This window comes from Stegostoma tigrinum, chromosome 4 (genome assembly GCF_030684315.1).
Source record: "Stegostoma tigrinum isolate sSteTig4 chromosome 4, sSteTig4.hap1, whole genome shotgun sequence".
Classification (NCBI taxonomy): Eukaryota; Metazoa; Chordata; class Chondrichthyes; order Orectolobiformes; family Stegostomatidae; genus Stegostoma; species Stegostoma tigrinum.
Genome location: NC_081357.1, coordinates 47,769,472 through 47,913,650, shown reverse-complemented (window position 1 = coordinate 47,913,650; position 144,179 = coordinate 47,769,472).

The following is a 144,179-nucleotide window of genomic DNA, read 5'->3' as shown; positions in this document are numbered from 1 at the left end:
TTTTCTGTATTGATCTTTTTCCTGACATCCTCCTACGTATAGAGCTGAATCTTATCAGAAATTGGTTAGGGTTAGCTAAGGGTTTCTTTCCCTGAGGCGTAGTGAGTTTTCTTGTGCTAAAGTTCCAAACACACTTCACAAACAATGTTCCCTGTCCCATGGCTCTCTACTCATCCAATGTTAGTCTCATTCTCCTGCTCCCACAGAGATGGAACTATTCGCCACTGCCAGGCCAATCTGGGATTTCTGGGTGGGCATCAAATTTAAAGGCCATTGTGCACCAGGTTAAGTGCCAGCAGTCTGAACATGCTCTTCATGATGCATGACATTTGGCCCTTACCTAATAGATAAGAGTATGGGCACCCAGGATTGTGGGCATGGACTCTGGTGGGTCTGGTGAATGGGGTGGTGTAAAGGAGGGACATTCTCTTCCCATAAGACTGGCAGAGAAGATCACAATTCCAGACCTTGCCAGCCTGGTCCAAGTTTGCTTCCCAGGTTCATGTGATTCTCAGCCAGCTGAAAGAATAATCAGTAGTATAGGAAGAAGGTCAATGACCTTCACTCCACCTGGGTCAGTGCCACCACCTTCTCTCTGCCATCTCACAATCACTGTATCTGTGTTACTATGCTTAAAGCTTAAGCTTTAGCACTCACGTTATTGCATGCAACATCTTTCCTCACTTGCTCTCACAAACTCAATTTCCCCCCGTCCCCGACTATTAACCCTGCATGCTTTCACTTGGACATCTCACCACCTTTCTCCACCTATAGCTGCATTAACAGGTGTGCCAGCCACTTTCATCTCACCCAATCCCACCTTTTCTTTCATTCCAGGAGAAAACAGTCCACAATATGGCAGGAAAAGACAAGAAAGGTGGTGGGGTGCCTGACATTGAGCTCCTCACCCTTGTGTGGACAATGGACAGCCCCCAAGCCCCTTGCCTCATGTGCCAGGACTGCTTGCTTGAAAAGTGTCTCCCTTGACTCGATTGAGGACTACTTCCTTTAGGCATTGAGACAGAGCCATTTGATTGTAGCTAATGTAGTTGACACATATGTAGGTCTGAAACTGACATAGCATGGAGCTGTACAATAACATTTCCACCTCCTTGACTGATCATTGCTGACAATCGTGACTAGATGTGCCATGATGATATGTCGAGGTTTCTGTGAGTTGGATGCCAAGATCTGTGGATGTGTGGGGCAGTCCCTACTCATAGAATGTGCTGTGTGATGCTATGGCTAGGTGTCTAAAGTGAAGGTCCAGAGGGGCAAGTGGTGAGCTGGAGTCACCAGATAACTCTCTGGCTTTTATGTAGGCAATTGTTGGCATCTGGTTTTTATCTGATAGGGGGGCGGTGCAGAATGGGAAACTGCACATTACTAACATGGCATTAAGTAATAGTAAGGCTGTTAATAAGTGATAAACCATGCAAATAGGCCTGTCATCACCCAGTAGAGAGAATCTTGTCTCACTGTTCAAAATCAGGTTGGAAAACACACCTTTTTATTCCTGATGTCGAGAATGTCCTTGCTGGACGTCTCACCTGATTTTCCCATCTTTCTTGTCATTGCCCAATTCAGGGGCTGGGAGGATGCTACCCTTAGAAAATTTACTCAAATTGTATCCTATGCTACTAGATGTACAGAATAATTCAAACCACCCATTTTCTGTATAATTATTTACTTTTGTTCCTGTGATATATTCAAATGCACAGAAGACATTGATGCCTGTACAGTCAGATCCTGATCAGGCACTGGTTAGTTAGGGAAACTTACAAATCAAGCTGAGACCTATAAATGAAACATGGGTCAGAGATGAGGTAATAAGCTCCAGTCTTCAACCCTTTAATCTTTTAAGGTATAGTCTTTTGTTTGGGAGTGTCAGATTGGTGAATATACATAACAAAGCAAAAACATGTCCAATAAAATATTCCAGGAAATGCGATTAGCATGTTTCGTAACAGTGAACAATGATGCTTGAGAGATTCAAACAAAATCAGAAATCTGATAGAAAAAGACTGGAATGTTATTGGAAGAGAAAAGACTCTAGTCAATCTTTAGACGTCATTTTACTATGGCTAAAAATTCTACAAAGACTAAAAGTTAATTTTTCGTATTGACTGCTACAAATCTATTGAGTCCATTGCATACCAAAAAGTTAGATTCTGTTTCAAATTACCATACTGGATCTTGTTCAAACAACTGTTCCTCAAACATTTACATGATCATGTAAGAATCTCTGCCAAGTAATAATTACATGGTGAACCCGTCTAACTAAGGAAGCTAATGATTTATTCAACATATTAAAGAGCCCTAGAACTGGTTTGTCTGTCGTAATCCTAAATCATGCAACAAATAAATATTTCATCCTCTAATAAACTACTTAACAGCAATTAAAACATGGTTAATTACCGACACTTCTAAGATATCAGGATAAGTATTGCTGCCTTATAGGAGGAGTGAATATATACTTGATGTCAGTGCTTACAGGCCCATTTCAATTTTGCTTTCTACATTTAAAATGCAAAAGAGAATGACACTTGAAAAGCTTCAGTAAAATCAAGAGGCAAATGCCATGTTACGCGTCAGGTAATGTGAATTTTATGATGCTAGTAAATAAATAATCTTCATCACTCGTTTTAACATTTCAAAACTCATTTACTAAATCATTGTTTAATATTTAGGCTGATTTCAATCAAAGGTATCTATGCAATCTGTTCATTAAAACACATACATTTGCTGCATACTTTCCTTCACATTAAGCCAGACAAATTATGAGAAAATAATTGAATAAGTGTAACATAAGTAACAAGGAATATTTTTGACACCATGGATTGGATCTCTGTTTTTGGTTAAGCGTTAGTTGGTCAAGGTTTTTGGAGGGTTTTACCCATGAAGTCTTATAAGACACTCTCACTATTTCTTACAAAATTCACCTCATTAACTACCTACAATGAGGCTGTGGCATCCCTCTCATCAGATTCTAGTCCCATCTTACCATGTTCAGTTATTGGAACAACTTCACTGTCAAAAACCTGGCATCCCTGGCTACCATGCCATCGTTAAAAGGGCATTGTGCAGCTGGATAAGCATTGCACCTCTCTGGCAATATAATGGCACAGCAGCAGCAAAGCCACATTGCTCACAGCACATAGCCAGCATGGCAAACAGCCCCTCACACATACTGCCCCATTCTTGTGTCTTTGTGTTTTTATAGTTGCTAGACCATAGAGTTTAGCCATCCTTATTTACATCCAATCTAAACATTCACTCTAAAAGCACCTCTAATTCGTCTGTCTGCTGAATGCTCACATATTGTCATTATCTCATGAGGGAATATCAAATACAGACAAGCAATCGGACAATTCCAAACATGGACTTTAATTAACACCCAGTAAAAGTACAGAAACAAAATGAACAAAGGCTGCAGTTCAGCCAAAACAATTACTGGCAGGATACCCAATGACTGTTCCTTGGCTGTCTGCTATCCCAGCACTCATCTACTGGAACGATCAGATTCTGTCTGGCTTCTAGTACCTGATGCATTTGGGTCCTGTCTTGCAGGGTCCGTATCCTCCTACTTCCAATTTCACTGTTCCTCAGCGTTTATCACACTGTGTCATTGCTTGTTCCAATTGTAAAGAGCACTACCCTCTTGGCTGATGTGACGCATCCTGTCCAGAATATAGTGGACAGCCCATCCAAACACGTCAAAGCAGCACAGGCACATCTTCAGCAGCCCTGTACTCTGCATCACTATAGCCCTGGTCACAGCACGTGCACCAACTTTGTGAAGATGTGCGCTGACTAAGTGAACTACACATTACATCATAAAGGAAGTGTCTGTTACATTCTGCCCTCCTTCTCATCCCGGACCCATGTTAACTCTTCAGTGTATCATTGAGTTCAGGAGAATCCATTGTCATATTCACATGAAGCAACATTCCTTTCCTACCAGACCATCTTTAGAAGCTTGACAAGTGATGGTACACTTTTGGTCAATATTCACCTCTTTCCAAGTCATTGCTACTGATCTCCATATCATTGAAATGCCAATATTAGATTGGCAATCTCCAATAGCAAAGTTCAAATCACCTTTGATTAGTATTTAAACCTTAAGCACATTCATTTTGTATGCATGCAAATTGATTAAGAAACGATTATAAATTGAAAGTAGCTGCAGTTTAGAAAGTTTCCTTCCTGTATTGATGCCTTTGATGTCCTAGTGTCTAGCAGATGTGGATCCGACACTTCTGTCCATCAAATAGACACTGACTCCACCTACCACTGGCGTTGTCCCAAACGTTTTGCAATTGTAGTAAGCATGCAGAGAACAGTAAATAATGGCATGAAATGTGCTCCTGGATCTGCCTGTTCACCATATACTCCTCACTAGCCTCCTTTTATCCCAGAGTATCCCAACAATCCATTTCCATTGCTTCCCTGAGTGAAAAACTATCATATTGATCTTTGTCTCCAGCTGCCCTTCTTCCCATGATGCGCAACATTACATCTTAATAATGCCCACCCTGTGCCTCTAAATGCCCCCTTATGAGGCCATGGTCCTGATCACTGCTAATAAGCCCCTTCCTGTAGCCTATAATTCCTTCCAATATCATTCTGCCCGCACCCCTTACGCCTTGGACGTACCCTGTCATTGTCCTTCTTCCCATCTCAACACATCTCAGCTCACCTTCAATTCTCCCTCCCCGAGTCAGCCTTGACTGCTTCATCCTTTTTAGCAGTATTGTCACTCCCTTATTACATCCTTACAACCTCCTGAATGATCAACAAACCTACAGCATTGTATTCACTTCAGACTGTGCTTCACTTCAATGTGTGGCCCCCAAACCTGACAGTCCAGAATTCTAACCACTGTCTTTTCAGCTCCCTGAATAATTCCGTGACTGCTTGAGATGAGACAGGGTTGACTGTTGCCCATTCTCTGACTGTATTCAGCTGTATCCATCTGCACCTTGAAGTTTCACATTGTTTACCCATTGAAGTAATACTCTGCATTCTTACTCTTCCTGACAAAGTGAACAACTTCACACTTTCTCACATTATGCCTCTTCTGCCAGATTTTTGATCACTCACTCAACCTATCTGTGAACTTCTTATAAATTCTTCACAAAATACTTTCCTTTGTATCATCTATGAACAGAGTTACCATGCCTTCATTCCCCTCGTCATTAAACTCATTAAATTGTAAATTGTAAACAGATGAGGCCCCAGCACAGAGTCCTGCAGGACTCCACTCATCATATCTCGTCAAAGAGGCAAAAACCCATTTATCCATATTGTCTGTTTTCTACCAGCCTGCCAATGTTCTGTACATGATAAAATGTTACCCCTGATGTCATGAGATTTTATTTTTTTGCAATAACCCCATCAAATGCCTTCTGGAAATTCATGTACAAAATGTCTGCTGAATCCCTTTCATCCTCAGTGCATATTATTCCTTCAAATAACTCCAATAAATTGGTAGACATGATTTCCAATTCAGAAAACAATGCTAACTGTTCCTGGTTACTTTAACATTTTCTAAGTGTCCAGCCATAACTTTAATAATTTATTCTAACAATTTCTTCTAACTGGACTCAAACAGTGGCTAGGGTGGCACAGTGGCTCAGTGGTTAGCACTGCAGCCTCACAGCACCAGGGACCCCGGTTCAATTCCAGCCTCAGGTGACTGTCTGTGTGGAGTTTGCACATTCTCCCCATGTCTGCATGGGTTTCCTCCAGGTGTTCCGGTTTCCTCCCACAGCCCAATGATGCGCAGGCTAGGTGGATCGGCCCATAGTGTTCAGGGGTGTATGGGTTATAGCGGAATGAGTCTAGGTGGGATGCTTCAAGGGGTGGTTTGGACTTGTTGGGCCAAAGGACCTGTTCCCACAATGTAGGGAATCTAACCTAATTGCCCTATAATTTCTTGTTTTCTGTCTTCCTCCATTCTTGGAGTCATGTTATCTAGTTTTCAGTCTTATTGAACTTTGCCTTATTGGATTTTATTTTTATTCTTGTGTTTTTTTTCTGAAGTTGTGGATTGAAATGAGAAAGTACTAATTAAATTTAAAAAATATGCTCAAAAGAGTTGCTGCAGTTTTGAAAGCAAGAATCCAGATACCCATAGCAGACAGTGTAAACAACTGTTTGCAAAAGAAGTAATGGAAATTCAAATTGCAAATATTCTGGAGCTGGTGCAGCTTTTGTTGGCGACAAGAAGTCACTTGGATCTCTGGACTAGTGACAGTTATCAACGGTAGCCACATTTTGCTTAAAAACAACTGTGTGATTGGTTCATTGATGACTGAGCAGCTTGGAGCTGGAAATAAACCATAAAGACACAGAGAGAGAGAGAGAGAGAGAGAGAGAGAGAGAGAGAGAAAGTATGCAGCTCAAAAGCTGCCTGTTCTCTGGAGTCAAAATTCAAATTAAACCCGAAGAAAACTAATTATCCTTCCTGCAGCAGTTTCTGTAAGCTGTGCTTTAGAATTGCTAAATCAGACATTTTCTGAGTGAATTAGCCACCCTATATTTCTTTCCAAGCCCTGGAAATGTCTAGAGAAAAAAACGTCCGAACAACAAAAGGTCTGGTCAGCTGAAGAAGGAAATCTCAAGATCAAAACTGGGAAGCAAAGAGCATCAAAATGTCTTTCCAATTTTTTTTTACCTCCCCCAATAATCTACTTTCCCTATTTGTTTGTCTCTTTGTGTGTGTAAGGGGTGTTTATAAGGGGATTAGAATTTAGGTTGTAGTGTTATGTGCCAATGGTTTATGTCTATTTACCTGTAGCTACAGTCAGATTCTTTGAAACAAATAATAATTTGGTTGTTCAGTGCAGAAGCCTGGTCTATGCTTTCTATCAATCTTGTTTGAAAGTCAGATGAATTGAGATAATGTGCAAACCTCATAAAAAAAATTAAGATTTAGTATGACTCCTGCTGCTACGCTGGTCTGAAAATGTCTAATCTTGTCTGATCTCAAAAATTAAGCAGACTCAGGCCTGGTTAGTACATGGATGGGAAACTGCTTGGGAATATCAGGTATAGTGGGCTTCAGGAGGGATATTGTGCCGTAGTGGTAGGAACGCTGCCTCTGAGCCAAAAAGCCTAGGTTCAAGAATCAACTACTGCAGATGTGAATCACAACATCCCCAAACAGGTTGATTAGAAAATACATAGCAGCTCTAAATTTATGGGCTTGTTAACATTATTCTGGGGAATTTTGGAAAATTAGCACCTCAGCATCCTCATTAGCAAACTATTTTAAGATGCTCGAATGCAGTGCATCAGGACCTGAAGAATTGTCAGCCCCATTTCCAGCAGTTTACTTCCTAATGCTTCCCTAGTGATTATAGTTTTGCCAAATTCCTCGCTTACTTCTACTTCCTGTTTCACAGCTATTATTGGAATTGTTATTGTATCACCTATGTTGAAGACAGAAGGTCAGACACAATTAATCTACTGTTTCCTTATTATATTATTAAATTTCCATTTCCACTCCCTGGAGGACCAACTTTCATTTTACTTATTCTTCACCTTTTTAAGTACTTGTTGAAACTTCTGCTATCTGTTTTTATATTCCAAGTAAGTTTCCTGTCATACTCTTAATTTCTTCCTCCTCGCTAACCTTTTAGTAATTCTCTGCCAATTTTTGTATTCTGCTTAATCATCTGCCTTGCCACTTAGATGCTTTCTCCTTAAGTTTGATTCATTCTAGAATGTAGAACATAAAACAGTACAGTGCAGGAATGGGCCCTTTGGCCCATCATGTTGTGCCGAACATGGTGCCAAATTAGACTAATCCGTTCTGCCTGCCCCTGGTTCACATCCCTCCATTACTTGCATATTCATGTACTTATCTAAAAGCCCCTTAAATGCCCTAAATGTACCTTCCTCCAGTACCACCCCTGGCAGCACATTCCAGACTCCTATCACTCTCTGTGTAAAAAAAAAGTGCCACTTACATCTGCTTTGACCTTGACCCCTCTCACCTTAATGCATGTTTCCTAATTTTAGACATTTCAATTCTGGGTAAAAGATTTGGCCGTCAACCCTAGGTATAATTTTATGGACTTCTATCAAATCTCCCCTCAACCTCCGCCGCTCCAGAGAAATCAGCCTATCTTCTCTATCCATCTTCCATTCGCCTCCCCCCTCTCCCTATTTATTTCAGAATCCCCTTCCCCTCCCCCATTTCTGCAGAAGGGTCCAGACTTGAAATGTCAGCTTTCCTGCTCCTCTGATGCTGCTTGGCCTGCTGTGTTCATCCAGCTTCACACCTTGTTATCTGAGTTTTTAACTAGCCTCTCCGTATAACTCATACCCCCTAACCCAGGGAGCATCATGGTAAAACTCTTCTGTACCCTCTCCAAAGCATCCAGATTCTTCCTGTAATGTGGCAATCAGAAATCAATGCAATACTCTAAGTGTGACCTAACCAGAGTCTTATAAAGCTGCAAAATGACATCCTGACTCTTGTACTCAATTTCCCAACCGATAAAAGCAAACGTGTCATATGCCTTTCTACCTGGGGAGGCGATGGCCTCGTGGCATAATCACAGGGCTATTAATCTGGGGACCTGGGTTTGCAATCCTGCCATGGCAGATGGTGAAATTTGAATTCAATAGTATCTGAAATTAAGAATCTAACGATGAGAGCAATTGTCAGGAGAAACTTATTTGGTTCAATAATATTCTTCAGGAAAGGAAACTGCCAACTATACCTTGTCTGACTTTTGTGTGACTCCAGACCCGCAGCAATTTGGTTGACTCTGAGCTGCCCTCTGGACAATTAGTGATGGGCAACAAATGCTGCTTGGCATGCAATACCCTCACCCCATGAATGAATAAAAAAAACTTGTGTGGCCATTTTCAGGGAGCTGTGGACTTGAATCTCAAGATTCCGCTGTACAGCAATGCTGTTCAGTGCCCTGCCATTAACTGTGTACTTTTCCTTAACATTTGATCTCCCAAAGTGCAGCACCTCACATGTACCCAGATTAATCTCCATCTGCTATTTCTCCCTTCATATTTGCAACTGATCGATATCCCACTGTATCCTTTGGCAACCTTCTACACTAATCAAAATTCCATCGCTCTTTGATTCACCTAACCACCCATGCACATTTTCATCCAAGTCATTTATATGTATCATAAACAGCAGAGGCCCCAGTACGGATTCCTGCGGAACACCACTGGTCATAGATCTCCAGTCAGAAAAACGCCTTTCCACTTCTACCCTCTGCTTCCTATGGTCAAAATAGTTCTGAATCCATGCAGCCAAGTCACTGTGGATGCCATTCAGCTTAATCTTCTGGATGACCCTACCATGAGGGAATTTATCGAAAGCCTTACCAAATTCCATGTAAATAACATCCACTGCTCTACACTCATCTGCCCTGCACAAAGCCATACTGACTGTCCCTAATCACACCAAGCTTTTGCAAATACGCGTAAATCCTATCCCGAAGAATTCTCTTCAATAGCTTTCTAACAGCCCAATGTGAGACTCACTAGTCTATTCTTTCCTGGATAATCCCTGCTTTCCTCTGTAACTTCTTCAGTGAACCATGAATGGGCATGTTTCCTTCAAAACTTTTATTTACAATAGGGATTTTTTTTTGAATATACTGAAATATACCATTAAATGTCTGCCACTATGTCTCTAATGATCTAGAGAACAGTGTACAATGAAATCAATGGCATAAGTTTAATCCTTGTACCGGCTATGGTAGCCAGCTTCCCTAACTCACTCCATATTTAATGTGGAGAGGTGTCCCTGCTGCTACATAACCAATTCCTATCTCTAATAAACAGAGAAATCTATGGTTCTTTAAAAACTATAGCTAATTGCCTTATACGTGTGGAAGTCTTAAAATTGTTCCAGAAAATTAATGAAGGTGCACTGAATTAAACTGAATTTTTCAGAAGCAGATATTCAATTGCAAATGCTTGTGAAGTACAAGATGCAAGTTCCATTTGCTGCATCTTACATACAAAATGATGATTCACAAAACAAGATATCTTACGACGTCAAATTGTGTATCTTTGCTTTGACAGCAACTTTGAATGATAATTACTGCAGGTGGCAGAGAAAACATAATCTTGAATATTGACTGGCTGGAGTGGGATGCTGGAGCTTGATGCTAAAAGTTTCCATTAGTCTCATTTATACAAACAGGGTATTGTCCTTGGAGAAATAAATTCATAAAAGTGTCAACTGCACTTAAGTTTGTGGGCAGGAACAATGAGAATTGCCAGCACTGTCATTTGAAGTTAGTGCAATTCTACATTCACAACATACATAATTTTATCTGAAAGACACAGGGTTAACATTTTTTTAACCAATGCTCATTGTATTGAATTCAAATAAAATTATTCCAGTGCAGCACAATTCTAATAGTTCTCTTTGCATTTCACACTGATATCTTTGATCCTGGTACTAATTAGTCCCACACAATTCAGCCAGTGAAACTATTGGACTAATGATATCTAAAACCAGTCGGCACAGTAAGCTGTTTTATTGTACTGTCAGAGGGCTGAATTGGAGTATTAACTCCTAAAATTATACAATTTGTTCTTTAGTCTTCTGGCTTTCTTTTCCTCTGTATCACATTTCTGTTTAAGATTTAACCTGGGTCACTTCCACATGCTTTCATCTCCAGGGAACTTTCTGCAATACCAGTTACAATTCTCTCAGGCTGATTTGCAATGCTAAAGTCACTATATAGTTCTGCTTATCCAGTGAGTAATGAGAATATGTCAGAATTGATAATTATATGGTAATTCAGCTGTTAGACTTTACTGCTGAAAACACCTAACAAATAATTTATGTCACATTGTTTCCAACCCTTAGGAGGGCCTACTTAATATTTGTAAGACTAACATGCTATTGATACAATTACTAAGTAATAATTAAGGCATGAAATATTTGCATTTTCTGGAGGAAAGCAGTGAGGGTAGGCTTAGGGGTTTTATAACTAAAAATGAAAATGATGACGGTTCGATTCAGATCTTTATTCAAAGTTGCTACAATGAAATTATGAATACTGAATGCAGTCTTCTCTTGGCTGAGCAATAATAGAATTTATTTTAAAGAATATTTATATCCATTTCTTATTTTATTTTCTTCATCAAAATTGCTGCTGGGCATTGGAACTTTCATTCCACTTGTTGTATCTACTATCACTATCAAGAATTCAGGGTTTAGCATGCAACAGGTATGGTGTAATACCCTGCTACACAGCTATAACAATATAGAATCATCTGACCGTATAGAATTTGTGCATTGCTGACAAAAGACACTTTTTCCGGAAACTTTTGTCATGCATTTATTAGGTGAAAATTGTCCTCATAAATGTAAGAGGAAAAGCTTTGAGAAATGTGTCTTTTTCCAGCAATCTTCAAATATTCAGAAATTAACTGACAACTTGAATTAGTCAGCACTACAGCAAAACTATGGCAAGTAGTGCTTTCCAAGAAACAACATCCGCAGCCTGTCTGGTCTACTACCATTATCTACGATGGACTGCTGCACACCAGAGGCTGGGTTGAAACTTCTTAAACTCATTTCACTTCAGGCCTTCACAGCTGACAAACAGAAGTCAGCTCTTTGGTCTGTAACACTAAGTTTTAGATGTGAATGAACTCTGTTCTGAAGTATTTTATCACCTGGTGCTGGCAAAATTTACGGGACCAATAATATGACAGGCACCTAAAGCACTAATATAGATCAGATGCTGGCTCCCTGTGCTTTGGGTGCAAAGCCCAAAGGCTGATGATGTGCCTGAGTACTGAACAAGCCTCAATGCAGCCCTGAAGCTCTTTGACTTCTTCAAGCGATCACATGGAGAATATATGAAGCTTGATAGATTCTGCAATTTTATGTTAATGCGCAGTTCATGGAATTCAACCCAAAAAACTGTGAAGTGATTCATTTTGGAAGGTCGAATTTGACTGCAGAATACAGGGTTAATGGCAGGATACTTGGCAGTGTGGAGGAATAGAGGGATCTTGGGGTCCACATTTATTAATCTCTCAAAGTTGCCACCTAAGTTGATAGGGTTGTTAATAAGCCATGTGCGTGTTGGTTTTCATTGGCAGGGGAATTGAGTTTAAGAGCAGCGAGTTTATGCTGCAGCTCTGTAAAACCCTGGTTAGACCACACTTGGAATATTGTGTTCAGTTCTGGTTGCCTCATTACAGGAAGAATGTGGAAGCTTTAGAGTGGGTGGAGGGGAGATTTACCAGGATGCTGCCCGGAATGGTGGGCAGGTCTTATGAGGAAAGGTTGAAGGAGCAAGGGCTTTTCTCATTGGAGCGAAGAAGAATGAGAGGTGACTTGATCGAGGTTTACAAGTTGATGAGAGGCAGAGATAGAGTGGATATGATTAGATTCCCTACAATGTAGAAACAGGCCTTTCGGCCCAACAAGTCCACACCGCCCCTTGAAGCATCCCACCCAGATGCATCCCCCTATAACCCACACAACCCTGAACACTACGGGCAATTTAGCATGGCCAATCCATCTAACCTGCACATCTTTGGACTGTGGGAGGAAACCGAAGCACCCGGAGGAAACCCATGCAGACATGGGGAGAATGTGCAAACTCCACACAGACAGTTGCCCGAGGCGGGAATCGAACCCGGGTCCCTGGTGCTGTGAGGCTGCAGTGCTAACCACTGAGCCACCATGCTGCCTCCAAGAGACATTTTCTCAGGGTGGAAATGACTGTTATGAAGGGTGTAATTTTAAGGTGATTGGAGGAAGGTATAGGGGAGATGTCAGAGGTAGGCTCTTTACACAGTGAATGGTGGGTGTTGGAATGCGCTGCTGGCGGTGGTAGTGGAGTCAGATACATTGGGGACATTTAAGCAAATCTTGGATAGGTAGATGGATGATAGTAAAATGTAATGTATGCAGGGTAGTTTGATCATAGAATAGGATAATAGGTTGGCATAACATCATGGGCCAAAGGGCCTGTACTGTTCTATGTTCAATGCTCTTTAGATTTTCTGATCTGAAGCTGCACTCAATATGTTCAGCACTTGTGTGAAAGAGAGAAGTTTGTTGACTCAGCTGAATCTGCATTTTAAAGCTGCACAGTATTTTTTTGGCAATGATTGTTTTTTCACTCCAAGTTCTTCGTCTATAACATCCATTTATTGAGACATCCTTTGAACCAACCAAAAGCTTCATGGCTTTTACAGACTGGACAATTTGGAGCCTTGCCTCCTTCCAAGGTCCTTGGACCGTCCAGGAATGGCTGTTGCAAGATAGAGATGCTCCTTCCAAAGATGGCTGATGACACCTTTGCAAAACTCTGAGAATGATATTGAAGGAAGATAGAATGCTGCTCACACTTCCTCCAAGAGCGGAAGAGCGTGGAACTTCTTAAAATGAGATTTTGATGCCTGGATCGCTGTGGTAGGGCCTTGTCAAACTCAGAAATCATTTTGGCATGTCGTATTATTCACTAGTGGATCTGAAAACTAGCGGATGTAGTGGATACAGAAGAAATGGAGGATCAGCATCAATCTTCTGAGGCTGAAGATGAGGTTAAGGGCCAGGGTAATTACAACGATCCCAGTTAAAGACAGCATAACAGAAGAGTACATCATCAAGCAAAAGAATAAGGGGGGAATCTCTTTGAAAGTCACTCCAAGTATGAATGCATTGAATTTGTTCATTGTTCAGTTGTTAAGGGCTCTTTATTAGTATTGCAAGAAGCCCTGTATTGCAAAGGATACATGGACTGTATTAATTCTTCAGACGTCTCTTCAGAACTGAAGAGTCATACCAGGCTCAAAGGGTTAACACAGTTTCTCTCTCTCTCTACAAGCTGCCAGATCTGCTGAGTTTCACCAGCATTCTCTCTGTTTGTGTCCACAGAGACAGCCAGTCTCATATTTGCCAGAGCCAACATGACACTAATAACAGCCCACTACTTGTCTTAGAGACAGTAGGAACTGCAGATGCTGGAGAATCTGAGATAACAAGGTGTAGAACTGGATGAAGACAGCAGGCTGATGAGCAGGAAAGCTGTCGTTTTGGGCCTAGACCCTTCTGAAGAAGCCCACTACTTGTCTTGACTCTTTTTGCTCTGTTGTGGGCTGTTTTTCCTCCTGGAATGAGAAAGAAGCAGCTATTGAAGGGAGATGAAAGTGGGCAGCATTGCTTTTACTTTTAGTGCAGGTAGGCAGATATCTAAGTGAGTGAGTAGATACGACATGGAGGGTTAGCATGTCAGGGTTTGGGGGTCAGTGGTCAGTGAATGAGGAAAGGTGTGCAGGCAATAGTGAGTGTAGTACAGAATGAACCTTGGTGGGAGTGAATGAAGTAGCAGAGATAGAGTGAGCATGAATTATCAGGGAAAAGATTGTGGCATTAAAGATGACAAAGTGGCAAAGGACATTGACTTTCTTCCTACTGTACTGTGTCTTCCTCCAGATCGCTGAGACTGCTTCATTCTGGGTGGTAACCTCAGAGCAAGCTGGCATGGTCTGGTATTGTAGCTTACACTCCTGGTCCTGAGGCAAGAGGAGGTAACACATGTACGCCATCCCATTCAGCAGAACCTGCAAGTCCCTGCCCACAAGGTCGGTCACTAATTTCTCCCTGTCTGCCATATCCAGGCCAAGTACCATGAACTGTTCGGGGCAGATCCAGCATTTCCCCAGGTGCACACTGGCCTATGAAGATGGCACAGCACAAAGGATAAAGGTTAACTGTGGTATCGCTTTGCAGTGGCAAATTGTTCCAGAAATGGCAAGTAATAATACAGTACCAGAATCAAATGAGAGGGGTGCTATGGGTGTGGAGTAGGTAGCTAATTAAGCAAGTTTTGTAAGATCCGGCAAGAAAACCCATTAAACCCAAATAAAGGCAGAATACTGCAGATGCTCGAAATTGTCAAGCCAACTTGAAATAACAGGAAATTAACAAATTTATAGCACCTTTGTGAGAGCGCCAGACACTCATTCCTTTTTCCACTTCTTGGTCTTGCACTTATCCAAGTATTTTTATTGACTACCCTTGCAGTTTTTCTCTCACCCCTTTTAGGCATTGAGTTTCAGAAAGCCATTATCTTGTGGGTGAAAAAGATTACTCCTCAAATCTCCTCTAATGCATCATCAAATTGCTTTAAAATCCATGGCCCCTATTATTACATTCATTGCTAAATGACAAAGTTCCTTCTTATCCTCACTATCTAGGTGCTTCATAATCTTATTCATATAAGGCTGATTTTTTCCATTTTCACTTGTATTTGGTCAAGTAATCTTCTACTCGTCACGTCATTAATTATATAACCATGATCTCTGGTGCCTTTCTGGTGGGATTTCACAGTAAGAGACACATTGCCAGAACACTCCTCTATTCACATCGATTGTGTCATATTTAAACCCAACTGCACACCATGTCAGGTTCTGCAAGCCATGAGTTGTCCTACATACTAAAGTGCTTAACCATTCTCGCTGAGGAATTAGGCCAATGAAGCAAGCTCAGACTTTGCTCTGAGGACAAGGTGGCAGAGAGGAAGATTGTCCTTTTTCCTGCTGACCACCAATAGTGAACATCCTGTTAAACTCAGCCATCCTGAATACAGGTAGCATATCACTTCAGGTATATGTCCCAGGTTAAACAGAAAGCAAGGCACAGCAGCTCAGGATAAAGGTCGACGATCTGCAAGGCTTAAATGCCGCCATCTTCTCTCTGGTCTATCACACCCACAGGGCCATTGGTCACTCTAATACTGCTACTGCACATACCTCTCACCAAGTCTTCGGGACTACAACTCTCACAATTGCAAGTGTTGTGTTGTAGCTGATGCTATTCCAGGACAAGTGAGATCCCAAAGTAGAATCTAATTTGATCGATCATATGTTTGCTTTTGTTTTCTTTGTCTTTCCCTAATGTATAAGCATGCCAGACTGCAGATTTTGTTTAACCAATAGAACAGAACTTGTTACTTAAAACAAAGAAAAGAAACCAAGATATCTATATATGTCACAGTATGAAAGATTTTAAATGTCTGGCAAAACAAAATTGATTTCCCAATACCATCATTTTACAATTGATCAATATCCAGAGAAATATTCTTTCCTTGTCAAAGATGTAGATTGGCATAGCTACTTCTTTTCCGTTCCAGTCCTGTGGGCTACAATGTTTTCTTTGACTCACACACTGAGATCTTAAATTTTCTTAACGTCAAATAATCAATGTCCATTTCTAACCATTCTCCTAGCCTGGAAGTTTTTAAAACAAAAATCCTTATACTGAGGTGTTATGGGAACGCAATAGCCCAGTGGTATTATCGCTAGATTATTAGCCCAGAGACCCGGATAATGTTTTCAGGACCAAGGCTTGAAAACTGCCATGTAAGATGGTGGAATTTGAATACAATAAAAATCAGTAATTAAGAGTCCAATGATGGCCATAACACAATCGTTAGGGGAAAATTCTGACTGATATGCTAATGTCCCTTCGAGAAGAAAACTGCCATCCTAACCCATTCTGGCTCACATTTGACTCCAGACCCACAGCAATGCAGTTGACTCTTCACTGGCCCCTGGGCAATTAGGGTTGACTAATAAATCTAGACCTCGCGAGCAACACCCATATCCTGTGAATTAATTTTAAAGAACTAACATTCCCACGACTACACTGAACAAACTCCTTTATCAAGAAGAAACTATTCCTAGATCTGACTTCTGTCAAGACTCTATGGAACTGAATTCAAAAGATTTCAAATATATTTTTAAAATCTTGTCCATACCAGCTTCTGCTAAATTAGTGTTTCTCTTTTACCCCATTGTAAAACCCCACAATATAAACAAACTTCCATTAACACTCCAGGACGCCTTCAGTCTTCTGTGTGACACAAGCTGGTGTAAAATCAGGATTCTGGAAAGACTGGCCTAATTCATTAATAAATCCCTTCATATAAATGTACCATTACAATATGCCACTAGATTAAAATCTAAACTCTAAATACACACACATACACACACACACACGGAGGCAAATGTATATACATAATTCACAAACTTTTCATCAAACAAGCATAATGTCCAATTAACAGCTCTCGCACCTATTCCACCAAAGTACAAACCTTTGCTGCTCTGAACAATTCCTACACATTCACTGGAGACTCCTCATGATCTCTTCCATGAACTTCCAAACATATTTACTTCATCATATAATCTTCCTTCAGGAAAAACATTTCCACAAATGGGCTAAGACTGCTCAGGCAGGTACAAGGGCAAACTTGAAGCTCCTGTCTCATTTGAAGAGGTTAGTGTGCATTTTGGCCACAGAAGATCATAACCCCTCATGTGGGAATGGGGAGACCTTAGTGGCCAATCAATGCAGATAACTCCTTTGTGCAGTGGTGTGCTGCTGTCCCAGTCAATGCTTGCTCATTCCTAAACAGCACAAGATTTTATTCCTCTTACACAAAGATTTCCGTTTTATCTTTCATGCAGGGATTAGTGACACCCAATAAACTGGCATCTGAAAAGGCATGTGCCAGCGACCTTTACCACCACTTCAACTGCTGAGAAGGAGGTCACTGAACCATCAGACGATACACGAGCAAGACTTTCACCTGCACCTTCCACCAGCTCAGAGATTTTCAATAAGTATTTTCTTTATTTATTCATTCACAGGATGTGGCCTCCCACTGGGTATTACCCATCCCCAATTAGTCTTGAGGAAGTAGCAGCAACTACTTTCTTGAAACTTTGAGGCCCATTTGGTGAGGTACATCCACAATGTTACTTTCGAGGAAGTTCCACGATTTGTGTCCTGTGACACTAAAGAAATATTTCCAAGTTAGAATGGTGAGTGGGCTGTTGGAGAATTTGAAGTTGATTGTGTTCACGTCTACTTATTTGACTCGAGAGCACATTCTTGTGAGCTCATCTGTCTGGAGTCTGAACTGAAGCAAAAATACTCCTAACCTAGTTAATTTCTCCTCATATGTCAGTCCTGCCATCCCTGAAGAGGAAATGTTGGGGGTCTTAAAATATACAAAGGTAGATAAATCCCCGGGATCTGATCAATTGTGTCCCAGGACATTGTGGGAAGCTAGGGAAGAAATTGTGGGGCCCCTAGCAGAGATATTTGAGTCATCAACTGCCACAGGTAAGGTGTCGCGAGGACAATGTTATGCCATTATTTAAGAAACGTTGCTAGGAAAAGCCAAGGAACAGCAGACCAGTGAGCCTGAAATCAACCGTGGGTAAGTTGCTGGAGGGGATTCTGAGAAATAGGATTTGCGCACATTTGGAAAGGCAAGGACTAATTAATAACAGTCATCATGGCTTTGTGCATGGAATATCATGTTTCACAAATTTGGTTGAGCTTTTTGAGGAGGTAACCAAGAAGACAGATAAAGACAGAACGGTAGATGTTGTCTGACATGGACTTTTGCAAGACCTTCAACAAGATTCCATATGGTAGATGGGTTAGTAATGTTAGGTCTCAAGGAATGACTATGGCTCTATATCACGAATGAATTATTCGGCCAGATAGAGCATGGACAGAAACGGATTGTCTATGTTGTAAACTCCCTGCCTCTTCCAGTTATACCTTTTTTTTGTGCTTCAATGTCTCTTCTTTTCATGATGATGTAGTGGTAATTTTACTGAACTATTATCTGAGGAGCTAAGGTTAAATTATTAGGAGCAAGTTTTAAATGAATGACACAGAATGGGCTAAGAAAACAACAAAATAAAAAAAAGTGACAAAACAATTGATGCCTCATAGAAAGCAGACACCAAGAGGCACAGCTACAGAGGTGAAATCAAGGGCAAAAGAAGTAATTTGAACTAAGGTCAGAGTACCAGTAATGTCACGAAGCCAGAACAAAGGTAACAAAAAGATAACATAAAAGACTCAGTAGACAGTGTCAATCAGAAGAGGATTGTAGTAACACAATTGAAAAATGAGAATTTAATTAATAATTTATAAAGGCTACAGGTATGAGGCTTTATTTTGGAATGTCATGGAAAAGGACATTCATTATTTAGTTGTAGTCAAAGATGGAATTTGTGGAAAATTGTCCTTGGTGCCTTCTTAAACATAAAAAAAACTCTACTTTGCCTGCAGGAAGCAGGAAACCTCAGATTATTTGTAGAAAGTGGGAAATATTCACTTTGACTGTAAAACACCAAGTAAGCAGCACTGACCTATAGCATTGCTATAATATAGAATTTATAACTTAAATAGAAGGAAATTAAACCGATGCAAAGTTTAAAATTCTTTCAGACAACGAAAATAAAACAGCATTGCCTTTGAAAAGTCAGTATCTGCTGAGGAAAGAGATTAAAATAGTATTGAACTAAAAATGTAGGAAGTAAGGAAATCAAATCATCACACAAGGAAGAAGTGCAGGAGAAATAATACTTCCTAGCAAATTTAATTTCAAGTTAGGCCAAATAAAACACAGGATCAGACATCTTGGAGAGAGCAGATCTTAAGATATTGAATTATTTCTAAGCTAGACATTAAGTCACAAGCTAACAGGTAAGTACATTATAGTTTTCAATGGCATTTGTAACTATGAGAGTCAATATTAAAGTGGGATGATTACAGATGCAGGATATGATCAAGAAGATATTGTCTGATTCTAAAATCTGCAAAGAAAACCTACTCAATTGAACAGAACATCAGTATTTCATAAAGAAAGTTCATGAAGTGAATGGTTCCCTAGATAATGGACTGACTACCTCATTTAGCAGGAACAACATTCTCTATAAAGCACATCCAAGAGATGCACTTGAGTGTAGTGAAACATTCCAAATCTTGCAAGGTCAAGAACAGAATCATGTTCAATGGTCCTCAAGATAAACTTCCAAGTCCAAAGAGGTTGCACTCTGTGAAACCACCATACCACCTGCATTTAAGAAGTCTGAGTCTTGAGAGGAGATTGGGAGTGGCGACATTAAAAATATATATGAATTCAAAAGTGTTAACTGGGGGGCAAATATTGAGGGTGGGCCGTGTTGTATGAGGTAATGGCTTTGAAAGAGTTAATGTTGGAGAATACATTGTACTCCATCCAATCTGATGATATCATACAGATTTGTGCAAGGACAAGGAGGTGAAATTTAGGATTTTGTAGAATGAAGACTTCTATCCCAGGTTTCCTCATAACCTTTGTAACAAAGTCTAATATATGCATGATTGCTGTAACAAATTGAGCTACATTCTGCATAAGTGAAGACTCAGTAAGTCTTGCCAGTGATTATCCCCTATCATTATAAACTTATTAAGCTTTTATGTACAGTCAGGAGGATGGTGGCAGCAAATTACTTCAAATAGAAGGTGATAGTGAGTAGAATCACAATACATTGAACAATGTATGCGTGCAAGCTCTTTTATCAAGATGGGGTCCTTATGAAGTTTGTGTGTGCATCTCGGATGTAATTTTTGAGCATTAAGAAAATATATAGCCCCTAAAGTGTGAATAATATAGAGACCAAAGTCTCCACCTATATAGCCCATTTATATATTTCACAGAATCAGTAGCTCATAAAAAATGTGCAATTTTGATTAGGATGTAATTTATGAAGTGTATTTGAAATTTTATATGGGCAGCTAGCTTACATATTCCTATTCTGTGTGTCTAAGTGAAATCGACCGTCTTTTCTAATCCCAAAAGAATATATTTCTGGACTTTATAGTTGACTGTCAGAGAGCACTGAACATAGACTGCGCTCATACAAGAGTTTCAAAAATCCATCAGCAATGCAGTGTTTCATCATGGTAGGAAAAACCAGGTTATGATCTACTTTTCTGTGCTAAAATGTCAAGAGAAGTGTCTTGCTCTTTTTCCTTAATAATGCATTCAATTATTTTTTCCACATTTTCTCCATAATGCAAATGGTCCAGGTGGATTTCAGAAAGGTTTGGAGGAAGGGATGATTTACAAGTGAACACATTACAGTGAATGCAAGAAGCATGTTGGTTTTAGGCTAAACAGTGTAGTTGTGTTCCCCATGGCATGTCAATCATAACTCTGCAAGGAGAGAGATGGAAAAGCACTAAACCCAATATCCCTGGAGGGAGTGAATGATAGAGAGAGGGAAAGACTTGTAACTGAGAGTGCCACCACAAGAAAAGTACCTATTGACTAAAAATGAGACAGTTATTTTTAAAAATTTTACTTCCTTCATAAGTAATGGTACAATCATAGAAAATTGAGCTATAGGGAGAGACTGAATAGACTAGGGCTATTTTCCCTGGAGAATCAGAGGCTGAGGGGTGACCTTACTGAGGTTTGCAAAATCATGGATGGAGTAAATAGACAAGGTCTTTTTATCAGCTTGGGAGGAGTCCAAAACTGGAGGACATAGGTTTAAGGTGAGAGGGGAAAGATTTAAATGGATCTCAGGGGCAACTTTTTCATGCAGAAAATGGTACATGTGCGGACTGAACTGCCAAAGGAAGTGGTGGAGGCCGGTACAATTAGAACATTTAATAGGCATCTGGATGGGTATATAAGAGTAAAGAGGGATATTGGCCAAATGCTGGCAAATGGGATTAGATTTATTTAGAATATCTGTTCAGCATGGACGAGTTGGGCTGAAAGGTCTGTTTCTGTGCTGTTTATCTCTATGACTCTGACTCTATAGCAATTATAGTGCTGAGGAAGGTCATTCAGCTAATTGTGTCCATGTTGTTTCTCTGTAAGAGCAATTCTTTTATTTTATTCATGCACGAGATGAGGGCATCACTGGCTGGGCCAGCATTTATTATCATCCCTAGTTGCAAAGAGGGCAATTAAGAGTCAACCACATTGCTGTGGGTCTGGAGTCACATGTAGACCAAATCAGGTAAGGATAGCAGCTTCTGTGCTTAACGTGTATAATGGATACATAGTTACTGCTGGATTCTTAATTTTTATTTTTATTGAATTTAAATTCTACGATCCACCATGGTGTTTTTCAAACCTGGGTCTCCAGAACATTATGTGGGTCTTTGGATTAATAGATTAGTGATAATACCACTTGGTGATAATATTCTTTTCTTCTCTAATGTCTCCTAATTTTTAATAGCAAATGGATCACCTCATCCTTTCCTACATTAAGCTTTCTTTCCATGTGTCTCCTGATTCTACCAGCCTGTCTTGTTCTCTTGCAGTTTGTCTCCATTCTTGTCATGATTTTCTTCTGAAGGGTCTAGGCCCAAAATATCAGCCTTCCTGCTCCTCAGGTGCTGCTTGGCCTGCTGTGTTCATCCAGCTCCACACCTTGTTATCTCAAATTCTCCAGCATCCGCAGTTCCTACTATGTCGCTCACAGCAGATGATGGTACTTTGATTCAAAATTAATCTGGAAATGACTTTAATGATGACCATGAAACCATTGCTGATTGTCAGGAAAAACCCATCTGGTTCACTAATGACCTTTAGGAAAGGAAATCTGCCAGTCATACCTGGTCTGGCCTACATGTGACTCCAGACCCACAGCAAAGTGGTTACCTCTTAACTAGCAATAAATAGTGATGTATACATCCAATGAATAAAAAAAGTCCATTATGCATCACTTTAGCAAATGTCTTTCTGCTGTCAATATAAATCACATCATCTGTATCGCACTTCTCAATGCTCTCTGTTATGTTATCAAAAACTAATCCAAGTTAGTTAAACACACTTTGCCCTTAACAAATCAGTGATGACTTTCCTCAATTAGTCCACATTTGATCAAATTATTCTTTGTAAATGTTTTCTTACAAGTAAGATTAAAATAGTTGGATTAGTAAGTGCACTTACTTTGACACCTTTTTTTGGAAGAAAATTCCAATACTGGCAATCCTCCAGTCCTCTAGAATCACCCTTGCAGCCGAAGAAATTGGAAGAATTCAGCTGGAGTTTCTGCAATTTTCACTCACTTCCCTCAATGTCTTTGGATGCATCTCCTTCTTTTGTAAAGGCATCTGAAAAGTACTGATTTAATATCTCAGCCACTTATCCCATCAACCCCCTTCAGAATCAAACCTAGTCATGCTTCCTCCCATGTTTAACTGGAAACACACAGATGTAGAAAATTCTCCTGAACACACTCCAGAAATTGTGGCCTCTTTCTGTCCTTAACATTATTATCTCAGGCTATGTCAGGGCAACTAAATTATCCCCTTATAACTGTCTTTAATTTTTGCATCTGTCAGTTATTTCCTTACAAATTTGTTTCTTCATTTCTTTCTATCCAGTTGATAGCCATCAGAATACGTCAAACATTTAATGGGACTAGCTATTGTTTTTTAGTTCAAACCAAATAGATTCTGTATCTGAGATAATGGGAACTGCAGATGCTGGAGAATCCAAGATAATAAAATATGAGGCTGGATGAACACAGCAGGCCAAGCAGCATCTCAGGAGCACAAAAGCTGACGTTTTGGGCCTAGACCCTTCATCAGAGAGGGGGATGGGGTGAGGGTTCTGGAATAAATAGGGAGAGAGGGGGAGGCGGACGGAAGATGGAGAGAAAAGAAGATAGGTGGAGAGAGTATAGGTGGGGAGGTAGGGAGGGGATAGGTCAGTCCAGGGAAGACGGACAGGTCAAGGAGGTGGGATGAGGTTAGTAGGTAGATGGGGGTGCGGCTTGGGGTGGGAGGAAGGGATGGGTGAGAGGAAGAACAGGTTAGGGAGGCAGAGACAGGTTGGACTGGTTGTGTGGTGCAGTGGGGGGAGGGGACGAACTGGGCTGGTTTAGGGATTCTGTATCTGACCCCTTTAACATATCTTTTTCTAACTAATATTCTCCTTAATCATACTGTTGCATCTGTTACTTACTTTGCTTTCTTATTTTTCCTGGGCATCTTATATTTAGCACCCAGTTTTCAAACCAAGTCTCCGATATTGCTACAACATCCTTTATGTATCTAGTAACTATTTGTGCCAGAAGATTAAGAATATTGGTTTCAACTCTTTCTTCCACCTACCCTGTACACGTCTTATCTCTCCTAGATCTGGCCCTAATGTCCCTGAAAATTAAAACCCTCCCCCCTCTTCAGTTACACACTCATCTGCTCAAGACTTTTATTTCTATCCTCATTTGCATCTGGTTTTCCCATTGCAGCCTAACCAGATTGCTGAGGGATCCAAAGATGAAAAAAAGATAATGAGCTGCTCCTGGTAAGTTCAGTAGAACCTCTGCATTCCTGGAATTACCAATTTTATTCCAACAATCACTCTTCTCTATTCATTCCATGACTGCCTTTAAAAAAATTTGGGGCCCATACCTAAATATCCTTGCTGCAGTACAGTGATCATTACTGGCATGACAACATCACTGAATTGCACAAACTCATTGAAGTAGATTTTCCAGCTGGACCCAAAGGGACTGACAGTTGTTTTTTATTGGAAGAAAAGGAAAAGCAGTATTGGGAATCAGACTAATAAGACAGCTCTGCAGGACAATGAGATCCTTCTGGAAATATCCAGTCACTGAGATTATAGCTGTGTGCAAATTGGCTGCTAAATCTACCTAGAAACAAGAAAAGAGCTATAAATGCACAAGCAGACATGGCAAATTAAGATAGACACCTACAAAAAACAGTCACTGAACCAAGCCTACCATGGTTTATATTATAATTGATGCAAATTTCACTCAAAATCATTCACAAACTGCGAACTATGCGTCTTTTATACTTTGGAATGACAATTGTAAACACAGAAGATGTATGTCTAGTGAGGCTAGTCTGGATAGAAAAAAAAGACTCTTGTGCAACGGAGAATGCATTATTCGGCATCTACAGCAGCAGAAGAATGAACGGCCTTTTGCATTGAATGCTTACATGGTTCAATCATAGGTAAAACACATTTTACTTGTTGCTATGGATATTGTGTATATCACTCCCCATTTGTCAAAGGTTGGGAATTACATCTGAAACATCACACACCATTCTCTTGCTACATCAGATACTGATGAGTTGTTAACAGTCCCCTTCCTTACTTCCAAATCTTTGAACATGAACAACTACAGCATCCAGAGGAAGAGGGTCCAAGATTTGAAGATCCCCATTTGAAAAGCAGGTTCTTGCAGCATCAGTATAAAGAAACAGACTTAATGTTTTTTGCTGGTGACCTTACATCAGAACTGGGAAAAGCTCCCAAAGAAAGAATTTGAATAAGGGGCTGAAAGGACAAGGACAAAAGAAATGTCTGTGATTGGGTGAAAATCAAGAGAGATAAAATGACAGGCACATCTTTTTTCACTGTTTCTTTTCTTGCCCCATCACCTTTCTCTTTAGTCCTGAAAAACCAACTCAGTTACCATTCAATCACTCCTCTCTTCCAGTCTGTCATAAATGTCCTTCTGTCTTTGTTCGGCCCTTTGGTTGCTCAAAGTCTACTGTATCTAGATTGTTTCCCAGTTCTAAGTAAAAGTCCCAAGTTTGTTTCTCTTTACAAATGCTCCCATTTGCTATTTCAGGCACTCAGTTGGGCTGTTATCTAACAGGCATCTCATATAGCAGCCACTGTGACGGCTGGCAATGCAGTAGAGCCAAGGTTATGTCATCTCTTCTGCTATAGCAAGTACCATAGGATGGTAATGAACTGAGAAACCTAATGAACAGAAAATGAACTAAAATCATTTCCCACTGGCACAGCTCCAGCATTAAGCACAATCCTGCATCAAACAGAGAACAAATTCCTCATCGAGGATTTGGCAGCTCCAGCTTACTGATCTCTCAGTGACCATTTGGAAAACAAGTTCACAAGCAAAAAAATGAACAGATCAATCTCTTAGGTACCATAATTTACAGGTCTCACTGTACTTCCAAAGTGATTTGTTAAGTGTTCTGGGATGCCCTGAGGATGTGAAAACATCATAGTAGTAGATGTCCACAGCATAGAAAAAGACCCTTTAGCCCGTTGACCCTGCGCCAATCAAAAACAACCGCCTAACTATTCTAATCCTATTTTCCAAGACATGGCCCATAGCCTCATATGCCTTGGACCTGCAAGTGCACATCTCAATACTTCTAAACTGTTATGAGGGTTTCTGCCTTGACCACCCTTACAACCAATGAGATTCAGATTGTCACCACTCTCTGGGTGAAAAAAAAACCCCTCACATCTATTCTAAACCATCCGTCCCTTAAGTTAGATCTATGCTTCCTGGTCATTGATCCCTCTGTCAAAGGGAAAAGATCCTTTCATTATATCCTGTCTATACTTCTCATAATTTTATACATTTCAATCATATCTCCCCTCAGTTTCCACTGCTGCAAGGAAAGCCACCAGTCTGTTCAAACTCTCTTCATAACTGAAATTCTCCAGCATAGGTGACATCCTGGTAAATCTCTTCCTCACCTTTGGGGGGTGGCGAATGTAACTACAATATTGAAAAAGGGAGGTAGAGAGAAAATAGGGAATTATAGACTGGTGAGCCTAAAATCAGGAGTGGCGAAAATTCTCAAATCCGTTGCGAAGGATTTTATAGCAGAACATTTAGAAAGCAGTGGCAGGATCAGACAGAGTCAGCATGGATTTGTAAAGAGGCAATCATGCTTGACAAATCTTTTGGAATTCTATGTAGATGTCACTAGTAGAGTTAACAAGGGGGAGCCAGTTGACATCATATATTTGGACTTCTGGTAAGCGTTTGACAAAGTACTACATTAGTGATTAACGTGCAAGACATAAGCACATGGAACTGGGGGAATGGATAAAAAACTGGTTGACAGAGAGGAAAGAAAAGAGTAGGAATTAATGGGTCCTTTTCAAATTGGCAGGCAGTAACAAGTAGGGTGTCAAAGGAATTAGAGCTGGAACTCCAGCTATTCACAATATATATTGATGGTTTGGGTAAGGGAACAAAATGTAATATCACCAAATTTGCAGATGATACCAAGTTGGGTGGGAGGGTGAACTGTGACAAGGATACAGAGATCGTTCCAGCATGATCTGGACAGGTTGGGTGAACGAGCAAATCAATGGTAGATGCAGTATAATTTGAGTAAATGTGAGGTTATTCACTTTGGAAGCAAAAACAAGAAGTCAGATTACTACCTGAATGGCAGTAAATTGGGAGAGGGGAGTGTGCAGTGGGACCTGAGTGTCCTTGTGCATCAGTCGCTGAAGATAAGCATGCAGTTGCAGCAGGCAATAAAGAAGGCAAATGGTATGTTGACCTTCATTGCGAGAGATTTTGAGCACAGGAGCAGGGATGTGTTGTTTCAGTTGCACAAGGTCTTGGTGAGACTAAGTCTGGAATATTATGTGCAGTTTTGTTCTCCTTTTCTGAGGAAGGATAATTTTGCCCTCAAGGGAATGCAGTGAACGTTTACCAGGCTGATTCTGGGGATAGTGGATCAGACGTATGAGGAGAGATCGACAAGTTGGGATTATTTTCGTTGTTGTTCAGATGACTGAGGGGCGATCTCTTAGAGACTCAAAAAATTCTAACAGGACTGGACAAGGTAGATGCAGGGAGAACGTTCCTGACGGTAGGTGTGTCCAGAATCAAGGGTCACAGTATGAGGATTTGGGGTAGACGATCCAGGTCAGAGATGAGGAGACATTTCTTCATCTGAAGAGTGGTGAGCCTGTGGAATTCATTACCACAGGAAGTAGTTGATGGCAAAACATTGAATGTATTCATTAGGCGACTAGATATAACACTTGGGGCAAATGGGATCAAAGGCCATGGGGAGAAAGGGGGATTAGGCTACTGAGTTGGATGATCAGCTGTGATCGTGAAGAATGGCAGAGGAGGCTCAAAAGGCCGAATGGCCTCCTCCTGCTCCTATCTTCTATGTTTCTATGTTTCTGGTTTGGTACACTTACATCCTTCTTATAACATAGATTCCAGAACTGCACAGAATACTCTAACTATGGTCTAACGAAGTTTTTACACAATTCCTGCATATCTACCCCTGCTTTTAAACACTATGTCTTGGCTAGTAAAGGCAAGTATTGCATTTTCCTTTTTAACCATTTGACCTATCTATCTCATAGCCTTAAGAGACCGGTGTACATACGTACCTAGTCCCTCTCATGCTGTGCTTCCCAGGTTCCTGTTGTACATCATGAATTCTCTTGCCTTGTTTGTCCAGCCAAAGTGCTTCATATCTCACACTTACCCAGATTCAATCCAATTTGCCACTGATCAGCCCATCTGATCAGTTCATCTATGTTCTCCTGTAATCTAAGGCTATCCTCCTCACTGTTTACCACCCCATCAAATTTTGTGTCACCCACGAACTTATCACCCCTTCATTCAAATATAAATCATTTACATATACTACAAACAGCAAGGGCACTAACACTGATCCCTGTTGAACCCCACTGCTCACAGGATTTTAGTCTCAAAAACTCCTTGACCATTACCTTCTGCTTTCTACCACTCCGGCTCAGATTAGATAAATTTCCTTATATCCCATGGGCTCTTACCATTGCTATTAGTCTTCTACGCGGGACCTTATCAAAAGCCTTGCTGAAATCATAGTGTCACAGAATCATAGAGTCATACAGAATGGAAACAGTCCCCTCAGGCCAACTATTCAATGCTGACCAGACTTTCCAAAGTAACCTAGTCCGATTTGCCTGCATTTGACTCCTATGCCTTTAAACATTTCCTATTAATTTACCTGTCCAAATGTTTTTTTTTAAATGTTGTAACTGTACCTGTGTCTACCAAGTCCAAGTAGGCTACATCAAATGCATTGCCCTCATCTGGTTGTCTCTTTGAAATGTTCAATAAAGTTGGTCAGACATGTCCTTCCTTTGAAAAAACCACATTTATTGTTCTTGATTAATCCCTGCCAGTTCAAGGGCAGGTTAATCCTGTCTTGCATCCAATAGTTTCCCCACCACCGGGGTTAGATTTCAATCAAATGGTCAACAAGGAGTTTCCTTCAATGGGTTTTTAAGCTATTTATGGACTTTGTTTCTTAATATTTCAGAGAACATTATACTGGGACTTTGTTTTTTCATGAGCCTTAATGCCAGTGGATTAATGGATTTTTTTGCTCAGTGCATCATTACTGATCCAATGGACCTGAAAGTGTATCCTTCCACTGAGGTGTTTTGAGGAAAGGTCTGTGGCAGGTGCTCTGTGTCCATTCAGCAGTATCCACAGAGTTATTCGCATGGCTTCATAAGCTCCAAACCTTGTGCTAGATTGTAACAGCAAGTAAACTACCACAGATAAATATTCAGGGATTGTTTAGTGTTATGACGATTGTTAATTGGTAGATTTATACTTTACTCCCATGTCAAAAGTGTCTGCCAGGATAACCATTGTTTGGGAACATCTGTTTTGTCTCATCCGTTAAGGTATAACCTGTGACAAATCATGTGTTTTCGCACCAAGCTTGCATATTATTACAGAATTCTTTTGAGGCTAAATACGAAGTTTCCCTGATACTGACATGCACAGTTGGACTTGGGAGCATAACAACAGCGTCAGCTATAAGCCTTGTCCTTCTTCCAGGAAGAGGGAAAATATAGGCTTCTGAGTATCAAACAGGAGTTCATTGTAGTCATGCCATTGTGTACAATTTCAGCTTTAGTGGGTGTCAGAATTTGTTTCTCTCAGTTGCTCTGTTATTTAACTATTGACTCTTACCTGTGCTTGCAATCTTCCCACTGTCCTGTTTTTGCCAGTCAACACTTTGCCTTTTACCCCTTCAGTCCTGGGAAAGCCTTCTTACGGTATGAGATACAATTTGAGGCCTTCAGAATTTTTGCCAGTTAGAGATTCCACTTTAAGTATTGCTATCTATTTAAATCTCACCTAAATGCAAGTTAGCTTGATGTATAAATGTAAGAAAGTGTAACTATAATTCTTTAGTGAGATCACACCGTGACTATATTGGTCTCTGTACCTTACATAGAACCTTAGCGGGGGGAAATGTAGATTTATTAGATTGATTCTTGAGAGATGGGAAAGTTGTTCCATATGGAGGTATTGAGTAGAGTGGGCTTACATTCTTTCAAGTTTAAAAGATTGAAAGGTGATTTTATTGAAACATATAACATTCTGAGTGGATTTGACAGGGTCAATGCCTACTGGCTCTTTCTATTGGCTGGAGAACATAAAACTAAGAGGCATAGTCTCAGGGTAGGGGTCAGCCATTTAAGATTGAGACCTTCATTCAGGCACTTGCAAATCTTTGAAATCCTTTACCTCACAAGGCTAAGGATGCTTAGTCATTGAGCACATTCAAGGCTGAGATCAATAGATTGATAAGACCTCTTAGGGGAATCAAAGGTGAATGGGGAATTGCCTGAGAAGATGAAACTGAGGTCAAGGATCGGCCATGATCTCAGTGAATGGCAGAGGCTGCTTGAGACGCTGTATTGCCACTCCTGCTCCTATTTCTAGTGTTCAATTTTTTTTCTATCTCCATCACAAATGTGGCTTTCTCCACTTGTTTTAAGTCTGTATGTAGATCTCTGAACAACTATACAAAGACGCCCACGAAATTTCAGTGCTGTTGTTGTGTAACGTTCTGATAAAATTCGTTTCAGATTTTAAAAATTTGGTCCTTTGACCCAGACACATCATAAAGCATTGAAGTGAGAATTTGTTTTCAGCCTTTAATTCAAAACATTTTCTTAACACCTGTTTACACAATATGAATTGAATTTCTGTTTGACGTGACCTGATCATTCGGTGTAAAATTGGCAAAACATTTCCACAGCCTCTCCATTAAAATTCAGGCAGGTTAGCAGGAATTAAATTATTTGCTCCCATCATGGGAAAATCAAGAATTTAATTTGTATTGACTGCAAAGATGACTAACATAGGAATAGGCAAGACAAGTGAATTAAGAGACATCGTTGAAGCAGTGATTCTTCACAGATCTCACCGAAAAGATAAAAAAGAATTAATATTGTTCTATTTTGACTAACATTTGCATAACATTTTGCAAGCGTTTTTTACTAAATCCGTTCACAGGTTCCAACAAACATCATCCATCAAAAAGGGTACTGATGAATCTATGTCAAAGGTTTCTCAATTATCTCCTGGAAGCAAAACAAAAATAAAAACGAATGGATAATGACATGTTAGGCAGGACATCACTTATAGTTGACTGGTCACAATTGTCAAGGTTCAGTTCCATTTAGCTTTGTGTTGGTGAAAGAACTTTACATTTGGGGATATGCGAAGCATTCTACCACTGCTGCCTGCCCCCAGGCTACCTCTGAGTGCCAGTCTTGTCACTGGGTTTCTTATCTGATGCTCTGTTGAAATTAACTGCATATGCTGGCTGGCCGAAGCATTAGAGACAGACTTTAAATCAGCCATTTATCAACATATCCAAAATATCACCAAGTACAATGCCTTCACTTTTAACTCTTTCAGTGATGATCCCGATTACTATACACTGCTGATTTCATTTCACTCCATGAATATGAATCCTGAAAGGTAAAGAAATAATAAAGATAGAGATAAAGAAATAAAAGGCGCTATTTATCTTTCTTGTGTCAATAAAGGGAATTCTTTGACATATAATGGAAAAAGTCAAAATCTCTTTACAGCAAAACTTTTAAAAAAAACTTTACAAAATGCACTTAGGTTGTTGCATGAATTCTCATACGATCATTCTGGTGAATTTAGCTTTCTGCTCTGTGTCTGCAATGAAATTCCATTTGCCTTTGCCTAAGACCTGAATGGAATGGGAGAAAAGTAGCTTGAAAAGAGCCGGTGGTTTCTTCATAATAACTGCAGCAAGAACTGTCAATCATTATCATCAATCTCTGATTTGATGTCCTTAAAAATATTATGGAAATGTAATATCACTGGTGTGATTCAATCATTGCTGTTGGGTGAATCTTGCCAGTTAAATGTCTGCCAAAAGTGCCTTTTAGTCAGTATCATTCATTTTAAATATTCAACTTTTATTTAAATCCTTTTTTGTCCCTTGCATTATCTGAAACTCAACTTTAAATTCAGAGAACGTGACCTAATCTTAGATTCTACCATGTAACTTAACAGTTGCATGCATTCTGACAGAATTTGTTGCAAAGATTTTCTCCAAAATTGTGACATTTTGCGACTTTTTGTTTTAGTTGTTTCACATCCCATACATTTTCTCACTTTGCTCTCCCTGTGCCCATTAAATAATATTTTACTTTGTTGTTCTGAGATTAGGTTCTTTAGTTTTATTGCTATCAATATCTACTTTCATTAATATGCCAGATCTAATAATATTATGACTAATTGAATCTAAATTATGCCCTACGTCTAGGTTGGTGATTATTTTTAACATTCTGCTAAATAATAAATCTAATTTGACATGTGCTTTGGAGCACTGATTCACATATTGGATCAAAGTAAAGAATCTTGCACTATCAGAATACATTTATTTTCTTCCCCCAGGGTGACCCTGTTCTGCTCACTTAATTCCCAGATAACTAAATTGTCCATGGCCACAACTGTATGTTTTTCTGCAGCTTTCCTTACTTGGCCACAGAGTTCACAGTCAGTCTGCTCATGTCATGCTTTTGGACTATAACAGTTGTCCATATTCATTTTTTGCTTTTTTTTATCTAACAGATCCTGACAGATTCTCCTCCAGAAGAAATGCTTCTTAGTTATATATATATTAGGTGGTTGGGGAACATGAGAGCTATTATTATTGTTTCCAAACTGTTTGACGGCATCAATGATCATATCCAGTTTGTTCAGTGATCAAGTTACATTCAGTGTCTTAATCTGACCTTTTTTTCCCGCTGTTTCTTGGAGAAGCATTCTTTGCACTTTGAGATGTACTATCAAATACATAATTGTTAACTTTTCCGGAGCCAAAAACTGATGCCAATGAAAAGGTAAAGATGGGAAGGACGTCTAACTGATGGTCAATTCATTAGCATATTAGTTGAAAAGTACACAATCTCTCAATTTTCCCTGAACTTGAGGAAAGTCCAGTGTTGGGACAAAGAGCCAATGATAGGTAGCCAATTCAAGGTTGCCCCAATTGGGCCATCACTCAAAGTTGGTGTTAACCACTTAATGGTGGAATGATGCTCACTGACTGGCAGTTTATTTCATTATTCTTTACTTATTATTTTTATTGTTGTTGTGATTTCTAATGGGATTGTCAAATTTGTGTTACTGCCTGGATAAGGTTTAATACTTTCTTTTGTTTACAGTCAGCAAAGTTTAAAATCCAAGATACTAAAGATGAGAATAGACCTACAAGAATCTTCTATTTTGAACAAACAAATTGTTACCACACAAAGTCAGAACCACAAAATAATTCACAATATATACAGAACTTATATTCTAACATTAAGAATTAAAACAGCTAAGACATATCCTGCAGATTTCCCAACATGTTAGTCATACTGTGGACCACCAAATCTCATTAAAACTTTGTTTCCTTATAAGTGGTCCAATTCTTCAATTCTAAAGATCTAGCCCTGAAACTACTGCAAGTTACATTCCATCTTGGACTGCCTCAATGGCTGTTCATGTCCTGGTAAGTCAATTTCTTCCACTGAGACTGCATTCCACTGGTTTCCTGAGGCTACATTCCAGCACCAAAGCATGGGCAGAATTCCAGCACGCCAAACAAACACTAACATACATATAAATGAAATAGGTGCAGGAGTAGGGTTGCTAAGCCTCATGGAAGATTGTTTTGTTACATTTAGACTATGAGACCACAAGATATAGGATCAGAATTAGGCCATTCAGTCCATCAAATCTGCTCTGCCTCTCAATTATAGCTGATATGTTTCTCAGCGCCTTTTCCTTCCCCTGTTCATAGTCCTGATGCCCTTACTAATTAAGAACCTTCTTACCTCCGTCTTAAATATACCCGATGATTTGGCCCTTGTGGCAATGGGTTCTTCAGATTCACTAACCCCTGGCTGAAGAAATTCTTCTCCATTTCATTTCTGAAGGGTTGTCCCTTCACTCTGAGGCTGTGCCTCCAGGTCCGAGTCTCTCCTATCAGTGGAAACATTATTCCATGTCCACTCTAGCCAGGCCACTCAGTTTTCTGTACATTTCAATGAGATTACTGCCCCCTGCCATCCTTCTAAGCTTCATCCAGTACAGACAAGAGTCTTGAAATGCTCCTTGTACGACAAGCCCTGCAACCCTGGAATCATTTAGTAAACTTCCTTTGGGGTCCTTCCAAAGCCAGCACATCCGTCTTCAGATAGGGCGCTCAAAACTGCTCACAATATTCTGAATATAGTCTGACCAGAGCCTTATATAGCCTCAGCAGTACTTTGCTGCTGTTGTATTCTCACCCTTTCAAAATGAGCATTAACATTGCATTTTCCTTCCTAGCTGCCAAATGAACCTGCGCGGCAGTTGGGTAGGGTGCTCCAGCTGGAGATTGCCCAATCTGTCTGATCTTTCTTTTCTGTTTCTTTTTCTCTGTTGTGTTTTTCCTCTTCTGTGTTTTTCCCCTTTTGCCAGTGGCCTCAAGCAGAGTGGGGACAGCCATCCACCTGGAGCGGAGCAGGGATGGCAGCCATTGTGCCCAGAGTGATGCAGGGGCAGTCAGCAGCTTGAAGTGGGACAGGGATGGCCACCAAGCCCAGAGAGAAGATGGCTACTGGTTAGGAACTCGTGGATCCCAGTTAGATCACAAGGAAGGCCTTAAAGAAAGACTGTAATATCTATCTTTTTGGCTTTATTTCTTATTTTCTAACTTACACTGATACTATGACTGTCGATAATGTAGTGTAACTTCCTTTTCTTTATTTTCTGTGTTTTTTGCACCTAAGATGGCACCTTCTGTTGGCGACATTGTACACTTTCCACTGTGTTCCTGATCTTCTGTAACTTGAGTAAATTTGACCATAAAACTAATTCTGTTTCTAATTCTACTGTTAACCTTAAGACAATCCTGAACTAAGACTCCTAAGTCCATTTGTGCTTCAGATTTCTGTAGCCTTTCCCTATTTAGAAAATAGTATATGCCTCTATTTTTCCTACCTAAGTATATAACCTCACACTTTCCCACATTGTAACCTGTTTGTCATTTTGACCAGATTGCTAACCTGTCCAGGTCCTTCTGCAGCTTCCCTGCTTACACAACACTACCTGTCCCTCAACTGTCTTTGTGTCATTGGCAAAATTAACAACAACGGCCTCAGTTCTTTAGGCCAATTGTGAATGTATTATGTGAATAGTTGTGGTCCAAACATTGACCCCTAATGAACTGTACTAGTCACCAGTTGCCATCTGTAAAAAGACTCCTTTATTCTCATTTCTGCCTTCTGTCAGTCAGCCAATTGCTATCTATGCCAGTGCCTACCTCTGAAATGTGGACTCTTAACTTATTTAGCAGCCTCCTGTGTGGCATCTTGTCAAAACTTTCCAGAAATCCAAATAGTTCATGTACACTGGCTCTCCTTTGTTTGGAAAGTCGCTTGTCTTGCTGCAGATTGGTGTCACTGAACATTACCAAACAATCATCATTGGTGTATTCCTCCTTCTTTTCATGCATGATTAGCATGCCATACGTTGGTCTGACCTGTCTTCTGTTCCTTCACAATGAAGCACCATGATCAATGATGACTTTGTATCATTTGGGCTGATTGCATATTTTAGAAACCTTTGCTGATCACCGAGTATTTGTACTTATATTTCCACTTGTACTGTCATCTCAGTACTGTTTTAGTAATACTCAACCTATTTGCTTGCCATGAGTCTCCATCATTCTCATTTACCTTTGCAAAAGATTGCCATGTGTCTTGGAATGATTAGACCATTGGTTGCTTCGCAAAGTTGTGTGCATTTAGTCTCTGAGCAAAGTTGTGCTGGGGATTGTAATTCCTCCTCCAATGTTACACAAAAATACAGCAATGCAATGTGAAAATATTATACTGTTGCTGAACGTATGATGATCTTTGATTTGATCGTACATGCCTTTCATTTTGCTGGATTGTTAGAGTCAGGATACTAAGGTAACAGTGTGATTATAGTCACTCCCCATTTAGTGCACGTGTCCTGAAACAGTGAATAAAAATCTAATGTCTGACAGTGTCTATCCCACAATAGTGGTCATTTGTGTCAGCAATGATTTGACTCATTTTGTTGTTAAGCCATTGAACAACATGAAACTCAGATAAGTAATCAGTCACTAAGCTGTGGCATTCCCCATACACTGTGAATAGGTCTGTCTCTTTGCTGGAATTGTAACATTTGGCATGCCTTTTATGACTGTAGTGTAACACAGACACTATATCCTTGTATTAGGAGTGGCTTGCTCATGACAAACCAATTTTATGTCTGTATGGCCAAAACGAATGAATATTCTCATGTACTTCTTGAAACATCAGACCATCCCTGGATTATAATTTCTTACAACTGCTGAAGTTCCTCATCTTTGGCAGTTGTCAATTGTGATTGTTCTTCCTTGCTCTGGCCAAAGCTTAACAGATGAGGATTGACGATGCAGTCATGAACACTTATATGTAGATCAGGAAGAATATTATGGTTTTTGTGGATTAGTTAACTGCTCAGTGCTTCAGAAACATGGCTTATATCTAATTTCAAATTCATATTCTTGCACTTTGACTCATTAGCAATTTATGGCAGATCATTGCTAGTGGCCTTAGGTCTTTTACAACAGTGAATCTCATGCCAAGTAACAACATATGCAGTCAGTAATGGAGTGGTTCTGTTGTGCAGATGACAGCATTTTCAAAAGAAAAACAAATGGTTCCTCATCATGCAAAAGACACCTATCTAGACACATTTTCACTGCACTCACTTTGAGAATTGTGTCTTCCACGTGAGTGCAGTATTGCAGTGTTCAAAATGTTGTTGATGAAAACTGCTCCAGAAAATTGGAGAAGTATTGGTGATCATTTAACCATGTATACAGGATGCTCTTCTCGAGCAAAATAACCTCATGGAGGTACCTTTGTGCAAAGTTTGGAATAGGTGGCTGGAGGAAGTTAAAAATCTGATGCAATGATCTCCCTTATTCTGTAGGTGTGAAATTTGCTAACATTCCTGATTACTTTTCACACCCTTGCTGACCAAGTATCTATCTATCCCTGCCTTAAAATCATTCAAAGATTCTGCTTCTACCTCCTTTTGAGGGAGTTCCAAAAATTCACCATCCTCTAAGAGAAAAGAAAACTCCTTATCTCTGCTTTATTTCCGACATGGGGAAACATCTTTCTTCCTTTGATTGTCCCTCAGGTTACTTAGGCTTCAATCAACTCACCCCTTACTTTTCTAAACTGCAACCAATCCAAGCATAATCTGTCCAAACTTTGGAAAGAAGACAATTGCCCTTTTCAGATATTAGTCGAGTACAGTAGCTTTCAATCAACTGGTGTGTCATGAGAATAGTCCAAGTGCGCAGTGAAATTTTGTATAAAGGTAATGAAAATCAATGCAAAACGAGCATTTTTTCATCATAAACATATTCTATCCAACCAAAATTACAACTCATAATACTTGTGACAGTTAACACTCAAATTAAAATCGAGACATCTGTCTTTTGATACTTAAGTGAACATGCTACGTGTAGGTGGCCCAACATAACCATAGTAAATGTAAGTAAATGTGACATTTATGAACATTCAATTCTATGAGAAAAAGTGGATGTGCAGTTGAATTGTTTGTTCCATTGAAGTGTAGTGTGATTTTGAAGGGCTGGAAACCATTGGTCTAGTAAATATCTGAACCATTTCCAATGCATTTACATCACTCTTGAATAAGGAGACCAATACTCTGGTCCAAATGTGGTCTCACCTCTGCCCTCTCTAACTGCAACATAACATTACAGTCTTTGAATTCATTTCATTATTAGTTTTCCTGATTATTTTCAGTATCACCATATTAAGCTTGCATGATTGATGCACAATAACACCCAGTTACTTCTGCATTTCAGAGCTCTCTAATTTATGCCCATTGTGATAATATCCTTCCTTTTTATTCTTTCTGCCAAAATTGACTTTTTTGCCATTTCCAATATTATATTCCATTTGCCAGATATTTGCCCATTGTTTAATTCGTTAAACCTGTGTAGTCTCCTTCTGAGAGGACAAGGTGTAGAGCTGCATGAACACAGCAGGCCAAGCAGCAGCAGAGGAGCAGGAAAGCTGACGTTTTGGGTCTGGACCCTTAAGAGTTGTCTGCAACTTGTGTTAATACCTATGTCTGTGTCGTCGGCAAATTTATTAATCATTCCTTTGGTCCTTCAATCCAATTCATTTCTGTAAATTATAAGCAGTTGATGCCCCAGAACTGATCCTTGTGGCTTGTCAACCAGAAAGTAACCGATTTATGCCTGCTCTCTGTTTCCTGTTAGCTAACCATTCTGCTATCCATGCCAGTCTGTTATTTTCAACACCATGAGCTTTTATTTTCCACAATAACCATAATGATGTGGCACCTTATCAAATATCTCCTGCAAATCTGTGTACAATATATTCACTGTTTCCACATTATCCATAAAGCGCATTACTTTCCTGAAGGACGCCAATAAATTAGTTAAACATTTCCCTTTCAGTGTTGACTCTGACTGATTGTGTTGATTTTTGTTAACTGCCTGTTACAATGTCGTTAATAATAGCTTCTAATATCTTCACGTTAATAGATGTTAAGCTAACTGACCTGCAGTTTCCTGCTTTCTTTTCCCTTTTTGAATGAAGGATTTACATTTGCCTAATTCCAATCTAAAGAACCTCCCTGAATTTAGAGAATTTTGGAAATTTAAAGCTAATGAAGCAACTATCTCATTTGCCACTAATTTAAGACACAAAGATAAAGCCCGTCAGGCAGGCTGTTGTGGTGCAGTAGAAGTATCCTTACGCCTGTGTCAGGAGACCTCAGTTCACGTCCCAACTGCTCAAGAGTTGTTTCGTAACATCTCTGGACAGATAGATGAGAACGTAAGGACAGGTGGAAAATGATTAAAACCCACTTGGCACAAAGGCTTGTCAACCCCAGTTCCAAAAATTTCTCAATACCAGTTCTCTGGTAATTGTGCATTTTTTCAGTTTGTTCTTCTCTTCCAGTTCCAGACTTATAGCTATTTCTGGAGTGTTCCTTGAATTGGCTATGGAAAAGGCTGATATATAATGTCAATACATTACATCTGCAAACTCCTTATATTACATTATTAATTCTCCAAACTCACTTTTTAATGGACCAAAGCTTACTTTTGTTAACATTTTTATTTTTAAAAATATTTACTTTACCTCCCACTAACAGTTCTTATATCTCAGCTAGCTTTCTCTAATACTCTAAGTTTTCCCTTCTTATTGATCTTTTAGTCATTCTCTGATTGTTTTAGTTTGATCAGTGTCTTGATCTGCCACAAATCTTTCCACAATTACGTATTTTTTCTTTAAGTATTTGGTTAACCGTACGTGGTAGGTGTTTACTTGGAATTTTTTTCTTATTGAAGTGTATCTATTTTGCGTATTCTGAAATATCTTCTTAAAGATTTGACATTATTTCTCTGTTGAATTATCTCTTCACCTAATCTGCTAGCTCACTGCTGTCTTTACTTCCATGTCCTCATAATAGCTCTTAGTAAACTTTAAACTACTATTCTTCTTCCCCTCAAACTGAACATAAAATTCAATCACATTATTGTTGCTGTTACCTATGGTGCCTTCGTTAATGTTTATTAATGAATCCCATCGCATGGCATAACACTATACTTAGTATAACCTGCTGTTTTGTCGGCTGCAGAATGTGCTGTTCCAAGAAACTATTCTGAAAATACTCTGTCGTCTGTTTATTTGAGCTACCTTTGGTCATCTGTATTTCCCAATCAATTCATACATCAAGATCCCTGTGACTATTGAAGCACTTTCTGACAGGCTCCCACTATTCCTTCCTTTATACTGCATCCTCCAGGGTCGATATTGTAATGTGGAGGAGCCGGTGTTGGACTGGGGTGGACTAGGTCAAAAGTCACACGACATCAGGTTATAGTCCAACAGATTTATTTGAAATCACAAGCTTTTTAAGCGCTGCTCCTTTGTCAGGTGACGAAGGTGATGTTCATCTAACAAAGGGGCAGCACTATGAAAGCTTGTGATTTCAAATAAACCCGTTGGACTATAACCTGGTGTCATGTGACTTTTGACCATATGGTTATTGTTAGGGTTCACTACATCTGAGGTTTCTGAAAGCTCTGCTTTTTCTCAGCTCCACCAAGCAAATGTGGCTTTTGGGATATGTTTACCATAACCTTTAGCTGCTCCGAACTGTCAATCATAGAACCGTTCAATCCCTATGTTGTGGAAGCAGACCATTCAGCTCATTGAATCCACACTGATCCTCTGAAGAGCAACCACCCTAACCCCATAACTGTATATTTCCCATGGCTAATCCAACTCACCTGCACATCCCTGGACACTATGGGCAATTTCCCAAGGCTAATCCACATAACCTACACATCTCTGGTCAGTGGTTTCCAAAGACGCTTTAGATAGGATGCTAACAATTCTTTCATCCTGTCAACAAATTATTCCAGTAAGCACATAGAAGCTCCACCCATTTCCATGATACTTTCATCTATTCTGGGCTATTGGGTAGAGCAACCTTTCAGATTTCACTGAATACTTTTAAACTAATTTACTTTTAACTCCTTAAACAGATAATCTTTTATATTCTCATTCTACTTTTCTAGCTATTAAACCTGTTAAAGCAACAGGATCTGAACCTTTTAGGTATGATAAACTTCTACGTGATTCAATTCTAATAATCCCATTTTGTACAGTTAAACATTCAATTGTAAAATGAAAGATATATTTTAACACAAATTCATGGACCATGATCTTGATATTCACGGAAAAGGTAATGAATATAACTGTTTTTATGGTTCTTTACTTTCCATATTCAGGGATAAGATATTTTCCGTTTTCTGAACTCAGAATATAGTAGCATTCCTAATTTTAAAAGATAGGAAACCTTTGATTATGCTTAGCATAGTAGAGTTATTTCAAAGGAAAATAATACTAATTTAATCATGAACAATATTGAACAAATTGCCCAGATTATTCATACCTAGTGGTAAAAGAATAAGTTCAAAGTGATTGCAATATTAAATATTTTCATTGTACTGCATTAGAAATTTATATTAAAATATGGGATATATTAAAATGCTTTTTAAATCATTGTAAATTTTGTATTAGGTTTGTGCAAATCTTCTTTCTGAGCAAACATATGCTATTCATAACTTGGATTTTTAATATTATGTATTTGATTGGTTAAATTAGGATTGATTTGAGGATTGTATCCAGCAAGCATTAATCATAGCCTTGAGTACTTTTTTTCTTGAAACCCTCGTCATTCCCTCTACCTAAAATCAGAAAGTGTTGGAAATACACAGCAGGCCAGCCAGTCAGCTGTAAGACATAAAAGATAATTTAATCTTCTGGGTGAACAAATTTGCTCCTATTGATGTGGTTCTTTTCTCTGTAGGGAAGGTTGTCAGGATAACAAATCATTCTGTAGTCACAATGAATATCATTTTGTTTAAAATTCTGAAAAACAAAACATGAAGGGTCGATCCCTTCACTCATCAACTGGCCTATCTACTTTGTCAATCTTGCCTGGTCAAAGGAGATTAATTACCATCAGTTCAGGTTGGAGTGGTTAATTTTATGATTTGCTGGCTAAAGGTTAAACCTCCAACTTGTTTAGTTTGCATTGTTGGATAGTTTTTAAATAGCTAGCTGGTAATTGGCTTAACCCATCTCTGCTGAATTTCACAGAAGGCCTTAGAAATAGACCCCAAACACAGAGTTAAACTTCCTAAAACCATTTTTGAGTTTGATCAGAAACAGGGGCATATTAATGGAAAGCAAGTTGTGAGTCAAGACTTTTTTTCCCTAAATTAGTTAAAAAGAAGATTTTGTTCCCATTTATTAAATTCTTTAATCAATTTACATTTGATACGCAGCCTTTGTTCTTTTTTTTCCCCTGCACAGCTTTTACATGAGAAAGAAATTAATTGCAGCACTAGACTGAAGAAAAAAATTAAATATGCAAAAATCAGAAGGTTAGAAAAAGGCACTGATTTAACTTACATTGGTTGGATTCTCTTCAAAAGATGACCTTGAAATATAATCATTCTAATGAGTTAAAATATTCATTTTCACGAATGAAACAGTAATCAAGTCAGTTTCAAAAAGCACCATTAATGAGCTTTTCCTTTGATTGGATATGTCCTGATATATTAATCTACAGGAGGTACCTTCTAGCTGAGACCACCCCACGCCTGCTCATTAGCTGACCTAGCAAGAGACTAATTTGAATGTTTTTGATAAAAATTTCAAGGAATTTTTACTTTAGTGGGATTTCAGCCAATACCAGTAACTTCTGTACAAGTAAACTGTACTTTTTGTAAAGTTAATTAATAGAATTTGAGGATCATTCACTGAAGAGTATTGGCATGCAGTATCTCTAAAAGCAGCACCGCCTCAACATAATCATTGACGCACAAAACAGTAAATTTTGTTAGCGGACGGCTTATTGACAATAAATCATTTGAGACTGCGATCTGATTCGACCATTACAGGACAACCAGGGCAATTTACACTCAGACTAGGTAGATAGACTGCGCTGATGGCAACATGTTTATGCTTCTACTATCTTCTGCCCTGTCCTGTAGAATGTGTATTGGCAGGGGAGCACTTAATCATGCTGGAGGATGACAAGTGGAGAATGCACTATCTACCTAACTCCACCTGATTCAGTCCATTCCATCCTGCCACTAGTAGAGGGCCTTACATGGGTAATTGACTGTTCTATTAAGTGCCTCATATCCTCGCCACTCAACATCAACACAACAGTGGGGGTGTTGGGTCTGCCATATATGGACAAGGATGAGCAAACCCTTTCATGTTTGCTTGCAGGCTCCCAGGGTGGACGGTGGGGCTAGGGTTGAAAGAGGAGTAGGGGTGTTTCTTATTTAAAGGCACTCAGCTCCTGCACCAGCTGCAAGTTATTCCCCTGTCCTTGCTGCTGAGCCCCATTGTCCCACAAAACCCACTCCACAACATCCTGCTTAACATCACTCATCTGTGATAATAAGGTTTAGAGCTGGATGAACACAACAGGCCAAGCAGCTTGATGCTGCTTGGCCTGCCATGTTCATCCAGCTCTACACCTTGTTATCTCAGATTCTCCAGCATCAGCAGTTCCTACTATCTCTGTAATAATTCATCTGTGCTTGGGTCCTTCTTCAATCCAAGGACAAAGATGGGTGCTACATTGATGTCAGTCACTGCTTCCTTAGTGCAGAATTGGGGCAGCCTTTCAGCGGGTCAGCTGTCCGCTCTGAGCTCCTTGATTCTGGGGAACTCTGCTACTGGACTGTCAAGCACCTGTTCAACATGAGATGAGGTGGGCTATCTCCAAAGGACGTCACTCAAGGGTCTTGTCTCCTCCCTACTGAGAACACCACTGTTTCCAAATGTTTCCATTTGGATGTTCCCTCACTTGATAAGGTTTAATTTTGATCAATGGGAACATCAAGGGATAAGGTGAAAATACAGGAAAATAGAGATCAGACAAAGACTAGTCATGATTTGGAATGAGCTGGGCCGCATTACACACTGTTTGCTGAAAGCACAGTTACCCATTAGCTGGTTGGAATAGCTGAATCCATACAAAAGCATTGCTTGACTAATAGTTCGTTCACTGTATTAATTCTGTAAATTGCATAATATTCATTTGCACAAGATAAAGAGATGTCAAATAGTTGTGCTTTCTGTTATTGAAACTTTTATGGGGCTGTAGTAAAAGGAGTTTTAGATAAAAAAAACTATAAAGCTATGAATGAATGACCAGAAACGATTGTTTGTTGTCAAAAAGCCATTCATTAACAAAATTTACTGTTTGTGCATCAATGATTGTGTTGAGGTGGAGTTGCTTTTAGAGATACATCATGACAATACTTTTCAGTGTATGGTCCCATGAACCCTATGATATTGATATTAAAGGGTTCATAGGTTCCAGACAGAGAGTATACTTTGTCTAATGAGTGTTTAACTGTTAAAGCTTGACTTAGAGGATATAAAGGACTGTAGGTGCCATGTACTACATCTCCTTGAAAAGCTGACCCAACTCCATGAATATTGCAGTGTGCTAGGAGATGCCCAATCAGGAGTGCATGGTGTGGGCATGTTACCTGAGCTGGCCTTCACTCTTATCCCAAGGTTCTGGTACTGAGAATGGAACTAAGAATCTTGTTTCCTAGGCTGGGATTGCATTTTTAATGGCAAATCTCGATCATTGTGTTCAATTCCAGGCATCACACTTTAGGAAGGAAATGAAAGTATCAGAGAGGATACAGAAAATATTTCAGAGATGAGAAACTGGAGAAGCTGAAGCTGTTTTCATTGAAGAAGATCGAGCAGAAATTTGGTGGAGGCATTCAAATCATGACGTATGTGGACAGAGTTGATAAAGCTGTTTCCCATTGGTATTCCTCTATCAATTGAAAATGGATTGTCAAAAGAATCAATGGTGACATGAGGCTGCCTGTTTTCAACCTGAGTGATCAGGATCTGGAATGCACTGTCTCAGAGTGTGGTGGAGGCAGTTCAATTGAGGCCTTTAAAAGAAAATTGGATACGTACCTGAAGAACAAACCATAAAAACATCGGAGCTAGCAATGGGAGCAGACAATTCAACCCCTTGAGCCTCCTCTGTCATTCAATACGGTCATGGCTGATCACATTTCAGCCTCAACTTCACTTTCCTGCCCACAATCCATAACCCTTCCACCCATTGCTAATTAAAAATCTATCTGTCCCCTTCTTCAATTTACTTAATGTTCCAGCATCCATTACTCTCAGGGTTAATGAATTCCATCGATTCATAATCCTTTGAAGTTTCATGTCCTCTGTTTTAAATTTGTCACCCTTTAACTTAAACCTATGACCACTTGTTCCAGTTTGCTTTGCAGGGGAAGCTCCAAGTCTACTTTGTCAATGCCCTTTAGCATCTTATATACTTCAAATGGGCTCCTTTCACCCTCTCAACCAAATGTTTCCTTCTAAATTTGCTGAAATTGATGGGAGAGGGAGACTAGGTGAGTTGGCCTGTTGTACCAGATGGGGCAAGAATGTTAAAGGATTTCCAAGGCAATCATGATCTTTATTCAGCCAGCGAATGTTTTTGATCTCTCTAGATCTGAACTTTTACAGGAAGGAAATTGGAAGTCCTTATTCTCTACATCCAATAATTGTGGAGGCAATCAATGTTTCATGTTGGCTTCTGCAGACTATAGATTGTGCAATAGTTATATCTGAAATTAGGAAGCTTTTGGGAGCTAGGGAGAACAGAAACAGTTTCTCAAATCTCAGTAGGTATTTGTAGATAAAGATTTCAAAGTCTTGGAAGAGCCACATTGAGTTCCCTCTAATTTTCTTTTGCCGTGTTTGACCTGTTGTTGAACTGAGAGGTTCCAATAAGTTTGTTTCCTGTTGCACACCTTAAAGAGGCGACTTCTAGTAGCTAGCATGCTTCTCCCTTGCAGCGTAAGTTCTGGACTGATGTCCAATTGCACTCTGGACAGCTTATAGGGAAAATGGTTTGAGGTCGTCACTATTAACACCCAATGAACTTGGATGTGATGATGAAAATACATTCATTTTATTGTGCCTGACTACCGAAGAATAATGTAGAAATTGCCAATGAATATTAGCTCTCCCTTAGTGACGAATGCTGAAGTGGCTGTGATCAGAGGATTAAAGAACATATTCTTTTCCTCCAGCCTCCCCCTGCCTACCCTATTTTGCAGTGACAATAGGAACCTCCTGGGCTGTGTGACTGCAATTGCATGCATATAATGTTACCTCACAACACCGGACAAACATAATTGTCGCCACTTGCCCTAAAATGATACATCTTTCTGCCTTAATGAAGCTGAAGTCACTAAGCCAGAAATTTGTAGTAAAATTTCTGTTGGCCATTAAAAAAATTATGTGGAGTCAGTGCATGAAATGAGCTGTTTCCACACAAATGAAAACCAATTGATCACACAAAAAATTAAAGTATATCCAGAAACTAACAATATCAAACTTATATTCAGCCCTGATGTTGATAATAAAACACTGTGGAATTATTGATAATAACGTGTGAAGCTGGATGAACACAGCAGGCCAAGCAGCATCTCAGGAGCACAAGAGGTGACGTTTTGGGCCTAGAACCTTCATCAGAGAGAGATCTCTCTGATGAAGGGTCTAGGCCCGAAAGGTCAGCTCTTGCGCTCCTGAGATGCTGCTTGGCCTGCTGTGTTCATCCAGCTTCACACTTTATTATCTTGGATTCTCCAGCATCGGCATTTCCCATTATCACTGTGGAATTATTGTTTTTTTTCTTAAATTGAGAGACAGAGAAATTGTTTGAATTTGTTAGTGGGAATTAATTAAAAAATTAATGATCCTCATTTATCCCTCAAAGATCTTAGCTACCCTGCTGCTAATATGTATTCAGAAATTTATCTTCCGTCAACCTTTTATGCAGTTTTTTTTTCTCTTACTGTTTCTAATAATAGTAATCCTGAACAGACTTTAGAATGATCGCCAATCCTCATGACATGTGCCTTGTATCTTTTAATACAAGTCTTTTCAGGTTGTAACTTGCCCCTCAGTTTATCTGCAGACATTTTACCTTATTAAAGCAGTTAATGCCTCTTAACCACATTCTTTAAAAGGATGTTTTGGAAAATGTCATGTTCTCTGTTGTTCCTTTTGTATTTACTGCTTAATCTCTCTTGGAGGTTGACTCATTGTTCTAGAACATGAGAACTAAAAGCAGCAGTAAGCCATTGAGTCCCTTGAGCCTGCTTCATCACTTTAATGATAATGGATGATTGTATCTTGGCCTCAACTCCACTTTCTTGTACACTCTCCATAATCCTTCAACCCACTACTAATTAAAAGTGTGTCTATCTTCTCCTTCAATTACTTAATGTTCCTACATGCAGTGTACACAGGAGTAATACTTTCCCCAGATTCACTACCATTTGAAAGAAATAATTTCTTCTCAATTCTATTTTATATTTGCTCCCACTTATCCTAAAACTATGACATCTCATTCTAGATTATCCCACATGAGGAAGCATCCTCCACACATCTATTTTGTCAATCCCCTTTAGTTTCTTTTGCACATCAATTAAATCTCCTTTCATTCTTATAAATTTCAGATTTACAGGTCTAAACTGTCCAATCTCTCTTTCTGTGAAAAACCCATCATCTCCGGAATCAATCTAATGAATCTCTTCTGAATGCCTCCAATGCAAATATAACCTTTCTCAAGTAAGGGGACCAAAATTGTTGGCAGTGCTTGGTGTGTGGACTCCTGAATGCCTTGTAAAATCGTAGCAAAACTCCCTACTTTTATATTGTACTCCTTTAGCAATAAATGCCAAACTTCAAATGCCTTCCTCATTACCGGCTGTACCTGCGTACTAGTTTTATGCAATTCATGGATGAGGACACCCCGTTTCTCACTGAAGCACTCTGAAATTTCCCTTCATTTCGATCATAGGTTATCTTTCTATTCCTCCAAACAGAATGGGATAACCTCACACTGATCCATGATAAACTCCATTTGCTAAACTTTGGCCCATTTACCTCAATCATCCATAATCATTTGTAAATTGCATATTTTTTCATTAAAACTTATTTTCCCACCTATTTTAGTGTAATCAGCAAAATTGACTATTGTACTTTCTATCCTCGCATCGAAGCCTTTAATATGAATAGTTCTCCTACAATGCGATAGTTGCATTCGTGTGTGATCGCACGCCATAGAAAATTGCATTACAGAAAATTGCTATAGAAAATCGCCAAACTTGTACAGCAGAAAGTTCGCTTATCCAAACAGTGTCCACTATTCATCAATTGTGTTACAGCCAATTTGCATTAATGAAGCACACGTTATTGGAGAACTACCTATATTATGTAAATAACCGAGGACAGCAGAGAAACCTGTGACACCTCGATAGTTACATGTTGCCAACCAGAAAAAGACCCACCTATCACAATGCTCTGTTTCATGTTGTTAGCCAGTACCCAAGATAACAGATTACCCCCAAGTCCATGCGACCTTACTTTGTGTACTAAACATTTGTGCAGAACCTTATCAAATGTTTTGATGTTGTTTTTTCCAGAAGCACAACCTATCTTTCTAAGATAATAAAATGTGAGGCTGGATGAACACAGCAGGCCAAGCAGCATCTCAGGAGCACTCCTGAGATGCTGCTTGGCCTGCTGTGTTCATCCAGCCTCACATTTTATTATCTTGGAATCTCCAGCATCTGCAGTTCCCATTATCTCTGACCTATCTTTCTAAACCTCTGTCCTTAGCCTTCATTACAGTTTCAAATCTAGACCTCATGAGGTTACCACATTAAACTACCACATTAGCCGCTTCTTTTTAGAATCTAGGGTGAGGTTCATCAGAACGCAAGGATTTAGCAGCCAAAAGTTCCACTTGTTTGCTCGCTACTGCTTCTCTAGTGATTATAATTCCACCAGGTTCCTCTCTCCTTGTCACCTCCTGATTTACAACTATCACTTGAAGGTTTTTGCATCCTCTAAGTTTGAGGGATGTTTTTCAGGGCACCATTGCAGCTTCTTCCTCCATGTGTTCTCAAATTAAATAAACTGCAAACCCTAGCAGCAGCTCTGACACTTAAAGATGCGGTGAGAATTGACTACCTTGACATTTGTTCCAGTGTAGCATCAACAAGCCCAGGCAAAATTGAAGTCTGTAGGAATCTGGGAAAAATCACTCCACTAGTTGGGCACAAAAGAGTGTTGTTATGATTGTTGGAGGGTAATCATCTTAGTACCAGGACATTAGTGTTGGAGTTCCTCAGGGAAGTGTCGTAGGCCGTAACATCTTTAGCAGCTTCGTCATTGACCTTCCCTTCATCATAAGCTCAGAGGTGGGCACTATTAACATCCTGAGGACAGCCATCAACTGTAAATTAAACTCAATGAGCCAGTGAAATATTGAATTTATACAAGTTAATCATTGCCTGGGAACTCGCTGGTGAATAATTCATCGCCTGCCTCCCCTAAGCATGTCCACCGTCTACAAGGGACAAGTCAGGAGCATGATGGAATAGTCTTCAGTTCCCCAGATGGATGCAGCTCCAAAAACACCAAAGAAACTTGACATCATCAAAGAGAAAGCACCCTGCTTGCCTGGCATCCTATCACCATCTTAAATGTTTATCTGCTCCACTTCTGAAACACAGTGGCAGCATTGTATACCAATTACAAAATGCACTGTATCAGCTTGCTACACCTCTTCCAACACCACTTTCCAAGACAACAATCTCTCATACCCTGAAGCACAAGAGTACGAGGGATATGGGAATACTACAAACCGCAAGCTTTTCCCCAAACTACACATCATCCTGATTTGGAACTGGAATTGTATCCTTCACTTTGTTGGGCCATACCCTGGAAGTCTCTCCCTAATAATACAAGGGTTTAGCCACACCATGCAGACTGCTGCATTTAAAGAAAGTGACTCACCAACACCTAATGAAGGACAAGAAGGGATGCTAGCTTAGCCAGTGATGCTGATGTCTCATCAACAAATCATAAAGAAGGAAACATTGGCTTGTCACTTTATTTGCCTCTGCTACTTATAGAGACTGTAATGCACAGCTAATGTACAGCTAAACTTAGGTTTGAGTAGAATTCACAAGGTGAAACATTGAGCAAGAATGAGGGAATAGAGAGAAAAAAACAGTGATTGTTGGTACCCTCAGATGCAAAACATCTAGAATCACCATCTCAAGAGATCACCACTTAGATATCATTGAGAGTGTCCATGGCCGATTTCTTTGAGTTTCTTTGAGAAAAGTTTATTATTGATAATGCTCAGACGAACATGAAGTTTACTTGTTGTTGTAGATCATCAGGGAGCAAGTTACAGCTCCAAGATGATATTCAGCAGAGCCTCCAATATCCAAAGTGCATGATTTTTTACATCTGCTTTTCTCCAAATAAATGAACCTCTCCCATTCCTTGACTAAAACACATTACAATTTAACATATAACCCTGTCACACTGTTGGCTGTATTGATACAGATAGATCTGAAATTGTGCACACATCTGGGTAGTTAAATGAGCTAACGGCTGTATGTCCATTAGTTTGGAAACTAACTGCTAGTCTCTCTCAAATGAAGACCATGTAATCATTTTTATATACTTTATTCTCTCTATTCTGGAATACAGGAAACCTGTGTCATCAAGCATAACTTTGAAGCAGGAATGTTAAAATAAATGACATTGTTCAGAAAATCACTTGCAAAGTTATTTTGGGGCCTAATTGCCATAGTTGTGCAGGACCTCTATGTGAACGTAGTCTGTAAGTAGTTGAGAACAGATACAATCAACTCTTCCATTCTTTCAAAAGATCACTGCAAAACCCCAAACTTCACTATTTCTAACATGCAGACATATCTCTCAGTGGCTACCAGTTACTGAACTTGCACTAACTAATTCAGTTTAAATGGAAGATAACAGAAGGTAATATAATCTCATATCATTACACAAGCACAAACTGAATAAATGTGAATGATAGTTAAACTTTGACCCTGGAAAGTAAGAAATATAGCCTAAAAATTAACCTGTTACTTTACTCTGTTCTTTGTAGAATTTATTGTATTTTATATTTTACTTGTTATGATTGATTAGAAAACTATCTCAATCCTTGGCCACAATGGAATTTGATGAAAGAATTGATGAAAACTCAAGTGCAAAACCTCATATTTCCCCACATTACATTCCATCTGCCAAGCTTTTGCCCACTTACGCAACCCGTTTATGTCCCTCTACCATATCTTTGTGTCATCCTCATCACTTCCCTTCTCATGTATTTTTGTATCATCATCAAATGTAGTTGTAGTACATTCACTTTCCTAAATCAATTCATTAATATATATTGCAAATGATTGTGGCGCAGCACAGATCCCTGTAGTATTCCACTTGTTCCAGGTTGCCATACTGAAAATATGCCCAAAACCCCAATTCTCTGTCTTCTATTAGCTAACCAATCTCTATCTAATGCATTGCCTCCAATACCATGGTGAAAATATCTTACCTCGAATACCCTTTTATGTATCCTGCCTATTGTCTTCTCAAAGAATTCTAATAAATTTGCGAGGCATGATTTCCCCTTCATGAAGCCATGCTGACTCTGTTGGATTATATTATGTATCTCTAAATGCTCTGCTACTGTAGCCTTAATAACAGACTTTAATATTTTCCAAATTACAGATATTAAGTTGATTGGCCAATAATTACCTGTTTTGTATCTCCATTCTTTTTTGAATAAATGTGTTACATAGAAAGTTTTCCAATCTTTTGATTATTCCAGATTTAAGGATTCTTGGAAGATCATGATGGATACATCCATTATCTCTGCAGCTACTTATTTTAATATCCTAAGATGCATCACATCAGAGGACATATCAGCCTTTAAACATGTTAATTAACCTTGTACTGTTTCTTCTCATCAATAGTTACTATATTTACCCCCTCCGCCCAATTTTTTGCCTCTTGATTACTTAATAGCTTTAGAATGCTGTTGATGTCTTCACTGAAGCCAATGTCAACAAAAAGTGTATCTGGCATATGTTGATTGGACAGTTTATACTTTTTGTGGATAGGATAATAAAATCAAAGTTTTGTTAATGATAACTTGTTACATGGCTTCAGATACTTTTATAGATGGTTTAGAAAATGTCTTCAATCATATCACCATTAATCTTTTTTGCTGTTGGAGCACATCTTCTTCAGCCTTCTGTTTGTGAAAACCACTTCACATAAGAAAATGTGCAATGCAGTTCACTATCATAGTCCACGCATCCTATATACATCTATTTCATAGAATGTGACCCGTGTTTATCCTAACATCTGAAATATTGCCTCAAAATGAACATAGTGTCCACTTAAATTCATTGTTGCTGTTGCGTCATTGTCTTAGCATTCATGGATCGTTTCAATACTTTGTAAGGCTGACAGAATAGGTTAGGTCTCAAAGCCAAATTTGCACTGTCATCTGTGCCTCAAGTAATCCGGGGAAAAATGGACTGTCTTCAAATGAGAGCATCAACTGTTCCATTGGGAGTAACAATGAAGTTGGACCTCAAAACAGGAGAGGAAGGAAAAAGAACACCTTGTAGCTTTAACCATTACTCTTGAAGTTAGTAAGGTACTCACTGGACAGAAGTTCTAATAGAGTGGCAATAAAAGTAAATGCAAATAATCTTTCCAAAATCAAACCTATAGTGTAGCAATATTAAACTCAATGATTTACAGAATCCAGTAACAGAATTATCACTATAATTCAGGAGTTGTGAATGCAGTAAGACGATCCAGTGCAGTGAGGCAACCACTACTTAAAACAGTTTATATGTTTCGAACTCTATGACATTCCTTACTATTCATCAAAAGACCAAAAATCAAAATTGAGTTGTCACCTAAATGAAATTATTTTATGACTGCAATCTGACATTCAGTTGCCAACCTGTTGCTCTTTCCATGTTCCTACACAGGAATATTGTTTGATGTTAAAAAGAATCAAAAATACATGTCTTTGGTGAATTCAAGATAACAAAAAATTCTCCAGCATCTGCAGTTCCCATTATCACTGTCTTTGGTGAATTATTGTTTTAATGTCTGATTTGAATACCTGGAAAAGTCTTGAATGTTTATGAAAAATGGAAGAATTTATATACTTTAGTATGCATAAGTGTGACCTTTTTAGATTGCAATTCCTAAATAATTGTATTTTTAACTTAGACAACATACATTTGGAATCAAAAGAGATACTGAACCTTTACATAAATTTTCAGGTACTGGAGGGTCACTTAGCACAAGTTGTGAAAATAATAGATTGTGCCTGAAGACTTAATTATCTATATTCTCTAAGATACATCTGTTAGCAATATGGGATTATACATGTCAAAATGACAGATAGGAGTTGAATTTGTGCAAATGTGTCTAACCCGGATCATCTACATATCAGACATTTGAAAATCTCGGACGTGCTGACATTAGAAATATAAGGTTGTAATTAATTATTGCTAGGATGAATCATAATTTCCTTTCACCTTAAGTACACCTCAGAAAGATCTGTAACTGTTAGCTTCACTTTTGCTTAAACAAAAAAAGTACCAGGCAAAAAAAAAACTTTTCCTTTACATTTGCAGCTAATTACTGATTTCCAATTAATAGGCTTCAGCATTTAACCTTTGGAGGATGAGATCTTTCCAAGTTAGTTTGCATATATTAATATGCAGATGGTAATTATACCTCCAGAGAAGGTATGTTCTGCATGGTGACTAAAGGCCACATCTTTAATTTCTTTTTAATTTGAAGCTGCAGCTTCAGGTCTATCGCTGTAACATGCAGCTCTCGATGATTATTATTTAAAAAGACAAATTCCCTTTTTTGGCCAGACAACCAATATTGCTGCTTTAAAGCACCGGTGTTCTTTGTTGGCTGTTGTCAGTCTCCATCTTCACAGATGCAAAGTAAACATCCTCTGTTGTACCAAACTGGTATCACATTACTTAGATAATTTAGTTCACCAGAGAAAAAATTGCATTGAATATTTTGGTAGCTTATTTGGAAAGTATCCAGCAAGACTGTATATTATTCTAAGTAGTTTAGAATTTTCTGTGCTTAGAATGATTACATAATCATTATATGCATTATTGCATAATACTAAATCAACTTGGAACATTCTATGAGCATAAAGTATACTTGTACAATATGAATGGATAATTGGCCTCAACAATTACTTTGGCTGGACTAATTTGATAAAGTCGCAAGATGTACATCACTGTAGATTTAATCTTCAGATGTTTAATGGTAATCTAATGTTATAAAATAATTCAAACATGTTAAAAATTAAAAAAAAGCAATTAGACTGGTAAATTATTGTTTTTACAAAATACATTACTCAATGTGAATTAGTTGACCTTCATGCATTTTAGATGGAAGTTTAGAATTGTTGGTGCTTTGTTCTTTTACAAGTTTCAGGACAACTATCAAATATTACTGAGTTGTGAATATCTCTGGATACATTCTAAATCACAAGTTGGAAGTCACATATATGGTGTTTGGTCAAGTTTACTCTTTTAGGAAAAGTGCCAATTGTGCTCTTAGGTATGGAGTAAAAGCAACTCACCACGCCACTGCTCTATTGGCATACACGTCAATGTTGTGAAGAAAGATATAAAATAAACATGTTCCTTCTTGGTGTCCTTCTTATACTAATTCACTGGCATGCACATTATTTCAGGTAGTTACTTTGGAAGCATCTGTGAAATTTCAGGGAGTGCTACATGGTTTACTATTTCACCAGTTCCCTGATTCCTACACGACTTATGCAGTGGAATGTGGTGTGGTGGCAAACACAGGAGGCAGATGCTTCAGAAGCAAAGAACCTCTGATTTTATTGAACAAACAAACAAATTGAATAGGGATAGTAGGAGCTGCAGATGCTGGAGAATCTGAGATAACAAGGTGTAGAGCTGGATGAACACAGCCGGCCAAGCAGCATCATAGGAGCAGGAAAGCTGATGTTTTGACCAAGACCCTTCTTCAGAAATGGGGGAGGGAGAGGATGTTCTGTAATAAATTGGGAGAGGGGGGAAGCAAATAGAAGATAGATAGAGGAGAAGATAGGTGGAGAGGAGGCAGACAGGTCAAAGAGGTGGGGATGGAGCCAGTAAAGGTGAGTGTAAGTGGGGAGGTAGGGAGGAGATGAGGAGATAGGTCAGCCCAGGGAGGATGGACAAGTCAAGGGGGCAGGATGAGGTTAGTAGGTAGGAGATGGGGGTGGGGCTTGAGGTAGGAGGATGGGATAGGTGGAAGGACAAGTTAGGGACTTGGGGACAAGCTGGGTTGATATTGGGATGTGGTAGGGGGAGGGGAGGTTTTGAAGCTTGTAAGTCCACATTGATACCATTGGGCTGCAGGGTTCCCAAGCGGAATATGAGTTGCTGTTCCTGCAACCTTCGGGTACCATCATTGTGGCACTGCAGGAGGCCCAGGATTGACATGTCGTCTGTGAAATGGGAGGGGGAGTTGAAATGGTTTGCGACTGGGAGGTGCGGTTGTTTCTTGCAAAATGAGCCTGGGTGTTCTGCAAAGCGATCCCCAAGCCTCTGCTTGGTTTCCCCAATGTAGAGGAGGCCACAACAGGAACAGCGGATACAGTATACCGCTTGAGTAGATGTGCAGGTGAACATCTGCTTGATGTGGAAAGCCTTCTTGGGGCCTGGGATGGGGGTGAGGGGGGAGATATAAGGGCAGGTGTAGCTCGTCTTGCAGTTGCAGGGAAAAGTGCCGGGTGTGGTGGCGCTGGAGGGGAGTCTGGAGCAGACAAAGGAATCACGGAGAGAGTGGTCCCTCTGGAAGGCAGATAAGGGTGGCGAGGGAACAATATATTTGGTGGTGGGGTCAGATTGCAGATGGCAGAAGTGTCGGAGGATAATGCGTTGGATCCGGAGGTTGGGGGGATGGTACGTCAGGATGAGGGGGTTTCTGTTTTTTTTATTGTGGGGAGGAGGTGTGAGGGATGAGTTGCAGGAAATGCAGGAGACACTGTCGAGGGCATTCTCGACTACTGGGGGTTGGGGGGGAGGGAGTTGTGGTCCTTGAAAAATGATGACACCTGAGATGTATGGGAATGGAATGCCTAATCCTGGGAGCAGTAGTGGTGGAGGCAAAGGAATTGGGAATAGGGGATGGAATTTTTGCAGGAATGTGGGTGGAGGAGGTGTATTCTAGGTAGCTGTGGGAGTCAATGGGCTTGAAATGGATATCGGTTTCTAGGTGGTTGCCTGAGATGGAGACAGAGAGGTCCGGGAAGGTGAGGGATGTGTTAGAGATGGTCCAGGTGAACTTAAGGTTGGGTGGAAGTTGTTGATGAAGTGGATGAACTGTTCGAGCTCCTTGTGGGAGCACGAGGCGGCACTGATACAGTCATCAATGTAACGGAGGAAGAGACGGCGAATAGAGCCAGTGTAGGTATGGAAGAGGGATTGTTCCAAGTAACGTACGAAGGCAGGCATAGCATGGGCCCATGTGGGTACCCATGGCCACCCTCTTTGTCTGGAGGAAGTGGGACGAATTGAAAGAGATGTTGTTGAGGGTGAGGACGAGTTCGGCTAAGCAGATGAGTGTGTCACTGGAGGGGGACTGGTTGGGCCTGTGGGATAGGAAGAAGCGGAGGGCCTTTAGGCCCTCTGTATGGGGAATGTAGGTATATAGGGACTGGACGTCCATGGTAAAGATGAGGTGTGGGGGACCAGGGAATTGGAAGTTCTGGAGGAGATGGAGGACATGGGTGGTGTTGCGGACGTAGGTAGAGAATTTCTGGACCAAGGGGGAGAAAATGGAGTCCAGATAGGTGGAGATATGTTCAGTGGGGCAGGAGCAGGTGGAGACAATGGGTTGACCAGGGCTGTCAGGTTTGTGGATTTTGGGAAGGAGATAGAAGCGGGTGGTACAGGGGTGGGGAATAATGAGGTTGGAGGCCGCCTGAGGTGATGAGATTGTGGATCGTTTGGGAGATGATGATTTGGTGCTTGGGGGTGGGGTCATGATTGGGGGGTGGTAGAACAGGTTTACAAGTAGCACAATGGCTTGGGATGTGTGGTATTTCTGTACCTGAGCACTGGCTGGAAAATTGTATGGTTTTGTACCTCTGTCGGCTCTAGAAGGTTTGAAGTTGTTGAAGTTGCTTGTTTCCTGCAGTCTGGCTGCTATTGTTTAAACTGGGGCATGAATGGAATCTCCCTTTATTTTAACCCCTGTTCCAGATATTTGCCCCTGGGCTTGCATTTTACCCAATCTGTCCCAGCCAGCCTTTTCCTGGTTCAGTTGCAGCCCATGGTTGCTGGAGTCCCAAAGGTTCAGCGAATTTAATCCGTGTCATTTCCACAACTTCTGCCTACAGAGGGTTTTAAGTGCAGGGTATGTGCATAAACTGATGGGGATTTTTGTCTCATCTTACGTTACTTAAAAATAATTAACTTTGAGGAAAAGGCCATTAAGTCATTGAAGCTCATTCTTATAATATTATAACACACCAACTGCACAACTGCTCCTTGAATTCCTGAAATGCTTTTGTCGCATCAATAATATACGAGAATATTTTAAATATTTAACAGACTGTGGATAAAAAAACAATCTTCCCAATATCTGTTCTAAAATAGCAGAGAAATCCTGAGCTAGTTAGTATTTCAGGCTATTAAGTTTCCATAAGAATGTTGTGATGAAGAGTTAGAAATATTGTGGGCAGCATTGCCCCTCCCTGTTGTGAAGTGAGCAATAGCAAGAAAGTGGGAAAATACAGAGTGAATGAAGAAAATCAGAGCCATAACAACTGAAATTCTTTTTGTTGTTTTCCCTTTAAACCTTAAATGGTGGCTCCAGAATCTTGTTACCTTGCATTTGCCTCTTTTTAAAGCCCCTTATGTATATGGCAATGGTTAATTGCCTTCAATAAATATTTTGGCTGGTCTAAATTGAGAAAAATGCAAGACGATTTGATTCTATTCTAATTCTGTAAGAAAGTAGATGGAGTATTTTGTTGACATGTAAATCAAAGCCGATAGCCAGCAGCTGTAGCTTGCCGACTAATTTGCCCTGGCCATCATCCAACTGCTTCTTCGCAACCATGTTGCAGCGTGGTCCATGGCCAACATCCTTCTTGACCCAATGTCCATGCAAGTTGCATCAGCAAGATACCAGCCTCAACATGTAACTGTGCCTGCTCTCGGACCAACTCAGACATCTCTTTAGCCCTTTAGCACTTTACTTTGAAGGCAAGGGACACCAATATCTTTCATACTTGTGCCAAATTGCTTTGCATGCAGCAACACACATGGTTCTTGTGCATTTTGTTGTGTTTATTTGTTCAAGGGATGAGGGCATTGCCAGCTCAGTCAGCACTTATGGCCAAACCTTATTGCTCTGGAGAGGTGCTGAGCTGCCTTCTTGAAATGCTGCAGTGCAGGAGTGGAAGGACACCCATAGCTATATAGAATCATCTTATGGCTCTCAAGTTGCTTTTTTAGTTCTCAGTTGCTTTGGTACTTAGTTGGAGGCTTCCAGCCTCCGTTTACTTCACATTATTTCCTTATTGTGGACCCACTGAATTCAGCACTGACTTATGGATTGTTAGCATTCTTTGCATACAGGTCTTTACTGTTCATTTCTGGGCTGCCAGGCTTTGGGGCCTGCATTGCCTTATAGTGCAAAGGGAGTGACAGGCAATTTGTGATGGTTGAGAGCACTGAATAGTTAAGAAAGTGGCTATGCTATGGTGTGGTACTGTGCTACATAATCAGCATGTCTGTAGTATGTGTCAGTAGTTTACATTGTAAACACAACACTAGTGCTTCAAATTGTTGGCCATATGTGAATGTCAAAGGGACACAATCCTTAATGTGTGAAGGGGAGCTACAGTTAGTCAGAAGTCACTCAAATGACTTCTTCAATTCACATCCAGAACTTTAGCCATGATTGGTCAGGTGCTTGCTCTTACTGGAAACCTACCAGGATTTGTGTTCTTGCAGTCAAGGGATTGGGCTACAGTCAGTTCTGTAGAACAAATGTCATCATTCTGGGGATTACAGATGCATCAGTCAGTGTGTAATGGAGCAGTCAAACTGAGGCCTTATTGGACAGGTGAAAGAGGAAGAGGGATGGAGGGGGAAGAGGGTTGGAGAGAGAGGAGCAGCAGGCCAAAAATTCCTGCAATGAGCTAAGGAGAGAGATTGAGTGGATGGAAGAACAATTAGTGATGATGCATGACCAGGAAAAGTATGAGGTGGAGAATGACTAATTTGGGAGGATGAGGCTGGTGAGAGTTGTTGAGTGGAGATGCTGGATGCTACACTGCGAGTTGTAGTCCATGAACCTTAACGAGATATATGTGCTTTGAAAGAGTTAGAGTGAGTGGTAGCACTGAGTGTGCGGTAGCAGAAAATGGTGGCACTGGGGAAAAGCTTCCGAATATATTGGTTGTATACCTGAGGAGGTTAAAAGCAGAAGATAACATGAGAAAAGTAGTTCTGAGCCATGGCAGAGTAGGTAACACACATTTCACCCAAGAAAATATTTTACTGGAGAAGTCTAAAAATTTCTCTGTCAATTGATGCTGGCTAGTCTGGTCAGCATTTCTAGCAGTTTTTTTTGTTTTATTGTTTGCAAGCGTAGTACTTTTATTTTGATTTTGCAGGGAGCTAGAATACTGATTTATACAAAGGATCTCAAATCCCATTGAGAACAGACAGATAATCATATTCACCTATTATAGGAAACCTTGGAGAAAACTCCAAATACTGCAACAATGGGACAATGTTGCTTCTACTGAGAATTACTAGTTGGAGAATGAGGCCTGTTCAATCCAAAGAGAGGCAAAAGAACACCATACCTGTCAATCCTTTCAGAGTTTGTTTTCTTTATAACTAATTTCATGAAGAAACTATTAACTAACAAGTCTACTTATTGTCTTTATATAGGCTTTCAAAGGATTACATAGAGTTTGTGTAACAGAAGCAAGTTATTTGGACCAGCCAGTCCATGCTATGTTTGCAATTCATTTGATCTTCTTACTATCTTTTTGTATCTAAATCCATTATTAGAACTCTCTGTTCACTTCATCCTCATGAACTTTGTTTAGCTTCCCCTTAATTATACCAGCAGTATTTGCTTCAATCTTTTGGTAACAAGAGCCACGTTTACATGGACCGATAGACTCAGATTTTTATAGCACAGAAGAAGGCCTTTTAGCCCATCATGTTGATGCCAGTCAACAAAGATCTGACTACTCTGATCCATTTTCCAAATCTTGGCCTGTAGCTCTGGAGACTATAGCAATGCAAATGAATATTTAAATACTGTTTCAATGTTGGAAGAGTTTTTGATTCAACAACCCTTTCAGGCAGTGAGTTCTCGACTCCCACTATGCTCTAAGTGAAAAAGTTTCTCTTCGACTATCTTATTAGCTTTCTACCTCTCACTTTAAATCTATGTCTTTTGGTTATTGACCCCTCTCCTAATGGGAAAAAGTGCCCTCTTATCCACTCTGTATACCTCATAATCTTATATACCTTTAACAGGAGCCCTCTCAACCTTCACTGCTCCAAGGAAAGCAATCCCAGCCTATCCAATCTTCCATCATACGGCAGACCTTCTGTACAGGCAATATCCTGATAAATCGCCTTTACACCTTTTCCAGTGTAATTACACCCTCCCTGTAACGTTGTGACCAGAACTGCATGAAGTACTTCAGATGTGTCCTAACCAGCATTTTGTAAAGTTCAAGCATAATCTCCTTGCTCTTGTAATGTATCCCACAGCTAGTAAAGTCAAGTCTTCTAGATGGCTTTGCAATTGTTTTATCAATCCGTCCTGTTATCTTCAGAAATTTGTAGACTAGATATACATACAGAGGTCCCTTTGATCTTCTGTCATCTCCAGGGTCTTACCATTCATACTGTAACCCCTTGCTTTGTTAGCCCTCCCCATGTGCACTACCTCAAATTTTTCCAGGCTGCATTGTATATGTCACTGTTCTGCTCAACTAACAGTCACTTGGCATTGTCCTGCAATTTACAGCTATCCTCGTCACTACATGCCACCCTACCAATTTGCATGTGATCCATGAACCTCTTGATCATATCCCCTAATTTTAAATCCAAATCATTACTTTATACCATTAATCACAACACAGAGGCCCAAACAATTACCCTGTGGAAGCCCACGGGAAACAGATTTCCAGTCACAGAAACATATCTATAATCACCCTGTTTGTCAGCCAAGATTGGATCCAACATCTCATTTGCCTTGAATCCATAGAAGCATAGAAAACAGAAGCAGGAGCAGGCCATTTGACACTTCAGTCCTGGTCTCCCATTCATTGTGATCATGGCTAGTCATCCAGATCAATAAAATATTTCCAGTCCCCTTATCACCTTTGTTCCATTTCAGCCTAAGTATAATATTCAGCTTCCTCTTGAAATCATACAACATTTTGACCTTCAATGTTTACCGTGATAGCGAATTTCACGGGTTCATCATTCTCTGGGTGAAGTCATTTCTTCTATCTTAGTCCTCAATGGTTTACCCAGTATTCTTAGGCTATGACTTCTGGTTCTGGACTCCCCTGCCATTGGAAACATCCTAAATGCATCTTTCTCGTCTAACCCTGTTACAATTTGATAGGTTTTTAACAGGATTCCTCCCTTTTTTTTCAGTCATGCCATCCCAAGAGTCAGTCTGGTCTTCACACCCATGTCCCTTGACTTTATTGACCACTCTACCACAAGGAAATTATTAACAATTTTAATAAACCTACATAGAGCACATCAGACATTTAATCCGCATTAAGACCCTTGGTTACCTCCTTCAAAATTGTGATCAAATATGTCAAACATGGCCTTTCCTGAATAAATTCATGTCAGAATTGATTAAACGGTGTCTTTCCAAGCACAGATACATTTTGCCTCTCAGAATAATTTTTAGTAGTTTTCCCATCATAAAATAAGACTGACGAGCATGTGATTTTTCACCAGTCTTCAGGTAAAGACATTTCCACTGAAAGCCCTGTTGGATTTCAGTTTTTAAAAAATGGTTTTACTTATTCACAAGAAGTGGGCATTGCTGGCTCGGTCAACATTTATTTCCCATCCCTAATTGCCAGAGGGTAGTTAACAGTCATTACACATTCCTGTGGACTGGGAGTCATGTAGGTCAAACCATGTGAGCACAACAAATTCCTTCCCTAAAGGACATTAATGAATCAGAAATCAGAACCCGAAACATTGACTTTCCTGCCCTTCTGATGCTGACTGGCCAGCTGTGTTCTAGCTCCACACTGTGTTATCAATTAATCAGATGGGGTTTTCTAACAATTGACAATGATTTCATGGTCATCGTTAGGCTCTTACTTCCAGATTTTTATTCAATTCAATCATTTTATTGAATGCTATGGAAAATTTCAAACCCAGGTCACCAGAACATTAGAGATAACAAAGTGTGAAGCTGGATGAACACAGCAGGCCAAGCAGCATCTCAGGAGCACAAAAGCTGACATTTCGGGCCTAGACCCTTCATCAGGGAGAAGGTGATGAAGGGTCTAGGCCCGAAACATCAGCTTTTGTGCTCCTGAAATGCTGCTTGGCCTGCTGTGTTCATCCAGCTCCACACTTCGTTATCTTGGATTCTCCAGCATCTGCAGTTCCCATTATCTGTCACCAGAACATTACCTGGTTCTCTGGATTAAAAGTCTAGTGATAATATTACTAGGCTATCACTTGCCCTTTCTTGGTGACTATCTTTGATGGCTATCTAGTTACCCTCTGCCCTACGAAAGTAAAAATTTCGACCAAATTTATAGCAGGAGCTGGGCTGCATAGGTTGCACATCCCAACCCCTCTTGTTCCTCACTTGCAAATTAAATGCAAATTAATATACTCCAACAATGGCTGCCCTAAAGCATTATTATACTGCAGACATCCTGAGCAAGCAGAGAGTGCTACTTCAGCTATTTAATGGAAGAACGTCCCATCCTCAAGAGCTGCTCACGAATCTGATTGGCCAGCAACATTTGCAGTCCCAGTACCAATAGCACTTAGCAGCAGATACTGCTGTGACTGCCAGAAAGATCAAAGCTGGCCACTGGACAGTGGTGAGTTTGAGAACTTTTGGCTAGAGATGGATGAGACATCCTCAGGAGGAAGATGAGCAAAATAGGATAGCACAAAGGGAGTTACAGTCTTAGGGGAGTTCTTGATGCACACTGGGTACCCTCCAAAGATGGTATCACCTTCCTTCCCACCTTTGTACTAATTTTTCTGAAAGGAGGACTTTTCCACTCTTACTCACCTTCTACGATAAAGTGCATTAATGGCGATTAAGGCAGATTGATATCCTTATTTGACCATATGACCATTAGATACAGGAGCAGAATTAGACCATTCGGCCCATTGACTCTCCTCCATCATTTGATCTCAACCCAATTCTCCTGCCTTTTTCCCTTAATCCTTGAACTCCTTACTAAACAAAGACCTCTCTATTTCTGTTGTAAATACATTCAACAACTTAGCCTCCACATCATACTGCAGCAATTAGTTCCATAGATTCACCACTCTCTGGCTTCATCTCATTTCTAAAGGGTCACAACTTCATTTTGATGCTATGGATTCAGGTCCTAGTCTCTCTCCCATTGGAACATTTCTTCACATCCACTTTATCTGGGCCTTTCAATATTCTGTAAGACGCAATGAGATGCCCTCTCAGCTTTCTAAACGTCATCGAGTACATTCCTAGAGGCCTCAACCGCTCTTCGTATGACAAGACCTTATCTCTGGGATCATCCCTGGAACCTGTTCTGGACTCCCTCCAATAATAGTATATTGATCCTTAGATAAGAAACCTAAACTGCTAACAATATTCCTAATGCAGTCTGATCTTATACAGACTCAGCTGCACACTCCGCTCTTGTATTCTAGCTTTAATGAAATGACGCCTGTCTTTACATTTGGCATCCTAACTGTGAACTGAACCTGCTTGTTAATTTTAAGAGAATATAGAGTCCTTTGTGCTTCAGATTTCTGAAGACTGTCCCCATTTAGAAAATAGTCTACTCCTCTATTCTTCCTACCAAAGATCATAACCTCAGACTTTCACACATTATGTTCCATTTGCTACTTTTCCCAATCTCCTTGCCTGTCCAAGTCCTTCTGTGGCCTCTCTGCTTCTTCAACACTACTCTTCCCTTCATTTATCTTTGTGTCATCTGCAAACTTAGTAACAATGAGGTAAGAGTGAGCCTTTGACGTCAAGGTTGCATTCGACGAAGTGTGGCATCAAGAGGCCTTAGCAAAAACGGGATCAGTAGGTATCAGGGAGCAAATTCTCCCTGATGGCTGCAGTCATACCCAGAGCATAGATGGCTGTGGTTGCAGTAGGTCTGTCAACTTAGTTCCAGGACATCTCTGCAGATGTTCCTCAGGGTAGTATCCAAGGCCTAACTATCTTCTACCTTCCTTCCATCATAAAGTGAGGGTGGGGATATTTGTCAATGATTGCACAATGTTCAGCACTATTTTAACACCCAGGTGCAGTCCATGTTCAAATGCAACAAGATCTGGACAATACCCAGAGTTGTTCTTGAATAGGAGTCCAAAATGGGCAATTGTAAATCAGTTGCATTGTAAAACCTTGCCTTATTTCCTTTAACATTGCCTTCAGCACTGATGTCCATATTTTCTCTGTAACACTATTCTAAATCTAGCTTTCAGATTTTATATTTCATTGCTTCAAATTTTTGCATAATTTGCATCATTTTGCATTGACAAGACGTTTCCAGCCCATTTTGTGAAATGCCTAGGAAGATCCAGTAATAGTGTATTAAAGTTCTTAAGTTGTAAGATTATTGAAATTGTGGCAAACAAAGTAATTTGTGTGTGCTACTTGATAAAGCAATTGGGTAGGTTAGAACCATGGTAAGTGATGGCTGCAACATATTCGTCTTCCTCTCTTGGTGCTGTGACACTCCTATTCTCTTCACTTCAAACTCTAAACCTCTCTCTTGCTGTTCCGAGCACCATTACAACCTTTACTAAAAACTCTCCACCTGTTTCCTGCTTCCAACATCCTCAAGGTGTTTTCATACCTTTCAATATTTTATTTTGTTTCTTTATGCCTTTTGATTTAGTTCCTTTGGTCCATATTTCCAATTTTTTTTCTGCCTCTAGCAGCCTTTTGCCTCCAGGTCAAAAAAAATGGCTGTGTGCTGTGAGCATGCAATTTTGGAAGATGCAAAATCAAAAGGCTGATTTCAAAATAAATATTTGAATACCAATCTTCTTCACTTCCGGGCTCCTACTCTTTATGTTGTGCCCACACTTTTGATTTTTTTTCTGTTTGTTACCATCATGCACCACTCTTAAGGCCTTCTCCACGAGTTATGCTGGTCAATTGATTTTTTTTCAGAGATGTACATTGTGGCCTCACAGAAGAGAATTTGCAGTCAAAAAATTTCAAAGACTTCTTTCATCCTGGGCATTGTCTCCTGTCACTGCCTCCCCACATTGCCAAACATCCCTTCTGTTGCTTACAATAAAAATAGAAAATAGAAGTAAAAATCCTCCTTCTCAGAACATTTTATCAGAGAAATTAATGGAAAACAGTGGGGATGTTGTACATCTGTAATAAAAATGGAAATGTTCATTGGTAGCAGCAAATGTGGAGGCTGAAATCCAAGTTAATCTTTCAAATGAGTAGTCATCAAACTGACACAATGAACTGAGCCTTCCTTTGGGGTCAGAAAAATCAAAACTGGACATTTACAAATTTTGCAAACTGTACACTCAACACACCTGGGACTACACATGCCACTCTGCCTTCACAGTGGGATTGGTGTGTCTGTGCAATTTGTGAACCATACTAGACTCTGTGAGACATGTGGATGCAGAGACTATAGAACATAAAGTATGAGAAAATAGTTTACATCCTTTGGGGGAGAAATCAAGCCACATGATCTGACAAAAACTGAGATATCATTGTAACTGAGAAAAAGAACGCATTCCACCATTAAACAAACCCTGCCAAATTATTAGCATTACAGCAGCAAATCTGAAACCACATCAAAAGGGCACAGTACATGCAACTATCATTTATTTCAGATGAGTAGAATGTTTACAGTACTAAAATAGATTAGTACTTGAACCTCAGCTAAGCATTGTTACTAGTCACAGATGTCCAGATGATAGTTTGTTTTTTGGGAGGCAAAACAACAGAATCTTCTTATTTTAATTTAAAGGCAGAGAACTTTTCAATCGATGTAAAGATGCAGGGTTAGCTTTATGTTTCAAGAATGAAAACAGGTGTTATTGTTAGCTAGAACCAGTTAAGTCATAGTAGAAAGCAACATCACAACACATGTTGTAAGGTCATTTTGGTACATTTTGCACCACATTATAAATCTTTCTCCATTGGAAAAGTTTTGTAACATATTTGAAAGAATACACAGGCTGGTCATTTTAAGGATCAACTTACCTTTAAAGTACAGACCCCTATGATGAATCGCAGCACGGAAAACAAATCTATGTAATAATAAGTAATATATTAATGGCAGTCCTTCTCTTTCAGTATGGTCCAGATTCCTTCACAGTCTTCTACTTTCTCTGAAAACTCTCAAACCTGGTGTGCCTTTAATGGAATTCCCTCATCACTAAATGAAAATGGTAAGTGCAGGAGGATCTGAGTTTCACTTTCATTTAAACACAGCCTCAGCAGTTGTAGTTGTGTGTTTTATAGAATAGATATTCTGGATGCACAAAAAGATCAAAGGGGAATGCACAGTTCGTAGAGGCAGCTGGCCATTTAAATAATCGTCTGCCTTTACTGAAATGGAAGGTAGGAATCTCGAGCCTCTGGAAGCTGGAGTTTGGAGAATAGACCAGCTGAGTACAAATCTGTTCCCAGTGCATTGCTTTTGAATAGCTGGGTGCCCTTCTGAAGAAGTAAGGAATCCCTACGGAAATGATCCCAGGACACCCCCGCGATGCGGGGCGGGACTCCTTTGGCAGGGAGAGGGGGACAGTTTTTGGTATCCTCTGGGGTGGAGTTCAGGGATCCTTTGAGATTGGGAGAGGCATCAGATGTCATTGAATTCTTAAATGTGAAGAATATGTGCAAGCAGTCCATAAACCTCTTGAAACCACCTATGTGTCAAGACCTGTCAAAAAGTGTATACCTGTTAAGAAGTGTCAACATTTGTCAAAAAAAGCGTCAAGTGTAAACAAATGTTGACCTTTCAAGAAGTATATAGAATTGTATATTTAGTAATGAGAGTGTTTTTCTCAATAAAATGTTATCTGTGTTATAGGGTTTTAAATACTAGAACTATAGTCTTTTTTCTCTGTGCCCATATAATTATAGATTTTGTTTTATTCACTCACAGGATGTGGACATTGTTGGCCAAACCAGCATTTATTGCCTATCCATAATTGCCCATGAAAAACTGGTAGTGAACTGCCTTCTGGAAATCCTGCAGTCACTTAAAGGGATACCCAATGCTTTTGGGGACGGGTGGGGGAAGGTTTGAATGTTGATTTTGTGACAGTGAAGCAACGGTGTTATACTTCCAAGTTAGGATGGTATCTGACTTGGAGATATACTTGTAGGTGTTTGTATTCCCATGCATTTGCTGCCCTTGTCATTCTAGATTATAGAGGTTGCAGATTTGGAAGATGCGGTCTTGGTGAATTGTTGCAGTGCAGCTTCTAGATGTTACTCAATGCTGCTGCTGTAAGTGGTGGATATGATGCAAATTAAGTGGGCTGTCTTGTCCTTGATGGTGTCAAAATTCTCGCACACTAATCCAGGAAAGTCAACGAATTGGCAAGGAATTAAAGGACGTAAGGGTTATGCATCGAAGTATGTGTTAAGTTACATTGGAGAATGAGGGAAAGGTGGAGAGCCTAAGTTGTATTGGTGTCATGGTGGGGCACTGGGACTCTGTTGAGAGTGAGGAGGAGTAGAGGATGTATAAGTAATGAGGGCAGCAATTTTGTTATATATTCTTCCCTTTCAGAGAGATGAGTTACCCCTTTGGACCTGGTGCTTTTTTGGAGGTGAGGTATCCTATGGTGTACATTAGACTCTCTGGGATTATAAGAAAGAATGTTTTTCCACATAAAGTGTATAAATGCTTTCTGACTGGCAATTTTGTCAAGAAACTATTAAAACAAAAGCAGTGCTAGGAATTTCAGCTTGCCTGGTCATTAAAAATAAATTACAAGATTTCTGCTGCATGACTGAATTTGCAAACTAAACATTTCATAAGATGAGTGCCAAATGAGGGACAGCTCCAACTGCTTGTTGAATGGAAACTTTTTGGCACAAGGTATTAAATCATTGAGTGAAATGTTTGTTTACATAACAAATTAGGTGGAGCACTTTCAGTATACTAGATATTTTACACCATGAATTTGTATATTTTAAATAATGACAACATCAATAGACTGGTAAATTTATTTTCTGTCAGCTTGCCTGATGAACAATGCCGATGAGTTATCATGGAGAAGGCAGCACAGAAGATGGTGTGTGGGGGATATCGCCATGGCATTGAATTGTTGTAAGGGCGGTAAAGGGCCTTGGAAATTAGGGACTATAGGAGTATGAGGGCCATGGGAGATGGATTAACATATATTATTGAGCATTCATGGAGTATAGTGTGAGGGAGTGAGTAGGAGGGAGGTTTTCTGTTTTAATCGTTGTTTTCAAACTGAAGATTGTGCTAGACTCCCCAGCCTGGCTTTGCAACCAGCCTATGCCAGAAGCTGGTAACCTCTTTGGCACTTCTCTGATCGTCTGACCCATCTCCCAAATGACCCAGATCAACCCCCATACTAAATACTTGAGTTGTGGGTGGCCTGAGGCGATCAGGTTCACAGAATCAAAGGGCCATATGATTTAGGAGCAGAAATAGACCATTCGGCCCATTGAGTCTGCTTCAGGATGTAGTGAAATCATTGCTGATCTGGCATGCTCAATGTCACTTTCCTGCCTTTTCCCTATAAACCTTAATTGTCTTGCTGATTAAAAGTCTGTCTATCTCAGCATTTAATATGCTTAACAATCCAACCTCTGCAGCTGTCTGTGGTAAATGGTTCCACAGACTCTGAGAAAATAAATTCCTCTTCATCTCTGTTTGAACTGGGCGAGCCTGTAGTCTGCAATTATTCCCTCTGGTCCTAGATGCTGTTACATCTTTCCAACTCTGAGTGTCTGACCTTAGATAAGATCAGAGCCCACAGTTGAATGACCCAGTTCCACGCTTCCAAAATGATGACGAGTTAAGTGGGATCATGACTTGGAGATCAAACGACATTAATGTGGTAATGATTCATTGATTCACACCATATCTATGATGGTTCCCCAAAGTGTGAGATTAATGAATTTATCATTCTGTCACATCTGCATTCTATCTTAAATTCAGAATAGAATATTTTGATTGAAGTTTCCCATTTCAGACAGCTAACGTGAAATGAGCTTGAGAAGTTTCAATCCAGTTCTTAGCGGACATGTTGTGACTGCCGCTGAAAACTGTCAACCATTCACTAATTGCCAGCAAAACGAGCAGTCCTACTTAGGCTATAATACTTCTGGAGCATAGCAGTTCTTAGTATGAATTTCAATGTTCTCTTTCCGTATATTCCCTTAAGTACCCAACACAATGCTCTCACCAGTTAAATTTCAAGACCTGGAAAGTGTGGGAACCAGATGAATGGCTGGTTTGAGAAACCAAAGTATTGTAACCTTCTGAGGTTATGTTTAAGTACAATAAAGAGAAAACCACATTTTGCAGTTTTAGCAAATCTGCTCCTAATACCTTTAATCAATATTGAAATGTTTGTTGCTAAAGCCGGAATGCCCAACTTCACCACATTGTTGTGGTTTCATTTCAGTCAGAGGCTAAACTATTCCATTACTGGCTGGCATGTCACTGGCACTGAATATCAAAAGTGAAAAGTTTTAACCTTTAGTGTTGTATTCCAAGAATTAACTACTCTTTTGATCCACAGCACTTAGCTAGATTATATGTAAATATTGTTGTGTAAAGTATTTTTATGTTTTGAGACTGAGTCTTTAATTTGGAGTAAAATAAAGCCGGTCAATTAATTTGTTCTGAAGTCTGCCAATAACCAAGCCTGGGAGGCTTGGCTGGTAGAGGTACAGAAAGTTCTAGGTTTTGCTGGAAAGCAGGTGTAGTGTGTTCAGAGAAAATACGAATAAAGAAGAGTAAGCCATTCAACTCTTTGAGTTGACTCTGCCATTCAATATGATCATAGCTAATCATTCAACTCAGTACTATGTTCCTGCTTTCTCCTCATACACTTTGATTACTTAAGCCCCAAGAACTAGAATTAACTCCTTCTATTTACAGCTGGAAACAATGGCAGCAGCATTTGTGTTGACAATGGTAAGATTCATCATAACCAAGGAATACATTAAAGAATTTTGAGTCGTAAATACTTATATTTTAAACAATATCTATACGTACAATCTAGCATAATGCTGTGCATCTAATGTGCATCTAATTGTTGTACCTGGATAGAGGGCCATGTTACTCACATAGCCGTGGAGATGAGCTTTTAAGAAAAAAGGACAAGCTTTGAGAGGAGAAGATTCCTAAAATATTCCTAAAAGTCACAAGTGAATTAATCTGACAATTTGGAAGAAAGAACATCTAAATGAGGAATGTGGGTGGGAGCCTACAATAAGGCTAAAAAGAATTTGGGAAGATTTGAAACGTGTTTGGAAAATTCAGCTACCTGTATGCTAGAGGGAGAATCACAAGGGAAAACACTGAACATGAAAGAGGTTAAAGTGGTACAGAGGTTAAAGGATACCACACTGGGAAAGGGGAAAAAAAACAGAAGTAAACTCTCAGGAGCTAAGAATCTGCAAGGTCCGGGTCTGGGAAATTGAATGTCTGATTAAGGAACAGTGGAAAGTATAATTCAGAAATGTATTTTTCAGTTGAGTTCAAGTTAAACATAAGGAAGTCATGTTCTGTAGTTTAAAGGATAAATTGTGTGCAAAACAGATTCTGTTTATTCAATAATCTGGTTGACACAGTAAAAGTCTTCAAATGCCCGTATGTTGTCATATCACCCTTTCAGCTGTCAACTGAAATTTCAAATTCTTTTTCTTTAAAGTTATTGGTGTTGACGGATTCATTGTTTCGTCTTAATAAACATCATTCTCACTTGTTAGACATTGCGATCTTCCTCACTGGCAGTAAAAGAAATGAACTTGTTATATCGTTGTTTGTGGGAGCGTGTTCAGTACAGATTGACTGTTGTGTTTTCTAAATTACAATAGCAACTACATTCAAACATTTCAGAGACAGTAGGAACTGCTGATGATGGAGAATCTGAGATAACAAGGTGTAGAGCTGGATGAACACAGCAGGCCGAGCAGCATCAGAGGAGTTGGGAGGCTGACGTTTCGGGCCTAGACCCTTCTATGAAGCACTTTGAGGTATTCTGACATCATGAAATGTGCTATGTAAATGTGCAAGTATTCTCTAACAAAAACTTGCATGCCTGGAGGAACTCAGTCAGTTTAACATCATCTGTGGAGAGAGAAAACTAGAGTTAACACTTCAAGTCCAGTGACTCTTTGTCACAACTAAAAACTGCAGAGAAATGGTGACATTTATGCTGATGACAGGAGGTGAGGTTGGACTGGGTAAAGAAGTGAATGAAACAAATGGAGATGGTGCCGAGAGACAGGGAGAGAAAAGGGAAGTAGACAAATGGATTACTGATAATAAGGTGGGACAGAGATGCACACTGAATGGGTGTTAATGGGAAGTATATACTGGCACCAACTCATGCAGAACAGGATTTTGGGATGTGGAGGTAGGTAACAAACATAGAGGAAGATGTTCATTCTCTGAAATTGTTAACCTCAATGTTGAATACTGAGGCTTGTTAGGTATCTAGGGGAAGATGGGGTATTGTTTCTCCAGCTTGTGTTAAGCTTTTCTGGAGCATTGCAGCAGGCCTGAGGCAGAAATGTTGGTGTGGGAACATGCTAGTGTGTTGAATGGGCAGGCAACTGGAAGCTCATGGTACATTTTTACAGACAGGGTGGATGCGTTGCACAAAATGTTCACCCAGTCTTCACTTTGTCTCTCCAGGATACAGAAGACCATCTGGGAAGACTAAATTGGACGAGGTGCAGATAAATTGTTACTTCACCTGGAAGATGTGTCTGGAGCCTTGGATATTGCAAAAAGAGGAGGAAAACGGATAGGTACCACATCTTCTGCAATTGCTTGGGAAAGTGATGTGGGAATGTGAGGAGGTGTTGGGAGTGGAGGAAGTGCAGACCAGAGTGTCCCAGACGGAATGATCCCAGTGGAAGGCTGACAAAGGAAGGGAGAAGTATATATTACAGAGATAGTAGGAACTGCCGATGCATTTCTGGAGAAGGGTCTAGACCCGAGGCATTCCTGCTCCTGTGATGCTGCTTGGCCTGCAGTGTTCATCCAACTCTACACCTTGTTATCTCTGGAGAAGAATATGTGTTTGGTGGTGGCCCCACACTGGTGGAAAATGGAAGCTTCTGATCCTTTGAAGCGGAGGTTGCTGGTCAGTGAGGGCTGGGAGTATCCTATCATTCTTGTGGGAGGAAAGGGAAGGGGTGAGGGCAGAAGTGGGGGAAATGGATCAGATATGGCTGAGGGCCTCTATCAACCACGGGAGCAGAGAACCCTCAGTCAAGGGAAAAGGTGAGCTTTTCTCAGATTTCCTGCAAAAGGTGCAATTATCTGAACAGGTTCTACGAAGATGGAGAAACTGGGAGAATGGAATGGAGTCCCTACAGGAAGCAGGGCGTGAGGATGTATGGTCAAGTTAACTGTGTCAGTGAGTGTGTTCGTAATGGATATTGGTGGACAGCCTATCCCCAGGAGCAGAAACTGAGAGGTCAAGAAAGGGAAGGGAGTAGTCAGTTGTGAACCATATGAAGGAGTGAGCTGGGTAGAATTGGAAGCAAAATTGATATTTTTTTCCAGTTCCAAGCAAGAGAGGGAGCCAGCATCAATAATGTCATCTTTGTGGCTATAATTCTTCTTTGCATCAATTGTATGAAACTAATGAGGCATCATTAAGCGATTCTCAGCTAAGGCCTAATGATCTGAGTCAACAAAATGGCTCTTTTTATATTTCATGCATTAGACGTGAGTGTCACTAGCTGGGCCAGCATTTATTGCCCATTCCTAGTCGACTTTGAGGAGGTGATAATAATACCTGCTAACAGGTTTTGGAACTTTACACGGTAACCAGTTTCCACTAAACTCCAATGTTAATACTGAGTGCAAATAGAAAGTCATTTGGTTATACAGATAAAGCATATGCAGGAAAGTCAGTTCTCTTGGTAATGCTAACATTATTGTTCAGAGAGCAAAATTAAATGCACAGTTTAAACTGGATTCCTGTATTTCTTGAAAAACATAAGTTGCCAGTCAAGTGCAATTGCTGCAGGCCATGGGAAATCCTTTTGACCAGGTATGGTATTAATAATAGAACCTCCACAGGAGGGCAGCCTTTACATCCTTACAGTTTTCAATATGAGATGAATAGCGCTTGGCTAAGAAAATAATAAAGTTGCATTGTTTGCAACACCGGGTATAGGACTTAAAAATATTTTCCAAGAGTGTGCCAGACGCATCCAAATGGAATACTGCGCAACCTCATGCAGCAATCACAAAGCAACTATAAAGGATGAGAAAAAGCACAAATAACTGTACCTATAAAGCAGCTGTCACTTCATTGAAAAAAATCCAGAAAGATATGATATATCTGAAATGGTGAGAGGTTGGGACGTGCAGGTGTCCAAAGGGATTTGTGTTGCCTTATCCATGAGTCATTAAAAACTAGCATGCAGTTGCAGCAAACAATGAGAGAGGCAAGCAGTGTATTGGTATTCATTTCTAGGGGATCTAAATATAGAAGTACACATATAAATATATTTTGCACAGCAGAATAGAGCCTTGGTGAGACCTCTCCGAAAGGTCTCACAAGTATCCACTCTGCCATCTACCCAGAATTTTGAATGTTTGCAAGACTTTACGTTATGTAATGTGACAGGATAAGTCCTCAGATCAAAGGCACTTTGGGTAGCAGTGATCATAATACAATTGAAGGTAGCAGAGTGGGTTGAATACTAATATTTTAAACTTGATTAAGGGCAACTACTTTGATTTGAAAGCTGAGCTAATTGAAGTGAACTGGAATCTTAGACTAGCAGCTAAATGAGTAGACAAGCTGTGAAAGACATTTAACATGATACTTCAGCATACTCAAAGTAAGTACATTGCTACAGTAAAGAAAATTCCAAAGGGTTGGCCCATGACCTGTGAATAGTTAAGTTAATGAAACCATCAAACATCAACATATAATTGCACAAAGGTGAGTGGCAGGTCAGATGACTGATCAGAATTCAATAAAAGTAGGGAATGAATATAAGTTTAATTAAGACTAATAAATTAGAGTACGAGAGGAAACTAGCTAGAAATGTAAAAACAGAGAGCAATTGTTTCTGACAGTATCAAAAAAGGTGAAGAATAAGTAAAGAGAGTGTTGGCCCTCTGGAGGGTAAGAATGGAGGGTTAATAATAGATAATAAAAAGTGACAGTTGTAATGAATGTTCTGCTTATGTCTTCACTAAACAGGATATTAAAAAATCATTCCAGTTGTATGTGTAAATTTGAAGGTTGAAAGAAAAGAAGAACTTGTTGAAATTATGATCGCTAAGAATGCAAGACTGAGCAAACTGAAGGAGCTGCATGTTGATAAGTTCTGACTATTAATAGACTTCATCTGAGGGTCTTAAAAGAAGTGACTAATGAGATAAGAGTTGAGATGCTGTCAATTTTCCAAAGTTCGTTAGATTCTGGAAATGTTCCAGTGTACAGAAAAATAGCAAATATAACACCTCTATTCAAAAAGGTAGGGAGGTAGAGAAGAGGAAATTATATACCTGTTAGCTTGTTTTCTGTCATGTGGTAAGTTTTGGAAATGATTTTTAAAGCTGTTGTAACTATGTACTTAGAAAAATTCAAGATAAATGGAAACAGTTTGCATGGATTTGTGAAAAGGAAACCCTATTTTATCAATTTATTGAAACTTGGAAATTGGAACTCTATGGGTAAAGGGGAATACTTTGATGTTCTGTACTTGGTTTTGCATAAGGGATTTTATAAAGTACCACATGAAAGACCTTTGCACAAAATAGGAACTCTTGGTATCACGGATATTATTCTAACCTGTACAGAAGATTGGATGGCTGGCAGAAAACAAATGATTTATCTACATATATCTTTTATAGACTGGCCAGATGTGAAAGATGGCATGCCACAGGAGCATATGCTGGGCCCTCAAACTTTACAATTTATGTCAATGACATAGTCTCAGTCTGTATCTTATGCTAGGGCCAATTATGCAAGATGTACTGAACTGAGGAAAGTGTGCTCTGGTTTATAACTGAATTGCTGAGCACAATCCCAACCACTGCAATGACAGAAACTGAGAGCTGTAATAAATGTCCGTTGAATCTTTCAGCACTTTGTGACTCATGTCTAGCTCTTATATTACAAAAACTAATATAAATATTACCTCATGAGGTACAGCATCTTGCTTAAGGTAAAAAGCAAAATAAACATCACCTTTTTTCAGAACAGATCAGATTAGATGCTGTGAACATCCAGATATGCCCAAGTAAGTGAGAACTATGAGACCAAGAGAGGCTGGAGCTACAGCCCAGTCCAGTTCATGAGCTGGGAATAGTCCCTGAGTGCACAATTTTCTCGTTACAGCACTGCAGTGATAGTTTCCTGTTCAGCCCAAGGCACAGTATTGAAGTTCAGTAGCATCATGTAAGTGAATCAGGGATGTTATGAGGGTTTTTTGCAGGTTGGCACATGTCAGATGTCAATGTCTGTGGATGTGGTGTGCCCACAGAATGTGCCTTTCTGGAAGTAACGCATTGAAATGAAATATGGTCTGTGGAGTATTATTTTGGGAAACTAGAATTAATTCAAGAGTTGTGTGCTTAAAAAGAAAAAAAATGTATTACAGATGATCAAGATGTGGTTAAAAAAGAGTTGAGCCATGATCCTACTAACCTGGTCATAAAAGGCATAGAGTCATATATTATGGAAACAGACACTGCAGTCGAATGCATCCATGCTGACCAACTTCCCCAAACTAAACTAGCGCACTTGCCTGCATTTGGCCCTAATCCCTCTTTACCTTTCCAATTCATGTACCTATGCAAATGTCTTTTAAATGTTGTAACTGTACCTGCATCTACCACTTTCTCTGGCAGTTCATCCTGCACATGAACATGCCAAATTCAAAGGGAAGCTCCTGTGCTGGATCTACACTTCCAGCCACTAGATGGCATTATAACAGTGATGTCAAACTGGAAGAGATTAGCAGGACCACAGACTTTTCGGTAAAAATTAAAAAAAAAACCTCAAACAGCAAGATCAAAGCTAGTTAAGTGCATGTGGTCAATACACTTTAGAGTCATACATATGTACAGCATGTACGCCCCACTAGTCATCAAGTACCTACCGACTCATCTTATTTTCTAGCACTTGTAACCTGATGTGCTCTGCCGCTTGTGTTCATCTAAGTACTTCTCAAACTTTGTGATTAGATCATACAAAATAGGAACTGCAGATGCTGGAGAATCCAAAATAAAAAGATGTAGAGCTAGATGAACACAGCAGGCCAAGCAGCATCTTAGGAGCAGGAAAGCTGACGTTTCGGGCCCAGACCCTTTGTCTGAACAAATCCTGCACAAAGCCATGCTGACTACCTCTAATTAGATCAAACAAAATAGGAACTGCAGATGCTGGAGAATCCGAAATAAAAAGATGTAGAGCTAGATGAACACAGCAGGCCAAGCAGCATCTTAGGAGCAGGAAAGCTGACGTTTCGGGCCTAGACCCTTCGTCTGAACAAATCCTGCACAAAGCCATGCTGACTACCTCTAATTAGATCAAACAAAATAGGAACTGCAGATGCCTGAGAATCCAAAATAAAAAGATGTAGAGCTAGATGAACACAGCAGGCCAAGCAGCATCTTAGGAGTAGGAAAGCTGAGGTTTTGGGCCTAGACCCTTCGTCTGAACAAATCCTGCACAAAGCCATGCTGACTACCTCTAATTAGATCAAACAAAATAGGAACTGCAGATGCTGGAGAATCCGAAATAAAAAGATGTAGAGCTAGATGAACACAGCAGGCCAAGCAGCATCTTAGGAGCAGGAAAGCTGACGTTTCGGGCCTAGACCCTTCGTCTGAACAAATCCTGCACAAAGCCATGCTGACTACCTCTAATTAGATCAAACAAAGTAGGAACTGCAGATGCTGGAGAATCCGAAATAAAAAGATGTAGAGCTAGATGAACACAGCAGGCCAAGCAGCATCTTAGGAGCAGGAAAGCTGACGTTTCGGGCCTAGACCCTGGTCTAGCTTTCCTGCTCCTAAGATGCTGCTTGATCTGCTGTGTTCATCCAGCTCTACACCTTGTTATCTCTAATTAGGTCATGCTTTCCTAAATGTAACAGAAATCCTATCCATAGGAATTCTCTCCAGTAGCTTCCCAACCACCGATTTGAGATTCAACGGTCTGTAGTTTCCTGGATTATCCCTATTTCTCTTCTTGAACAGAAGGACAACAATAGCTACACACCTGACTTCCATGGCTAATGAAGACACCAAGATCTTGGTCAAGGCCCCTGCAATCTCCTAACTTGCCTCTCTCAATAACCTGGAGTGGATTACATCTGTCTTGGGGACTTATCTACTTTAATGCTCTTCAAGAGACTCAAGAGCACTTCTTTCTTGATCTCAAAATGCTGTAGTATATTAGTATGCTCCACACAAATTTCACTATTCTCCATCTCCTTTCCCCGATGAATACCGATGCAAGTTACTCATTTAGGATCATACCCACGCCCTCTGCCTCTAAGCATAAGTTTTGTCCTCTATTCTTGAGTGGTCTTACCTTCTCTCTAGTTATCCTCTTATTTTTAACGTATCTTGTGTTAGCCTTACGGTCAATCAGCGGAACATTATTAACTAAAAAAGTTATCAATGTTGATGGAGATTGTAACCATGTGATTAAGCACGACAAATACATATTTTGAAAGGATGTCAGTCTTTAAAGGATCTGATCCAATTTGGAACCATAAGGGTAGACAAAAGGAAACCAGCAGACTATTGTCACTAGATTTTCGAAAAAAAATATTCAGTAAGATATCACACAAGAGCTTTTTTTTCTCTTTCAATTCCTCCAATTTTACTTGGATTAGCTGCAGTGTTTGTTCATTATTCTTCTCTATCCTTTCTGTCAGTCATTCAGTCTTAGTCAAATAATAGTCTATAGCCTTAGTCTGGGAAGGTTATCCTACATTCAGCATCGTAATGCACCTAACTGTGAGGACTACATGCAGTCAGTTCTTGTACAAAAACTTGAATGGCATCATGAAAAATTTATTCATTTGTTGACAGAAGTATTGTATGTTTAGAAGGTTACTTGAGACCACTTATATAAGGAGTCAGAAAGACAGTGGTATCTGTGAGATAGCAGTGTGGAGTGGAGGATATATATACATCATAGCTGCGATATGAGGCCTATATCACTTACTCGAGGAGTGGGTGGGGCAGTGGGACCTGTAAAGGAGTGAAGCATGAGAATATAAATCACAGCTGAGACTTGGAGCATGTATCAGCTACTTCGGGGCTGGGGAGGCAGCAAGATCTGCAAGGGAGCAACTGACACTGAATTTGAGGCAGAGGAAAAGGAAGAGTGGCACCACAGGAAAAACATAAGATCATTAACTGGCAAGAAACTGCTGCTCGGGGTTGTCTACAAATTACTGTAAATTTAGAAAAGCAGATATGTTTTAAACAAGTAGCTGCATTTGAAGTGAGCTGAGGACATGAGGGCCAATAAAATTAGGGAATGCAAGTAAGGTAAAGGAAATAAAGTTTTTTTTAAGAAGTTAAAAGGCTAAAATTAAGTTCAGCAAAGACAAAGTAAGGATTTTGCATTGCAGTGGGAGAATGTGGAGTGAAATAAAGCACCAAGAATAATTAATATTCATTAGAGGAAGTAGCTAACAATCTTAATTTAAAGGGAAACAGAGCAGCAGAGCTTACGCCCATTATATGCTTCTCCTGTACTATGTTGGAAATCATGGACAAGTCTGGTGTTTCTGACGACTGTATTTGCGGACAGGTGTCCAGCTGCAGCTACTCGCTAACTTGAGTGATGGGAGGACCCACCGTGGAGCTTCCATGATACTGAGATTTTCATGGACAGCATGTTCAATGATGCAGTCACATTGGAGGTACAGACTGAATGGGCAGAAGGGAGACAATGACCACCGGGTAGAGGAAGACAGGTAGTGCAGGAATCCCCTGTGGTCTTCCGCTTTCTATCAGACAGACTGTTTGGAAACTGCTGAGGTGGGAGGGTGGGGATGAACTGTCAGGGGATAGCAGCAGAAGCCAAGTCCATGGCCCACTGCTGCCCATGAATGGAGGAAAAAGTGTGGCAGGACTGTAGAGACGTGAAATTCACTATTAAGGGGAACGGACCCGTGTTTCCGTAGCTGTAAAAGATTCCCCAAGATGGTATGTTGCTTCCCTGATGCTAAGGTCAAACATATTTTGGACCCATTTCAAGGAATTCTGAAGGGACAGGGTGAGCAGCCAACAGTTATATTACAGAACAGTACCAACAACATAAGTTCAAAGAAAAATGAGAACCAACAACCAGAATATAGGGAGTTAGGGTGTAAATTAGAAAATAGAACCTCAAAGGTAGTAATCGCAGGATTATTCGTGGTACCAAATGCTAGTGAGAGTAAAAATAAACACAATATAGCACATGGAGAAATGGTGTAGAAGGGAAGGATTCAGAATTCCTGGGACATTGGGCATGTTTCTAAGGAACTCAGAATTGGCACAAGCAGAATGGATTGCATCTGAGCAGGACCAGGACAAATGTCCTCAGAGGTTGTTTGCTAGTGCTGTCGGAAAGGTTTAATATATAACGGCAGGGAATGGTAACCTGATCAGGGAGAGACAATGTTAGAAACAAAAGTCAAAGAGGTATAAAGGAAAATGGGAAGGCATAAAAATCAACAATGGTGAAAAGCAAATCGAGCCATAGTACAAAATAAAGCTAAAATGACAAAGTTAAAAAGACAAATCTAAAGACTTTATGTCTTAATGCACTTTAATGCACATACCTTGATGCATTTGCAATCAGATAGATGAGTTAACAATACAATAGATAATGAATGGTTTTGATATAGTTGAGATTGCAGAGGCCACAATTATACAAGTAGAATCTTATTCCTCTGTCCCTCTAAATAGCAGAGTTTGCAGTTTTGGGAGATGCTGTTGAAGGAATCTTGGTGAAGTACTATAGTACATTATATAGATCACTGCCACTGTGTGTTGGTTGATGAAGGAGCAAATGCTGAAACTGGAAGATGTGGTGCCAGTCAAGTAGCTGCTTTGCCCTGAATGGTATTAATCTTCTTGAATGTGTTGGAGGTGCACTCATAAATCAGAGAGTTGTACAACATGGAAACAAACCCCTTGGTCCAACTTGTCCAGGTAGCCAAATATCCTATATTAAATTAGTCTCAACTTAACCACAGAACTGAAAACTTTTTCATGCTATTCTTAACATTTGTCTTGTAGAATATGGCAAGGGGGAGAAAGGGGATGAATTATATACTACAGCTTTCCTAGCATCTGACCTGCTGTTGTAACCACAGTATTTATATGGCTGTTTAAGTTCGATTTCTGTCAATGGTAACCCCAGGATATTGATTCTTCAGATATCAAAAATTGCACTGAATGACATTTTCCATTAATTCAGTCTCTTCCTTACATTTCTGAATAAGTTTCCATTAATTTTCTCTGTTGGCCAGAATACAGCACGTTTAATGAGTAAAATATCCCAAGGCACTTTCATTGAGAGTTTCTTTCACTTGGCAGTTTACTAAACATTCTTTTCATGCAACTACATTTCCCGTCCAATGTTTCTCTGAATAGGTATTTTCCAAATCATTCTGTTCCCAGTAAATCTCATGACATGATGGGTGCAGAACTGTACTTTTGACTTCACATTTTATTACTTCATAATGATTATAATTGACAATTGAAAATCCTCCACAAAAAAAAATTACAGTGCTTATATCAAAATCCTGCAAAGGCAGCCAGACTTCACAAACTCGTGTTGTTTTTGATTTTAAAAAGATAGAAATTTCTCTGAGATTGTTCTACAAAAAGGCCAGAGTTTTCTTGTCCACAAACACTGACTCAGGCTTGTAAACTCTTTTGACTGTACAAGTTTCAACTCAGCTTAAAGGAACAAGCTCTCTGCATGAAATCCATTTACTGAACAGCAGGAAATCTTGCCACTTTACATTTGAAAATAGGCATCTTATGGTCAATTAATAGTAAACATAATTGTAGCCTTTTTACTTTGAGATCAAAGTTTCCAAACATCATGAAGCATGAAAGCGTATTCTACCAGGATCATATGTGATATCTTGAACACTTCTGTTACAGCATACAACAGTAGTGATTTTTTTCCCCAGATAAGTGTCTTCTCATATTGAAAGCAATTTTTAGGTACAAAAAAAAATTAGTGAGATGCCTTTCCTATTTATTTTTATGGCACAGAACAGATTGGAACAGTATTTCTTGTTGTTACATTAAAGTTAAAAGGCAGCACATTGTCTGAGGGGACCAGCAATCATGAAGCTATTCTGAATTACAGTCAGTGTCCCAGTTTATGGCTTAATGTTCAACTAAATCCCATCTTTGTGGCAGTATTGCTCTCATCTCAGAGACCAAGTCATCAGCAATAACGTCTGATGTGAATTAAAGCAGACAGTAAAAGTCGACAGAAATATTTGTAAAAGTAGATGAATTTCCAAATTTATTTGTCTAAATATTTCAGAGATGCCAACTGTTTGGCGCTTCAGCAGCATGAATCTTGCTTTTTCTGTGATTTTTGGTGGCTGACAGATAACAATTTTGTCATGTAAAAACATCAGCAATAATTTGTCACCTTAATTTCATAGCATCAATTAAAAGTCAGTTTACAAATACATGGTTGGAAAGAGTTACCCAGAAAAGCATTCATCCATATTTGTGTAAAAGTCTGTTGTCTGCTTTCTAATGCATATAGTTATTTAAATGGATTATTGTCTTTGCTAATATAACAGACAGGAATTTCAAAAGTTTTCTTTCGACAACACAGTAATCTCAACCCTGGAGTTTCATACATGTGATTACATTGGGCTAATGTGCCTTTGTTCCGTGTTCATGGAATGATCAATTACAGACGGAAAACAGAGAAAAAAGTAGAAATTTGCATCAGAGATAGTAGGAACTGCAGATACTGGAGAATCTGAGATAACAAGGCGTAGAGCCAGATGAACACAGCAGACCAGGCAGCCTGTTTCTATCTCCTTCCCAAAATCCACAAACCTGATTGCCCTGGTTGACCCATTGTCTCTGCCAGCTCCTGCCTCACCGAACCTAACTCTGCTTATGTGAGGCATTCCACCCCCGAACATCTCAGATATCCTCATTTTTCAAGGACTGCAACTTCCCCCACTTAGTGGTCAAAAATGCCCTCGACCGTGTCTCCTGTGTTTCCTGCAACTCGTCCCTCACACTCCCTCCCCGCAATAACAACCAAAACAGAATCCCCTCATCGTCATGTACCACCCCACCAACCTCCAGATCCAACGCATCATCCTCCGACGCTTCCGCCATCTGCAATCCTACCCCACCACCAAAGACATTTTTCCCTCCCCACCCTTATCTGCTTTCCGGATGGACCACTCTCTCCATGACTTCCTTGTCTGCTCCACACTCGCCTCCAGCCCCACCACACCCGAAACTATTCTTTGCAACCACAGGAAGTGCTACACCTGCCTCTATGCCTCCCCCCTCACCACCATCCCAGACCCCAAGAAAACCTTCTACATCAAGCAGAGGTTCACCTGCACATCTGCTAATGTGGTATACTGTATACGCTGTTCCAAAAATAGCCTCCTGTTCATTGGGGAAGCCAAACAGAGGCTTGGGGACCACTTTGCAGAACACCTACGCTCGGTTTGCAATAAACAACTGCACCTCCCTGTCGCAAACCATTTAAACTCCTCCTCCCATTCCTTAGACGACAGGTCCATCCTGGGCTTGCTGCAGTGCTACAATGATGCCACCCAAAGGTTGCAGGAACAACAACTCATATTTTGCTGGGAACTCTGCAGCCCAATGGTATCAATGTGGACTTCACAAGCTTCAAAACCTCCCCTCCCCCTACCGCATCCTAAAATCAGCCCAGCTTGTCCCCACCTTCATAACCTGTGCTTCCTTCCCACCTATTCCATCTTCCCACCTCAAGCCCCACCCCCATCTCCTACCTACTAGCCTCATCCCGCCCCTTGACCTTTCCGTCATCCCTGGACTGGCCTATCTCCTCTCTAAATCCCCACCTACACTCCCCTTTACTGGGTCCATCCTGGCCTCTTTGACCTGTCTGTCTCCTCTCCACCTATCTTCTCCTCTATCCATCTTCTATCTGCCTCCCCTTCTCTCCCTATTTATTTCAGAATCCCATTCTCCTCCCCCATTTCTGAAGAAGGGGCTAGGCCTAAAATGTCAGCTTTCTTGCTCCTCTGATGCTGCTTGGCCCGCTGTGTGCATCCAGCTCTACACCTTGTTATCTTAGAAATTTGCATGTTGACTTCCTTTTCATTGTGTTCATAGAATTCCTACTGTGTGGAAGCAGGCTATTCAGCCTATCGAGTCCAAACTGACTCACCAAAGAGTATCCCACCAAGAACCACCCCTCTATCTCGCGTGGCTAATTAATCTAGTCTGCACATCCTTGAGCACTATGACCAATCCACCTGACCTGCACAATTTTGGATGCTGGGAGAAAGCCAGAGCAACCAGGCGAGACTGATGCAGACAAAGGGACAATGTGCAAACTGCACACTGACAGTTGTCCGAGAATGGAATGGATAACAACTGAGCCACTATGCCAGCATGTCGTGGGCTTCTGTGTTTACCAAGTGCTCCATAAGGGGTGTAGCCTGAAATATCAGGTACAAGCAGGGGTATTCAATGAAACAAAGATGGGGGGATGTGATGTGGACTGAAGCCTCATTTTGCTGTTGAAACATCAAGTCAGCCCACTGCTGCACCCATATGTCTATTAGTTCACCAACATCTCCAGTCTTGCATTGAGAATCCAGCAACAGTCTGCTGCAAATTCAGAAGTTCAACACAAGAGACCTGCAAGAACACTTCCAAAAGTTTGCATCCGAAAAAGTTGTCAAAAATGACCTTGCATGCAAGTTGGATTCTAACTCCATGTTTCCCACAGACTTTAGGAATCCAGGCATCTTGACGATAATACCAACATGAAAAGTAACAATGGCAGCAGGAATATACATGGCAACACCAACTTCACACATTGAGAGTCGCAAGTCATGACCTACCATGCTTCACACCCTAGCAAATTTTGCAACTATAACGAAAGCCATGCATGTATGTGTGCATATGCCTCCAGTTAGGGCTTCATGATATCTGCTCACTTAGTTCTGGGAGGAGAAAATCTAGATGTTTGCGTAGAGAAACTCAGGATGATAAATGTAGTAACTTCATCATTGGATGTTTTATTTCATATTTTAATGGATTCAAGTTCCATCACCTGCCATGGTGATCCGAACCCAGCTCCCTAGAATGTAACATGAGTCTCTGGATCAGTCTTGTCTAGCAATTATACCACTAGGCCATTGCCACTTATAATTCTTACTGGCATTGTCAGATCTGCACTGCTAGTAAATATTCTACAGCTACAAATAACACTAAGCATTCTCCCTTTTACAATTTGGGGACTCTACAGGACATTGGCAATAAACAGGAGACTGCTAAGGAGTAAAGCATGATTCAAAATTCTCTGGAGATTTGGGGACTGTCTTTGAATTTTTGGTAAAAATTATATATAATCATACAGCATGGAGACAGACCCTCAGGTCCAACCACACCATGCCAAAGATAATCCCAAACTACACTAGTCCCACCTGCCTGCACCTGGACCATATCCCTCTAAGCCTTTCCTATTCACATATCCATCCAAATGTCTTATGAATGTTGTATCGTCCCAACATCCACCACTTCATCAAAAAGCCTATTCTACTCTTGAGCCACCCTCTGTGTAAAAAAATTATCTCTTTCGTCTTTTTTAAAATCTATGTCCTCTCACCTTAAATATTTATCCCTTACTCTTGTAATTCCCTACCTTAAGGAAAAGACTATCAACTTTTCCTAAGCCTCTCATTATTTTATAAACTTCTATCTGGTCACGTCTCAACCCCCAGTGAAAAACAGTCCCAGCCTATCCAGCCTTCCCTCATAACTCAAGCCTCCCATACGCAGCAACATCCTGGTGAATGTAATTCGTTTTGACTTTCAGAATACTTACAGTTAAATATTTCCCATTCATCATAAAAATCACCCTTAGTGCAAAAAAACATCTTTTTATCCTGTGGTTGAGTTGGTCAATGATAGATTCTCTGCCAATTTAATCTAAAAGTTGCAAATAGTACCTCATTTATCACTCCTGTGAGTGAGCCAGTTCTTGAAGAGCGTTGGAATACACATATTATATTGGTCTCTGTAATCCTGACTCTTGCCTTCATCCACATCTTGGTGAAAGATATGTTCCAAAATACACTATTCTTGCATTATTTGTCATAATAAAAAATGTTTCACATCAATATTTTATAAATATGGTGCTAGAAATTGTTTTAGGCACAAATGTATGCCACATTGTCAGTGCGCTCCTGCAGAATCTGCTGTCATGACCAGGAACCCTCCTCCTTGGTATACAGATAAGCATCAGCTGAGTAAGAGAACAATAGTAGTTAAAAACACACACACACACACACACACACACACACAAAGGATTTTATTTCCTTCCTCTAATTAATGAAATAATAGGAAAGAAGACATCGGCAGGAATATTTTAATAATGGAAGACCTCAGCTATTGTATGAGTATCTTGTTGCAATCAGATATCACAGGCTGGAGCTGCAGGACTGACTGTCAATCAAATCTGTCAGACTCAGATGTAATGAGTTTCATTAGTTCCCACAAGGCTGCAAGTTGGAACATCTAGTAATAACAGGGCACTCCACTGTCATTCTGCTGACATGGTCATCTCATTTTGCAACCTATTAAATATTGCATACTTAAATATTGTGCTTGTTTTCTTATTTCCTTAGGGGAAATATACCATGGAACACCTCTTCCTATCTGGAGGCAGCCATTTATAGGTGAGAAGCTTGAAGCATAGAATTGGGTAATTTTTAAAGAAGTGTCTTCACATAATATGTTCTAAAGTGTGACTATGAAATGTAGGTGAAATAATAATTAGATCTGACTATCATGCACATTCAGCAATAAAAGATTGCATTCATTCAGCTCAGCAGTTGGCAACCACAATTACACAGGCTAATAATGATCAAAAAAGAGGATCATGGACCCACCACTGAACTGTCACTGCCTGAGGCAATTCAGCATTAAATAACAGTGGGAGATTGATGGCATCTGCATTAACACACGACCTAACAATTACAGTTGATAAACAAGGATAAACAATAATGTTGGAAATGTCAATTGCAAAGGAATCATATGGGATGCATAATTTTATTCTGTGCCCTTTAACTTAGCTTAAAAGAGAGTAAAGTTGCGTATTCTTTTTCTGCTTAACCTTAAACTTCAGGAGGTCATACGTTTTGAGATTGTGCTCATTGAAATGTTACTGCAGCACACTTAATTTTCTGAGAAGGGTTACCTTTAAGTTTCTTAATGAAACTGGAGAAACAAAGAAAAAGGAGACAAAGGCATTGCAAGTATTTAATATAATGTTAGCAATAATGATCCTGGCATTTCTGTATGAAATTCTTTTGCTGTTTTAGTTTTAAAATAATTGCTGTCTTTCTTAAAATGGAAGGAAAAGGAATTTTATCTGAGTATGTAATAAAATGTGAGGCTGGATGAACACAGCAGGCCAAGCAGCATCTCAGGAGCACAAAAGCTGACGCTTCGGGCCTAGACCCTTCATCAGAGAGGTGATGAAGGGTCTAGGCCCGAAGCGTCAGCTTTTGTGCTCCTGAGATGCTGCTTGGCCTGCTGTGTTCATCCAGCCTCACATTTTATTATCTTGGAGTCTCCAGCATCTGCAGTTCCCATTATCTCTGATACTACTTTATCTGAGTATGTTATCAGATTTGTAACTAATCTTACAAAGCACAATTTCAAACCAAAAGAGGAGTGCTGTCTGCATTTTGATATTGTTAGAAATAAGGTTTAACTTACTTTAAAGGAATAACAGTAATTGCATGTTACAATTTTAGCCATTTTAAGTTAAACCCATGCATTTTTAAAAAGTGCTTTCCTTTTATAAGCCTCTTTAAATTAACAATCTTCAACTTTTGACATTATGGATATACAGCTAACTCAGGTCTACAATCAGTTTTTATTGAATCAAAGCACAAAGTACGATTAGTGATGGATATTTATATGACTGTGATTTAAAAGGCATGAAATATATGCTTCTCAATGCTGGTATACATTTTAAAATTTCTGAATGTAACTTCTTAAAATTTGAGCAATATTGTATGAAACACAAAATATGGACAAAGTAAAACATAAAATATTAAAAAAAAAGAAATCGACATGACCATATTTGATAATAGAACTACGTGCTGTTAAATCGAATCAGGTATATATTTAATAACATTGTTATCTTTCATCATGTTACTTCCCTCGTTGGAACAATATTTTATTTATCCCTAATTGGAATATTTTAAGTTTCATCTGATTTAGAAATGCAGCCAATAGTCTTTGTACAACCATAAAATACTTTATGCACTTATGTCCATTGCAACCCTTGTGAAATCTTTGTGTTCTGTTATCTCTGATTCAGGAAAGTTTGCATTACAACACTTCGACAGATAAATGAGATAGCATTATATACCTACTGCAAAGGAATTTTCTCTTCCCCCACTCTAATGAAAATCCATGCCATTGAAACAAAGTGTACAAATCATATAATTTCCAATTAGAAAGTGTGTGTGAAAATTATGCTGCATTTATTTGCACTTTATATATTTTGAGAGATGCTTTTTTAAGTGCCCTAACAGTGAATTGTCAAATCATGTAGGTGGCCAGCTCATTAATATTTAAATGAAGGTACTTTAATTCCCAGCATCATTGGGGAATTTAGAGACCAAATGTGGAATGCTGATCCTGCAAACTGCAATCTCAGAATGTAATAATTTTTTACATTAAAAGAAGGCTGGAAGCTAGGGCACCAAAATGTGAATTATATGAGCACTTCTTACATGATTCCATGAAAATGGAATTGAGACAGCGCAAAAAGAATATTCAAAGGATATTTCACTTCCTTATAAACATTGTTAAAATTTGTCATATCTACATAATTTTGTATTTTAAAACAATAAGTAAAATGTTCAGTGTTGAAAGGTATTGAGACATAGTTTCCTCTAGCTGTCAGGCTTAAGGAAAAAGTAAACATGAGATTCACAGAATAGGACTAGTTCATCAGACTTTATTTTTGAATGATCTTCAGTGGCTCCATTTAAGAACTAACCATCCTAATCTATAACTTAGCATAACAGCAAAACGTATTCAGAATCTGTGCATGAAAGTCATAACATGCCCCATTTGGTTTTCTATCTGTTAAAAATAATGCATGGAAAATCATTAGGGATTTACTGACCTCTGCATGTGAATGTGCTCCCACTGTGCAAAAACTCAGTATCGGGAACACTAATTCATTAGCTCTAGCCTAAAGTCAATCCCTTGCTAAAACATATTAATGAAAATTAGCCAAAAGAGATATAATTAAGGATTCTTAATACTGTTTTGAAAGCTAATGAAGAGAAACTTGTCTGTAAGTGCAGTGATAGTGGAAGATTAGGACATTACTGTTGGGGAGAGCTGAAAAATCAAACCTATAAATCAATTATGAGAAGGTCAGTATTCTAAACATCATCATTCAAGTATAGCATACTGAAATTTCCATCTCATACCACAGGTGTATTTATTAAATTAGCAGCATGCAGCTTGTGACATTTTGAGATATCTTTGGTTTTTTCAACCATTTCAAAGATTAACTCTAGCTATCTGTATTCCATGATTTCAGCCTGTGCTTTTGTATGACCTGCTTGAGTTCAGGCAGAATAGAATAACACTACACTACGCTGCTACTCTAAAAGATTTAGGTGCATTTTTGCCTGATATGATTTAAAACATGTTTTTCAAATATTTATACATTTTCCTTTTAAAAGCTATTATAACTATGCCTCTAGATCAAATGGCAAAAGACAATGTTAAACAGTAAATGAACAAATGGATTGCAAAAGTAAAATATTTGGAAGCACAATTTGCCCCTTAATTACCAGTAATTGTTAAATAGTTTGTTTTCTGTGCTGAAGGAGGGAAAAAGAAAATTATCCCTATTGCTTGTGAGGTTAATAACTAGGGGACACATATTCAATATCACCAAAATTGTGAGGGAATGTCAGAATAGAACACTTTTCTGTTGATGAAGTCCGCAATTTAATTGACAAAATTTGGCAAAGTGTCAATATCAGGAGATAACAAAGCGTGGGCCTTGGAACACAGCAGGTCAAGCAGCATCTTAGGAGCACAAAAGCTTGGCCTGCTGTGTTCATCCAGGCCCACACTTTGTTATCTCGGATTCTCCAGCATCAGCAGTTCCTATTATCTCTGTCAATATCAGGAGTATGGCATTCTCAATGCAAAGTTTATAGCACCCTCCAGCTGGGGGATGCCACCTACGTTGGCAAAGCCTATTGCCTGGAGTAACACTCCTTCAGGCACGTTTCTAACATGGTATGACTTGAAAGACAATTATCTTTTGTAGCTTCATTCTTGTGCTAGCAGTTCCAGGTATAGATAATCAGACAAGTAGTGATGTAAAAGGGCAATAGATTTAGGAAAATGAGCTTGTATTTTCAATGAAGTGTCAGCTGTGTCACCTTTGTGCCCTCAGAAGGTTTTCCTTCTTGATTTCCCCTCACTTAATGCACATCAAAGGGCTATTCCTGGCTGGTAGTACTTAACCTGTTGCACAGTTGCGATTTAACAATGGTATGGGCAGTGCAAATCTCAGAATGTGACAGCACCAGCAAGTATGTCCATGACTTGGTAAAATAGTTTATTTTCTTCACCAAAACATTTTTTTTCATTTATTTTACATTGTTATGTGTTTGTTAGGTTTTCAACACACTTTCTTTCGATTTGATTCAGAGATTTTACTGTTGCTGTGCATGCTCCAGGGTGTCAGCAAATGCAGCTATTAGGATATGGTCATGCATTGTACGTAGGAGTGAGCCTTTTGCGCAGTGGTGCCATTCCTATCATTGAGTCAGTGGTGCAGGGTTCTGAACCATGTTCCAGTCAGTTCTGATGGCATCTTCTTTGGAATTTAGTATGACTGTTCACCAGGATCCCTGTGCTTGGTGATTGAGGGTATGGCCTATTACATAAGGTGTGAGAAGTCACCAACCTATGTTACCATGCAGCACCAATCACCCTTACAGATAGATAAACACAAATAGAATATAGAACATAGAACAGTACAGCACAGTATAGGCCCTTTGGCCCACGATGTTGTACCGAACGTTTACCCTAAACCTAAGGTCTATCTAACCTCCACCGCTACCTTATACTATTATTCATATGCCTATCTAATAGTCACTTAAATGCCCCAAATAAAGCCTACACCACTACCTTCACCGACAATGCATTCCATGCCCTTACCACTCTCTGAGTAAAGAACCTACCTCTAATGTCTCCCTGATATCTGCCTCCTTTCACTTTAAAACTTTGCCCCCTTCTAAAAGCTACCTCCACCCTAGGAAAAAGTCTCTAGCTGTCTACTCTATCTGTAACTCTGATCATTTTGTACACCTCTATCAAGTCACGTCTCATCCTTCATTGTTCTAAAGAGAAAAGCCCTAGCTCTCTCAACCTTTCCTCATAAGACCTTCCCTCTATTCCAGGGCAATATCCTGGTAAATCTCCTCTGCATCTTTTCTAACAGCTCCACATCTTTCCTGTAATGAGGTGACCAGAACTGATCACAATACTCCAGATGTGGCCGAACCAGACTTTTGTATAGCTGGAGCATAACTTCATGGCTCCTGAACTCAACCCCTCTATTAATGAAAATCAACACAACATACACCTTCTTAACAACTCTATCCACCTGGGTGGCAGTTTCAGGGAACTGTGAACATGAACCCCAAGATCCCTCTGCTTCTCCACACTGCCAAGGATCTTTCCATTAACTCTATATTCTGCTTTCAAGCTTGTCCTTCCAAAATGAATCACCTCACACTTTTCAGGGTTAAACTCCATCTGCCAATTCTCAGCCCAGTCCTGCATTCTAACAATGTCCTTTATAACCTAGAACAGCCCTCCACACTGCCCACAATGTGACCCACCTTCGTATTATCTGTGAACTTGCTAATCCACCCTTCCACTCCTTCGTCCAAATCATTCACAAAAATCACAAATAGAAAAGGACCCAGAACAGATCCTTGTGGTACATCACTCGTAACTGAGCACCATGTTGAATGTTTTCCGTCCACTACCACCCTTTGTCTTCTAAGGGTCAGCCAATTCTGAATCCAATCTGCCACATTTCCCCCTATCCCATGCCTCCTTACTTTCTGCATGAGCCTACCATGGGGAACCTTATCAAACCCCTTTCTTAAATCCATGTATACCACATCCACTGCTCCACCTTCATCCACATGTTTGGTCACTTCTTCAAAGAATTCAATAAGGTTTGTGAGGCATGAACTACCCCTCACAAATCTGTGCTGAATATCACAAATCAAACTGTGCCTTTCCAAGTGATCATAAATCCTGTCTCTCAGAGCCCTTTCCAATAATTTGCCCACAATTGACATAAGACTAACTGGCCTGTAATTTCTGGGTTATCCTTGTTCCCATTTTTGAACAAGGAAATGATGTTTGCCTCTCTCTAATCTTCTGGCACTATACCCGTGGACAGTGAGGATGGAAAGATCATCGCCAACAGCCCTGAGATCTCTTCTCTCACTTCCCATAGAATCCTTGGATAAATCCCATCAGGCCTGGGGGACTGATCTATCTTCAACTTTCTCAGATTTCTTAGCATGTCTTCTTTACTAACATCAACTTCCTCTGGCCTATCTGCCTGTTTCACAATGTCCTCCTCTACAACTAGGTCCCTCTCAATACTTGTGAATACTGAAGAAAAGTATTCATTAAAGACCTCTCCCATATCTTCAGGCTCTGTGCACAAATTCCCTTTACAATCCTTGATCGGCCCTACCCTTTCTCTGGTCATTCTCTTGTTCTGCACATAGGTGTAAAAAGCCTTGGAGTTTTCCTTGACCCTATCAGCCAAGGTTTTCTCACGCCCCCATAACTCTCTTAAGCCCTTTCTTCAGCTCCTTCCTGACTAACTTGTAGACCCCGAGAGCCTTTTCCATTCTTCTTTTCCTGAACCTTACATAAGCCTCCTTCTTCCTCTTAACCAATCGTTCGGCCTCTCTCGAGAACCAAGGCTCCCTCACTCGATCGCATCTTCTCTGCCTGCTAGGGACAAATATATCAAGCACATGCAGTATGCATTCATTAAACAATGTTCACATTTCTGTGGCGCTCTTCCCTGTCAGCATCTGTTCCCAATTTATGTTACCCAGTTCTTGCCTAACTGAGTTGTAATTACTCTTCCCCCAATTGTAAACTTTACCCTGCCATATGTACCCATCCTTAATCAAAAGACTAGCATGAAAGAAACAGAGTTATGATTGCTACCGTCAAAATGCTCTCCTACCAACAGGCCTAATACTTGGCCCGGTTCGTTGCCAAGCACCAAATCCAAAGTGGCCTCTCCTCGTGTTGGTCTATCTACATACTGTGTCAGGAATCCTTCCTGAACGCGCTGGACAAAATCTGGTACATCTAAACTATTACAACTAAAATGTTTCCAATCAATATTTGGAAAGTTGAAGTCACCCATGACTACAACCTTGTGACTTCTGCACCTTTCCAGTATCTGCCTCCCACTCCGTTCCTCTACATCTCTGCAACTATTAGGGGCACTGTAAAAAAAAAGTGACTGCTCCTTTCTTGTTCCTGACCTCAAACCAAACTGACTCTGTAGACATATCATTCTCAAATGGCCTTTCAGTAGATGCTGTACTTGCCCTGACTATCAATGCCACTCCCCACCTCTTTTTCTACCCTTCCTATTTCTTTTAAAGCATCTAAATCCCAGAACTTCCAATAACCATTCTTCTCCCTGAGTTACCTAAGTTTCTGTAGTGGCCATAACATCGTAATTCCAAGTACCCAAACATGCTCTAAGTTCATCCGCTTCATTTCTGATACTTCTAGCATTGAACTTAAAACACATCAAACCATCTCTGTGTCCACAATTAGGCTCCATCAACCGCATTTCTTCATAAAACATCTCACTCCCTATTGTGTCTGTTGGAAGGCTGCATACCTCATCCTCTGAATTATAAATCTGGTTCCCCACCCCTTGCCAAACTAGTTTAAACCATCCCATCTAGCTCTGGCAAAACTTCCTCCCAGGATATTTGTGCCCTTCCCGTTCAGGTGCAACCCGTCCTTACTGTGCAGATTCCACCTTCCCCAGAATGTGCTCCAATTATCGACACAATGGAAGCCCTCTGTCCTACACCAGCCCTGTAGCCATGTGTTTGGCTGCACCCGCTCCCTATTTCTTACCTCATTATCACGTGGCACTGGTAGTAATCCAGAGATAACTACCCCATTTGTCCCTGATTTCAGCTTCCAACCTAACCCCCTGTATTCGTTTTTCACATTCTCTGTCCGCTTTCTACCTATGTCATTGTTACCAATGTGTACCATGTCTGCTGGTTGCTCACCTTCCCCCTTAAGGATCTTGAAGACACAAATAATGTCAATATTGCAAATATTTCACACTCCTACCCAAGGGAGAAATTAGAAAATATGAGAAAGAAACAATAACTCTTTCCCAATGGTGCTTTTAAAAAAAAATCAAACTTTTTTCAAAAACACGTCCTGTGTTCTTTTGTGACCAACTCTGAATTTGAGTCTTTTCATGTTAATTGGATCTAGTTTAATCATTCGATCAAAAAATTAAAAACGTAAGATGTCCACCCTGCCCAGACTTTCACCTGGTCTGTCTCTGACTCCTCCCCCCACTTTGTATCTTTGTGGCAGAAAGTCTGAGTTTGAGTCCCACCTGCTCTGGAGATGTATCATAACATATGCAAATGGATTGACTCCAAATATTTTCTAAAAACACTGGGCTAGAATTTACAGGTACGACCCCACCTCCCCCAGAGGTGTGTCATTCCAATCCTGATCAGGTTGATTAAAATAACCATAAATACAAGTTTGTGACAAGGCTAAGTATCTCTCTCACTGCACAGCCAGGAAGTTCACAGGGGCATCTTTAGTTGGTGCTAAATTAGTGGATGTTAGCCAGCTTTTTGCATGGTCATTATGGTTTCCATACTCCCTGGACAAGGATACTAAAATAGATTAGCCAGAGCAATTGCTGATTGTTAGCCAAGGATTCATATCAGAAGCTGCATATGGGTGTATTTGAATACCTACTCAACACTTGGGTGCCTTAGCTGTCATACGAGGATAATCACTTATACTTATTAAAAGGAAACTGATAAATGTTAAAATTTTATAACAGGATGAGCAATCTTTGAGAGAAGCGAGAAAGAAAACTGTTTTGTGGAACTAAGGAAGGCAAAAGGGGAAAAGCAGTTTCTTCATTTTCCCCTTTGTTAAAGTATGAGCCAGATCATCATTCGGTAGCATGCCTCCAAAAGTTTCTACAAAACCTTAAAATATCATCCTTTGTTATCAAACTAAATAAATATAACCTAGATATGATTGTAGGCTTATAACATTATTGTTCTCAAAGATTTGCTGCAAGTCACAAGCAATTTCTATTGTTTTTGACTGCTATGCTTCATTAGCAAAAATGTCACATGCACTTAACCCCAGAAGTGCTAGTCCCACATGAAGCTGATTAAGTTTTAATGTTTCCTCAGGGCAGAAACATTTAGAGAGTTAAAGAGCTTTCTCTTGTATGGTGAAAATAACCTATTTTTGTGGTCCTCTGAAGATTATTTTCTTAAATATATAAAATCAATTTGAAAGCTACAAGATCAGTAGCAGGAAATTGAAGCTAAATGAAAAATAAATTGGAAACAAAATATGTAATTACCGTGTAAATTCTGCAAGTAAGTTATTCAATTTAGAAATTTTCCAAATATTGATTTTTACAAATCACATTTGAACAGTTCTTAACCCAAACAGACACAAATATCCTAATATTGTTCTCCCCTTTTCAAACTCAGATGACATGCAATTACTTTTTCTCCCTTGTATAATCATACTGTTTTATATGTCCTTTGAAGAACTCATGATAACAATAGGCATTGTGCGAGTAAGTAACACATTAGCGGTAAAGAACTTTGTATATGTGAGCTACACATGGAATGATGAATATTCAAATGTGAATTACTCTAATACACATGATCACGAACAGGTCTGAGTGGAACGTGTATGCAAGCATTACATAAGCTTTGTGGAATTATAATGCCATTAAATGTTTATTTATTTTAACCAAGCATCCATAGAGAAAACCAACTGCATAATCATTGAGCCCTACTAAACCATCAAGAAGGGTCTAAACAGAAGTTGCTGGAAAAGCTCAGCAAGTCTGGCAGCATCTGCACAGAAAAAATCTGAGTTAACATTTTGGGTCCTTCAAGGGTCACTGGTCCCAAAGCGTTAACTCTGATTTTTTTTTCTTCACAGATGCTGCCAGACCTGCTGAGCTTTTCCAGCAACTTTGTTTTTGTTCCCGATTTACAGCATCTGCAGTTCTTTTGGTTTTTAAGAAGGTTCTAAATCTTTCTATATAATGAACACTAAACACATACACATTTGATTTTTCTTAACTTTCCCATTTAAAACAAAATCCATGGAACATAAGGTTTAGTTTTAAATATGACTATTATATGAGGGTGAAACAACAGAAGAGATTTTGATGAAAGGAATCAGCATGTAAGGTTGCAGATGCAAAACTGCCAGAAATTAGCAGCTCCCTTCTAAATCAGCTGAAGATACGAGAAAATTGACTATATTGTATAAATCATGTCTGTGAATGTCTTTGCAATATTTCTCCAGCTGCAATTGCGGAAATGTTTCTAAACTGCATTAAATATCTAACAAAAACATTTTAGCACCGACACAAATGGCCAGTTTTTACACTTTGTTTGTAGAACCACATATCCTTAATTTATCAAAACAAAGACGGGAAGATAAATGTGAACATGCGTTTCACAGTATCAACAGGATATGCATCTACAGCTGTGAGTAGGACATAATGTTGCCCACAGTTTATACTGCATTTTCTTCTTTGCACATGCACTTCTATTAATATTCCCTGGACATAATAGACAGTGTTCATGTATGAATGCATTTTCTTCATTGGGTGATTGTATATCCCAATCCTTTGTGCTTGCAGTTACACGTGTGAAATCGACCTGTCTTTTAACAGAAATTAAGTTTTGTCAGATGTTAACCAAGCTCAAGCTCTAACTATTCCAACCTTAATGTGTCACGTTTAATGTTCCAAATTATGTTTTACAGCAGCTGCAAATGGCCTTTATCACATCTGTTGAGAAAATAGATTTTACATGCTTTTGACATATTATATAACATTGCTTAGACAATCCATAGTATAAACCAATCTTCTATTATCATCTTCCTTTCAAAACTTATATTATCTCAACTTGATTACTCTTTTACCCTTACAATGTCTCTTCTCCCTTATTCAGCACTTCCTTTGCAATAATATCAAATGCATGAATTTAGGTTAGAAGTGAGATTATGTAATGTGTATGAAGAATGATACATGTTTGGGCTGTATTTATGTAAATATTTTGTTTTTGTGATTTCTTTTGCATTCAAAAACTATTTTGTTTTACAATAAAATCTAAATGCCTGTTCAAAAAATGACGTGTTCCTGGATTCTTTTGTCTATTATTCCAAATGTATTTTGCTGCAATTAGCTTTTCAATTATCTTATGCTGCTGCTAAGTTAGAATTTATTAGAGGCATAAGAGCAGGGAGATGATGAAAAGGTAATTTGTATCATAAAGATAATTTTTCACAGAGATTAAAACTTGGATTTTGCTGTGAAATACTGTGATTCTGGAATCATACACAAATATAATTTGTTCATCAATGTTACTGTCTATAAGACACAAGTGGGGAGATTTTCCACTTGCCTGATTGGGTACAGCTGCAGTAACACTCAAGAATATCAACTCCGTTCAGAACGAAGCAGTTTGCTTGTTCAGCACACTATCCACCACTCCTTAACCAAACCACAGCAAAGCATCTACCGGGTACAATTCCAAGACTCTTCTGACAGCAACAACTACCATATAGCACCTTTAGTTGAATAAAATGTCCCAAGGGACTTCACACAAGTGTTCTTAAATGTCACCAAAAGGACATTACATGCTTTGTCAAAGACATAGACAGTGTATTATAAAGAGGTAAAGTGGAAGAAATGTTTTGGGAGGAATTCCAAATTTTGGGGCCAAGACTGCTAAAGCAGTGAAATTAATGACAGAATGGTGAAACTTGGACGATCGACAGTGCAAACGAATGTGTTGTGACCATCTTCCATTCCAAACTTATTCACAAACTGGATTACTTGTTAAGCATATCCATTGTAATAATATTAAAGGAATGAATTTTAGATCCTAAAATAATGTGTAACTATAGAACACAGTGTAGAGAATAATACCTGCTTTGGGCTAAATTCAAGTATAAACATTGATTTTGTAATTTCACTGGCATTCATGAACTACTCTGTTTTATGATGAAATTTGACTGTCTGTTTAAACAACTCTGAGGATGATTGGTTGCTTGAGATCATAAAGATGGAGCTGAATGGTAATGGAAGGATTTGAAGAAGTGAATGACAATTTCAAAACTGAGGCACTGCTTTTTGGTGTACACACATGTGCCAGGTGAATAGATCTTGACATGAGTTAGGACCCTGGCAGCGCAGTTTTGCACGAAGTCACGTTTATAGAAGATGCACGTGGATGACCAGCCAAAAAAAAAGGAATAAGAAAATGTTATCCACTTAGCAGAAAGAAGAATTCTAGCTCAACAGAGAAAGAATATAGAGTACTGTGGTATAGAAGGATCTGGAAGTCCTTGCACAGGAATAACATAGTACAGCAAGTGAACTGTTGGCCCTTCAGCAAGAGGTATGGAGAACCAAAGATTCTGAGGTGATTTGACAGGGTGGCATTTGAGAGGATGTTCCTTCTCATGGGCGGAGTCTCGAACTACACACACCATTTAAAAACAAGGCATTTCACATTCAGAATTTGAGATGAAGAAAATATTCTCCTTCCAGTTGACCAAAGTCTTTCAAATGCTATGGCTTAGAGAGTATTGAATTCTGGGTCATTGAATATATTCAAGGCTAAGTTATACAGATCTTTTATCTAGAGTTGAAGTTTATGAGAGGCAGGCAAGAAATTGGAGTTAAAGCCACAGTTGGGTGAGCCATAATCTTATCAAACAGTGGAGGAAGTTTGGTGGAGCAAGTTTAGTGGGTCAGTTGGCCTACTCCTTCCCCTATTTCTTATGATCTATGAACAAGTTGTCCTCGCTTCTACATACCTGCCCTTATTTTCACTGTGTTAATTACTTCAATCATTGAAAACTCTTGGCTTTCTCTAATTCTTTGTAATTGAATATGCACAAGTGTTTGTTCAGGATTGAATTGACGAGGAAGTAGAATGAGTTGTATATCTAAAAAAGTGCTCATATCATTGAAGTGGCTAACCACAACCCCCTACGCATCGGCTCATTGTAGAAGAGAGAAAACCTACTTAGAAATGCATACAGTGATACCTTTGAAGAAATAGCAAGTCAATGTGAGACAGAATTATTGCAGAGTTTTACTTCCAGCAAGTGTGATTCTTCTTCTGGACTACATGATCATGGAATCACCAACTTAATATCTTGCATAACGATAAGAACATAGGAATGCAGGATCAGGCATAGTTCATTTTGCTCCTTGACACTATTTCACCATTCAACAAGCTAAGAAATAGGAACAGAAGAAGAACTAACTTTGCCGTTGGTTATCTGTCGGACTTAAATCCATCTCCCTGTCTTTGTCTCAAATTCCTCATTACCTTGTGCATACAGTAGTTTGTCAATCTTAGGTTCAACATTAATATTGTTGGAGCATCAATTCGTTCAACTGGTGGAACAGAGAAGACTTCAGATTTCTGAGGCACAGGGCTTGGTTCTAGGGCATCTGTACAAGAGGAATGGGCTGTATCTTAGCAGGACCAGTATTAACGTCCTCACCAGGAGTTTTGCTATTGCTGTTGGGGAGGGTTTAAATGAAGTGAGAAGGGGGATAGATATTTAAGAGACATCTCATATTTGAGGGAAGAAAACTGTTGAAAGGAGGTTATGAAATCTCAAGCAAAAATAGAAGACAAACAGAACATCAGCAGGTGTTAAATAATATTAGAAGAGAGAATACTATAAAAACAGAATTAAAGGTACGCTATCTGCATGCACACACATTTGCAAATAAGGTGATGATCTGAAAGTATAAACTAAGGCAAATGCAGATGATTTAATTATTATGGAGACATGGTCACAGGCTGACTAAGATTGAGAAATGAATATCCAAGGACACTTGGCATTTAGGAGAGATCAGCAAAAGGGTAAAGGATGTGGGGAAGAGATCAGTACGTTAGTAAGAGAGGTTTATAGATCAAAGGGTCAAGATGTAGGATCAGTTTGGGTACAGTTAAGAAACAGCAAGGAGCAGCAAACGTTGATGTGACTCTTTCATTCATCTTTTATAATAGATTCCAATATTTTCCCCACTGCTGACGTTAAATGAAAAAGTCCATAGTTATCTATTTTCCTTCCTCCTCCCTCCTTAAATTGTTGAATTACAATTTCTACTTTCCAGTCAACAGGAACATTTCCAGAATCTTAGGAGTTTGAAAGATAATTACCAATTCATGTGGTTCTATGGAACATTGAAGAGGGCTTAGTTGTCGTATTGTGTACAGTTTTGGCCCCTTTGTCTGAGGAAGGATATACTTAGCACAGAGAGAATGCAATGGATGTTCATCAAATTGATCCCTGGGGTGATGGGATTTTCTTATGAGTAGTGATTGAGGAGACTGGGTCTGTAGTCATTACAGTTTGGGTTAAGGCCTAGTTGGAAGTTACAAAATTCTCATAGGGCACACAGGATGGTGTAGATATAATGTTTCCCTAGATGACAAATCTAAAACCAGGAGACATAGTCTCAGATTAAGGGATAGACCATTTAAGATTGAGATGTGGAAAAATATATTCACTCAGAATAGGGAATCTTTTAGTTCTCTGCTCCAGTTCTTTTGGAACTCAATCACTAAGCATGTACAAGACAGAAGACAATATTTTTAAGTCTGTGTTATTTTGAAATAGCCTATATAATTCCATTTGATCTTTATTTCTTTTCATGAATAATCGTCTGTTTTGTTGTTAAGACGTAGTCTGCAACATTGCAGGCTTAAGTTTCAGTGAGACATCGTCTTGTTTAAATCTAAACCAAACAAAGTGAATAAGTTCCCATCCAAGCCACGCATCATCCTGACTAAGAACTGTATTCCTGTTGCTTCATGATCACTGAGCCAAGGTCCTGGAAATCTCCCCCATATGATATTTTAAGTCTACCAACATAAAAAGGGGTGCAGAGCTCAAGAAGATAGCTCAAGAGTGCTTTTGGATGAGTATTAAATGCTGGCCTCATCAGAGGTGCCCAAATCCCATGAATAGGCTTTTAAAAAGGGGAAAAAAAAAGCCAGATTTCAGTTTGGGATCTGACTTGCCAGTCATAACATTAGCAGGGGCCATAATGCTATCCTATCCACTCCCCTAATATCTTGATAGCTTGGATAACACCTTAGTTGCAGGAATCAAACTCTATTTGGAGTTGACTTTAAACTCTAGCTGTTTAGTTGTTCTGTGTAATTTAATGCTTGAGCACAAGAATTGTTGTGATAAATCTACATTGTATTTCCTTCAAGAGTAATGCATCCTTCCGGGACTGTTCCGCCCTGTACTTTTCATGCATGTGACATCAAACTGGGGCCAAGTATAGTTTATGATAGCCAAATAACATTCTATGATTTATATTCTCTTGTATTCTAATCCTTTCATTGTAAGGATCAACATTCTATTAATCTTTTAATTATAGTTTGTATGAATTTAGTAAAATATCTTGAAAAATTCATAGCAGCACCTTCACCTCCAGCCATTCTGCTATTTTCTTTTTGTCCAAAGTGCCCTCAGATATGCAAACCTTTTTTTATTATCTGTTCACAGAATGTCAGCATTGTTGACTCAGCCAGCATTTATTGTCCATCCCAAAGTGCCCTGGAGAAGGTGGTGGTGAGCTGTCTTATACTGTTACAATTCTTGGAGTGCTGGACCACTTACAGTTCTGCCAGGAAGGGAATTCTGAGATTTTGACCTCAGTGACTGTAGAGGAATGGTGATATCCTTCCAAATCTGAATGGTCTGTAGTTTGCCGGGAAACATGCGCGTGGTGACGTTGTTGCCATGTATCTGCTGGCCTTGTCTTTTTGTGTGGTTCACATCAAAGATTTGGAAGGTGCTGTTGGAGGATCTTTGAGTTACTGGAGTGCATCTGCCAGATGACACACAGTACTGTCACTGTGCATCAGTTGCGAACAGAGTGAATGTAGGAGATGATGGATAGCATGCCAATCAAATCAAATTCTTTGATCTGAATGATCCATACAAGTGGAGAATATTCCATCACAGTTCTGATTTGTGCCTTGCAGACAGTCTCTGGGGGAGCAGGAGGCTATTGACTTACTGCAGTATTCCTAGCCTGTGACCTACATTTTTTAGTTACAGCAGTTGTGTGGCTGGTCCAGTTCATTGTCTAGTTATGGTCACTCATTGAACATTGGAGGTAATAGTTACATTCTCCCTTGTTAGAATTAGTCATAGCCTGGCATTGTGAGGTGCAAAAGTTGTCTTCCATTTGGTAGCTCAAACTTAACTGTTGCCCAAGTGTTGCTGCGTACTTGTTTCATGTGTCATAAATTGTGAACCTTGTGCACTTTGTCAAGAACAGCAAGAACACAGCTCCTCCTGGCGATCGATGTGAGACTTGCAGGCTGACCGAGATTCCAGGCCATGGCTAGGCCATGTACCTGCATCGGTGGTTCCAGTGGAGAATAAAAGTCTTTAAGATCTAGGCATTTTTCTTACCTTTTGGCTTGCTTTTATTTCTGCTGTTGATTTCTTTAAAATTCTGGTTTTGTAACCAGGATGACACTGGAGAATTGCGACTCTGCACACTTTTCACTCTATATTCCTATGTTTGAGTATAAGTGACAATAAAATCTAATTCTCATTCTAATGATGGAGGAAACGTCATTGATAAAGTAGCTGAAGATGGTTCCAAAGAAAAACCTTTTCTGAAGAAGAGTCTTTGGACTCCAAACATTGACTCTGTTTCTCTCTTCCTAGATGCTGAGTTTCTCCAGCACTTCTTGTTCACATTTCAGATCTTCAGCATCTACAGTATTCTGCTTTTATTTGAAGATGGATGGGTCTCAGACATAACATTTGATGACCTTCTGCCGTGATGTGTTGGGACTGAGATAACTGAGCTCCAATGACCACACCCTCTTCCTTTGCCCTCAGTTTGATTCTAAACCAGTGGAGAGATTTTGCCTGATTCCCACTGACTCCAGCTTTGCTAGGAATGCTTAATGTCTCAATTTGTCAAATGTGGCCTTGATATCATGGACATTCTCTCCTCACCTCTGGCTTTATCTTTTTTGTCCACCATTAGACCTGGGTCAGGAGCCTAGTGGCCCTGATGAAACCCAAACTAAGTGTGAATTAACAGTTTATTCCTTTGCTGGTGCTGATTGGTAGCACTGTTAACATCCCCTTCTATCACTTTACTGGTGTCCAAGAGTAAACTGACAGGATGCCAATGAACATGTTAGTTTCAAAGCCCAGAATTTATTGAACACAATATTTCATCATGTGTTATTTTAGGATTTAAAGCCATGTCCCCAAAACATTAAGATAACAAAGAGTGAAGCTGGATGAACACAGCAGGCCAAGCAGCATCTCAGGAGAACCAAAGGTGATGTTTCGGTCCTAGACCCTTCATCAGAGAGGGTGCTCCTGAGATGCTGCTTGGCCTGCTGTGTTCATCCAGCTTCATACTTTGTTATCTTGGATTCTCCAGCATCTGCAGTTCCCATTATCTCTCCCCAAAACATTAGCCTGGAATTCTGGAATAATAGTCTAATTCTAATTCCATTATGCTATAGCTTCCCCTCCACTGAAATCCATGGTCAAAATGCTGCACTTTTAAAAAACATTACACAACTGCAATTTTGTTTCCAACAACCATGCTTGTAATACAGTCTACCACTGTGTCATTGTCAAACTTTTATATGTGGCTTTCTATTCCACCACTGAGTTGTAAATTAAAATAATTAGTATTTGATATAGATAGGTGTGAGATGCCACTAATTACATCCTGCAGATTAGAAAACCTATTTATTCTCCCTCAAGTCTTACCTTTACCACTCAGCCAAATTTCTATTCAGGCCAGTAATTTGCCTTCAAGCCCATGAGCCTAAGCTTCCAGCTCCCAGCTCCCAGCTTCCAGCTCCCAGCTTCCAGCTTCCAGCTACTAGCTTCCAGATAAAGAACATCAATATCTTTCCAAGATAGCATGGTGTGAAGCTTCAGAAGGGTTCTGACCCGAAACGTCAAACTTTCCTCCTCCTCTGATGCTGCTTGGCCTGCTGTGTTCATCAAGCTTCATGCCATGTTATCTCAGATTCTCTAGCATCGGTAGTTCCTACGATCTCTGTATCATTATCTTTCTACTCTCTTTATAACCTCTTCAAACTATTCAGTTATGTCCGTCGGGCATGGCTTACCTTTTTACAAATTTATACTGGTTCTGTCTGATCAGCTGAAAATTTCTAAAGTGTTCTGTTACCTCTTTCTTAATAATAGACGCAAGTAATTCCCTGAATTCCTTTACAGGAATCTCAGCCACAAATCCTATCTGCTCCAGAGGTGTATAATAACATCTCTGCACAGACTGAATAGAAAACATCTCTGACAGCAGACATCGGGATCATTGCTCTAAAATTCCTTGATTTGCCTGTCCCACATTTTTCCAATGATAAAATGATGAGTAAATTTTCCAATCTAAAGATATGGTTCACATATCAAGAACACTTTGGACAATTATTGTTAGGATGTTTGCAATTTTCTCACTGACTTCCTTTATTCATTGAGTTGGCACCATCTGGTCCTGCATATTTGTCATTCTACTGCTGTTATTTTCCTCGTTGTTGTTATTTTGCTTGTGTGAATTTTGGTTAATTTCTGACCTGGAATCTACTAATGCGAAAAAATTACTTATTTGTGTCATTTTTACATTCATAATATCACTGGTTTCTGTAAACACTGGACATACTCCTCCTCCTGTTCTCTTTTCCATAATATAATTGATAATTTTGTGTTGATTTTCACACATTTCTTTTCATAATGAGTAGAGAGGAAACATCATCAGAAAAATGAGCTATGTTATACTCAGTACATTTATCTATACCTTTAATGTAGGTTGTCAATAGCTGAGGCCCAAGTGCTGATCATTGCTATAGCCCTGCTTGTCATAACCCCGTCAACTCAAAATGGCCTGTTTTATTTCTTCATCTGTCATAAGATGAGATTGACACTTTTGTCAGTGAACAGCAACAGGATTTGTTGAATATAAATATATCCTGAGCTTGGTAAATGAACACCATGGCACCCATTTACCCAGGCTCCAGTTCCATGTGATCTGATATCACTGAGACATAAACGTTTTTGCACATTCATATAACTCATTTGGTTGGATGGCTAGTTTGTGATGTGGAGCGACAGCATTCAAATTCCATGCCAGCTGAGGTTACTAGGAAGGCCTTGCCTTCTCCACCACACTGGAGGCATGGTGACCTTTAGGGTAAATTCACCATCAGCCATTTCTTTCTAATGAGAGAGAGGTCCTTTGGGACTATGATGACTTTACCTTCTACTTCATACCTTTGTATAAAGGTTCTTCTCATCAATAGATAAAATTTTCCATGTTTGCATTCCATGGCATGATACTGTGTGAATTTAATGAATTACATTCTACACAGCACTCTGTTATCTCTATTTACTTATCCTAATAATCCTGAATTAGTTTCCAAGCTTGATATTTATCCAGTTTGTACTTAAAGTTGTTAATCAGCACAGAATTAACAGCTTTAGTTGACAGTCTATTCTGGTGGGAAGGAAAACTCTTTTTAATCACAGTTTTGCTTGAGGCTTCTTAACTTTATAGTCATGTCCTGTAGTGTTACACTGATGTTCAAATTATACAGCCATTTTGCACTCACATTCCCCATTCCTTGCATCGTTTTAAAATCTGAATCAGTAAAAACTAGTTGTGTTGTGAATTCCTCTACATTGCTAAGTCATCTGTGTTATTCTTCCTAATGCTTTTGCCAATGTATTTAATCTAATTCTGGAGGTAGGGTGTCAAAATTCTGCAACTTTATTACTTAAGGTTAAAATATATTGTTCTGATATATAATCAAATCTCCTGACTGATGCATCCTATTTCTTGATTTATTACGCTGTTAATGGTCCCATTGTTGGCCTCATACTTCCTTCGAACATTCTGCAATCAACTCTAAATTAACATATGTTTTTATCAGATTGATATGTGTATATCTAATAATCATTTTTATTTACCTTCTTCAATGCATTTTCGTTTTAAAATTTGCTCCCTGATCCTTAATGTGGGTCTTAATAGAAATCTTTAAGAAAAAGAAAGGTTTTGATAAGGTTTATGTGTGCCTAGATTTTCAAATGGCCTTTGATCTGTCTAATGCCAGAGATGGTCAAGCCAAGCGAAGAAGCGATAGCTTGTTAGCTGTAAACAGACAGTAGACTTAAAAAGAAGTAACTTTTCAGAATGACAGAGTTGTCACAAGCATCAGGAATGGGAGCACTGCTGCCCATAATTTTCATGAATAATTTTAGACTTTAGAATTCACAACCCAATTTTTAGGTTTGCGAGTGATACCAATTTTGTTGGGCATAATCAAAATCAAGGATATATGTTATAAGAAAACATTAGTAAGCTTGAAGATTTTGGACAAAATCAGCAAATGTCAATACAGATGTGTTCCATAATAAGTATTAGAGATGTTTCATGTCATAAAGAAGTCATTAAAAAAATTCTAAATGTGGTATTGGAGCAAAACAATTTGGTTATACACATACAGAAATTATTAAAAATAGTGAAATAGTTTAAAAAGACAAAAAAATCTAATCAGCATCAGGGTTTATTACGCGAGGGATAATAAAGTAACAATTCTATAGGTAGTTAAACCTGGATTAGACCACAGTTGGAGTATTGTGCACAATTTTCATCACCATAATATACAAAGGATATGGAGCTGGTGAACATGATGCTGAAAGGATTTACAAGAATAATGACAGAAGTGAGAAGTTATACGTACCATGAAAGAATGAAAGCATTGCATCTTTTCTGTTTAACAGCAAAAGTTGAGAGGTTTTCGAAATGATGCAAAGCATCGTGGACAAAGGCAAATAAAAATCCCACTTGTGGGAAGATAAAGATTTGGTAGATAGTAGTCAGGAGCACATCAGACAGGAATTTCTTTACCCAGAAATCATGAGAATGTGGATTATGTTACCACAGAGAATACTGTATTGGTATATTTTATGGGAGGCAAGGAATTATATGAGGGAGAAATGATGAGTGTTTTGCTGATAGAATTAGTTGAGATTAGATGGGAAAAAGCTTGGGTTAAACTCTGGCATGAACATATTGGAATAAATGCCTGTTGTCTTGTTGTATGTGCTAAGTAATTTATAACAAATTATTTAATGGATCCAAGTCCCTCAAATGCTGTCACTTGTTCCTAATTTCATTAAATGATAACAAATCAAATTTTATCAGTAAACTCTGAAATATTTTAAAAGTCTATCCAATATATGAACAGCCAAAGGATCAGAAAAGGCCACACACTCTCCATTTGTAACCGTACCTCTGTGTTTAATCCCAAAATGCGAAACTAATGAGATGCCCGCTCAAAAGTTATTTCTTTATGAATAAGATAACTATGTTAAAGTATGTCTATTGAGATGCAATTTGAATGTAGTACTCTGAATCTGTGCTGGATGTCTTCAGTTTCCATTTGAAGAATTCTGATTGCAGATGTATTTACATTGGTTAGTCTCACATGGTACGACCAGAATTAAGCCAAATCCATGTCGCAAATGCACCAGGAGCGCAACAATCCATTCTTGCCAGTTCTCATGTGTAACCTAAACATTAAAAAAAAATACACAATTACCAATATTAGTGAAAGTGACCCTAATAAGACTTGAATAGTAACATTTTTTCTTCTTAAAGCTCAGCATGGCAGAGTCAAACTATGTAAAATAAGGTTTCAATTTCTCTATTTGGTAATGACCATGATGCATGATGGATACAGTTGACAATTGCTAAATTGTAGCACTATTTAGTTGATTTCCCTTATGGTCTGGAATTCCTATGTTAATTTGATTTAAAATGAGTGATTAGAAATGTATAAATTCAGTAATATATTCATGGGTTGCACAAAAAAAACTAACTTATGATTGAAAAGACCCTTTGTGTGTTTCTACACTGAGAATTGATGAACTGTCATAAAAAGCTGTGTTAAGCATCATCAGTGTTCAGAGACCACCTGTCAACAAGAATTCATCAAATCTTGATACCAACTGAATTCTCATAGATTTACAGAGAAGTGAAATACATGAACAGAGACCACCTGTCATGGTCAAGCTGCACTACCTGTTTCTGATTGCATTTATCATTTTTTGAAAGTATGAACAAGGTCAGCAGAAAGGACAGAGCTGTTTCAGAAATATAGCAACAATACTATCTGTACATGAGAAACAAGGCTGAATGTGAGAAAGCAATGAGCCAGATGAGGCACAGTGCTTCTGCAGGTGAACGTGTGAATTAGGATCAGGACCATTCGGCTTCATGTGACTATTCCACCATTTGATAAGACCACGGCTGATATCATTGTCGCCTCTATTTTTCTGGGAACACAACCAGCTGTAAGATTCCCTCTGACCCATCACCATTGTTAGACCTATACCAATGCCTTGGATGAGGGACAAATTCTATGGCTGCAAAATTAGTTGATAGCACAAACACAAGAAGGAGTATAGTTTGTGAGGGTAACATAAGGAGTCCACAAAGGCATTTAAATAGGATATGCGAATGTGCAAAAAAAAAACCTGTCATATAATATGGAAAAATAAGCTGAGTTTGGCAGAAAGAAGCTAAGTTAGCACTTAGTTAAATTGAGAAAGATTACAGAATTCTGTAACATGGGCAATTTAAACAAAAAAATCATGGGATAGGTGCTTTGCTCACAGGGCCAGCTTTTGTTGCCCATCCCCTAACTGCCCTTGAGAAGACTGTGGTGAGTTGTCTTCTTGAACTGTTGCAGTCCAATTGTTGCAGGTTCATCCACAATGCTGTTAGGGAGAGAGGTCCATGATTTTGACCCAAGGATACTGAAGGAACAGTGATCTAGTTCCAAGTCAGGATGATGAGTGGCTTGGAGGTGAATTTGCAGCTGGTGGTGTTCTCACATTCTTCCTGTCCTTGTTCTTCTCGGTGATCATTGAACATAGAACATAGAACATAGAACAGTCCAGCACAGAACAGGCCCTTCAGCCCACGATGTTGCGCAGATACTGATTGTGGATGATCAGCCATGATCATAATGAATGGTGGTGCTGGCTCGAAGGGCCGAATGGTCTACTCCAGCACCTATTGTCTATTGTCTATTGACCTATTCTCCAACACTGTGATCAAACTACCCTGCATATCCTATATTTTACTATCATCCATGTGCCTTTCCAAGAGTTGCTTAATGTCCTTAATGTGACTGACTCCACTACCACCACCAGCAGTGCATTCCATGCACTCACCACTCTCTGTGTAAAGAACCTACCTCTAACATCTCCCCTACACCTTCCTCCAATCACCTTAAAATTACACTCCCTTGCGATAGACATTTCTGCCCTCGGAGATAGGTCTCTGGCTATCCACGCTATCTATCCTTGTCATCATCTTGTAGAGCTCAATCAAGTCACCTCTCATTCTTCTTTGTTCCAATGAAAAAAACCCTAGAATCCTCAACTTTTCCTCATAAGACCTATCCTTCCTTCCAGGCAGCATCCTGGTAAATATTCTCTGCATCCCTTCTAAAGCTTCTAAATCTTTTCTATAATGAGGTGACCAGAACTGAACACAATATTCCAAGTGTGATCTAACCAGGGTTTTATGGAGTTGCAGCATGACCTCGCAGCTCTTAAACTCAATCCCCTTGCCAATGAAAACCAACCATCCATATGCCTTCTTAACAATCCTATCAACTTGCTTGGCAACTTTGAGGGATCTATGGATGTGGGCACCAAGATCCCTCTGTTCCTTCACCCTGCTAAGACTTCTGCCATTAACCCTGTATTCTGCATTCAAATTCGACCTTCCAAAATGAATCAATTCTCACTTTTCCAGGTTGATTTCCATCTGCCACGTCTTTGCCCAGCACTGCATGCAGTCAATGTCCCATTGCAACTTACAACAGCCCTCCATGCTATCCAACTCCACCAACCTTTCTGTGATAGTGGTCATGTATTTGGAAAGTTCTGCCTAAGGAGCTTGAGTGAATTTCTACAGTGCGTCTTCAAGATGCGATATCATGTTACTGTTTCGCATTGGCAGTGGAGGGAGTGAATGATTGTGGGTGGTGTGCTTTGGCCTAGATGATGCAGGCTTCTTGTGTGTTACTGGAGCTGCACTTACCCGAGTGAGTGGGGAATAAGGAGACGTGTGCCATGTGGATGGTTAACAAGCTTATGTGGCTTATTCATTTAGTCAATAAGGATGGGGATATTTATAGAGCCTCCACTTGCACTGAGCTATTTAGTTCTCCACTACTATTCACCAGATATGGTAACGCTGTAGAACTTAGAACTGACCTGTTGGTAGTGGAATCATTTAGTTCTATTTATCATTTGCTGCTTATACTGTTTGACATGCAATAATCCTGCATTGTAGCTTCATTAGCAGCTTGGCATCTAATTTTTAGAGACGCCTGGTGCTGCTCCTCTTACAACCTGTTGCATCTTCCTTGAATCAGGGATGATCCCCTGATTTGACATCTTCTGGAAATCATAACTATGTCAAAACTGCAGGTTTGCTTTTATCCATAACAAAAAAATTTGGAAAAACTCAGCAGGTCTGTCTGGATCTGTGCAGAGGGAACAGGGTTAATGTTTTGCGTCTAGTGACCCTTCTTCAGAAATGATAGCACTTATGAAAGTGAATATTTATTTTATACATGTTGCCTCTCATCTCGGATAAATTTGTCAAATTCAGTGGACTGAGTCTTATGACTTTTAGCTAAGTGCAAATTTTTTGAAAGGATTCTTGCCAGGGGTCCTTGCAAGATCTCTCATTATATTTTACAAAACTTTGCTCCTGAACAATCTTTCCCATCCCTATGGCATCTCTTACATTCAATGCCATCTCCATTTTACCATGGACTGTTCCTGTAATAACTTACCTACTTAGCAGATGCCCATATAAACAGTGGTGCTGCAGTGTCTGCACCATCTTTAAAAGGCTGCTGTGCATCCAGGTAAGTGTTGGCAATCTGTACTGCCCCTCACTGGTAGTGTGATAGCATAGCAAACATGAAGCTATGATGTTCTTGGCTGACACTCCTTCATACATACAATCCCCTCATTCTCTCAGTCTACTTGTTGTTTAACCGGCTGGCTGCAACCTTCACCTGTACTTTGCCATATTTCATCCAAACACTCTTTAAGTCACCACTATTCTGTCTCCAGTGCCCATATCTGGTCTTCGTCCAGTATAGGGACATTGAATACAGACAAGCCATTGAACAATTCCAAACTTGTGCTTTTATTGACAGACAACAAAAGTGAACACACACAAAAAAATGAACACAGCCTGCAGGTGGCTGCCTTGATGTGATCTGAATACTGACACAATGACCAACTGTTATTTCTCATTACAGGATAGTCCAATACACCCAGCTGTCAGCTGCTGGAGCTGGGTATTAAACAGGTTCAGTCTAGCTTCCAATGCTAAGCCAGCCCAGCTCTGTGACGTACACAGAGAGCTTCCTCCAACTTGGTGCCCTCCTCCTTTGCCTCTTACAACTGCTCCTATTTCCTGGGGTCCTCAATGTATATCACATCGCTTCATTGCTTGCTCCAGCTGAGCAGAGTACAGCATGCCAGAATGATGTAGCATACTCGGAGTGGATAATCCTAGCAGGTCTCCAAGGACACCAGCTCAAGCAGTGCAAGCTCATCGTCAGCAGCCCCATAATTGGCTTTTTGCTGTGGCTCTGGTTGCAGCATCAGCACCGACTTGATAAAGATGCCACGTTGGCTGAGTGAGAATCACATTACAATAAAAAGACAGTATCTGCTGCACTCCAACCTGCTTTCCATCTCAAACATATATCACAAAACATATCATTGAATTCAGCTCAGTCCATCATCATGCTTACATGACATATGATACCGCAAGTTTTTTTTTAATTCCAACAGCACACTTGGAAGTTTCACAGATAATAGAACCTCCTCCACCATCCAATAGGATCACAACTGCTCTCCTTCCTCACATTCAATTTATTGTATTTTCCCGCTAACTGTCAATTCTCCTACTGATCAAGAATTTATAGATCTCAGCCTTAAATATTCACAAGGAATCTGCACCCCCTCCACCCGTCCCCTTACAGGTCCCTGCGATAAAGGAGTTCCAAATACTCACAACCCTCAGAGAAGGAATTCTTCCTCATCTCATTCTTAAATTGGCATGCGGGTCCCAGACTCTCCCGTGATGGGAAACATCTTCTCTTCAATTATCCTGTTAAGCTCCTTAATCCTACGTGTTTCAATGAGATCACTTCTCATTTCTCTAAACTTCAGTCAGTAGAATCTCAACCTGTTCAGCCTTTGCTCATAAGTCAATCCCTGCAAACACCTTGTTGATGCCCACTCAGGTCCTCTGTGTTCTCTTTGTGGGAACCACATGGGTGTTCACTCCCACTAACAACCCCCCCCCCCCCCATTGCCTACTAGGATCCCTGATGCTGTTCCGCATACACCATGAAATGCCTTGTGCTTTCCCCCACCACCTTCTTTGTATCCCTCTTTATAAATGCTTCTGTTCTCCCTCACAAAAATTTGACTCCCCATCCCCGCTATTGGCAGCTTTGCATCCTCCTTAGGGATCAACAGAGAGATCTTCAGGAGCATACTTGTCCTACACCTCTGACTGATTTCAATGACCAGTCCCTAGATATGACTCACCACCACCCAGACCATTGTGTTTACAGCTCTGGGACTGATAATTTGAGATTTCACTCACTTCTGGAGCTGGCCCTGCAGGACTGATGGAACTCTTGACTGCAACAATCCTAACCCGATGACTGACAGTGGCCAATTCCTTGGACTGTGTGCAAACTGTGTCCATGACTGATGGTTATCGGGACTTCCAACCAACAGTGCTCTCCCCTCAACCAACTCCTCGACTAGACTGAGGACTAGTTCCTAACCATTATCCAACGTGATCATTTGGCTGAGCAAACGTGCAGTGTGTTTGCTGCGAAGGTAACTGGCACATGCTGCAAGCATTGGATTAACCGTTAGGTGGGTGAGACAGCAAGATGTCCCTACACAACATCCACCCCTTCACCCTCCCCATGGACAGATCCTTATGGACAGGCAGCCTGTCTGTGCTAAAGTGCTCTGACTGCATCTCCAATGTGTTAACAGGCACAACTTGGTGAGCCAAGCCAAAGCATGGATGCTAAGAATATGCAAATAATGAGCAAGTGCTGAGAAAGCAAGAGAGCAGTCCTGAGATTTAACCTAATAAGATCATAGGACTTTGGAACAGAAGTAGGCTGTTCAGCCTCTTGAGTTTGCTCTACCATCCAATGACATTCATGGCTGATCTGATAATTCTCAACTCCCCTCTCCTGCCTTTGTCCTATAGTGGTTGATTCCCTGATTGATTAAAAATCTGCCTGTATCAGCCCTGATTATAATTACTGACTCTGCCTCCCCAGCTCTGTGGTAAAGAATTCCACAGATTCACTACTCTCTGAGAGAAGAAATTTTTCCTCGGCTCAGTCTTAAATGAGTGACCCCACATTCTAATATTATGTCCTCTGGCCCTTGACTTTCCCGCAAGGGGAAATAATCTTTTTGCATCTATCCTGTCAAATCCCCTTGAATATTACAATAAGATCTACTTGTACTCTTCTAAACTCCAATGAGAACAACCTGCTGAACATCTCCTCACAATATAATCCCTCCATATTAGCCTGGTCAACATGCTCTTGACATCCAATGCTCGTCTATCTTTGGATAAAAGGCCAAAAACTGTTCATACTATTCCATCAGTGGTGGGACTAGTGACTTGTATAGTTTGAGGAAAGCTCCCTACCTTTATATTCTATTCCCTTTGAAATGAGGGTAACATTCCATTTCCCTTCACTCTTACCTGAAGGTTAGCTTTTTGTGATTCATGGACGAGGACTCACAAATCCTCCTGTTTTATAACTATTAGCAGGCTTTCTCTATTTCAATCAAATTCAGCTCTTCTATTCTTCCTGCCAAAATACACTCACTCTTTCTCACATTATATTCCATCTACCAAGTTTTTGCCCATTCATTTAATCTGTCTTTGAATTAAATGGGCTATAGTTACCTATTTTTGTTTCATTCCCTTCCTAAACAAAGACGTACCATTTGCAGTTTCCCAGTCCTCTAAATATCCTCTAGTATCTGAGGATCCATGGAAGATTGTTACCTATGCACACACTACGCGCTACTGCAAGGTAGATATGGAGTAACAGGACTGCGTGTGGGCTCTTGCCTGGAGCCTATCCTCTCCCATCAGCTTTCCTTCTTTGTTTTCTTTCAGTTTATTCCTTTGTTTTAGCCTTTGTCTTCATTTCTGTGGCGGGTTGGTCGGCAGTACTGGTGCGGCAGCGAGAGCGAGCCGCATGTTGAGTGGTGGGCCTGGCTTTTGCCAGTGATAGGAGGCGATGGAAGCAGAAGTGAGTGCATTCTCCGAGGCTTTGAGGCTGGTGGAAGTGGCAGCAAAGCCCGTCCAGTGATCAGGGATGGTCTGCATCTCTTCAAGATGGTGTCTCCAGCGATGCATCATCTGAAGGGGCTGAGGAGGGACATATGGACCAGCAGTGGCCTATCCCGAGAGTAGACCCTGGGACTCTCAGTTGCAGAGTGAAAGCATCATTGAAGAGGGCACAGCCATGAAGAGGTGGTGCCTAAAGTGGGGTGACTTCAATGTTAGTGGGGTCAGTGCAAGTGGGTGATGAGGCAGTGGAGGTCTCCCTTGAGGCTAGGTGGCTGCGTGGACTGGGCCATAAAAACTGATACTTTGAACTTCTTACTTCTTTATTTTTCCAATTTATTCCTATGACCTAAAATGCCAGACTCTTTTTCTTTTACTTTCCTAATTTTGGTTTGTCTCCTAAAAATTTGATCGTAATACCTGTACCTAGGTGTTGTACCTTTGTACCTATGAATGGCTGTAATGCAGTAACTGTGACATTTTCATCTTGCTCATTGCGTACATGTGACAATAAAGCTAATTCAATTCAATTCCGGGTCATAGTCCAACAGGTTTATTTAAAATCACAAGCTTTCAAAATGCTGATCCTTCATCACCTCCTGATTTTAAATAAACCTGTTGGACTACAAGCTGGCGCCATGTGAATTCTTGCCCAGCCCAGTCCAACACTGGCAGGTCAATGTCAGTTCAATTAAATAAGTCTATAGCTATGTCCTTTAATATCCTTGGACGGGGTACATCAGGCCCAGGGGTCTTATCGGTCTTTAGCCACATTAGATTCTCTAGCACTTTTTCTCTAGTGCCAGCTATTGCATTTACATCCACTCCCCTTTGTTCATTTAGCATTTTGGAAAGGCATTACTACCTACAATTGTGAAGACTGGTTGAGATCCATAAGCTGTCAGGCTGTCCCTCCAAGCAAATTGTTCTTGCATCAGTGTTTCATTGCTAGTCATTGTACTCTGTGCAATGTTAGTCTATGCTTCCTGAATGGCTGTGAGAGATGCTATGATGATTGTGAAGGGTTAGGCAAATTTTGAATATCAATGTCCATGGATGAAGGGAACTTGTGGTTGTTGCCCACTGATCATGCCCTGTGATTCAACTAGGACCGAGCAACATGGGGGCTACTTGCAACTAGTCATGAACTGAAAGTGTCAGGTATCTACTTTGGCTTTCATGTTGAGGATTTTCAACACCTAGCTTGTTCAGTGCATTTGGTAAAATAGGATGCTGAGTATTAGTGCGGAAAGCTGTGGCCCTTATAAAGGGTTTAACAAGCTATAATCTCATTTAATAGGGAACTCGCTGCTCTCTAGTGAAAATCTCGCCTCACTGCTCAGCTAATGCATAACAGATGCAAGGATTTGCACCAACATCAGGTTTCTCATCTGATCCTGCCACAAATCTCACCATAGCCCACATCGTTCAGACCTTATAAGATACCCCCATTTCATAAAACCACAAAACCACGTTGACTCTGCCTGACTGCATTAAGGTTTTCTAGCATCCTTAATAATAGATTGCAGCATTTTTCCTTTGATAGCTGTTCAGCCAACTCGCCTGCAATTTCTTGTTTTTCGTCTCCCTCCTTTCTTGAAAAGAGAGTTATATTAAGTATTTTACAATCAGATGGCAATTTTGAGGGGAAAACACGATAAGTTAGCAACTTCAGGGAAAAGTTTAAAACTATCCTGGTTATAATTTAAAATTATACATGTCTTCTCATGTTGCTGCCTGCTCTCCCTCCTGTAATATTGTGAGATATTCAGCTGAATCCTTTTTAACGTGGGTTAGTGTTTTCTGCCACTTAATGCAACATATCTGAGAAAAGCTGAACATTTGTCCATACGATCATTATATTTTCTATTCAGTATAGCAAACGCAGGAAAGGCATTAATTGTAAAGTGAAAAGAAATTACAGATTTTGCTTCTCCAGAATTTGGTCAATGCACATTTGATCGCGTGAATGCTGGTAATATACTGTCAATATGATAACATAACCACCTCGCTTTCTCCCCTACACTGAGTTCTCTAATTGCAGACCCCACACTTTGTGTATTCAAGTGGGTAGAAGTAAAGCCTGTAGCCTGCTAGTAATTAGGCTCCTTTACAGGCTAGTAAAAAATGTTCAAAAACCATAGCAAGGAGATTGAACTCATAATGCTGTGAGCTTTCATATTTGGTTATGCGCCGTATTTATCCTCTCTATCAATGTCAAAGCACTGTTGTCTTCATGGTCCCAATAAACTGGAAATAGAAAATTGACTTCTAAATTCACCATCAATTTTTTTTTCTCCCTGTAATCAATACCACATTGGTCTCACATGAACATGGAAGATGGCCCTGTTTGTTTCTAGTTGGGATGTTTTCTTTGTTGCTGTGTTTACAGCTTGGTGGCAATACACCTTTAATGTTTCATTGATAAATAAATAATAAGGTGCAAATAAAAAAACACCTTATTGAGAACCATTGTTGGTGCTTAGTAACTACTTTGAATGTAAGGTACTGGCTTCTGAATAGTCTAAAATTCAGTCATAGATTAATAAAATGTGCATCAATTTCATAAACTGAAAACTGAAAATAGCTAAAACCGTTATTGATATGACACTGGAGGTACGCACACATGTTATTTTGTGAAACAATCGTAGCCTATAGGAAACATAGCAAGACATATTACTGCTACCTGTAACTCTTACAATAATCAAGAAATGAAAACAGAGTGCTTGTATTCTTTTCAATCTATATGAATTGGCCATTATTTAAACAGCTTTCTTTGATTTTGTGAATCTTAATCTTCAGTAGCAAGCAAATAAACAAACCCAAAGGAGCATTAAAATTGAAAGCAATATGCATAAAATTCACAAAGCTCTGCACATCATGTAAGTGCCATTTTAATAAGTCCTTGACATTTTCTCTTGTCTTCTGCTTTCCTTCACATCTGAGAATTAAACAGCAAACAAAAAAGACCCAGGACAGTGGGAATCATGCCTGAAGCTCACACAGCCGATTCACAGTGGCAGTTGTGAGCGGGTGATGCAGACAGTTACTGACAGAGGCTCTCTCTCTGTTGTTTGTCACAGAGCTAAGGCACCCAAGGCTTTTTTGCCTTCTTTTTTAAAATGGAAAACTTTCTCGTTCATGCTAAGCAGAGATCTGTCACATTGACCTGTCTGCCAAATGACCACTTCTAACTGCCTCAGGTTTGTCTTATAGTAAACAGAACCAAATACAAGTGTTCATGCTCAACATGATTGTGAGCTAACTGGAAGGCTTCAGGCCAGTGTCCCCAGTGTCTGTTGAATGGGACTCACTGCTTACTTGGAATGATATGCTGTATCATTTACTAAAGCATCCACACTTATTGGAAGCATAATCATAACATCATCACTGTATATTTAATTTAAAAAAAAACAATTTTTTGGATGTGGGCATCTCTGGCTGTGGCGCTTGTGAAGGGGGTGGTCAGCTGCCTTCTTGAACCTCTATAGTCTGTGTGATATAGGTACACCCACAATGCCATTATGGAGAGATTTGACATGGCTTTTGACAAGATTTTGACGAGATTTTGACAAGGCAACAGTGAAGGAGCAGCAATATATTGTCATGTCAGGATGATGTGCGGCTTGAAGGAGAACTTGCATGTGGTGGTGTTCCTGTATATTGGCTGCACTTGTCTTTCTAGGTGGTACTGGTCATGGCTTTGAGAGTGTTGTCTAAAGAACCTTGGTAACATTGTAAATGGCATACATCACTGCTATTGTGTGTCGGTGTGGAGTGAGTGGATGTTTTTGGTTCTAATCAAGTGATCTGCTTTTGTACAGGTCAATGTCGAGCATCTCAAGTATTGTTGAAACTGCAGTCGTCCAGGCAGTGGGAAGTTTTGTGTCTCACTCCTGACTTGTGCCTTGTTGACGGTGAATCTTTTTAGTAGACACAATATTTATACAACTAGTCCATTTAAGTTTTTGGTTAATAGTAACTCTCAGGATATTGATAATGAAGGATTTAGTTGTGGTGGTGCCACTTAATGTCAAGGGGTGATGGTTAGATTATCTCTTGTTAGAGATGGTCATTGCCTGACAGGGATCTCTTCAGTATCTGAAGAGTTACAATTCCTGCTGAATTGAGCAAATACCTTGAGCTTATGATGGTGTTAAGTTCATTCCTGAAACAAGTGAAGATGTTTGAGCCAAGGACACTACATTGCAGAATTCCTGAAGAGATGTCCTGGAGTTCAGATGACTGATCTCCAATAACCATAACCATCTTCCTTTGTGCCATGTGTGACTCCACTGAAGATTTTTCCACTGTTTCCCACCTTCTCAGTTGGTCAAATGCGAATGGTATCAAGGGCTGTCACTCTCATCTCACCTCTGGAATTCATTTAGGATGGGAATGTTTGCAGAACCTTCTTCTCCAGTGAGCTGTTTAATTGTCTACCACTGTTCATAACTAGGCATGGCAGGACTGAAGAGCTTAGATCTGATCTGTGGGTTGTGAGAGCACTTAACTTTGTCATATGCTGAGTATGCTGTTTGGCATGCAAGTAATTCTGTTTTGTAGCTTCGCCAATTTGACTCTCATTTTTAGGTATATCCAGTGTCGCTCCTGGCTATCCGAATTAGCTAATGGCTCATGAAGCAGTTATGAGGGTCTTTGCAGCTCATTTCAGGTAAGATTGTCTCTCAATTGGTTCCACTGATATTTGTTTATGGAATTGTTATGGTTTCACAGCAACAACACATGCAGCATCAACATAAAAGGCCTGAAGTGACCTGGACCACGGAGAGATATATGGTAGAACAGAGTGACAAGTGTGGTGAGATCCACCTTGATGTTTGGTGCAAATTGTACAATCTTTTTTGCTCTTCACAACGTTGTGACAAAATTCTCACCAGGCAGCAGTGAGTCGTCAATTGACAGTGATTACTTGTTGAATGCCTTGTTAGCAACTCAACATGCCTCACCAGCATTGAGCTTTACATTGAAACAAAGTCGACATCAAGAAAACTCAATGAAGAAACCAGACCGAGAGCCTGGTAGATTCATGTCATAGCTTGCTCTGAAGGACATCCATGTCGGACACTAGGCATTAATGTTTCAGGGCACTGACACAATGCACTCCACTTCCAAGCTTGCAAGATGGTGGCAGATTGGGATGCTCCTCTGCTCTGTCAGTTCTTTTTCTTCCTTTTTCCTTTTTTACCTCTGTTTTTAATTGTCTTCTCTCCCCTCAGCACCAGAGCCAGCAGCAAGTCCAGTCCAGTGAGACCTTGTGCCCTGGAACGCCATGAGGAGCAAGCCCTATAGGAGCATATGGGCTGCGAGCCCCAGAGCAGCGTGGGGAAGAGCCCCCCAGCAGCACTTGGGGAAACAGCCCCGGAGCATTGTGCAGGCAGCGAGCGTGAGCTGGTGGCATGAGCTAGAGTAGGCAGCCCAAGGTGGTGATGCAGGGGCTGCATGCCCAGAGTGACAGAGGGGCTGAGTCCCGGAGCGATGGAAGGGCCAAAGTATAAGTCCTGGTGCAGTGTGACTTACCTGATTGCTGCTGAGTGCTGGTGAGGAACAGATTGAGGCTGGAGTGATGTGGCACATTTTCTGGACTTGGGTCTGGTGCCACACACTAAACTGCTGTCATCAGACTGTAATTTAGAACCTTTTTATTACGTGGTAACTACCTCTGTAAGTAATACCTTTGCTTTTCTTTAATCCTCCTTGTGTGAGAACACTACTCCTTTACTCTGCAAGATCTGTCTGGTACTTATACGTAAGACTGCACCATTAAAGGCAGCCATTGCAAAACTTTTCACTGTACTCACATACTTTTGTATTGTAGTACAAGTGATACTAAAGGATATTCTATTCCATTCTGTTCATATTGGCATCCAGCATGCGTCAGCTGCTATAAACCCTCGTGGTACATCTCTGATCCATTTACAGAACACTTCTGCCTTTCAATGGACCTCAGGAACACTTGGGCAGCTCATGGACTGTTCCAGGCTGTATCTACAAGCTGTTCATTTGCTCTCATAGTGTTTATTAACTCTGATCCTACCTGGATGTTCTCAGAATCTGGGCTGGCATTGACTTTTTTTTACCTTTTCCCAATTTTCCCTTTTAGCCAGAGATACCAGACTCATATACTGCTTTCTTGTCATGCAGACCCAAAACCAGAAAGCTTGTCATGGTCATCAGCAGGTCTCAGTCAAGTCAATGGGAAAATCCTTCATTCAGTAAGTTACCAGCCCAGAGGTTTGGACATGGCCAGTCATCCATTTCGGTTAGAATCAGGATTTTTCCCATATAAGGGTGAGGAGCCAAATGTCGGGCAGTTCAGCACCCATTTTTAATATTTCTGCTCTATTATGGGCTGTTTTCCTCCTGAAAAATGAGTGAGTGAGAGAGAGAGAGACAGAGAGAGTGAGGTAGATGGTACAGGAGATGAAATCAATGGTACATCTATTAAAATTGGTGTAGGTGAGGAGGTGTTCTGATTGAACGAGTAGGCAGCATGGAGGGCTTGTAGTGTTCGTAAGGTCAGGCGTTTGAGTGGATGACATTGAACGAGGGAAGATGTTAGACTGAGAGCGGTACAACATGAACCTTGGTAGGAGGCGGATGTTGTAGCGGGAATCTTTACCTGGTCTGGTCTACATGTGACTCCAGACCCACAGCAATGTGCTTGACACTTAACTGCTTCTGGGCAATTAGGGTTGGGCAATAAATGCTGCCTAGCCAGCTACACCCTCATCTTGTGAATGACAAAACAAAAGGAATAGAGTGAGGCACGAGGCATCAGGGAAAATATGATGACACTTACCCAGGCAGGGTATTGATTTTCTTCCGACAGTGTCACGCATTCATCCAGATGGCTGAGAGTGCTCCAACGTGGATGGCAACCTCAGACCAAGCTGGCATTTTCTGGTGTTGCGGAGTCCTGCAATGTTCCTTGGGGAAACCATAGTCCTGTATTTGCCTCATTCTGGATCTCCAGGACAGTGTGCACAAAACAGGGCATGAGTATTCCCCCCACCTCCCCAGTCCCCTCGCACCCCCCTACTCCCCATCCCCCACCCCGGCCCCGTCTGTCATGGCTGGAGGAAATGTTAGCAACTATGTATGTCAGCTCTGGACTGACAATACTTTTCCAGGTACACAATGGGCCTTCCGAGATGGTGCATATGCAAGAGGTTTGAGTCTTTCAATGGATAGCTGCTAAGCAGTGAGTTGTTTTGGGAGTGGCGGGGGGTAAGATGAAGCAGTGTTGAATGTGAGAGATACCATAAGGCAGAGTAGGTAATTAATGCGGTGATTTTGGTAAGATATTGCGAGAGAACTAGCGGGCCTCATGGCAACAGATTCACGACAAAATCCATTGCAACTTAGACTTAGCTAAAAAAATGTAAGGTTCAGCCCTGGAAACATTTCAAAATATAACTGGGTTTTCTGTACAATGAATGTTCTGATTTCCGCCATCCATTCATTCATTTTTCGTTTTTTCATTTAACTTTACCAAGTGCTAATTCATTGTCTTGTTCATTCTGACTTCTAATTGCGTCATAAACAAAATAACTCAGAGACACAGAGGAAAGATTTTCAAACACTTTAGCCCTCAAATATCTTCGAGGATAGCAGTGCACTTGTAGATTAAGTTGGCTGACAGAGCAGTGTGGCCCAATCCAGCTTGCAAGGTGTCAATGAGAACATTTTGAGGTAAAATCCATTCATGCTGAATATTGGTCGTGATATCAGAGGATACAAGAAGGAATTCTGAGAAAAATCCTCAGCTCAGTCTGTCTAACGGTAGGTGACTTCATTCAATGATGAACTTGGCATTCATAGCTGTAACACAAGCCCTCCTTAGGATTCAAAGCAAAATGTAGGCTCTGTTTCTAATGTTGCCATGGCTTTATGTGCCCCCAAAAAACTGCCTTTGGTGGCGCATGAGCCCACTGATGTTACATCAATCAACTTTACCTTGACCCTTAATACTCCAGGTGAGCTAGCAGCAGAAGTCATGCTCATCTGCTCCACCTCATTTCTGCAGTGGATTTTTGAACCCTACCTGGGCGGGAGACATGGAGACAAGCTTTACTCTCACAACAACTTTGTATATAAACACCCTACCATTATTAGGAATGAATATCTGCTGTTAATTATGATTTGGCTGTTATTTACAGCATGTTATAATTTCGAATTTAACCTTACGTTATTTTGGCAGTTAATAAGATAAGGATTAGCATAATTTTAGAAGAGGAGAGTGAGAAGCAATTGTGCATTAGGTGTGCTGCATTTTCACATTAATCTCATGAAATTGAGGTCAGGAATTTGAGTTACTCAAGGACAAATGCTAAATAGTAGATGAGTTCTAAAATGTAATAAGATAAAGAGAAAACATTTTTTGTGTTTCGTTATGAAGGCTGTGACGTTTGGAATAAGACACTGTGCTACACTACCAGAGTTACAGGCATCATATTTCAACAGACAGGAGTGATCAAGCACTGCTGGACATGCGACAAACCATGTCATTGTTACATAGGCATGCACAGAATGTCTAGAATTCCAAGAAATGACTCCAGATGAAAGTGAAGTGATGTTTACACTGACTTGCAGTTGAACAGCTTGTGCAGCTAACAAGATTGGTTGTCTTTCTGTTCCTCACCATCCAGAGTGTCTTGATATACTTCACGTTCATTTTCCTCTCCATCATCCTTCACAGGTGGCTGCAGGGTTGTTCCATTTCCATGTCCAAGTTATGAATCATGCAAGATTTAACAGAAATCCTGCAGCTTCTCTAGGGCTGTGACTATCCAGGCAGAGGATATTTACCATCATGAGGCTGATGATTTGCTCTTTCAGGGCCCCATGTGAGGCATTGTTATGATTGTGCTTTATCGTGATGTTTGTACATAGTCTCCTATAAGGTGCAATAAGCAATTTATGCAGGGTTAGCCCAGTTACTAAGCACTCAGCTATCACTCAATCATCCATCAAGAGAGACAGGAAAATCAAGGGCATGCACATGACAACAGATGGGCTACTGGAAACAGATCAAATATACGCTCAGCAAATTGTAATTCTTCTTGTTCATGCATGCTCCGGAGGTCTGACAGTAGAAAATGTTTGTGAATTTGACAATTTCCTGCACCTGAAGGAGTCTACAAACCTGAAATAGCCAAAGCCTTATCTTCTGCTTTGTAACCTCCATAGGAAGGAAATAATTTGTTTGCTTTATTAAACTGCTCAGTTGTCTTCTGTTTGATTCAGACATGCACAATAAATTGGACAAATGTTACTAATATCACCTACTGCAGTCCAAAAATGACCCCAAGTTTGAAGTCACCAGTGCAGCAACAGGCAATGACTTCCCTTATTGAGGGAGGTTGCATAAAATCATCCATAAAATACTTACACTCATTTGAGTAGGCAGTTTTATTTGTAAATTCCCTTTTCTAGCAACCTGGGCTAGCAGTAAAATTCTGGCTAGTGTCCCAGATTGCTGAAAGGCAAAGGAAAATTACCGAGTTCTGCCATGCCCGCCTCTTTTATGAGCACCTGTTCGACATTTGATGAAATTCTGATGCCAGTAGCTCAGGATGGCTTCAGTTTTGGCAATTAAATTGGCAGTGTAAAAGAATGAATCATACTGAGTGAGTGTTGTATTAAAAATGACAAACACTAAGGGAATTGTCCTGAAAAACTATTGGAGTTGTGGGCTGACAAAACCCAAGTTTCTAAATTCCTGAGGAAGGGTCCCGGCGCGAAACATCAACTTTCCTGCTTCTCTGATGCTGCATGGCCTGCTGTGTTCATCCAACTCCACACTGTGTTATCTCTGACACCAGCATCGGCATCTCTTACTATCTCAACTATAAGTCGTTTAGCTTAATGTCTCTCACGAGGAAGGTGTGAGAAGTGATCTCAAGGATGTTACAACTGAACACTTAAAGTAATCCACAAGAGCTAGTATGATTTTGTGATAGAAACATCATTAACCAATTTATTGGAGTTATTTGAAGGAGTGATGTGTGCTGAGGACAAAGGTGAACCTGTATAGGTGCTGTACAGGGATTTCCTGAAGGCATTTGGCAATGTGTTATTTAAAAGGTTATTGTGTAAATTAGGAGCTCATAACATATTAGCATGGCTAAATGATGAGATGGCTGACAGAAAACAGTGAGTATGTATAAGAGAGATAATGGGAACTGCAGATGCTGGAGAATTCCAAGATAATAACATGTGAGGCTGGATGAACACAGCAGGCCAAGCAGCATCTCAGGAGCACAAAAGCTGATGTTTCGGGCCTAGACCCTTCATCAGACCCTCTCTGATGAAGGGTCTAGGCCCGAAACGTCAGCTTTTGTGCTCCTGAGATGCTGCTTGGCCTGCTGTGTTCATCCAGCCTCACATTTTATTATCTTAGTATGTATAAGAGAGTTCCTTTTCTGATTGGCAAGTTGCGATGAGTGGAGCTACACTTGCATCTGTGCTAGATTTTTCCTTTTTTTACAATTTATATCAATGACTTTGGTGAGGACAACAAAGATATGGCAGCTAAGTCTGCAGACAACACAAAAGTAGGCAGGTATGTTGTGAAGTGTACAGAAGAAAGATGCAGACTAATATAGATTGACTGAGTGAGTGAGAAAAAATCTGGTTCATGATCGTAATGCAAGATGTTGTTCACTTTGACAGGAATAATGAAATAGGAGAGTATCATTTAAACAGAGAACAACATTTGAACATTTATGTGTAGAGGGATTTAGCCATGAATCACTAAATGTTAGTATGCCGTACAGCAGGTACACGAAGTACAGCAAGTAATTAAAAAGACTACAGGATTTTCTACTTTGAAATAATTCAGTCATTGAATGTGGGCCGTAGGTACATGGGATAACCACCGTCAATACGGTGATATACTCCCAAGTCAGGATGGTGAGTGGCTTGGAGAGGAACTAGCAAGTTGTGGTGGTAGACACTGAGTGTCAGTGGTGGATGGAATAGATACTTGTGGATTTGATTCCTATCAAGTAGGCTGCTTTGTCCTGGATGGTGTCAGCTTCTTGAAACTGTAATCAAACATAAGGATATTGTGCTTCAGTTACAAAGGGCTTTGGTGAGACCACATCTTGAATATTGTGTGCAGTTTTGGTGTCCTTAATTACAAGGGGTGCAAAAGTGTTGGAGGCACTTCAGAAGTGACTCATTACATTAATAGCTGGAATGAGCAGCTTGTCTTATGAGGCAATGTTGGACATACTAGGCTTGTTTTCACAGCAGTTTTCAGGAATGAGGGGTGATTTCATTAAAGTGTATAAGGTCCTCAATAGTCTTGACAGAGTGGACATCAAAATGAAGTTTACTTGTGTGGATAGGTCCACAGCTGGGGAGCACTGTTTAAAAGAAATCCAAAAACTGTGGATGCTGGAAATCAGAAACAAAAACAGAAATTGCTGGAAAATCTCAGCATGTCTGGCAGCATCTGTGGAGGGAAATCAGAGCTGATGTTTCTGAACAGTTCTGAACACAAGTTCTGAAGAAGGACCACCAGAACGGAAATATTAATTCTGCTTTCTTTTCACAGTAGTCCTTCTTCAGAACTTGTGTTCAAAACTGTTCAGAAACATCAGCGCTGATTTCCCTCCACAGATGCTGCCAGACATGCTGAGATTTTCCAGCAATTCCTGTTTAAGAGATAGATGTTGCCCTCTTAGGACAGAGCTGAGAAGAATTTTTTTCTCGTGGAAATTTGTGCAACCTTGGATTCTTTCGACCTCAGAGATTGTTCGAGATGAGGTCATTCAGTACTTTCAAGGCACACAGTTAGATGAATTATTTCTAGACAAGTAAATAAAAGATTGTCGAGGGTAAGAGATAACACGGTGTAGAGCTGGATGAACACAGCGGGTCAAGCAGCTTCAGAGGAGCAGGAAAGCTGATGTTTCAGGCCTAGACCCTTCTTCAGATAAAAAGAATCGAGGGTAGATGGAAACGTGAAATTCAAAGCAGACGCCAATTAGCAATAATCTTATTAAATTGTGGAACAGGCTTGAGGAACCAAATCTCTGACTTCTGCTCCTAATTCATAAATTGATATATAGCCATATGTAATTAAGAGTGATTTTAATGTCTAGCTTTTGTTATTGAGGTTAGCTGGGAGCTTCTACTCTGATTGCCTCCTCAGTAAAGGTCAGCAATCAAACCTGAGATCTTCCAGCCTTGCATGCTTCCAATCCTTAACTGGGGAGCACTTTTACCAAAAGAGATGTCAAGCGAGCAAACCTCATTCAAATAGCAAGATGTTATGAATTAAAATGATAAATTCTGGGTGGACTGTTTATGTTAAGTAATACAAAAGAGTCTGTAAACTTACACACATCCCTCCGTCAATAATATGCTCAATAAAATAAATGCATTAACAAATGTCTGCTTTTCTGTAGCACGTAATCAATAATGAAACAAAAGTTGTATTTTGTAAAAAAAGTTTTTTTAAAAAAAGTTATATGAAAAGAAATCAATGTAAATACACGTTAGGAGTATCAGTGGAGGCTGCTGATAATTCTTGGGAAACTCTAGGATTCTCACCTATACAAGATGCCGTGATATTTAACTTCTGCACATTGGCTTTGCTAGAGCCATAGAAAGTTGTTTCTCGTGCTTGACAAGATGTCTTTGTGTCATATAATTTAACTTTGTAACAAAATTGCAGCAATAAGGCATTGATGGGCATGGAACCCCTTACTGAAAGGAAACCAATTGAACATAGCGGTAACAATTTGAAAAGTATTGTAATGCATCCAACACAATGTCTCAAGGAAGCCCGACTGAAATTAATTAGCACAAAAATAGTAATAGTCAATGACAAATAGATGATCCAACTGCAGGGCATGTCAGACATCAGATACACTTAGTCTACTAAATGTGTTGTGATCTGGTGAAGGCAGAAGAATTATCAGCAAATTTGCAAAAGAAAAGTCCAAATCACTGATAAATTGTTAAGCTATTGAATCTTTAAATGTTGATCTTCCTAATGTGGTGAATTCTCTTAAGTTTTGAATCCATTTGATCTATGTAGGAATTAGAATTTATGAATTGTTACATTCAGAGAAGCAAGAAGAGCGAACAGTTAGTAAATTCAATCCTGCCAGCAATAGGAGGCAAGCTTGTTGCAAGGTTTTCACTCGGTCACTTAGGACAATTCAAGGTTTCAAGTTTAGATAGTTGGATGGAGACATTCAAGGTCAAAACATCCCTGGGAAATGTGAGGGCTCCAAAGAAGTCATGTCAATAATTGTTTGATGTAGCTGAGAGTGTAGGGTAAGGAAACCCACAGGCAGTAGTTGCTTTGTACAGCTGACTAAGATTAGAGCTCCTAGATACGCTAGCATTATAACATTGAAAAAGTTTGTGAAAAACTGAAATCGTGACTTTGAATGCGTGCTAAAGTGTTGATTCCAGAATCCCAAGATAATACAGTTCTGAATGGGAAAATGAATTGAGAGATGAAAGGAGTCATAAGACAGCCCTTGATGGAACTGCTTTTGATGGAATTCTAAAGATTGGCTTTAACAGTGATAAACTGTAACCCTTTTAAAGTTTTAATGACATCAGATAACCACAGTGTCTTTTCAACGGAATGGTTCTTGGAGACTATTGTTCAGTTTTATCTCAGGATAATCCTAGATGCACAAATGTAAGTTCTACATGTGCAGTAGATTGTATTAATATTCCAACTTTTCACATTGATTGTTTGATCAATATTATGGAATCCTGTGGCTTTATTCTCCTAATGAGTAACTTGATCTTAAACTCTGTCCACTTTTTGCCTAAACTAAATGGATGGGCAGGCTTGTAGGGCTTAATAGCTTACTCCAGCTCCTATTTTTTATTTTGTCTATGCTTCCATGTTTGAAGAGCAGTTACTGTTCTATAGAGAGATAATAAATTTAGCGGTCTTGTCTGGTTTACATCATAATTTGGGGACTCTTGAAGGATGTGAATCCACAGCCAAACACATGTGTTTGGACATAGTGAAGATATTCATTTTGAATTTTGGTATCCATATTGTGTAGTCTTCCTCTGGAAAGAACAGATTATTCTCTCAGCAATTTTCAAAATACATCCGCTTTCTTAGCCTTCTTTTTAATTCTAATTTAATTCAATCTTTTCTGCTAATGTTATTTGATTAGCCTTCATTATATTTCACTGAAGCACAGAGCTATTATAGTGCGACAAGAGGCCATTCACCCATCACGCCTTTGTAACCTGTTCTGGCCAGTCTCCTGCCTTTTCCCCATACTCCTGAGCATCATTGCTATCCAAAATAAAATCCAATGCCCTTTGAATGCCTCAGTTGAACCGGCTTCAACCACATTTCCAGGCAGCGCATTCTATATCCTAACATAGACACTAAATTAGAAATGGATACGAAATGCTGGTCGAGTCAGTGATGTCCGCAAGCCATGAATGAATTAAAAAAAAACTCTCTGTCCCAGTAACTCCCAAAATATGGATTTGTTTACTTGTATTGTTGGAGGAGTGTGAGAAGGGCTTTTCTCACATCACCCTTGTTTCATTTGTGTATCACTTAAAAATTATACCCTCTTGTTCTTGTTTCTCTCACAAGGGAATCAGCAACACCCTATCTACCTGTAAAGCCCCCTCATGATTTGCAAAACTTATCAGGTCTCCCCTCAGCCTTCTTCTCTCCAGGGAGAATCTATCCTTGTAACTGGAGTTTCTCATACTTTGGACTACTCTAGTAAATCACTTCTGCATTCTCTCCAATATGTTTGTATCTTTCCTATAATGTAGCACTCTCAACTGTACACAATACTCCAGCTGAGATATAATAAGTGTCGTGTACAAGCTCGACATCACCTCTTTGCTGTTGTCCTCTATGTCCCTAATAATAATTCAGAACAGTTAATACTCTCTTCACCTCTTCTGCCATCTTTAATGATCTGTGTCCAGATACACCCATTTCCCGCTGCTCTTTTTAGAATTGTGCCCCCTATTTTCTATTGTCTTTCAGTATTCTTTGGGCCAAAGTGCATCACCTCACACCTCTCTATGCTGAAACTCATCTGCCACCTTCTCACTCACTCCACCAGTTGGGGTATTAGCACAAAATTTATGTTTAGAAGATTGTCAGATGAGAACGATTGAAAAAGAAAATGAAAGCTATAAGATAAAAGTCAAATGTTGAACTTGAACTCCAAAGAGCAGAAAGAGGTAAGGAAAAAGAAAGACAATGTTAAAGGCAGGACGAAATCAGAAAGCATGAAATGGTTGAATGGAAGCTTTGGTTATCGAGATATTGTTTGAGTCAATTGTAATGATAGCATAGGATATGAAAATTATGTTTGGGATTGAGTATTTTTTTCATTGCCGTACAACAGGCCTATATAAACAAATTGTTAGATGCAGAATCGTTAGTCAGTGGAAGGAACAGAAACTTAAGAAGTCTTCAAAAAAGATAATACGAGTATAGGAAATGTGCATTAAAACATGATAGTGGTGCATGTGAAATGTTTTTGCTCAGAACTTACGGCAATGTGGAATGTGCTTCATGAAAGTCACAGAGTTCTTCCTTGAATGCTGCTACTGTGAGTCATGTTATTGGAGGTTACAAAGGCTCTATCTCTAAGGCAGAAGAATACCCTTACTCCTCCAACAATACAAGTAAGCTGATCCATATTTTGAGAGTTATTGGGACAGAGAGTTTTTTTTATTCATTCAGTAGTAACTAAAGCATACACTGTTCTGAATTATTATTAGGATAGTGGACATCACTGACTAGGCCAGCATTTAGTATCCATCCCTAATTTAGTGTCTGTCCCTAGTAAAGTGTCAACCACAATGCTGTGGGTCTGCAGTCACATGTAGGCCAGCAATTTTATTCCCTTAAGGACATTAGTGAACCAGTTCGTTATTTTCATGACAACTGACAATGATTTTTCTGGCCGTCATTAGGCTCCTAATTCCAGATTTTTCAAACTGAATTCAAATTCCACTCTCTGCCGTGGCAGGATTCAAACTTGAGTCCACAGAACATTGCCAGGATCTCTGGATTAATAGTCTAGTGATAATATCACTAGGCCATCATCTCCCACTTTTAGTGGATGATGATATGATTTGTGTTCCAGATGTTTTGATTGACGTTAAAGTATTAATAATAAGTCTTCATAGTATTAATGAACAATGTCGTTTAATGAAATGACTTAGTCGATGGAATTGTTAAAGTAGGAATTCCTGGCTTGCCTATTGGATTTTGCACTGGGCAATGACTTTGCAGGTACAAATTTATTAGCATCTCTGATTTTTTGAAGAGAGCTAGTTGATGTGTGAGAAATTGAGATTTTGCAGGAAGAGCATCCTAACTATTTCCTGAGTCTACAGTAGCTGGAGCACAAGTCCAAAAGACTTGCAAGGATAAAGTTGGAAGGTGACTAGTGCAGGATCACGAAAAGCCAGTATCAAAAATCTATGAATTTTAGAAGTGGCACAAGGAACTAGGCTGTATTTTTAAAAAAGCTTATTAATGCAGAGAACCAACATGCACATGCAAATGTAGATAAATGTGGAGCTGAAAAAGCACAGCTGGTCAGACAGCATCCGAGGAGCACGAAAGTCAATGTTTCAGGAGTCCTGAAGCTTTAGCCTGAAATGTTGACTTTTCTCCTCCTTGGATGCTGTCTGACCAGCTGTGCTTTTCCAGCTCCACAGTTATTGACTCTAACATCCAGCATCTGCAGTCCTTACTATCTCCATGCACATACAAATGTTGAGTTTGCTAATGAAAAACACAAATTGGTGACTGGTATATTGTATCCATATCTACACGATTCTCACCATTTATTTTAACAATCAGCAATCTGTCTACCGCTATTGCCAAGTGGTGGAAATCAAATATAACTTGATTCCTATTTAGTGGCATGATTATCCACTTAACAATAAACTTTAGAGTAAATCTTATTATATTAGCAGCCAAGTTACATAAACATTAGATTTCCCAGAGGACATTTGACCTTTAGAATTGGTTTGAAGCTTATGTCGTGAGAGCAGGTCTGTTCAAAGGAGATCTGGTCATATTCTCTAAGGATGCTGATGTTACTGAACACATATGGAATTTGCATGTTAACTAATACTAAATTAATGGCTATCTCCAGGAACTTGTTTCAAAACATCTTCAGGGCTCTGGGAGGAAGTTTTCAATTGAGTTCCTTGAATTAGCATTGCTTTCATTTGTATGTTGTTCCACTTTTAATTTTGGGCACAGATTGTGTAGTTGGGTTGGCAAAGTGAGTTGGAAATGCTGACGTGTTCATGTTCATGGGTTGCTTGTTTGAGGCTGGTGATTGAAGAGCAGCGCTGAATCTGGGAATTACAGGTTTCCAAGGATTTAACAAAATATTTTTACTTATTTCTCCACTTTTCCAGTCAGCTAGTCAACTTGATCAACAAATTGTTGGATAGTAGTACCTGCAGCTGAAAGACATATTGAGCCAAAAAAGGGGATGTTAACATAATGGGACTGGAATCAGTGGTGTGGTTGAATGTATTCAACTGTGACATAAATCATCTTGGGGAAAGAATCAAAATGAGGGCAGTATTTATTCAAGATGTGCATTGTCAACTTGGGTTGAAATATTTTTGAGGAACAGATTTTGATTCATTGACCAAAGCATGTTTGAAGGTAAATCAATATGGGCAGTGTGGTGGTAAGAGAATACTATGTATTAGTGTCTAGATAGTGAATGAAAATAATGGAATGCTTTCAGAGATCGAAAGTGATAATGATAGAAAATATCATGACATGGAATATGTTTGCGAGTTTTGAGAAGATTTGTAGCTCAGGTTGAGGTTCTGGATGTGAGTTTGCTCGCTGAGCTGGAAGGTTAGTTTTCAGACGTTTCGTCACCATTCTAGGTAACATCATCAGTGAGCCTCCGACGAAGCGCTGGTGTTATGTCCCGCTTTCTATTTATCTGGTTAGGTTTCCTTGGGTTGGTGATGTTATTTCCTGTTCTTTTTCTTTGGGTTACCATCCCCTGAGAAAAAGAACAGGAAATGACATCACCAACCCAAGGAAACCTAACCAGATAAATAGAAAGCGGGACATAACACCAGCGCTTCGTCGGAGGCTCACTGATGATGTTACCTAGAATGGTGACGAAACGTCTGAAAACTAACCTTCCAGCTCAGCGAGCAAACTCACATCCAGAATGGAATATGTTTGGAGTTGATTATACTCATCAGGGATTGTGGTCAGAGATATTGTGACTGAGGTTGGTGGCTTGGATGGAGATCAAGATTGTAAGTAGAATTTGAAGTGGAGAAGTTGTAGTTGAGGGCAGAATATGGGCAGGAGGTAGATTATGTGAGGAGGCATAGTGAATCTTCACTGTGATTGCAGTGTCAAGGTTGTTGGCTGTAGTCAAGAGTATCCAATCAGGGTAGAGATGAGGAAGTAGGAACTGCAGATGCTGGAGAATCTGAGATCACAAGGTGTGGAGCTGGATGAACACAGCAGGCCAAACAGCATCAGAGGAGCAGGAAGGCTGGTGTTTCGGGCCTAGAACCTTCTTCAGTTCCTAATATCTCTGAAACAATTTTAACCACACTGCAGAGCCCCATCTCTGAAGAAGGGTCTAGGCCCAAAATGTCAGCTTTCCTGATCCTCTGGCACTGCTTGGCCCGCTATGTTCATCCAGCTCTACACCTTGTTACCACAGGGTGGAGATGGTTTGGGGACTTACTTTGAATTGGTGGGATTTGAGGTAAGGGGATGGTGAAAGTTCAAGTGAGGTTTTGGCAATCTGGGCATTTTGGTACCCATGGTGTCAGAAAGTGACTGTGGAGTGGAGGGGAGGGACATGATAGTGGAGAGAAAGTGATGGATAGATAGTAATCTATTGTTGTTTCAGTGAGAAACTGTGGGTGGGTATTCAGCAAATATAACCTTGGAGGAAACATTGCTGCTCCTCAGAGTTCCTGAACTGTGTTGTGAAAGAGCTCATGTTAAAGAGCCAGCTCTTCTTGCCTCCTTTTTTGCCTTTTTCTTCTGATCACTCTCATAAATTGAAGAGGCTATATAAATGCAATTAGTTGCTCTGTATTTGCGTGTTGTTATTTGTGCAGATGCATCTCAATTTTGTACTTGTTGCGAAAGTTTTGGAAGGTTGTCAAACAACATCTGGTAAATTCCTTTAATTTAGAGTTAAATATTTTGTTGTTTGATGTGAAAGGAGTTGGGACTCCAGGAACATGTTTATTTTACAAGGGTTAAAAATCAAACTTAAACTATGGTCAGGCCATAAATGATAAATACTAAAATGGTACATTGACAAAGGTTGTGGAATATTCCAGGAAAAAAAAATTACCTTAATAACTTATTCAAAAGAATTGTCACAGGAATTATGGGTTGAGTAGTCCTCTGTGCTGTTTGTTTCTATGAGAAACTGAAGCTTCACAACAATAGTAACATATATAATCAATACTGAGATGCAAGACTTCATAATAAGCATCCTTCTGCAATGAAGCCTAGAACTGAAGCCATTGTCTTTCCAAAGGGAATTGACAAAGTAATAATATTTTGTGGTAGACTTATTTTTGTTTGCTTATTAGGCATTATTTTGCAATATATTTGGCAGGTTTGTTTACCTACATTTTTAATATCTGGAAGCATATCTAACTGCAGAATATGAATGAAGCAGTTTCACAGCATCCATCCACATCATTGTCATGGCATATTAAGTGATGTCTGTTGCATCTTGTATTCAGAGTAGTCAGTTGAAATTTTCTCTTTCTGAAGCTGAGCAAAGTGCGGTAATGTTGCTAAGTGTTGAACAAAAATCGCTCTTTTGGTGAGTCCCTTGACTGCTCCAGGCAACATTCTTATAAACCAGACAAAGAAGAAGCACCAAAAAGCTGAAGTATATATACTATGACAGGCTGAGAGGCTCAACTTCACTGGTAAACCTTCCTGTGAAGACAGTCGCCTGTGGCAGTGACAATACTGCACTTTGCTCAGCTTCAGAATGGGAAATTCTATCTGACGAGCACAATGAACGCAAGACACAGTCAAAACCAGATAATATGCCATGACAATTCTGTCAGGGAAAAGCCTGAATTCCCAATAATTTTTCCACATTTGAGATGTTACTCTGAGCTGTCTGTAGATCAGAGAGAGATCAAACTGAAAAAAAGGGAGAAATGCACTGACAGGGCTAAAAAAGAGAACAATTTCCTAACTGAGGTTGTGAGTCAATATTGTCTGATTAATAGAGGTGCAACAGTAATGCAGATATTAAGATATATGATATGTTTGATGATGCATTTAAAAGGCTACTGACATATATTGCGATTACTGACAAAAGAAATACTGCAATCTTACAAGATAAGCTGTAGATGGCACTTTCTTCCAAACTTTAAGCTTGTCACTGAGATACTAGACAATAATTTTGTTTTACCATCTATAACAGATATCCAGGGACAAGCTACAATAAATTGGGACTTGTGAAAACAACTATCATGGGTCATAATAATTAATGGGATTGCAATTCTGTGTGATTTGTGGTCTTTATTTCATCCGCAAATGTGATCTTGTTTTGCAGATCAAACTGATCTATTTCATGAACAAGCAACAAGAGCAGGCCATTTGGCCCTTCAAACCTGCTCTGCCATTCGATGAGATCATACTTGCTCTGATTTTATACTTAACACTACATTCCAACAGACCCCCAAAAATTCTTTATCCCTTTGATAATCAAGAATTTATCTATCACTGTCTTAGAATTCGTATCCACTCCATTTTGACGAAGAGGATTTGGAAGGCTCTCAGCCCTCTGACTATAAATTTCTTTCCTCATCTGTCTTAACCTTGTATCTGACTTCCTAATTTTCTTCCTCAGTGAACTGTCTGGCTCTTTGTTTGATTTTATGTACAAAGGGCTGTTGGCCCTGCTGGATGGGACCTGTCATTTCTATATCTGTCACCAAACTCCCAAAGCAATTGATCTTCACAGAGTACAGTCACTGCTGGAGCAGGGCAGCAAAAACTGTTTAGGCATGTTCTTAGAGCATCATTTGGAAGAGGTGAAACATATTCACCGAGCTAAGAGGACACCCTGCCTTCTGGCTGACTAAAATGGAGACGGATTATTCAGGAAGGTATTGAGCACATCATTAGAATTCATTAGGATTGTGTGCAGGAGATGTTAAGACTTCAGAGCTGCATATAAACCTCCAAACAATCCAACACTTGAGCACCATTTGTTCCACTTGTGGCAGAGTCAGCAGAACGCACGGTGAATTTACCAGCCATTTTAGAAACTATTGAACTAGAGGGCACGCAAGCCATTTTCAATTCTGAATGATGGCATAAGAAAATATTTACTGTAATTTTAATCAACTTATTTGGTATAAGATAAGAAGATAACTGAATTTTAAAAATGAGTTATTTGTGCTATATTTTCAGTAAAGATCTATAAATTTGGCAAACTGATATGGACAAGCTGTTAGTAAAGGGATGAGATTACAGAGTGATTAACATATTAAAGAATAAATCAGGAGACCTTGAGGAATTAGACATATACTGTTTAGTCAATCTGAGATTAACCATAAACAGTTCATGCATGAATGAATTAATTAGTGTTCAAGATGTCTTTGACCATGCACAGGTATAGGTGGCTAGAATTGGTTAATTAGTGGTGATTTGTAGTGTTTCAGATCACAAAAAGGAAGACTGAAGATAAAGGGGGAGCTTCAGTGAAGATAACGGGGGAGCTTCAGTGTACAGAGGAGAACAAGAGACTTATTCCTAGTGAGTAAGTGTCACTCTCTGACCTCTCAAAGTGGATCTTCACAAAACCACTGCCTTTATTAAGAATTATTCATTTGTCTTTGTAATGATAAACTTAATACATTATGTGAGGCTTGTGAAAACATACTTGTATATTAAATGGATTTTGTTACTAAAATGGAGTTGTACTTGGAAATTTTAGATTGTTTCTTCGGGGAATCTGCCTGGTTCACTGTTCACCAGCTCCCTGGTTCTGACACTAGCCTTATTTAGTGGATTGTGCTGCCATGGGAAACACAGGAGGCAGATGCTTCAGGGGCAAATAAATTCTGATTTCATTGAGAAAAAATCACATGGTATGTGTTTACAGGAAAACTGGGTAGTGAATATCAAGCCTGGTGAATACTGATGGAGACACGCTAACCTGAACCCCATTTCAGCCTTACAGCCAAGATTTGATGCAGTAGGTTTAATAGTTACAGTGAGTGGTTGTTACCCAATGGCTGACAGAGGGAGAGAGAGAGAGAGAGAGAGAGAGAGAGAGAGAGAGAGAGACAGAGGGATTATTTGCTAACCCAAAGTCCTACTCCACTTCCCTTCCTTAAGGATGCCCTCTATTATATGACCCCAAACTCCACCTTCCCCTATTTTAGCCTAGCCAAGCTGGGTTAGAGGGTCTCCTTGACCTTAGTCTCAGGCCTGGAGTGGAACGCAATTTCAATTTGCTCTTGTCCATAGTCTCTTGTTGTAACTGGAGCTCCCTGGTCGATCATGAATGCTGATAATTGTCTGGTGGGTGTCCTCTGATGTGGTTTGGCACTTTGGACCTGACGGGTGAGTACCCTTGGGTTTTTTCCCTTCCTTGGTGGTCCTTGTGAGCGGGCTGTAGTCTCGGGTGGTGATGGATGTGGCTGGTGTTGCCCTGGTCAGTGTTTTATGGCTCTGGATGCTTTCGATTGCGTCCAGACATTGAGTGGAGGTTCGTGGTTGGTTGATGGTCTTCGGTGGTTGCAAGGGCTTTTCTTGGTGCAGAAAGTTTGCGGAGTTCTTGATTTGGAGATGTCTGCAGGAACTTTTCCATCCATTGGTACGTCTGACCGATCTCCTTTCCCTTCCTCAGGGGAGCAGCTTGACTCAAGGATTCCTTCGCCTGTAGAACCTACTTTTTATTCAGAGCCTCGAACTCCTCTCACGAGCCGATCACACTGGGGTGCACAGAGCCCATCTCAGCTGGGAATGGTTTTTCGATTAGGATGAATGGTTTCAATAGTTTGGAATATCCAGTATTCCCTTGGATGGGTATTCGTAAAGTTTTGAATAGTAGTGTGAACATTCTTACATTCAAAGGTGAAACAGATTTACACGCAGCACTATGGTGTAGACTAGGATAACAAAGTGTGGAGCTGGATGAACACAGCAGGCCAAGCAACATCTCAGGAGCACAAAGGCTGACGTTTCAGGCCTAGACCCTTCATCAGACCCTCTCTGATGAAGGGTCTAGGCCCGAAACGTCAGCTTTTGTGCTCCTGAGATGCTGCTTGGCCTGCTGTGTTCATCCAGCTCCACACTTTGTTATCTTGGATTCTCCAGCATCTGCAGTTCCCATTATCACTATGGTGTAGACTGTTTGGTATTTCTGTGCCTGAGCACTGGTTGAGAGGTGATTGGCTTTGCACCTCTGTAGGGTCCAGGAGATCCATTTTTTAAGCTGGGATATGAATGGGGGTCTCCCTTTAGTTTCTGCAAAGTTCCAGACATCTGTCTCTGGGCTTGCATATCACCCAATAAAAACTGAAAGAACTGCAGATGTGTAAATCAGAAACAAAAACAGAAGTTGTTGGAAACGCTCAGCAGGTCTGGCAGCATTTGTGAGGAAAACAATCAAGAGTTAACCTTTTGGGTCCGGTGACCCTTCCTCAGAACTCTTCTAAAGAAGGGTCACCAGACACGAAACGTTGACTCTGATGTTTTTCTTCACAGAGGCTGCCAGAACTGCTGAGTGTTTCCAAAGACTTCTGTTTTTGTTCTTGGACATTACCCAGTCTGTCCCAAGTGGCTTTTTCCTAGTTTGGTTGAGGCCCATGGTTCCTTGAGCCCAAAGGTTCAGTGAATTGGTAGTCCAATGCAATTTCCACAAATTTACGTCTTTAGAGGGTTCTTGTCCGTGATATATTCATAAACTGATAGGAATTTTTCCCCAGCCTTACATTCTCTCAAATGCGATTATGAACCAAGTCAATTACAATTAAAGACTGAGTTTGAGGGAGTCAAACTAAAGTTCTGCAATGAGAATTTGAATTTATGTTCTCTTCAGTAATTTACACTGATTTTGTATGGAATTTGCATGGATCATATCTCTAATAAGCTAAGCAAGGAAATTCTCAAGCAACTGACACTTGTGAACATCAGTGCATGCAAATCATTACAAGGAAATTCAGTCCTTTCTTTTAAATTGGTAATGCAAACTAATTCCAATGATCTTTAAAAATCAGCCTTGGTTTTGATTTTTTTTGGATCAAGTGATAAAATATTCATGTTTTCTGAGATCGAAATGTGGCAGCTGGTTAGTTATACTTAAAGATGTGTAGGAAAGCACACTGGAGGTTTTAATTTTTTTGAACTAACCTGTTTCACTTCCATGAATCTAATTCTTTGAATGCTAGGTACTAAAACATTAGTCTGTGAATGCATGTATGCTCAATGCATGTATACTTTTACATAACTGGATATTAAAATAAAATTCAGATTGTCATTTATGACTTTATCAATTTCATTTTATTATATTGCATATTTGCAAAGCATCATGAGATTTGGGATATTGTCAACACAAGTTGTAGATGAAAACAGAAATGTACTAGAAAATCAATAATGTGATGGAATAGTGCTGTTGAGAATCACTTGTTTGGTAATAACTTGCTGACTGGATTCAGTTTGGCTTCTGCAGGGGGCCACTCAGCCCCTAATCTCATTAATGGCTGAATTGAAACATGGACAAACAAGCTGAATTCCTTCAGTCAGGCGTAAGTGTCTGTCCTTGGCAACAAGGCCCCATTTGGCCAAGTGTGGCCCCAAGGAGCACGAGCAAAACTGTTGAAGGATATCAGGGGAAAAACTCATCACTAGTTGGAATCACACCTGGCACAAGGAATATGTTTCTAGTTGTTGGAGCTTGGACATCGCAACTCCAGGACATTTCTGCAGGAGTGCATTAGTGATGTCAGTGGTCCAACCATCTTCATTTCCTTCATCAATGAGCATGCTTCGATAATAAAGCTGGGAGAGGGGATGTTTGATGACTACACAGTGTTCAACATCATTTGCGACTCTTTGGATACTGAAGCAGTCCAAGCCCAATGTAACAAAACCTGAATAATATTCAGACTTGAACTGACTAGTCACAAGTAACAGTCACCTCATGCAAGTTCTGGCTACAATTATCTCTCCAATAGGAAAGAGCCTAACTATAGTCCCTTGATATTCAATGGCATAGATATCACTGAATCCTCCACTATCAACAGCCTGATGTTTACCATTGATCAAAAACTGAACTGGACTAGCCATATAATTACAGTGGCTATTAGAACAAATCAGATACTAAGGATACTGCGACAAACAAGTCACCTCCTGACTCCCAAAGCCTGTCCACTATCTACAAGGCACAAGTCAGAAGTTTGATGGAATACTTTTACTTTCCTGGATGAGTGCACTCCAACAACATGCAATGAAGTCAACATCATCCAAGTCAAAGCAGCCTGCTTGATTAGCAATGCATCCATCAAAATTCACATCCTCCAGCTGACATTCAGTTGTGGCAGTGTGTACCATCTGCAAGATGTACAGCAGAAATTCAACAAGGCTCCTTAGAGAGTACTTTCCAAACCCATGACACTCTCATCTTGAAAGACAAGGGCAGCGGACATATAGGAACACCATCATTTGCAAGGTTGCTCTCCAAGTCACTTACCATCCTGATGTGAAATATATCATCATTCCTTCAGAGACATAATTCTGGGACTCCCTCTCCAGCAGCATTGTGGAGCTACTTATAGCAAATGGACTGCAGTGATTCAAGAAGGCAGTTGATCACCACCTTCTCAATGCAACTTGAGACGGTAGATACATGCTGACCCAGTCAGCAACACCCACATCTCATGAATGATTTAAAAATGGAAATTCTACTCCATTGTTCTGAACATGATGTTGAGTGTAACTGAGTATTGTCACCTCTTGTTAGAGATATCCTGAGATACTTTTCATCTGTCTCTGATTGCCTCATCCTCTTTTATCCTCTCTGGGATATTTTAATCCTAATAGTTGTGTTTTTAAAGAGAGTTAAAACATTTTGAAATATCCTTCTTATTTTTCTCCTCGGTTGCTTGCTGGAGATTCCTGGACAGTCCTAGATTGATGACAACTGAGTTTATACCTATGCAAATTATGGGATATTAACTTTACCTTTTGGGGAATCTGGACTGTGCAGGCCTTGTGCATGTAATTCAATTTGGATGTCCATCTGTGATAGTTATTGGCCAATACATCTGGCAGCACTACTCTATAGACTGGACATGGGTCTAAAAAAAGATTCACAATGAATAATAAATTGAAGTCTTTTAATGCCATTTTGCTAAAGTGAAAAATTGGCCATGATGCTAATTTTGAGATGAAGGTTTAATATTTACAGAATGATCATTTGAACTTCATAAATTATAGACAGATATAGGAAGAAAAAGGGAGAATTTAAAGTGTGATGTTCTGAGCAGGCTATTCAGGAGATTTCAGGCAAGTCAGAATATGGCAGCCTGGAGTTTTATGCCAGTTAAATTTCCTGTTGTCATGAAATCTTTCAATTTCTCAGTGCACTATTTGTAGGTGTGAAGGATCCAAACCCTGCTGCCACTTTCCTCACCTACTTGCAACCTATTCTGAAGAAGGGTCATCTTTATCCCGAGCTCTGCTTTTCTGCCTCCAAAGATGCCACAGACCTGCTGAGAATCTCCAGTACCTTCCGTTTTGATTCCTCTACATTCATAAGAATGATTTTCTCAGTCCAATTGCACTTTCAAGAAAAAAAACCCAAAAGCAGAAAACAGATCAATGGTTTTAATTCAGTGAGGAACTAATTTCAAAATGCATTGAAAGTGTGCAATTGAGAAAAGGTGCAACACTTAATGATTGCAAACAGCAATGTTAACTGTTTTACCCGGGATGCATCAAACAACCCTACACCTCTGAACAGCTTTAGCTGCAGGCATTGTCCTATTAACACCTGCACATGCTAAAGGTTTTCAGCTGAGGTTTTAGTAGTGCTAAACTTCATTGATTATGTAGTAAAATGAAGCTTTAGGCTTTGTTTCAGTTCCTAACGGCTATGAGGAAAATCTAAAAGGCTGGATTATAAAAAATTAAAGAGAAGTCAGTCAACTTTCATTCTTGCGAAAATACAATTTGGAACTACTTTTGATGTAATCTTTGTAGTTAAGATATCTGACCTATCATCATTCTGTTGCAAACATCATGATGTACAGTTGGGAAATTTTAACATGGGGAAGATGATCCTTTAAGGCTTTAGCAGAAATGAAAAAAGAAACATGAAATGTGATGTGCATGATTAGTATTCATTTTCGGTTTTAATGACACCTGGAACCATACATGGAAAATCTCAAAATCTCAGAAAATCTGTCAATATTGTAATGTACCCTGACTTGAATGATCAGCATTAAAGGACTAGTGCTTCCCAATCTCTTTGCTTGAAGTTGTTCAGGGGGCTTTCTTAGGAATTTGCGTAAAATATATATGATTTCTAAAACAGTCAAAGAAAATGTTAGAGAAACTCAGCAGGTCTGGCAGCATTCTGTAGGGAGTTTCTCCAGCATTCTTTATATTTGTTTCAGATTTCCACCATCTGTGGTAGTTTGCTTTCATGTTTTCTAAAGATCATTTCCAGACAGCACCTTATAAAAGACATGCATGATGCATGAGAGCAGGCCAAACAAGAGAGTGAATTAGAATGTTGTCTGGAACATTCATGGTAAGACATTACCTTAATAGAGTGGTATATATTGTGGAGATAGATGACATGTTGGGAAACCATTCATTTTGTCACCAGGCTTTTTTGTAGCTCTTGAACTCACCCTGGCATTGGCGTCCCACTTCCTGGTTTCCTGACCAATCAGAAAGGACAGACAGGCTGCCAAATCTGTCAAAAGCAGGATTTGTAGTTAAAAAGGTCCCAGCAGGAGTCGGAATGACCGAACTCGGCATTGATTTCTGCGGCAGAAATTGATGGAGAAACTAAACAAGTCTGGCAGCAATTGTGGAGAGAAAGCAAACTCAACATTTCTATTCCAGTGACCCTTTCTCAGAAGGCAGGTTCTGAAGAAGGGTCACTGGACTCAAAATGTTAACTCCGTTTTGTCTCCACAGATAGTGCCAGACATGCTGAGTTTCTCTAACAATTTATATTTTTTTTGTTTCAGACCTTCAGTACTTTGTTTTATTTCAGTGGATTCCCAAGGCTTCAGCAGTTACAGGAAAGGAGAGATATGGGAAAGCGGTGGTTGATATTTCAGACTCTTATCTATGCTGTAGGATCTGAAGGACTGAATGAAAGTGATGTTTATCAGGATGGAATGAAGAACTGAAACAAAACTGAAAGTAATGGAAACATTCTGCAAGCCTGTAGCATCTTTATATAGAATCAAAGAATCCATAGCTGAAGCACTGAAACACTAACCCACAAGGTCTATTTGAAACAGTTGATTAAGCTTAGCATTCTCAATTGTGGTTCAATCCCTGTAAAATGATTCACTGTTAAGGTTAATTTTGATCCATAGATAGAAGAGCACAGGACATAAAGCTCTGTGTCGATGTTTACACTTTATACAGGTCTCCACTGTTTCAGCTCTTCTATTCCCTTTTGATACTCAACACTTTGACCACAATCTTCCCTCATCATTATCCTGTTCTTGTTGTTTTCCCTGTTCTATCCAAAACTTTTCCTCATCCTCTTCAACTTATTCCTCCCCCTCCTTCCCCATCTGTCTCCCTCATCCTATGTCATCCTTCTCTAAGTGGGTAATATTGGTTTGGCCACCTATTGTACTAAGGCCTATAGCCCATTTTGTTGGCTTAAGTGGAATATTATGCCTCATTGGAATGGCTCGCCATGAGCCAAGTCCCATTTTCTTCCAGAGTTATCACAAAGTTAAAGATTTTATAAAAATATGCAAAATTCCCCAACTTACCTGTCTTTTAAATTTAGCTTGACAGAAAGCACAGATCAGGTTTCTGCATTTAACAAGAATTAATATTTATTCTGAATAAATACATCTTACCTACAAATACATAATTCTGCTGTTTCAACATATAAGTCAAGTTAAATCTCCTAACCCCTTATAAAATTCCCTCTACACACCTAGTTAAGCATGAGGCAATTGAATTCGAAGCATGTGAATGCTGAAGGATGGTGAAGAAGTCAAATGAATGTATTCTAAAGACAGTGAAGAGGAAGTACAGTACTAAAGCTGAAATCAGTATGAGCCTGGGATGAACATTACTGTTCCAATTCAGTAGAAACTAATGATGTTGGAAAAAACTTCAAACTTCCAGTTTATAGCCGAGATGGAAGGTAGGACAGGATTTATATTTTAAAACTGTTAAAACACTAATCATCAAACTTTATATTCATTGGCTACTTTAACTTTCAACCACAGGAATCATTATTCTCCTTTTATACAAATCATTCATTCCACCTCCTATGGAATTGCTACCCTTCTATCAAACAGTTCACGGCAGTTTCCAACTTCCAGTGTGATCACAGTGGCTTCATTGAATAGACACTTTGTCTGCTTCTAGGCACTACTTTGGTGTTTGGAAAATTTCCAAAATCCACTACCAGTAGTAAAGTCCGCTCTAATGATTATTACTCTTACTAGGCATACAAGGGTACATCTTCCTAATTTCTTAGACGGCTGAAGAATGGGCCTTTTTGACTAGAGGCCACCACCACCACCACTCCCCCCTCCCCCCCCTGAATCTGGTCTCACAAAAGAACCTTCAGCTCCTTTAATCTCTACAATACAAATTTTTGAAATTTTCTTTAATCATGTTAGTAAAGCCAACTAGACAATTTACTGTTAGCACAGTTTCTCTTGTACTTTTTTTCCCAGGGGG